Genomic DNA, 116,437 nt, shown 5'->3' with positions numbered 1-116,437 from the left:
TGGAACTCTTTGTAGGCTGGCCTCAAACTCTGAGAACCACCTGCTTCTGCCTCCCCAGTGCTGGGATTAAAGGCGTGCACCACCACCCAGCAGTTTAGTGCTTCTTTGTGGACATTCTCTGGTACCTTAGAAAAGACCGAGGTAATCCTGGAACTTCCCAGTCAGGCCTGAGATCAAGACTATAAAGTCTTGGGGGTAGGGGTCAAAGTGCAGCCATAACAATAGTTTACATTTAGATAGCTTTTACATTTAGAGGGCATTTCAGTTGGAAAGTTTAAACTGGTGCAGATGAAGTAGGAAATTAAAGCTGGGATTGTAAATAATTGTGAGATACAACTGGCATGGTGACTCTTACTTGGAAGACCAATAATTGAGGCCAGCCTTATCTCTATATTGAGTTATAGGCCAGTCAGGGCTAAGTAGAATCCTATCTCAAAAAAACAAAGGGGCGGAAGACCATGAAATTCCTTGAGGCTTGCTAAAAACTTAAGCTTTAGAAAAGAGAAGGCCAGGTGTGGGGCACTCGCCCTTACCCCTCGTACCTGGGAGGCAGAGGCAGGAGGGCCTCTGTGCTTTGAGACAAGGATATCTCAGTCTCAAGCTGGTGGAGCTTACTGTGAGATCCTATTGGAAGGGAAGAGTGAGTACAAGGATCTGTGCCTGTGGTCCTAACAGTGGGAAGGTCCTGTGTGCTTTCAGTGCAGCGCTTTGTCTCCTAAAGACTTCTAATCTTTCCCAGCCTTCCTTGCTCCAGAACTGTCTAGTGGCCAGACAGTACCTGCTTTGGCAGGCACTCAGTAAAAACACTTGTTAAATGAAGAACAAGCCACTTGTGTTTGAGACACAAAGGTGCAATGGCAACAGTAACTTTCATTCAAGTCTCCAGAGTTTCACTGTTGGCACTGTTGACAGAGCTAGCTATCCTTATGCAGTGTCCACACCAATAGCAACATGCACAGAAACCCTCTGCAGCCTGTCCTGAGGGACTCTACCGGAACAGCCGGTATGTTCTGGGCAGGCGCCCATCTCTGCTGGATAGCGCTGCCTGGATGTGCTCATACGTAGGTAGGTCAGTCAAATCACCCAGGGCAGCCACAGCAGGCTTGCCACGGAGCATCTTGGAAGCAACCCTCTTGATATCTTCTGGCTTCACATTGCCTGCAACAGAGAATAAGAAGCAGTGAGGGCGAGAGCAGTTTCCATCTCAAACTGTGCACTCAGGCCGAGGAGCCCTGATCCACACCATTCCCACCACTGGGGTGCGGGTGCGGGCGGCTGAGGGACTGACCAAAGTATGTCAAAGGGCAAAGCAAGTTTCCATTAGATGGGGAATGACAGCGGCTTAAAGTTATTTTCAAGATGAGTAGTGTATGCCTGTACTCCAAGCACTGGGGAGGCTCAGGATCAATACCAGCCTGGGCTACATTAAATCCTGTCTCAAATCCCCTAAGCAGCAGCAAATATTTTCAAACACATGAGGGCAGCCAAGCAGGGTAATGCACACTCACAGCTACACAAAAAGGTTCCGAGTTTAAGGCCAGTCTGAGCTGAGTTGTCTTCTATGAAACTTAAAAACAACCTAACACTGGAGGCATAGGCACCCATCAGGAGGCTCATGTTTAGACAGAGTGGGTTGTTATAAGTTTACTTTATTTTCCAGTCTGAAGAAAAAAAATCTAGACTCCTTCCCCAGTACTGCATGTCCTTTTTGGCAGGCAGGCAGGCAGTCAGGCAGACACACACACACACACACACAGAGCAAGCATGGCCTTCAGAAGGGATCCCAGCAATCCATCTTCTAGAACCACAATGAGATCAGCATTTTCTAGAGAGGATGAGCCCTCCCTTCCTCCCCCTCTCTCTCTCTGAGGGAGAGAGAGAGAGAGAGAGAGAGAGAGAGAGAGGGAGGGAGGGAGGGAGGGAGGGAGGGAGGGAGGGAGGGAGAGAAAGAGCAGGACAATTAACTGTCCCAGACTACCAGATTCCCAAGCCTAGGCAGGTGAACTGAGTTGTCTTCAGGGGACAGAGGGCAGTACCCAAGCTACCCCTACTACAGATCTGTTCCAAGCTTCACACCCAATTCCATAAGATTAATCACAAACCAAGAGACACAGTGTCAGAGCGACAGGGCAGGGCCTGTACAAGCTGCATTATTCCAGCCCAGTGATACTGTTGTACCACCACTACCACCTCCTTCCTGGTGTGGCAGACAACAGGAGGCCCATCTGTCTGTCTGCATCAGGGCACAGTCTCAGCTCAAGGCAAGCTTTTGGGCATACTCACGGATGAGTGTGCACAGTTCGTGGGGCAGCTTTCTTGAATGTGTAGCCAGCACCTGCCTCCCCACATCCTCAAAGATCACAGGCCTGGACTCCAGGTTCATCATGAGCATGGACATCAGCTGTGTCTTGGCTCGCTCTAGCTCCACCTGGGGACCAGACACCACCAGTCACCTCTGCAGTTGGCTCAAGAGGGCAGACTGACCCAAATATGTCCCAGTAAAAAGGCCTGCATGTGCTCAAAGATGAGTAGAGTGAAGGGGCTGTCACAGTCTGGTCTCCAGTCTAGTACACTCCAAGTATGGGAGGAACTACACTGGAAAAGCCTTTATCACACCCAAGATAGACACATGTCCAATCTCTGCTGCCTGTCTGAATCACAGGAGAGCAGCATGCATCAGGAAGCCACACCTGGTTGCACAGGAAACCAGAGGTTTTTTTTCAGTCTTATTATACTTTAGGCTGGCCTTGCACTCAACCACCTCCTACCTCTACTTCCTGAGTTAAGAGCACAGACATGCATATGCATTCATTGCTCTGCCTTGCAAGTAGTTTCTGTTTTAAAGCAGACTTTTATTTTTTCAGTAATTTTGCCTTGTCTCCTTAAAAAGACAGTATGTGGTGGTATTTGACCACTGAAGAAAACTTGCACTATGCAGAAAGACAAAATACATGCTCCAAATCACCTTGCTTTTATAAGATCTGGCCCAGGAAGTAACAAACTTCCAAATATTAACCAAAAGACAGACAGTGGTGGTGTACACCTTTAATCCCAGTGGTTGGGAAGTCAATCAGGTGGCTGAGTCCAAGGCCAGCCTGGTCTATAGAGCAAGTTCCAAGGCAGATAGCCCTACACATAGAAACCTCATCTCGGGTGGGGGGGGCGGGGGTGGGTGGGTGGAGGGGAGTAAACAAAAACTTGGGTTCCAACATAAAATGGAGCCAAGAAAGGCCTAGAGAGAAGAAACCATGCATTACTGTTCATCTTATACAATGATGCTTTAGCTCCCGGCCATTCTATAGGAACGTAGAGAGGGACGCTGCCCTTGGGGAAGCACTAGGGAGGCTCAGCCTGTGGCTCCTTCAGCCGTGTAACTTGCTAGATCAGGGGGCAAGGGATTCCAGGCCTTACCAAATCCACAGTTCTGCCCATCAAGATAAACTCCTTTGTGATGATTTCTACCATTTCTCGAACCTACAGAAGAACACGCGGTGAGGGTGTGGGCTGCAGCCCTGGCCTGCTGACCCTCAAACATAACCCTTCTCCCCACCCAGAGCTCTGGTACTACTGAGGAGTGTACAATGGAGTGGGGAGACAGACAGGAGGGCCGTCCTCACTTGTCTTGGGTCTGCGCTGGCATGAATGCACAGGAGGCCTGTATCTTCATAGCTGTGGTGGTAGGAGGTTGCATTGTACATCCAGTGGTGCCTGTGAGGGGACATATGGTTCCAGTGAAGGTGACAGGATAGCTGGAAGGTATCAGCACAGTCCATGCTCGCAGCAGCCTAGTACCCACCGATTGAGCACGTTGAGATAGAGCCTGGAGAACATGCCTTTGCCAGGCCCTCCGGCTGAGAAGGAGCCCCCTCCTCCCATCATCATATTCAGCACAGCAAAGGGGATGAAGTCCTCCTCCTATGGAATGCAGAGGTAGCCCAGTCAGTGTCAGTCCGCCACCACTGCCTGGCCCCACTGGTGCACCGGACCTATAACTGGACTCACCAGGAAGGAACAGCTCTCCAGTCCCACCATGATGTGTGTGAGCTCTGGAATTGGGGTTGGGCCAAGGCTGACATTTGACATGTCTCTCTCCACCTGTAAACAACCAGACACATGCCAATGAGGCCAGCAGCAAAGCTCTACTAGGAAAACAGCCACACTCAACCAGACACCCGGTGACCTCAGCCCTGTCGCCTCTCGCTTTGAACATGGGATGTGTCCATACTGTCACAGTGCTGGGCCGTACACTAAGAAGCATAAACACAGTCATCAGAGCACAAGGCCTGAGAGCTGTCCTGCCGAGTTACCTTGACGATGCCCCCAGTGTACTGTGCCACTGATCTGTCAACGTCCACTGTTCCAGGAGCTCCCCAGGCAGGCTCAACTCCCAGGAGGTACTTTCTGGCACATTCCACCAGGTGCTCGTGCTCCACGCCCACTCCAGCAAGCACCATGCGGTCAGGGGTATAGTAGTTCTTCAGGTAGGAATGCAGCACTTTTCGATCAATCTTTGCTAGGTTTTCTACAGGACAAAACCGGTGCAGGCCCACTGTGTTCTCCCTAAAAGCAGCCTGAGGCAGGCCGAAGGAGAACAAACCCGAGTGAGGAAAAAAAAAAAAAACAGGTCCCCAAGATGGCCTATAGCCACATCTGTGACAAAAAGACTGGGTGAACATTATCTCCACTATGGCTCCATGTCTGTGTTTTTAGAAGCAGCAAGTTTTACCTCAGAGAGAAAATTTGAAAAACACACAGAAGAGCCACACAGACAGGATGGTAAAGACTGTGATCCCCTATGTGGGAACAGCTACCACTGCAGACACGGCAGTCTCAGAATACAGCTGCGAGAGGTGGCGCATGAGCCCAGTCTTAGCACTCAGGAAGCCAAGGCAGGGAGATTATGAATTCAAGACCAAACCTGAACCAAACAGCAACTATCTCAAAAACAAAATGAAACGGCAACAAAAACCAAAACACCCAGGAAGCTAAGCCTGTCCTGTGAACCTGCACCCGCAAGGCCGCCAGCAGGGAGAGAGAGGCATGCAGCCTATTTACTTCATGAATCATCTCAGTGAGCAGTGGCTCTGGGTCAGGTCTCATGTTCAGGTCCTCAAGTTCAAACTGCACAGCCATCCTCGTCATCTCAATTTCTCCATCTGCAAGAGTCCAGACAAGGGTTTGGTCTGAACCAGCAAGGAAGAAGCCAGCACTGACCCTGAGCAGCTGAGCCTGGCCAGGTGCTATAGTCACCTCCTAGGGAAAGCCCTGGAGCACCTGCAAGGGAGGATGCCAGATGAAAATTAGGGACCCGCCCGGGCCTCTTGTCTTGTTCTGTTCTGCAGACCTTTGGACCTGCTTCAAGCTCAGCTGCCTCACCTGCTGTCTGTTCCAAAACACACCTGTGAGGACACAAGGTGGATGCAGTAACATTTAGGAAACAGACACCACCTGAGTCAGGGCTTCATGCCTCAGCCGCAGACATGTGGCCAGGCTGCTGGCGGGCCCTGCAGGTACTCCTCCAGGAGTCCAGGTCCTGCCGCTTGCAAGGCTTGGAGAATAAAGGAGGCCATGCAAGAAACTTCTGTAGGCATGGCATTCTGTTTACACACAGGACGAGGGACATTTCTGAACAGAACCTTAGCAAACCCCGTAAGGTCTCTTTTAGGTATATGGAAGTATGAGGCATTGTGTACAACGGGCTTGTTTAAGCACTGGCACTCTCCCAACGACTGACACATGAGTGCCTGGCTCGATCAATGCCTCCCCGCATGAAGTTACTGCCCTTCCAAAGCTCCTCTTGACCACCCAGCCTCAGAGCCACACCTGTCAGGCGGGGGTGCAGAACCACATCAGCCAGCAGGCCCACCACGGTGTCCAAGCCTTTGCTGTCAGCAGACACAGCATACATGGTGGTGTCTCTGGAAGGAAATAAGCCACAGTAGCAGGCGCTAGGTAACAACTCAGGGACTGAGACCCTACATGCCAGAAAAGACTATCACTGCCTCTTCCTTGGGTGTGAAGGCCTTACAGGAACCACAACTGCCCACAATGAAGCTTTCCATAAGATACTAGGGAACCAGATGAAGTTGGTTCTGTCTTCACAGAGGAAATCTCTCACTCTAGGCTTCCTAGGCCAGGACAAATAAGCAGCTAGTCTAAATGAAGACTGGTTTCACATGAAAACATGTCCAGTTTCAGACTGCTGTGAGCAGCCTGCGTGTTTAGCTTAGCATTCTTCACAGATGAAGACCTGGACAATTAGAAGTTCAAGGGATGCCGGGCGTGGTGGCGAATGCCTGTAATCCCAGCACTTGGGAGGCAGAGGCAGGTGGATTTCTGTGTTCGAGGCCAGCCTGGTCTACAGAGTGAGTTCCAGGACAGCCAGGGCTACACAGAGAAACCCTGTCTCAAAAAACCAAAAAAAAAAAAAAAAAAAAAAAAAAAAGAAGTTCAAGAGATATCAGAGAAGAAACTAGTCTGGAATGCTTTCTGTCCCCAGCACTCCATCAGGCATGCTGTTAATTTTTAGAAAGACTCCAAGAGACTCTGACCAAGAATGAGGAGGACATTTACACATGCATGTAAAATACCTTGAGGTCTGGCAGTCACAGATACCACCATGTTTTTCCAGCGTAAGCAGAATTTCATCTTTGCTGTCAAATCGAGCAGTAGACTATAAAAATAATTAAGCCTAAGTAAGTAACCCAAAATCCAAAACCTACTAAGTTTACATTTGCTTTCAAACACACAAAATTGTGTCCTAAGTCTTTTGTGAGCATCAACTTCATATCCAAATCATTAACTAATACAAATTCTTAAAAAAAGGAAAACTGGAAACTTACAAAAATTGCAAATTAGACACTGACCGAAAATGCCAATTTTTCCAAAAAATGAGCAATTCCACTAAGGTATTTCGCTTCATATCGTGATCCCGAATTAATAAGAACTGGTAAGAAAAAGAAAATTGACAGGTTAAGCCAGATATTCAAAACATTTAATCAACAGAAAGTTTTCAAAACTATGGCCAATGGAACTTACTTCCTACGGTACAGAATTGTCCAAACTTATTTTGAGATGCCACACGAAGCCCATTGTCCAGAGTGGTAACTTTGGTTTCAAACTTTTCCTGTCCATCAACTGTAGCAAAAATAGGCTTGGGCACTCCAGGCAAGGGAGAAGAGAGGGGGATGTTGGGGTAGGTGGCGCCACTGCTGAACCGTCTGTGTGCAGGAGAACCAAACCTACAGCAGAACAACCAAACAGAGCTACTTATTCTTACTTCCTGTGTTTGTATGTCTGCCTGTTCGAACGTATGTTCATCACAGACATGCTTGCTGTCCACGGAGGTCAGAAGACGGCTTTGGGTCCCCTGCATGCAGAGTTATAGATGGTTGAGAGCCACCAGGTGATGCTGGGAACCAATCAGTAGGCTTAACTCCTGAGCCATCTCTCCCAGCCAGGTCTTTGGGTCTTCACTGACCACTCTGAACGCAGGCTGGGTGAGAAACCAGTTCCTGTGCATATGGGTCCTCAGAGCGTCGCCTCGGGGTGGAAGGCTCCATCCGAGTGACTCTGCCGACCCCTCCAACCAGGTTCCAGTCCCCGGCTCGTTCGTTCTCCAGGCCCAAGGCGCCTGTGCTCGGCTCCGGGGCCCACTCTTCTCTTCCAGTTCCCCCAGGTACCAACTCCCCCGAGTCCTCCCTTCCTCGCACCGCGACGCGCCTCAGCTCACCTGGGCCGCGCGCACAGCGCCGCAGAGCCCCGAAGCAGCCGCGCAGCCGCCCACACTGCCGTCGCCATCGCGCCGCCGCGCTTCTGCGGTCACTTCCGCTTCCGACCCCGCCCCGCGGCGTTCGGCGCTGGCTTCCGGCCCGCCGCGCCGGATGAGGCAGGGGCTGGCGGCGGCGTTGTGGGCCATGGGGCCACGGCCGGGTTAGGGCGCGGCGATGTCGGGCTACGCGCGGCGGCAGGGCGCGCCCCCACTATCACGGACGCGGAGCCTCGTGGTTCCCGACGGTGAGCGGCGCGCGGCCGGGGCAGGGCCGGGGAGCGCGGGCGGCGGCGGCCCGCGGTGAAGCCGCTCTCGTTGTCGCTTACAGCTCCTGCGTTCTATGAGCGCCGGTCTTGTCTCCCCCAGCTAGACTGTGAGCGCCCCCATGGCGGGGACCTGCACCCCCACCTCTTCGGCTTTCGGCCGACGTTTATGTGCTATGTGCCCAGCCCGGTGCTGGCTTCGGTAGGAGACACAGGTGAGAGTCGGGGCGCCGGCCACAGTGCGGAGCTGGGCAGCGCGGGGAGCCCTCCCCACAGCCCGCCCGCCCGCCCCAAGGCAGGAAGGTCAGTGCCTGGTGGAGCTCGGAGACCACTTCAGCCCACCGGATTGGGAAAGGCTAGGGGCTGGACCTAGTGGGTCTGCGTTCCCACCTGCAGCTGCTCTTAGAGCGCGCAGGAGTGTGTAGTTTACTGCGTCCAGCCTCAGAAGACAGCCTTCTAGTCCCAGACCAGAGCCTGTCAGTGGGAGTCAGGCGTCTGCGGGCTTCACCTCCCTGGACTGCAGTCAAAACGCTTGCTGTGATCACGGTGAGCTGATGATGTCTTTTTGCAGATTTTGGCTATGGAAAGGGGAAATGTACTAAACAAGGTCCGTCGGGAGCCCATGAGACGCGCTTTGGAGGTAGAGTAGCTCAGTGATTCTTCTTTTCCTCTTCCTCAGACGCGGTGCCAGGCAGTGGTCTGGTCTTGGGCTTTTAGGATGACAGGGTTTAAGGGGTATACCTGGAGCCCAAAAGCAGTGGAGATGGACGCCCAAGGACTGAAGACTGAGTGTGAGGGCAAAATGATTTAAGATGTCAGAGGTGCCTGGGAAGTGTAGAGGTAGCAGGATACAAGTCACATAGAAGCACACTTTACCCAGGCCAGCACCCACATAAGATGTAGGTGTTAGGTTATGAGACCCACATAAGCAATTGAGTGTGGTAAGTGTGGAGGTAGGGGCTGGTCAACTCCTAGGGTACTTGGAGAAAAGGTCAGAGGAAGGGATGGCATCAAGCAGTTCCTGGCACTATGGCATCTCAGGAGCATTGAATCCCCTACAGGAGTAGCCTTCAGCCCGCACTGAGTATGTGGAGTGAAGTCAGCCTCATTAATCTACAGGCTTTACAGGGGAACTGGGCAGATGACTCAGGTAGACCAGTTACCTGAATGTGGGTGGACCCCTGGACTTGATCTTTCACACTGCATTTTCTGTTTGTTTTAAGGTGGCAAGGGTTGTCTCGGGGAGGCCAAAGGGTGAGAGCCTGCCAAAGCGGGTCTATTCTCCAACCTCTAGGCAGCTCTTCTGATCTGTAGCGTTCTTTGAATCATCGTTGAAATGTGATGGTAACACAGGATGTTGGGCCCTTTCACAGTCTCTGTGGTGTTCGTTATTTCAGGTGACAAACTTGAAGACCTTGAAGAAGCCAATCCATTCTCCTTCAAAGAGTTTTTGAAAACCAAGAACCTCAGCCTGTCAAAAGAAGACACGACCACCAGCCGAATTTACCCGAAGGTACATCTGGGAAGCTGTCGGTGGTTACCTGAAGGACATCTCTTACACCTTACAGCTTTGGAGGCAGAACCTTGAGCACAGGAGCAGAGCAGGACAGATGTGCTGCTGATGGAGACTGGGTGGAGCAGCCGCGGGGCCCCTTCTGGTAGATGCGATGGGCCTTCTTTGTGGGAGCACAGAGAAGGCTGAGCGTTGGCTTCCAGTCTGCAGTGTTTCTCTCCACTGTTTTTAGGAAGCCTCAAGGCACCCACTGGGACTAGACCACAGCTCCCCTGCCTCCCAGCCCATGGGGTATGGCCTGGAATATCAGCAGCCATTTTTTGAAGACCCAACAAGAGCCAGCAACCTAGAGGATGATGAAGAAGATGGATGGAATCGGGCCTACCTGCCGTCTGCCGTGGAGCAGACCCATTCCTCTAGAGCCACACAGAACTCATCGCCCTGTGCCACCTACCTTTCCTTCTTTTCCAACGCATCAGAGCTGGCAGGTCCCGAGTCTTTGCCCCTATGGACACTGAGTGACACTGACTCCAGGATCTCTCCGGCATCTCCAGCTGGGAGTCCTAATGCAGACTTTGCAGCTCATGAAGAATCCCTAGGGGACAGACACCTGCGGACGTTGCAGATAAGTTACGAAGCAGTAAGTGAGGGCAGTGCGGCCCCCAACACGGCTGAGCTGTGCTGTGAGAGGCGCTACCGGTCATCTACCTCCTGGGTGGCCTGGGCTCAGTGCCACGGATGAGACAGGCATATGATAATAATAGCCTGGTGTGGAATTGCCCTGAAGAGGGCGCTAGAGATATAGATAGCTCAGTGGTAGTTTTTGTCCTAGCACTTGGGGAGTCCTGGGTGAGATCCTGAGGGCTGAAAAGTAAGAGAGAAAAGGGAGCTGTGGAGAGCTCTCTCCCCCATGGGTTGGTTTTGGTTGTGCAGTTAATATAGCAGGCTGAGAAGGACTGTGGTGAGCTCACAGGCAGGCAGGCAGGCAGGCAGACATGAGCTAGCATGAAGAAATGGTCTATTGGAAGTGTTAGGTAAGAGTCGTCTTGCTGAATGCCCCACATGAAGAAAAACCATAGTCACCTAGGAAAACTGATGTGTGTGGCCACAAGTCATCTTCTCTCCTAAGGGCTTGAGGGTGTTTCCATTTGACTGGGGTGTTTATGTTCCAGAGCTGGGCATGGGCGTGCACAACTGTCATCCCAGCTTGGAAGGTGAAGGCGGGAGGAACAGTTCAAGGCCATGCTTGGCTACCTAGGAGCAAGCAGAGGGCAAACTAGGCTGCAGGAGAGGCTGCCTCAGACAGACATTTCACGGACAGATGGGATGTGTCTTCACACCGCCAGCCCTGCCTGGAATGCATAAGGCTCCACCTCCAGACCCACAAAAGAAAATATCTCAGAACAGAAGTAGGTTCTGCTCATGAGGGAAACATACTGGGTATCTAATGAGGATTTTTTTTTTTCTCTACAGCTGAAAGATGAAAACTCTAAGCTCAGAAGAAAGCTAAATGAGGTTCAGAGCTTCTCTGAAACTCAAACAGAAATGTATGTAAACGTGTAGTTAGGCCTCACCTTAAAAACCTCCTCTACCATCCAGGAACTTGGCTCCAGGGCTGAGGTACCCAGCTGCCTATCTGCCTTAAGCCTCAGCAGCAAACAAGGTTTCCTGTTCTGTGCTAGTCGTTTTAAGACACAAGTCAGTTGAATTTTGTCTTGATTGGCCGAGCTTGAGAAAGTGGTGTCTGGGCCTTCCACTGGGAGCATGAAGCTTCTGGCTGGAGGTCACTGCCACCCTGTGGCTGCCTGAGGCAGCTGCTCCATCCATGGGCTCTAGTGGGTTTCACCAGTTAATCAGGCTAAAGTTCTGTTGGAAGCATTGACAGTGGCCTGGAGAACTCACCTCAGTTTTTCCTTTATTGAGGGTGAGGACACTGGAACGGAAGTTGGAGGCGAAGATGATGAAAGAGGAGAGTGACTTCCATGACCTCGAGTCAGTAGTCCAGCAAGTCGAACAGAACCTCGAACTGATGACCGTACGGAGGGGCTCTGCTTTGGGGTAGTGGGCAGGGGACAGGCTACTGCTGCAAAAGAGCACTTGTTACTGTTGCCAGAGTCCACAGCTGGACCCTGAGGTCAGCAGGCAGCTCTCACCATGCTGAGTGTGTACTGTGGTAGGCCAGCACACCGGTAGTGTGGACGGGTTCTCTCTTGGCGTGGGTGGTCCCTGATGCTGGTGAGCAAAGGCAAAGCCCAGGTCCCAAGGGGTGGACATCCATGGGCAGAGTAATGAGGAAGGTAGGTTAGCTCACTGCTGTCTACTGAGGTAAGCGTCCTGTATTAACACAGCCTTGGTGATGTGCATTGTGTTTATTTTTTGGGGCCCACAGAAACGGGCTGTAAAAGCAGAAAATCATGTCTTGAAGCTGAAACAGGAAATAAATTTGCTTCAGGTAAGTAAAGAGAAAAGGTTAGCTCTTCCTGTGCTTTGTTAAATCTCAGATGTGAGTTCAGGGAGGGAAAAACAATGTAAGCCAAGCATGGTGATGTTTGCTTATAATTGGAGCATTCAGGAGGCTGAGACAAAAGGGTAGGTGTACATTTAAGGCCAGCCTGGGCTACAGGACAAGTAGCACCTGTTTTGATTAGGCCAGGGCCGGGCTCATCCCCATGTCCAAATCTGTGCTGTTGTGACGCAGAGGTGTGACTGAATTGCCTCTCACTGTTCACCCTTCTTTGTAGGCACAGCTCTCAAACTTCAAGCGGGAAAATGAAGCCCTTCGGTCAGGCCAGGGTGCCAGCCTCACCGTGGTGAAGCAGAACACGGATGTGGCCTTGCAGAACCTCCATGTTGTCATGAACAGTGCACACGCATCCATAAAGTGAGTCCCCGGGTGGCCTGCCTATCAGATGCTCTACAGTCTGACCAGACCAGGAAGGGAAAGGGCTAACCTGCTGGTCACACCATAGGCAATCAAGCAAGATTAATCTTTTGTTTTTGAGACAGGGTCTCACCCTGTAGCTCTGACTGGAGCTATATAGACTAGGCTGACCTTGAACTCACACAGGTCCTCCTTCTGCCTCTGCACTGGAGTGCTAGAGTTAAAGGCATGCACCGCCTCACCTGGCTTGGATTTGTTTTTGTTTTTGTTCTCCTTGAGGGTTTTTTGTTTTGTTTTTGTTTTAAAGACAAAGTCTCCCTGTGTAGCCCTGGCTACTCTGGCACTATGTGTAGATCAGGTTAGCCTCAGACTCACAGAGATTTCCTGCTTCTATTTCCCAAGTTCTGGAACTAAAGGTATGTGTTATCATGCCCATTTTAGGATTTTTATTTTTAATCTGTTCCAGAGAACCTTCCCACTAATAGATGTGGATGATGCCATGACTCTGAATCCAGCTTCTTCACCTGTCCACACTGCAGCTCTAACTAAAGGGGATGCTATAGCTTCCCCTACCCAGAAGACTGCCACAGTGAGCATACTGTGCGCTAGTCAGTTGGTGATGGTCAGACACTCACCAAAGCTGCAGCTTGTTAAGCCTGTTGAGAAGTATTTCATTCATTTGACCTGTTACACACGAAACCATTGTAGTCCTCCTGGTAGCTTTCCTTGTGACTAGAGATGTGGCTTGCAGTGACTGCTGCCCACATCAGGGAGAGCACTGCACCATCAGTTTGGCCGAAGCAAAGAGCAAAATTCAGAATCAGTTTCTGATGAACTTGTCTGGCTTCCCTGGGCTTTGCTATAGGGTGGCTGGCCAGTGCGCAAGCACATGGGCGTGAGGACGGCCACAGAGTCCTGGGTGGCAAGCCATGGTTGGTCCTCTGGGCTCTCTCCTCTAGATCTGTCCATGGCTGCTTTTGCACAGCTGGAATAAAGGCCCTGGTCTCTATCTGTTTTAGGCAGCTGGTGTCTGGAGCAGAGACACTGAACCTTGTTGCTGAAATCCTCAAGTCTATCGACAGAATTACTGAAGTTAAAGATGAGGTGGACTCTTGAGAGGCTCTGCCTGCCACTGGGTCCCATCACCTCTGCGCCGATGGCACCACACATCTTCCAAATGTGTTCCTATCTATGCAGTCCTCACCAAAGCATTTCACAGTCCTAAGCATGTGACGGGCCACCTGCAGTACGGGGCTCCTTTCCACCAGTTGCACCTAACAGTTTACATGAAGTCCCACTGTTTGATGACTCACTGATTTACTGGAAGACATTTTATAAAACCCAGCAATTTTTAGAAACCACTAAAGCTGAAATTACAGTTTTGTAAGACGCTTCTTCCACAATCCTCTCAAATTTAGCTATAGGATGAGCTTGGGCTCAGCCTCAGTTTTATCAAGCAGAACACTAAGTGAGCCAGTGTGGAAGTGAGCAGCCTACACAGGGACTCATTCTGTCACTCAGTGCCTCACTCGCAGATGGCTGGCATTGTGGCCTTCACAGGACGGCTCCTCCTGTCTGTCAGCAGCCTCACTGAGGCAGCTCCGCTTGGTAACTGCTGCTGTCCTCCCAGCGGGGCCATAGGACCAAGGTCACAGACTGCACATTGCAAAGCTTCGGACACTCTGCTGTGGGCTTTGACTGGCGTTAGTGTGTCCGTGTGCTTTTTGCATAATGCAGTTCAGACTGGAATGAAAGCACACCCCCGCCTGGGGGTCAGCACCTGCTCTTTGGGCTGCCTGGCTGGTTTTTGAAGGGCAAGCAAGGCGTGCTGAGGGGTCAAGGTTTGGGGGCCACTTTCCTATAGATTTTTTTTTTAATTTTCCTTTTCCCCTCCTGTTGAGATCAACAGCTTTCTTATCTAAATAAATCCTGAAGATCATTTATACTGCCTTGTCATTCTGGCTTACTCAGGGATTCATGCTTGAGAGCTACCCTGCCCTTTTAACCTCAAGGCCTGCATCTTAAGAGGGTATTCGTGTCAGTGCTGGTTTATCAGACCCTCAGGTTCTTGACCCCTGGAGTCAGGCATATTGTAAGAGTCACATTCTAGCTCCACACTGGAGGCTGGGTGGCTGGAGGCCTAGCAGCAAGCCTTCAAACAAGACATTAAACTACTGGGCCTGTAACTCACAAGGAAAGTTACAGGCCCAACTATTGGTGTTAGTGACTCAGCAGATCAGAGTGCAAGGTGGAGGGCCTTAGGAAGCCCCAGCTAGTGCTCCCATAGGCTTGAGGCAGAGGTGCCAGCAAAAGGAGGCCCAGCCTTTCTCCACCACTGCAAGTGAGTGAATGAGAGCTGCGCAGCTGTTTGTACACTATTCATTTCCGTATGAAGTGTCAAAATTTTATAGGCATCACAGCATGGGGCTGCATACCTTTATTCATAGTACCGTGGAACAAAAGCAGAAGGATCACAGTTGTAGATCAGTCTGTTCTACACAGACTCTGTCTCGAGAAACAAAAACCACAAACAAAAGTACCTTAGGGAAATTTGCCTAACAATTTGTACCAGGCTTGCCCCCCACAAGAAGGTCCTATACCAGGAACCTAGTTTCCTTTAATGTTCCAGACTCACTCTGGCCAAACCCAACTCTGGGCCAGATTTCACATAACTCTTCTTTTTTGAGGCAGGGTCTATATAGTTCTGAAACGTTATTTGTAATCAGGCTGGATTTGAACTCTCAGAAATGTGCCTCCTGAATGTTGGGTTAAAGGGAGTGTGGGAAATCACTCTTTGCTTTCATGACTCTGTCCCCGCTCCAGTGGTGTTGCCGGTGACTTCTAGCTTCTAGGTGGCTTCTAATCAGGTCTCCATAAGACTTCCCGGGACCCACAAATTGGCAAGTAGCCAGGCTTGGTTTTCACCAGCCTGGAGTCTCAAGCCACAGCCATGCTTCTGCCACTCACGAGCATTATCAGGAACTAGGAAGACCCAGCTTTCTAGGGAAAGTAGAACTAAGGAAGCTGTGAATAATATGATTGGCATTTTGTTTAATAAGAGTGAGACCGATCTCCCTCCGCCCCACTCCCCTTAGCCGGCAGCTCTGTGATATGTTGGCCAGGCAGAAATTCCTCAGTGAATGAATGTCCACTTCTGGCGGTCCCAAGTTGTGGGCTCCGAGGACGCTATACACGTGAAAGTACGAGAACACCAGGGACTGAGTACATAACCCAGCAAACCAGGAGAAAGTTAAGCGCTTAGCTAGGGCCCCGCCCCCCCAGCATACATCCCAGCATGCCCTGCGCCGCGGCCTGGGTGGGACTTCCGGTGCAAGCCTACGGACTTCCGCGACTGCCAGAAGCGTGATATGCGTGTAGTCGCCTGGGCGACGAAGCTGATCGTGAAGTGCGGAAGGGAGGCCTAGCAGGTGAGGACTGGCGAGTGGCAGCTAGCAGGCGTTGTGTCCTGGAGGTATAGGGCAGCCAGCACGGGGAAACCGAGGCCTGGCATGGCCACGACTTTGCTAGAACGAAAAGCCCGCGTCCGGAGCCCAGCCAAGGTCCCGTAACTGGTGAGATGCAGGACCGGATTTGCACAGTGCTGTGCTCCGAACCGCTGCTCTAACCCGTTGCACGCGCTGCAGCATCCCAGCATCACCGGCCACCCCTGGTTTATCGAATCCAGCCATGAAGGGTGCACTGGCCCCCAACTACCATGCTGGGAATTAGGTTATGCCCTTAGAAGGGACAAGCAGCAAAGTGTCTCTGATGTCATTAAAGGTGGACCGTGGCTCCCAACTCAGGACTTGAACATGTGACTTTTTCTTCCTTCATGTGGGTGATGCGATGGGAGGAGACGGAATTGCTGCTGCCTCAAAACTCACGTTACTCTTTCATTGGAGGCCAAGCATCAAGTGGCAATGGTTATTGCTAGGTCTGCAGATCGCCTGCTTCTAGCCAAGTTGGTTGACAAACGTTCCCTGAATAAGTAAGGGATGTCGTTGAAGGGAATTGTTTTGTTTTGTTGTGGTTAGTTAGTAGGAAGCCGTCACGCAGGATGTTTCTCTTCATTTCTTGCTCTGGGTGTGGAAATGTGTTTGATTTTTGTTTAAAACAGTATCTCATTAATGGTCTGAAATGCAGAGATCCACTTAGTTATGTCTCTGAAGTGCTGCTGGGATTTAAATTGTGTGCCACCACACTCAGCTTTTTGTTTAGTTTTTGAAGACAAAGTTTCTTTTATAGCTCTGGCTGTCCTAGAACTCACTCTGTAGACCAAGCTGGCCTCTGCCTCCAGATTCCTGGGATTAAAGGCGTGTGTCACTATACCCGACGTCTACACCCAGGTTTTTATAATTATTATACTTGTTTATTTACTTGTAGGGTCTCTTCACCATTGATTACTGGGACTGACCTCAGGTCATTAGGCCTGGTAGCAAGTGCTTTTTTATATGGTGAGCCATCTTACCTCCCTGAGCTTGTCTGTTTTTCTTTCTTTCTTTCTTTCTTTCTTTCTTTCTTTCTTTCTTTCTTTCTTTCTTTCTTTCTTTCTTTCTTTCTTTCTTTCTTTCTTTCTTTCTTCTTTTGTTAGGTTTTTTGAGACAGGGTTTCTCTGTATAGCCCTGGCTGTCCTAGAACTCACTTTGTAGACCAGGCTGGCCTCAAACTCAGAAATCTGCCTGTCGGATCAGAGTGATGGGATTAAAGGCGTGTGCCACCACTGCCTGGCGAGCTTGTGTTTTCCATAATGGCCTTTCATGCTTCTCTTCCAGTTTTCCTTTGCCTTCAGATTTTGCGTACCGTGTACCGAAGAAGAAGCCGCCTTTGTACTTTAGCAGAGTCTCATTCAGTGTTAGACAGCACTATACACCAGGTGGTGTTCTGAAAAGAGATATCATGGAGTAAGCACAGCCTTGCTCTGATGGCTAGCCATTCAGCACAGCGTAGAGCAGGGCACCTACACCTCTGCTTATAGGTTTAGATCTCAGGGGTTGAACGCCTGTCGCTCTACACTTTCTGCACTTGGTGACCAGCTGGGCACCTTAGGGCACAGAGGCAAGTGTTTTTACCTGTGCTGGTGGTGGCTTCAGGGAAAGCAGGGTCATTTTCAGGTGTTGAATCAAGAGCAGGAAGATTCCCGGGTGTAAAAAGAATGTCATAGCTTGTAGGAATTTGACTTCAGGGAGTTTAGCCCCAACCTGATTTCCATCTGTGTAGTCCACTGTCTGCATTTGAACAGGCTCTTGTCATCCCCAGCAAGTGTGTGTCTGAAAGAGACTGAGATCCAGACAAACTCAATTTCTCATGTTTCATAATATTTTGAAGACAGGCTGAAGCCATGGACATAGATGCTGAACGAGAGAGAATAACACAGGAGATCCAGGAGCTCGAGAGGATTTTGTACCCTGGATCCTCTAGCATCCGCTTGGAGGTCTCTGAACCCAGTCTCAGTTCGGACTCTGAAGCAGGTGTGCCCGTGTGGCTGGGACAGCCAGCATGGCGTGGCTGGGACAGCTGTGTGCACCTTTTTAGCTTTATTAGGCTGTGGCCTGCTCCATGCTCAGACTCTGTTTCTTGCCCAAACTGTCCTCTGCTTTTACTTCAGTAAAAAAGTTTGTTCCAGGCTTTTAGTTGTCAGGGCTGCTGACTATATGTGTAAACCCAACCCTGCCGCCCTCTGGCCTGGTACTCTCTAGGCAATGTTGAATCCTGGTGGGGAGGGAAGGACCCAGAGTTCAGCCTATCAGTTTGAAGAGTCTCCATAACCCAGACACCTAGAATTTCTTCCCTGAGCTTACTGGATAGCACTCCAGTGAGACCCTGTTATGAGTGTTCATTTTTGTCTCCAGCATACTCCCACTCCAATATAGTGTGCTTCTGTTTCTTACAGATTCCCTGCCTGATGAGGACTTGGAAACTGCTGGTGCCCCTATCTTGGTAATGGTTGCTTACCAAGCCAGGCTGCTGGGTCATATCTGTAACTACCTTCAACCCTGGTCCAGGAGGGCTTCATTTGCATCCCTGTGGGATGATTTTCTACAGCTAATGCCTATTTATGATGAAAATAAGGCATCACAAAGTATTTGCTTATTTTTGTGGTCTTAGTCACATTAGGCTCACACTCTACCCCTGAACACACATTATTATCAAAACTAAATGAGGCAGTCTGTCTAGGGGCTGCTCCACAGCTAGCCCACTGTGCCTGCTGCCCAGTCTAGATGGCGGTCACCGTGGGTGATTTAGGAAAGCGTCTGGCAGAGATCTAGTCATGCCAGTGTTGCCAACCATGCTTTGTTTGTTTCCTCACCAAACAAGCAAGTACACAGTCCTTAGTGTTGAAGGACCATGTGTCTGCCCAATAGACTGACACAGCTCTGGAGCTGCTGGACATTTGGTGTTCTGGGGGTTTGACTCCGGTTGCTATTCAGAGAATTTCCTTGCTGAGATCTGACACTTGAGGTGTTCAGGATGGGGACACAGACTTGCTGTGAAGTTCAGGCTCCACAGAGATGTCTGTTGCAAAAATGTAGCCAACCCTTCAACCCCAGCATACACTTTACAAGCAGATCTCCTGTTGGTTTGAAAAGGTGCACACCCTCTAGCCTGAGGATAATGGGCTCTGTATAGCGTCTCCCTCCTTCCAGGAGGGTCCCACATTCATTGGGCATGTCCTAGGGCTGCCTCAGAGTCCCTCGTGGGCCTAGGCTTGAGCTTGGCAGCAAGGAGGGTGCTCCCTGGGTTCCTTCTCTTCACGTTCCATTTCTGGCTCCTAACTAGGAAGAGGAAAGGTCGAGTGAGGGCAGCAATGATGAGGAGGACCCCAAAGACAAAGTTCTCCCTGAAGACCCCGAGACCTGTCTGCAGCTAAATATGGTCTACCAGGAGGTGATCCGGGAAAAGCTGGCAGAGGTTACCCAGTTGCTAGCCCAGAACCAGGAGCAGCAAGTAAGATGGCCTACTCAAGACCTGTATAACCCCTCCTGACCCTCAGTGCCCCACAAGATCAAGTTCCCAGAACAGGGTTCAAAGTCAACCTACTCAAATACCTGGCCCACTGATGGCCTTGCTTTTGTCCCAGGAGGAGATCCTGTTTGATCTGGCTGGGACCAAATGCCCCAAGGTGAAGGACGGCAGAAGCCTGTCCTCGCACATGTACATAGGCCACTTTCTGAAGCCCTACTTCAAGGACAAGGTGACTGGAGTGGTGAGTTGTAATGAGCCCTCGGCAGGGTTGGGTGTCCTGGGAGGAAGGGCCCTGCACAGGAAGGCCTGCTGTGAGTACTGGTGTGTTCCCCTAAAAGAATCCTAGCACTTAGCAAATCAGTAGTATAGATCTCAGACTGCTGATGCCCTTGTGCGCCTGCATCTTCCTGCAATCTCTGGCCACTTCTTTGTACTGAGTGGGTCATGTCCAGAGTTTTTCACTCTTGTACTACAGAAGTCTTGGCTCTCCATGTGGGCAGCACATGAGGCTGAAGGGAAGATTCTGAGTCTCAGTAGGTACCCTGGAGGGTGAGTGTGGTTGGTGTATCATGTTATAACACTGTACACTCTGACAGGGGCCTCCTGCCAACGAAGAAACACGGGAGAAGGCTACCCAGGGAATCAAGGCCTTTGAACAGCTCTTGGTGACCAAATGTAAGAGCCTAGGTCGGCCTGTGGGTGGGCGTCCTCCAGCCATGGGAACCACAGAGGGCAGCCCACAGCCTGGCCTCTTCTAGGTGTAGGCTGTAGTTCTCAGGCCTGTCCTTAAGGCATTGTGGACCCTTCAGGGCTTTACCATTGGAACTGGCCACTGGCCACTTTGCCTTTCCAGTGTTGAGTGGGTTTAGGCTGAGCCTTACATGTAGCCTTCTCAACTCTAGCTTTTCTCAGAACACCTAACCCTGAAAGACTACCCTGAGCTAGCCTTTGGGTGGAAGATGGATTCATGGTCTGGAAGGGGTTCTGGCTAGCCACCCTACTGGCATCCAGAGATGTAGCCACTACGTGTCTGGAGCAGGAGGCAGCGGGCAGGCTAGGGTTGTAGAGAGGATTCAGTGGACATGTATGTCTGTGGAGCAAGCAAAACCTTGACATCACATGGCTGTCTCTTCCTCCTCAGGGAAGCACTGGGAGAAAGCCTTACTCAGGAAGTCTGTAGTGAGTGACCGCCTGCAACGCCTGCTTCAGCCCAAGCTTCTGAAGTAAGTCTGGAAACAGGTCATCACAGCCTTCCCCATGCTGGAGGGCCAGGCAGCTAGCTGTGGGGCTGGTGAGGTCATCCTAGCACACTCTGCCTCTCCTGCTGCCCTTTCAGCACTGTGACGTCAGAGGCCATAGATGGGGACATGGCACATGACCATGTGGTGCCCAGAGCAAGTATGCAGTGAGGAGCATTATTATTTTGATAGATTGCCCCCATCAATATTGAACATATAAGTCCAGAGGTGGCAGGTACCCTCTGGCCCAATCCTGAGAGACATGTTAGCTCTGGTGCTGACAACATTGGTGCTTAATATTGATGGTGGGAATGGCAGTTTTCCTGAAGTGTGAGAGAGCCAGTTCTTCCCTCCAGACAGTTCTGTTTAGCTGCAAAACTAAGTCAGGATTGCCTGAGATGTCTGGGTCCTGGAAGATGGGAATAGGCAAAGGATCCAGACTCTTGGGATAGACGCAGCCACCACCTGCCAGTGTGGACAAGCCGGTAACACCTACCCTGCTGCCAATGTGGACAAGCCGGTAACACCTACCCTACTGGTGCTGTTCTGGCAGTGGGGGTTCCCCAGAGGTGGTGCCAGGTCTTCCTTTGTGGAAAGGGATCAAAGCAGGAGAGAAAGCACATTCCTGGGCAGGCTTTCCAACACTAAGCTGTGAGGCTTGAAGGAGAGCAGTTCAGAGAACAGGGCCTCGGCTTCCACAGTACATCTCACCCACACCCTCCTTCACTCTGTCTACCTTGCAGGCTTGAATACTTACACGAAAAACAGAGCCGAGCCTCCAGCGAGCTGGAAAGGCAGGCCCTGGAGAAGCAGATTAAGGAAACCGAAAAGGAGATTGGGGACATCAAGTAAGCTGGGGCTGCCTGGGTCCCAGGGAGAGCCCCGGGCCGGGCGTGGTGCCAGATCTTTGCCCTCTGCTTTAGCCAGCTCCCAGAGGAAGTGCTGCTGGGGAACCGGCTGGACAGCCACGATTGGGAGAAGATTTCCAATGTTAACGTAAGTTAGGAAGACCTGGCGCCAGCTTTGCAGTAAGTCTTGTGAGCCAAGTGTGGGGAGAACTAGGTGGTGACGCCTCACAGTCCCTTGTACCTTAACACACTGTGACGTCTCCAGTCCAAGGCTGCCTGGGAGTTGGAAGTGGCAGGGATTTCATGGGACTCTCCCCAGCTGACGAGGTCCTGTCCTGAGATAGACAGTCTTCAGTGCCTTTGGCTGCACAAATGAGTCCACTTGCTTCATGGCCACAGAAGCCACTGGCTGACAGTGACAGTCCAGCAGGAGCTATATGCTTGGCGTCGGCAACCCCTCTGAAGGCTTTGTTCTCGTGGGTGTAGTTTGAAGGAGGCCGCAGTGCCGAGGAGATCCGGAAGTTCTGGCAGAGCTCTGAGCATCCAAGCATCAATAAGCAACAATGGAGCACAGAAGAAGTAGAGAGGCTAAAAGCCATCGCTGCCACACACGGGCACCTGGAGTGGCATTTGGTTGCAGAGGAACTTGGGGTAAGGACTGGGACTGAGAGGCCTTAGAAGGGTGGGAGGATGTGGCCTCTGAATTTGGGGTGGTGCTCAGTCTCATGATGTGTAGTTTGGTACACACAGCAAGCATCAGGAATTGTTTGGTAAATTGTACTTTTAAAGAAATTTGTCTCTTTCATCTTTTTAACTTTAAATTCCATCATGTCTGTGAAAATATCACCGTTTACCTCAAACTCTTGCACCTCTCCTGCTTCGGGATTATGCTGGGACTAACAACAGAGCTGTCGATGGCCAAGTTTTCTTTCTATAAGCCCTAGAGTCCTTTGAGCTGCTCCTGTCCTGGGTCCCAACCATGGTCTAGCAAACTGTCACCTGATAAACTATCAGCCTAGAAGAGGAGAGTTCTGTTGTACAGAGTACTGCCTGTGGCTCAGGCTCACTATCCCCTAGAAGCACTAGGGTCTTCTGGAAAGCTGGTGTGGGTATTTCAGCATGTTCAGGGTGAAGCCCAATAATGCCCATTTGTTTCTATCTGGCCTTGGGAAGACAAGCCGCAGTGCCTTCCAGTGCCTGCAGAAATTCCAGCAATACAACAAAGCCCTGAAACGCAAGGAGTGGACAGAGGAGGAAGACCACATGCTCACCCAGCTGGTCCAAGAGATGCGCGTTGGGAACCATATCCCATACCGCAGGAGTAAGCCCACCACATCCAGTGGCACCTTTGAGTTCATTGAGCTGCTCCAGGCCCTAGCGGCCGGAGGCCCCAGGCGCCTGGAAGCAGAGGCTTGCAGAAGATTTTACAGTTCTCTAGAGAGAAGTGGGAGGGGTCCTGGTGACAGTGTAACTCTGCTCTGTAGCTTCTGGGAGGACCCCTGCTCCCTGCTTATTGCTTGTATGGGAGAGGTGAATCCCAGGCTTCTCTGTCCCCAGTTGTCTACTTCATGGAAGGGAGAGACTCCATGCAGCTGATTTACCGTTGGACCAAGAGCTTAGATCCCAGCCTGAAAAGGGGGTTCTGGGCCCCAGAAGAAGATGCTGTAAGTTTGGCCCCCAGAGAAACCTCTTCCCAGGAAGTTTGACTGGTTGTCCTAGGTGCAGTCATACGCCCTTAAACAGACTCGGGGCGGGGAGGGCGTGACTGTCCCACGGAGCTTCTTTCTTTTTGCTTCTTTCCTGCAGAAATTGCTTCAAGCTGTTGCCAAGTATGGGGCGCAGGACTGGTTTAAAATCCGGGAAGAGGTGCCAGGTAGGAGCGATGCCCAGTGCAGAGACCGGTGAGTTGCCCACACTGGCTGAAAGCTTGGGTCACACTCCTGTAGGCAGGCGAGGTGACAGTGGGCCAAAGTGATATGCCCATGGGGGCTGTTTGAGCTGGGGACCGCACTGTTGGGAAGCAGGGCTTTGATGCTTCTGTTGTCCACAAGAAGTCTTGCAGATGGCCTCCCACATTGCTAGCAGGAAGGTCCCCAGCAGAGAGGTTCTTCTTTTCTCCCTGTTTTCTTTCGGTGGTTTGTTTAGATGTATTTTAGTTTCCCTTGTTAATGTAAACCATATTGATCATCCTACAAAGAATCTACACTCAGTAGCCCTGCAGAATCCCATTCAGTATAGGCAAAGGTCTTCAACTTGTCTCCAGAGATGCACAAGTAGCCAAAAGGCCCATGAAAAGATGCTCAGAGTCACTTATTTCAGGAATGCAAGTCAAAACCACAGTGAAATATTTCACACACGAATGGGAATTGTTTAAAAACATTGCAAAATTCACGTTCCAAGTGTCCCAGGAGCTCATATTATTGGACAAGAATGTACATAGAACACCCTTCATTGTCAGGAAGAAAGTGTGGGGTACAAATTTGGAGTCCTGGCATTTGTAGGGAAGGTCATTCTGATAAATGCTGTGTGGTACATTTGGATAAAAGGTCCCTGAACCTTGAGAATATTCTGAACATGTGGGCAAATATATATCAAGACAAGCTGATCTACCTCGGGTGTCCTTGGATTGGTGACTCTTACATTGGGTTTTTGGAGGAACTGCAGACTTGGTGCAGAATGTCTCTGTTTTATGCTCCCGCAAGCAGCATGTGAGGCTTGTGGCTGCATCCTTCCAAGTGCTTGTGGGGTGGACTCTCCCAGCAGCCCTCAATGGCTAACTGTGGAGCCTCACAGCTTGTGCCTGCTGGCTTCGTACGTGTATACGTCTCTTTGGAAAAACATCTGTCAAGTCCTTTCCTTGGTTTAAATTACCTGTCTTTGGATTACTGGCTTTTACATGTTCAAAATGCAAGTCCTTAGTCAGATGCAGGATTGGCAAACACTCTAATCAATGGCTCTTCTCTCCTTTCTTTACAAGATGCTTTAAAGCAGAGGTTCTCAAACTGTGGGTCTCAAACTCTTGGTAGGGAGGGTATTGAATGAACCTTTCACAGGGGTCGTTGACTAAGACCATCAGAAACTCGGATAATTATATTACAGTTCATAACAGTAGCAAAATTAGTTATGAAGTAGCAATAAAAATAGTTTTATGGTTGGGGGTTACCATGTCATGAAGAACTGTATTAAAGGGTCACAGCATTAGGAAGGTTGAGAACCAACTGTCTTAAAGCATAACATTTTTTAAATGAGCCAGGCAATGGTGGCGCATGCCTTTAATCCCAGCACTCTGAGAGGCAGAGGCAGGTAGATTTCTGAGTTTGAGGCCAGCCTGGTCTACAGAGTGAGTTCCAGGACAGCCAGGGCTATACAGAGAAACCCTGTCTCGGAAAACCAAAAAAAAAAAAAAAAAAAAAATTAGAATGTTCTGGGCAGTGGTGACTCATGACTAATCCCAGCACTTAGGAAGCAGAGACAGGAGGATCTCTGTAAGCCAGCCTGGTCTACAGAGCAAGTTTCAGGACAGACTGAGCTACGTAGAGAAACCCTGTCTCCAAAATAATTTTTGATGAAGTCCATCTTGTCTTTTTGTGTTTTGTTTTGTTGGTTTTGTTTTTGCTTGTTGTGGTTTTATCCTAAGAAATCAGTGAGAAGGCCGGGGAGCAGTAAAGAGGGTCTTAGCATCTAAAGAATCCCTCTGTTTCCACACCATTTTCAGCTACATCAGAAGATTACATTTCAGTTTGAAGAAGGGACGGTGGAATGCAAAAGAAGAACAACAGCTGATCCAGTTAATAGAAAAGTATGGTGTCGGTGAGTTCTCAGACGCCATTCCCTGCTCCTGCTGCTGCTGCTGCTGCTGCTGCTGCTGACTCTGACCATGCTGCAAATTCTTGCAGCCCATCTTCCAGACCCCAGGCTGGCCTCAGAGCAGCTTCTGCCTCATTCTCAGCCTTCCCAGTTGCAAATGCTGTTCTCTTTTAGGGGTGGGGATAGGGATGGAATCCAGGACCTCACTATAGCTAGGCAGGTACGCCTCCAAGCCCCAACTCTATGCTCCCATTACAAATGAGTAGATATTCACTACAGAACATTGGGAAGCCAGGTAAAGTGGTGCATATCTTTAATCCTGGCATTCAGGAGGCATGTGCAAGCCCGCATTCATACACATAACTGTGTCCAGCTTCAGTCATATCTTTTGTGACTTGCATTTGCTGTATTTCTCAACTTTTTACAACAGGGCACTAGGAGCTAAGTGTTTGTGGCCAAATCTTGCTGATATTGGTGGTACCTCCTCAGAAAAAAAACTAATATGACTTGCAAAACACAAGAGACTTTTTTTTCACCTGTTGTACACTGCCCTAGAAGTGCAACGTGGGCACTCGTTGTCAACTCTTGTGCCTACTACAGCAGTAGGTACAAGAGTTGGCAACATCTCTTTGGTTCTTAAGTGCAGCAGATGCACAGGGCCTGCGCTGACTTCCCTTCCTACCTGTGTGTGCCGGAACTTCCTGGGGGCTGGTGAGCCTTGAGACTCACATGTACTCGAGGGAAGCCCTCCTGATGACCTAGCCTCTGTCCTGAGGCTGCTCTACCATGGCTGTGTTTGCAGGTCACTGGGCAAGAATAGCTTCTGAGCTGCCGCATCGGTCAGGCTCCCAGTGTCTGAGCAAGTGGAAAATCTTGGCCAGGGTGAGACATTGTCTGCTTTCTGTGTGTGTGCTTTGCTTGAACTCAGCAAGAAGCCCCATCAGCCGCGAGCGCTCGGGCAAGATGAGGCATGGTGGGCTGGGAAGGGAGTGCAAAGGCTCCGGCCCTGCATGTCCTTATCAGGAGGCCAAGGACAGGGAGAGCATACTCAGCAGCAGTGTGCTCTGTTCCTGGAGGGGTTCGTCCTTGTGGAACGTCTCCACAGGGTATCCTGTTTCTCTGTTACCTGCATGCCTGGGTATCTGAGACCTGAAGCAGCCTATTCCTCCCCTCAGAAGAAACAGCATCTCCAGAGGAGGAGAGGCCAGAGGCTGCGTCACAGTAGCCAGTGGAGCTCCAGCAGCAGCAGCAGCAGTGAAGACTATGGTAGTAGAAGCAGCAGCAGCAGCAGCAGCAGCAGCGAAGACTCAGATGTGGAGCTGGAGGAGTCTCTAGAGGGCAGCAGAGCATCGGCTCCTCAACAGTACAGAGTGCCAGACATTGACCTGTGGCTTCCCACCAGGCTGCTCAGCAGCCAGTCACAGAGAGAAGGGGCAGGACGCTACCCAGAACACCCTGCTGTCTCCTGCTGCACTCAGGATGCCACTCACAATCACTACAAGGAAGGTTCTACCACAGTCTCTGCTGCTGAGAAAAACCAGATGCAGGTGCCCTATGAGACCCACAGCACTGTTCCAACAAGAGCCCGGTGCCGACACTTCTCAGACACTCACCTAGCAAGTGTGAAGGATCCAGCCTGCACGGTAGGGCCCTAGAATGTGAGCAAGGGGAATAGTGGGCGCTCTGTGCTCTTAGTGGTCACTACAGCTGTCACTCTGCAGTGTGGCAGTTTGGTTTCTGACCTGGCAAAAGCCTTGCTCCTTTATTCACTAGAATTGTTGCTTCGGGCTGGTTTCAGAGTTGTGCAGGAGCAGTGGCCTTCATAGGAGCTGCAGCCTCCATTGTCCTCAAGTCTTTTGCTTTAAAGGTTGTAAGGACATCTGCTTCAGGGCACATCTGAGTGGGCAGTTCCCCACCTCCAACTGCTGTGAGTCCTGGAGATGTCCTTGGGTAGTGTCATCCAACTCGGCTGGCTGGCATCTACCTGTCCCCTCTGTCCTCAGCGTTGAGTCTGCAGCCAGCCAGATGTAGCTTGTGGGCTGCACAGGCTGCTCTGCTGCTTTGCACTGGAGATTGCTGGAGGGACGGTGCAGTCAGCTCCGCCATGGTGCTGCCACCACGTGGGCCAGAGCATCTCTCCCAGAGAGGGAGCGAAGGCAGGCCCTGCTTTAAGACCTCGGTAACCTTACCACAGAGGACGTTCCCAAATAGCAGGCGGTGTTCTCACAAGGAGGTGTTAACCCTGCACAGTGGCAGACTGTACCAGATCTGCTGTAGCCAACCAGCCTCACAGGGTCTCTGGATATTCAGCATGTGTTGAAAATGCTTTTAATCAGAACTTGTCCAACCACCCAGAGCCATGCACCGATGAAGGAAAGACGGCGGCAGCTACCCCTGCCTAACTCACGCTCGGGGTCTGACCCTGGTAACAGTATGGCTGGGCCCCATCTGCGGAGGCTGTGGCATGGAACTTTCCAGAATAAGCAGAGACGCAAGAGACAGGCTCTCCATCGCAGGCTCCTGAAGCACCGGCTTCTGCTGGCTGTGATACCCTGGGTGGGTGACATCACCCTGGCCTGCACACAAGCTCCCCAGAGACCTGCAGCTGTACAGACTCAAGGTACTGCCAGGGCTCTTGGGGGACCTTCTTGGAGCCTGGGTGGGAGCCAGCGCTACTCCATGTAGCAGAGTAGCCTGAATGGGCTCTCGGGAGGGCGGGTCTGTGGTGGACAGAGGGCTATCCCTGAAGAGTTTGAGAAGGAGCAATAGGGCAGCCAGATTTGGGGTGGTGGTGAGATTTGGAGCCATACCTTCTGCTCTTTGAGGTACTGAGGAGCTCGAGGGCTACTCTCCTTCCTCTATCTTGGGAATCTTTTCCCTTGTCCTCTAGCTGACAGCATCAGGATGCGGTTGGAGTGTGCCCGCCTGGCCAGCACTCCGGTGTTCACACTGTTTATTCAGGTAAGCCCTGCAGAGTGCTGGCTGCTGTGTTCTGGCCTGCGGTGGGTTCACACATGACAGTCTATACACTTGGGCTTTCTGGTAGCCTACAGCTTTCAGCAGACTAATGTGAAAGGGATCTTTGGCTCTTCAGCATCTGCCATCTTTTGAGTTAAACAGTGACTTAGAAAAGAGATAAGTACCCAGACCTACATCTCAGATGAGGAGGCAGGCCAGGGGCGTGGTAGGAACCTGTGTTGGCCCACACTGGAAGAAGGGAACCCAAGGAGATGGAATACAGCAGTATGGAACCCAAGTCCAGGCTGGAGGCTCTGAAATTGTCATGGCCTCCCTTTAGAGTTTGGGTCTACTCCTGAAACAGCCATCATCAGGGCTGCTTTCCATCTCCTTGACCGTCTTAGGGCCTGGCCCAGTGCAGGCTGGAGCAGGGCGGCTCTTACTCTCAGGCCTCTCAGCTATTACAGATTGATACTGCGGGCTGCATGGAGGTGGTGCGAGAGAGGAAAAGCCAGTCACCTGCCCCGCTCCAGCCTGGCGCCCGGAGCCCCCAGCCACATCTCCTGCAGGTAACACACTGACAACAGGAAGTGAGGATAAGTTGTGTATGGTAGCATGTGCCTTTAATCCCAGAACTTGGAAGGCAGAGACAAGCAGATCTCCATGAGGTCAAAATCACCCTAGTCTACAGAGCAAGTCTCAAGCCAGCCAAGGCCACGTGAGCCCCTTCCTCAGAAAAGAAGTAAGAACAAGTACTGCCCATCCCTGTCCCAGAGTGGCCAGGTTCAGTACCTCAGCCTTTTCCTTGGGGGGCAGAGGGTGGGCAGTTCTAGACATTTCCATAGTAAAGCATGGCTCTTCCTGAGAACAGCCCCCGCCAGGCCTTCTCTGGGTCATCTGTGTAAGCAGCCCCATGGAGGCCTGACTCGAGCCTGAGGCAGGTGCAGGTAGGCTGTGGGTGGGCAGGTGGGCTGGCTGGCGAGCCCTGGTCTGCAAGACACTGATATCATCTATTCTAGGAACCAAACTCATGAGCTTAGTTTGGGAGAGGCATCACCTTGGAGTCCTGTCACCTGGGGAGACAGTGAACCAAAATAGAAGTGTGGTTCCCATAGCCCCAGCCCCACACTGTCCGGTGATGACCTGAGAAGCTCTGGCCAGGTAGCTTTAGTGACGCTCTGTAGAAAGCCTACAGCGGCAACTGTCCTTTCCCAGACCCCTGAACTTAGTGCAGATGGGCGGCCCCCAGAATTGGGTGGCGAGTGGGAAGAAGTGCTGGGGTGCAGCAGAGGTTCTGCAGCCTGACTCTTCTCTTTACAGGCATCCTCTAACGCCGAGGCCCGCACAGGTACCACATGCACTCTGTCTCTCTCATGATGAGGACATGCCATGCGTCTGAGCCACAGCCTTAGCAGCACGGCCAGTGGCCCTGAGAATAGGCTGGAAAGGCCTGAAGCTGCTTGGGCTTTGACCTTTGGGGCTGCCTGCCACTGGGGGCTTGAGGGGATTATGCTGTGTTGCATTAGAGTCTTGGTTTTGACCGTGCTGGAGATGTAGAAGCCAGTCTCTCTCATAGTTGGGCTGCCTCTGGCATCGCTGCCCTCTCTGTGAACAGAGAGCCTTGGGTTGGGGGCCCATGAGGTGAGCTGGGGCTTCACATGTGGGTTGCTGGTGTCCCTGGGCACAGAGCCTGAAGTTCTTACCAAGCCGGTTGTCTCTTCCTTTAGGCTGCCTTCTTCCAGGCATGTCGGGCGAGCAAACTGCGAAGAGAGCCAACCACAAAGGGCGTCCGCGGGTGGGGTCCTGCCGGGCAGAGGCTACCCCCTTCCAAGTCCCTGTAGCAGCTCCACGTGGCCTCCGGCCAAAGCCTAAGACTGTATCTGAGCTGCTTCGGGAGAAGCGGCTCCGTGAGTCCCACGCCAAGAAGGCCACTCAGGCGCTCACTGCCCTCAACAGTCAGCTGCTGGTCTCCTCTCCTGTGATCCTCCAGCCCCCCCTGCTGCCAGCCCCCCATGGGTCCCCAGTAACGTCCAGTGTTGAACTTTCTGTACCTGTGGCACCAGTGATGGTCAGTTCAAGTCCTTCTGGCTCTTGGCAGGTGGGTGGGATCTCAGCTACAGACATGCAGCCCCCCAAACTACAAACCATTTCCCTAAATCCTTCCCACAAAGGGACCCAAATTGCAGCCCCTGCTGCTTTTAGGAGCCTAGCCTTACCCCCCGGGCAGGTCCCCACAGGCTGCCCTCTAAGTACTCTAGGACAGACCTCTACCACACCCCAGAAGCAGAGCCTGCCCAAGGTCCTGCCCATTCTCCCAGCAGCTCCTAGCCTTACGCAGATCTCTGTGCAGCCACCGGCAAATGGGCAGCCTATGGCAACCAAGTCTAGCCTGCCTGTCAGCTGGGTTCTCACAACTCCGAAGCTGCTCTCTGTCCAAGTGCCAGCTGTGGTGGGCCTCCCCGAGTCAGTGAAGACCCCTGAGACCACAGGACTACAAGCAAAACAACTATCTTCCCCTGCCAAGACTCCTGCTTTTCTAGAACAGCCTCCAGCCATTACAGACACAGAACCCAAAGGACCTAGGGACCAGGAAATAATACCACCCACACCTGGGCCTGAAAAGAAGCCTTTGGACCTAAGTTTGCTCTCCCAGGAAAGTGAGGCGGCCACCATGGCATGGCTGAAGGGCTGCCAAGGTGCTTGTGTGCCCCCGCTGGGAAGCAGGATGCCCTATCACCCCCCTTCCCTGTGCAGCCTGCGTGCATTGTCCAGCCTCCTCCTCCAGAAACAGGACTTAGAGCAGAAAGCTTCCTCTCTGGTTGCCAGCCAGGCAGCTGGGGCCCAGCCTGAGCCCAAGGCTGGAGCCCTACAAGCTTCCCTGGAGCTGGTGCAGAGGCGATTCCAGGACAACCCAGCCTACCTCCTGCTAAAGACGCGTTTCCTGGCTATCTTCTCCCTTCCTGCATTCCTGGCCACTCTGCCCCCCAACAGTGTCCCCACCACCCTGTCACCAGCCGAGGCTGCGGGTTCTGAGAGTGACGGTGAAGACCTTGGTGACCTGGAGCTCAAGGACAAGGCTAGACAGCTGGACTGCATGGCCTGCAGAGTGCAATCGAGTCCAGCAGCCCCAGACCCTGAACAGGTATGGATGCTGGACAGTAGCCCCACTCCCCAGGGCAGGCTAAGCGCTCTGTGTGCCTGGCCCCTCTCCCTGTGTGCCTGGCCTCTCTCCCTGTGTGCCTGGCCCCTCTCCCTGTGTGCCTGGCCCCTCTCCCTGTGTGCCTGGCCCCTCTCCCTGTGTGCCTGGCCTGCTGGAGTTGGACAAGGGAGAAGGCTGTGGGTTTCTGAAGGAGAAGGAAGCTTGTCTAGTCTGCCTGGTTGGGAAAGGGCTTCTTAGCAAAAGTTGCCTCTCCTGAGCTAGGACTAGCGGTAGAAGGAGGTAGCCTTCTAATAAGACAGACCCCACCCTACCCCCCACACAAAGCACACTCCTAAACCCAAGGTAAAACGGCTGACACATGACCCTGGGCTGGGCTATAGGTACAGTGGACAGGTCAGTTGCCCTTGTTCCTGCTCTTGTGGGTACAGAGTTCCTCTCAGACACCTCTTGCTCATGGAGAACTGGCCTAGCAAGACAGTCTGTTTCCCATAGGAGCCCTGGGACGAGATGTATGGGCCCATTTCTCTGGCTACTCCCAAGGAGTCCTACCAAGCCTCTTCCCTTATAAAGGTTAGATGTGTGGAATCTTCCCACACTGTTACTCCTCTCCTGGTGGTGCTACCCTAGTTCCAGGGTGACCTGGGAATCTCTAGGATATATTCTTGTCTCTGCCTCCATTGGCCTACACCTAAAGCAAGAGGATAGCTGTCATGAAATTATTAATGGTTGGAGACCCTGCCTGAAGGGCAAAACTGCAGAAAGCTAGGACCTAGTTCCTCCCATGTAACTGCCCTGGGGGAGCATACCCTAGCATCGGCCTGTCCTTGATGTTAGTTTGGGGTTGGGGCAGAACTGGGGGCCGTCCTCAGAGTCCTCCCTTTCCTATTGCCCCTCCCCTGGGTAGAGTCACTCTTGTCTCGCCTGGCCTGGCTTTGGTGTTTCAGAGAGCTCCAAGTCCTGGTGAGGTTTCTGCTCCCTCCCACCTGGATGCTTTTGATGACCTTGATGACCTTGACGTGCTCAGGACTCGACATGCTCGGCATTCCCGGAAACAGAGGTTGCTTTGAGCAGCAAGGTGAGTCCTGTGGAGGCTGCCACCATGCAACCAGGAGGAGGCAGAATTCAGAATATGGGCTCCCTCTGCTTGTTCTGGAAATAGCCAAGGAATGTGGCATCAAGTCTGAAGGCTGGGCCTGTAGGGATGCTTGATGCCCCTGTCCTCTGCCCTTCCCTACCCATGTTGCCCGGGGTGCCTCTTGGCCTTGGCATTGCTCCCCTCTGCCTGAGTTTTATCTCCTCCTTTGCTGGCGCGTCAGCCCTCAGAAGCACCCTCTCTGACTGCTTTTCTGAGGTGGCACTGCTGACTCAATGTAAGTTTTGGGGTGTTCACCACATGTAGCCCATGAGCCCAGACTGTACCTTGCTTTCATAGTTGGGTCCTGGGTCCAGGTCAGCAGGTAACCAAGGAAGCTGATGGGACTGAGGTGATCAGAGAATGTCCTAGTTGGCTTGTGGAGCCACCGTCGGCTGAGCTGTCCATCCTCAGTGTAGTGCCAGCCTAGCCCTTATTGTTCATCAGCACCTCTGTGCAGCCTGTCTCAAGGACTGGGGCCTGGTGAGGTGCAGGCAGTATCAAGAGTATCCTGTGTTTCAGGACAAGGATTCAAGGGGCCCAGAACCCACTCTCACACCAGGCAAGAGACAGGGCCCAAGCCTGACCGAAGCCCATAACCCTCTGCAAGAAGATGGGAGGCCAGAGAGCTGCAGTGTGCAGCAAGCAGCAGGCTGTGATGACAGCAGCGGCCACGTGATCACAGGCTTGACTGTTACCAACGCGATCACATGTGTGAGGGAATAAAGTAAATGCCTATTTTTCACTTCGAAAGCAGTGTATAGCCTTTCGTGGTTTTGTCTAGTGCTGGGTACCCACCATCATCTGGGGATGTGATTGTCTGCCAGTTCTGGGGGCCTCTCACAGCCTCTGCTGCCCAGGCAGCCTCTGGGTCCCAGCACTTCACCATAGAGCAGAGAGAATAGAGAAACAGTGCTTCTTCCCATTTCAAGAAAATGTGTGGGGCTGGCTCAGTGGTTAAGAGCACTGGCTGCTCTTCCAGAGGTTCTGAGTTCAATCCCCAACATGGTGGCTCATAATGGGATCTGATGCCCTCTTCTGGCATGCAGATGAACATGCAGATAGAGCATTCACACTTAAATAAATCTTTTTGGTGTTTTGGATTTGGTTATTTTGAGACAGGATTTCTCTGTGTAGCCCTGGCTGTCCTGGAACTCACTCTGTAGACCAGGCTGGCCTCGAACTCAGAAATCCGCCTGCCTCTGCCTCCCAAGTACTGAGATTAAAGGCGTGCGCCACCACTGCCTGGCTTAAATAAATCTTTAAAAAAGGGGAAAAAGGGGGGAATATGTCAACCAGCCTGTACCCCCTAGGCGAGGTCCCCAACTGGCCTGGCCCCCTAGGCGAGGTCCCCAACTGGCCTGTACCCCCTGGGCGAGGTCCCCGACTGGCCTGTACCCCCCTGGGCGAGGTCCCCGACTGGCCTGTATCCCCCTGGGCGAGATCCCCGACTGGCCTGTACCCCCCTGGGCGAGGTCCCCGACTGGCCTGTATCCCCCTGGGCGAGGTCCCTGACTGGCCTGTACCCCCCTGGGCGAGGTCCCTGACTGGCCTGTACCCCCCTGGGCGAGGTCCCCAACTGGCCTGTACCCCCCTGGGCGAGGTCCCTGACTGGCCTGAACCCCCCTAGGTGAGGTGCCCAGAACCATCATCCATCACAGCAGCAGCTCTCAGGATGGGAGCTTACGTTTACCATGGGGCCGAGACCCCACTGGGCCTTGCCTCCCCCTTTTAAAAAACAAAATATTTGTTTTATGTATGTGAGTACACCGTCACTCCCTTCAGACACACCAGAAGAGGGCATCGGATCCCTTACAGATGGTTGTGAGTCACCATGTGGTTGCTAGAAATTGAACTTAAGACCTGGAAGAGCAGTCAGTGCTCTTAAATGCTGAGCCATCTCTCCAGCCATCTCTCCTTTTTCTTAGTCACTATTTCTATGACACCAGACTCTGTACATCCTGGGCCCTTGGCTTGTACCAGCTGTCACCCCAGCTGATGGCCGACATGCACAAACCGGCTATGGTTGCCCGCCGTTGAGGCACATCATGCATCCGGGCACCAGTGTTTGTCGCGGCTCCCTCTAAGCTCTGCACAAGTTTTCTCCATTCTGGAGTACTTGGGGTTTTTTCAGGTATCTGTGCTATTGACTTCCACCTCAGTTTTATTAACACTTTTAAGAAGACACCATGATCTGCATTTTTACTATTTGGGAACACCACTGTGAAGGCCTTGTGATCTCCTCCCTGGAGTGACTGCAAAGCCACTCTAGAAACCCAGCAAGGCACAATCCCTAGTAGTGTGGTTCCACCCCCCAAGGCCAAAGAAGACTGCTGCTTTGGAAGTATGGTTCAAGGCCACTGTCCCCAAAGGAGCTGGCAGAAGGCCAGTAAGCCATAGAGAAGGGGCTGTGCTCTGTGTGAGTCCCCACCCTCCACACACAGCACGGGGAGCTTTTGTCTCAACTGTAGGCTAGGCAGCAGCACCTGTCTATCAGCTGCGCTGGCCAGGCAGGGCTAGCAGGTCCCCACGCCCATCTCAGGCTGACCCTTGAAGGACCACTCTGAAGTAGAGGCTGTGGCACACTGTCATGGAGCACCCCAGTCAGGTACGGGGCCCCTGGGACGAGGGTCCTCGAAGGCCAGGTGGGTAAGGATTCGGCGGTGATAAACAGAAGCAAACACGGGCAGTTTGAATCTGAGTGTATTTTTGCAGCTCTCAAGCAGGGGATTTTATACATAAAAAAAACCAAAACAGGTCGGTGGTGGCGCACACCTGTTATCCCAGCACTCTGGGAGGCAGAAGCAGGCAGATTTCTGAGTTCAAGACCAGCCTGATCTACAGAGTGAGTTCCAGGACAGCCAGGGCTACACAGAGAAACCCTGTCTAGAAAACCAAATCCAAAAAAAGCTCCAAGTATTAAAACTCTGAAAAGGTGTATTCAGTGAAACAATCACAAATAGAACAGATAATGTCATTTGGCCCAGTAAAGCACAAAAGTCATCCAAGTAGCACAACTCTGAGAAGATGTAATCAGTGAAATAACCATGGGAGAACAGGGAACATAATCATCATTTGACACAATAAGAATCATCCAAGTATTACAGCTCTGAAGGATGTATTCAGTAGGGCAGTCGTCCAAGGCTAGTGGCATATTTCCAAGAGTAGGTTAATACTTTTGTGGGTAGTTATTGTTTAGCATCTAGTACCTAATTTTTGTTTCTTTGTTTGTTTTTTGGATTTGGTTTTTTTGAGACAGGGTTTCTCTGTATAGCCCTGGCTACCCTGGAACTCACTCTGTAGACCAGGCTGGCCTCGAACTCAGAAATCCGCCTGCCTCTGCCTCCCAGAGTGCTGGGATTACAGGCGTGCGCCACCACCGCCCAGCAAGTACCTAATTTTTTATAAATCTTCAAAGAGTAAATTTAAACAATTTTAATTCTTTTTATTTAAGGCTTTCTGTGCCGTATAACAAAGCCCACTTCTGATGACACATGTGCAACCATATGAAATTTTATTGTTGGGAAAGTTTTTATCATAATACTATTATACAGTTTTATAAATGATTTATTTATGAAGCAGCACTGGTTTTCCCGGAGGTAAGGTCATGGCTAGTGACCCCACCTCACTCTTACCCATTCCTCTCGCTTAAGATCTTAGCTTAGGCTATCAGGAACATGTGGTAAATAAGAAAAGGAGTAAAAGAAAGTAAAACAGATAAGTTGCCACGAGAACTGTGGCTCAATATTTTGTTCAGGCCAAGAATTCCACAACTGGTTCCAAGAGGCCTCCTCCTTTTGAAGTTTTTGCCTCAGCCTGTGGAACTGTCACACAGGTTCAACTGGAGTTGGTGAGGTAGCACACAGTCCATAGAGCACTATAGCTGCCTACAGCTTGTGGATTTTGACCAAGCTCTGTCCCACCTGCACCTACCCTGCAGATGGCAGGTGGCGGATGAGAACAGGAGACAGGGCCATGTTAGAAAGGCAGCTTTCAGAAGCCTGGATCCAGGAGGACCTTGGACCGCCCATCCAAAATGCCAGACACTCAGGTTCTCCATGGCTCCAGGCCCACAGTCCAGATGAGCAGGCAGGGAAGGCTCCTCTGCTCCCAGAGTGCTTCTACTTCCCTCTGGTCCGTTCCTGGATGGGCCAATCAGAAGGCAGACCAGCAGGGACTGTCCCACTGAGGGAGAACTGGCTGGCTTGTGGCTCAACCAGAACACATCAGGAAGTGCAAGGCCCCCTCACGGCTCCACCCTTCTCCAGTTAGGGAGCATCTCCTCACTCCCAGAGACCCAGACTCCTGACGAGCCCACAGCCCAGGCAGCACCCAGCTGGCCGGCCGCTGGCTCCCACGAGACCTGAGGTAAGTTCAGGACCCTTCCTGGAAGGTGGGCAGAAGCCTCTAGTGACTGCTGGGGACCCTGGAGCATGTAAGTACCGACAGGCAGGTGGCCTCCTCCAGTCTCGCCCCTTCATTTGGTTAATCCTTGTACACTGCAGCATAGCACTCCATTGCTGGGGCCATGTGGCTGTGGGGCTGGAATGGCAAGCAACAGGCCCAAGCTTTAGAGAAATGTCTGTTCAGGGCGTCAACCAGAAAGTGCAGCAGGAAGCCGAGAGGTGCTTCTGAAGAACAAGCCCATGGCCATGTTTTACAACCGGAGATGCAGCTCCTGCGGGCAGAATCTCAGCATTCTCCTGGGGTTAGGGACTTGGCCAGGGGCGCTCTCTGGCCACTTTAACTCAGCCCCTCACTGAGGCTACACTTGTCCACAGGTAGAGACAGTGGGGAGCTCCACATGAATAATCCCCCTATGTACAACTGGCCTGATTGATCCCCATGATGTGGCCAAAGGCCAGGGCTCATCTGGCAGCAGAAAAGCACAGGATTGCTGGTGCCCAGCGCCTGAAAAACTGGAAGGAAGCCACGGCAGATGTCTGTCGGCTGTGAAGGACATCGCCTGCCCTTCCAGTATACTCCAGCCTAGCAGGAAGGCAGACATGCTCCTGTGGCCAACCCTTACTTGCCCTCCCAGAATAGCACCGTGCCACAGGCAGAGGGGCGGTTGCATCACTGGTTGGTTACAACGGAAGGCTTGAAGGACATGGGCCTGTCAGGGAATGAGGAAGTCAGACACAGGCCTGGCCCCCTAGCATAGTGAGAAAGCCACCAGCCAACCTGACCCTCTTACTGCCAATCTGGAGACTGGCCAGCCAGGATCCATGCCACTCAAGAAGGTACTATGTAGGATGGCCACTAGGGGCAAAAGCTCCTGCCTCCCGGCATACCAGAGCACTGTTGCAGAGGCAGAAGCTAGAGCAGGGATGTTGTACAAGGGGACTCTCTTAGACCCCAGTCTGTCCCTTCCCTGCTTATCCATATGAGAAAGCTTGAGGTGACAGGGGGGCAGGGCGGCTGCTTGGGGAAGGTCAGTTTGACAGGTGGCCTGAGGAGGGGCTAGTCTACGGGCCTCCGCTTTCCCTCAGAAACTGTCCATGGAGCTGAGGAGATGAGGCTGAGCCCCCAGATTCCCCTAGAGTGAGTCCCTTATGACCCTGCCCAAAGCCCTGCCCTGGCACTCATAGGCCTGGGTCCTATCATAGGCTGACTGCTCCAGGCCCAGCAGGGAACAGAAGGTGGGCACTTCCTCAGCGGCTCTCCCCAGCTATAACCACAGCCTCCAGAGGACATGTCAGACTATGAGAACGACGACGAGTGCTGGAGTGCCCTGGAGAGCTTCCGGGTGAAGCTCATCTCTGTCATCGACCCCTCACGGATCACACCCTATCTGCGCCAGTGCAAAGTCCTGAACCCTGATGACGAGGAGCAGGTGCTCAGTGACCCCAACCTGGTCATCCGCAAGCGGAAAGTGGGTGAGGGCGGCTCCCACACCCGCAGGCCCTAGTCCCTCATGATCCCCACAAGACACGCAGCCAGAGGCTGTCCCATGCTCCACTCGCTGCCCTGGCCTTGTCCCCACCCAGCTCCGTCCCCTTGTAGTATATGAGTGGGAGCCTCCTCCCCTCTTGTCCTGTCTACCTGCTGCTGCCCAGTGGAGGAAGGGGTGTCCCCACCATTGTTTAGGCCTCGAGAGTCACCAGAGGGAAGGCAGCGGCAGCCCCACCTCGACTGAGACTCGCAGGTGCCATACTCAATGGCCCAGACTCCTCTGCTAGGCAGGGCCCAGAGGGAAGGAGTGTCTAGAGCTTGGGGTGTCTACCCATGTACTCATCCTCCCCATCCCCGCGAGCCGCCACCTTCCAGACCTTGGCCTTGACTCTGTGTCTTCAACCTGAAGGTGTGCTCCTGGACATACTGCAGCGGACAGGCCACAAGGGCTACGTGGCCTTCCTTGAGAGCCTGGAACTCTACTACCCGCAGCTATACAGGAAAGTTACTGGCAAGGAGCCAGCGCGCGTCTTCTCCATGATCATAGGTGAGAAGCCCAGCTGTGGGTTGGCACCGTGGGGGGACTCGGGTGCTACGGGCCTGACTTCTATGACTGCACTAGAGTGACTAAGTCTGACACAAGCCTTATGATGTAGATGAGGTAGTGGTTCTCAGGGGCGGGGCCTTCTTCCTGGGTTGCTGAGGTCCGGCTGGTCTCCAGAAGGGGAGCCCTTCTCTGCTTCTCTGACTCCCAGCCTGGGGATGTCACGGAGAGGTGGTGACTCCTTTCAAGTGCTATTTGTGCAGGGCCCAGTGGTCAGCCACGTGCAGAGTCCTACAGTGTCCAGAGGGGACAGGGGTGTCCTCTCCTGATGCAACAGCCACAACCCTATCAATTCCCGTTCACCTCATAAAGACCACGTAAGACAAACAGAGGGCAGGTGTGAGATCACACACTTTTTAACCCTGGTAGTCTGCAGGCAGAGACAAGCAGTACTCAGTGAGAGGCCAGCCTGGACTACATAGCAAGACATTGTCTCAAAAAACAGGGGCTGGGTAGAGACGGGGCCAGCTGGAGTCTTGGCATGTGAGTGGTCCTGGGTGATGAGTCAGAATCTCAGGCCACCTGTGAGGGACAGCAAGGCTCACTGGGCCTACTGAGCACGCTCAGCCTTGAGGGACCCGTCCTACCACCTTTCTCTGTGGGAGGCCAGGAGTGCTCCCTTTCTCTGTGGGAGGCTAGGAGTGCTCCCTCTGTCCGTCAAACTGCTAGTCTTCCAGCACACACCTGTGGACAAGGACAAGCACAGGGTCTGCGGGTGACAGCCACAGGCTCCATCTGACACTGCATGGTCCCCAGATGCATCAGGGGAGTCGGGCTTGACGCAGCTGCTGATGACAGAGGTCATGAAGCTGCAGAAGAAGGTTCAGGACCTGACGGCCCTTCTGAGCTCCAAGGACGACTTCATCAGGGAGTTGAGGGTGAAGGACAGCCTACTGCGCAAGCACCAGGAGCGGGTGCAGCGGCTCAAGGAGGAGAGTGAGCGCAGCAGCGCGGAGCTGAAGCGCTGCAAGGATGACAACTACGACCTGGCCATGCGCCTGGCACAGCTGAGTGAAGAGAAGGGCGCAGCACTCATGCGGAACCGTGACCTGCAGCTCGAGGTGATCACTCGCTCCACCTGCAGCGGGGGTGGTCTGCAGGAGGCTGCAGCTGACTGGGCCACCCACACCACAGGTGGACCAGCTCAGGCACAGCCTCATGAAGGCCGAGGATGACTGCAAGGTGGAGCGCAAACACACACTGAAGCTCAGGCACGCCATGGAGCAGCGGCCTAGCCAGGAACTGCTGTGGGAACTGCAGCAGGAAAAGGACTTGCTGCGGGCTCGGGTGCAGGAGCTGGAGGTCTCTGTGCAGGTAGGGAGACCACCGGGCACATCAGGCCACACGTCTGCAGGGGCATGAAGCTAGGCGCAGCAGATGGTACAACTGCGGTGGCCCTGCCATTGCGGGCCTGCTCAGCCGGGCCTGTTGCCCTGTGCCACCTCCAGGAGGGTAAGCTAGACAGGAATAGCCCATACATCCAAGTGCTGGAGGGCGACTGGCGTCAGGCACTGCGGGAACACCAGGAGCAGGCCAGCACCATCTTCTCCCTACGCAAGGACCTCCGCCAGGCTGAGACCCTCCGGACCCGGGTGAGAGACCAGGGCAGGCAGGCAGTGCCCACTAGGATCCTGGATGGTGGGGTCTGGGCCCTAGCTCACTGTCTCGCCTTTATCAATTCCTAGTACTCAGTGGTGTCACGTCCACAGCTAAGGTCACCCTTGGGCTTACAATGTGACCAATGGTGGCTGAAGCCATGGTCTTGGACTAGGCTGGACTGGGACTCCAGTGCCTTCCTCATTATCCCTGCTATCCCAACCTTGTGTGCTCTGGAGCTGTTGCCCTGAGTCCAGCCCAGGGGGAGGGGGAGGGGGAGGGGGAGGGAGGGGGAGGGGTGAGGCTGAGTGGTGCTTCCTGTAGTGCATGGAGGAAAAGGAGATGTTTGAGCTGCAGTGCCTGGCCTTGCGCAAGGATGCCAAGATGTACAAGGACCGCATCGAGGCTGTCCTGCAGCAGATGGAGGAGGTCTCCATTGAGCGGGACCAGGTAGGTGAGAACAAGGAGTGCTGGGGTATTTATTGGTGCAGCAGACTTTGGAGCAGTGGTCAAAGCATTTTTTTATTTATTTGTGCTCAAGGTAACCTGGCAGTGTTGAAAGATAGAACCTGGGACCACTTGTACAAATGCAGTAAAATCTACCTTACTCAAAGGAAGAGCTTATGTAGGAGGAGAACGCTGTAGTCCCTGTGTTGGGCGGGGTAAGGACAGGTGGGAGACTTCAATAAGGAGGGGAAGCTGCTAGATGCATAGGCTGTGGGTAGGGAGCACAGGGCACAGGAGCTGGTGGCGATGTCCTGGTAGAGGCAGTAGCAGCAGTAGCAACTCATACCTGTCATCCCAGCACTTGGAGGTTGAGACGAAATCATTACTGTGAATTTAAGGGCAGCCTGATTTACAGTGAGTTCCAAGCCAGTTTGGGGCCCAATGTGAGACCCTGTCTCAAAAAGCCACCACCACCACCACCACCACCAAAAAGTGGAGGCAACTGAGCCGCCGGCTTGGGCCTGGTCAGTCCCAGCATGCTTGTCCCAGCATTTAGAAGTAAAGACAGGAGAATCAGATTCAAGGCCATCCTCAGCTAATATAGTAAATATGAGGCCACCTTGGGATAATGAAACTGTCTTCCAAGAAACAAAAGAAAAAACACATGTGTTCATGTAAGAACAGCCATGGCCAACACTTGGGAGGCAGAGGCAGGCAGATTTCTGAGTTCGAGGCCAGCCTGGTCTACAGAGTGAGTTCCAGGACAGGAAACTCAAAAAAACCAAATCCAAAAAACCAAAACACCAAAAACACCAAAAAAAAAAAAAAAAAAAAAAAAAAAGAACAGCCATGCATGGATTTTGTTTTTGATGGATTCTGTGTTTGATGTCAAGTTGCATCCAGAATCTATAAAACATGTCACACAGGTGAGACAGAAACACCAGCTGGCTACCTGCTGGGGATGTAGGACTTCTCCGCTGGGCTTCCTAGGAACTACTAAGCATTAATCACAGAGATTTTTGGCCGCTTCTTTGAAGTGTTTTATTTTCGGAGACAGTGTCTCATGTAACCCAATCTCGCCTCCAACTCAATATATGCCCAAAGATGGCCTGCTTCTTCCTCCCAAGTGCTAAGAATCTGGGCATTTCCTACTCCGCCCAGTGTTTGTGCATTTGTACCAAGAGCCCTGGCTGCTTTGAGAATCCCCCAGTTCAGCAATTCCAGCCCCACAACAGGGTGCTTGATGTCCGGCCAGGACCTCTGGTCGGGGCTAAGACCCGAACTGCCAAATGAGAGCAGGAGCATCTCCGCCCAGGTCCCGGCTGAGGGTGTGCCCTCTGCTCTTCCTACAGGCCATGGCCTCGAGGGAAGAGCTGCATGTGCAGTGTGCCCAAAGCTTTCAGGACAAAGACAAGCTGCGAAAGCAGGTTCGAGAACTGGGCGAGAAGGCAGACGACCTGCAGCTGCAGCTGTTCCAGACTGAGGGCCGCTTGCTGGCCGCCGAGGGCAGACTCAAGCAGCAGCAACTGGACATGCTCATCCTGGTAGGCCTCTGTGTCTGCTGCAGCTAGGGCAGTGGGGAGCTGGGAGGATGTGGGGTCGAGGCAAGGTTCCAAGAGGGATGCCTAGATGCACCCCTGTCCCTAGCCTGGCATGACGGGTGCCCTGCTTATGGCCTCAGAAAATGCCTGGCCTTCCTGAATCCCATTTTTCCTCTTTAGAGTTCCTCATGGTGACAGTCATAGATGTAGCTCAAGGCCCAGTTATTCACACCACTCCAAGGACAGTAGCCTTGACCAAGGAGTAACCTTCAGGTAGCTTGGCAGTATAGTGCTAAGAAAGACATGTTCTGGGCATATCTAGAGATATGTGCAGGGCCTCCCTAGAGGATGGAGCTTGGGTGGGGCTCTTACCATGCCCTACATGCCCCATACTCAGGTGCTTGGAGCCCCCACAGCCCACTGACCAACCCCCTTTTCTGTGGCCACAGAGCTCTGACTTGGAAGACAGTTCACCCAGGAACTCCCAGGAGGTGAGTGTGGACACTGAGTGGTGCTCCCCCTGGCCTCCAATCTCCACCTGACCTCACACTCATCTCCCACATAGTCTTGTCCCCTTAAACTGGGCTGCCCCCTTTCTCCCATTTTGGGTTGGATACAGGGAAGAGTGCTGGCCAAACTCTAAACTGTTGCTTGTGAGCAAACTGAGGCATAGACCAATGCCCATATCCTGGCCTGTCAGGACAAGAGCTTCACGCTAGGGTTTCCTTTACCTGTTGGCCTGGCTGGGACGGAGTCTCTGAGGATCTCTGTGCAGAGGGGTGACAGTGTTGGCTGTGTCACCTGAGGAGCCGGAGTCAAGCGGGCAGTGGGCTGGGCCACACCCAGTCCTGGAAGGGCCACGTTGCATTGTGGCATGGTCTAACTGGGTGGTATGTCTCTGTCTGGAAGCTCTCACTGCCTCAGGATCTGGAGGAGGAGGATGCCCAGCTCTCAGACAAAGGTGAGGATCGGGGGATACCATGTACTGCCGGAGGCATCTAAGCTACAGTCTCCTGGCCTCCCTAAACCCTGCCTGGCCCATCCTCGGCACATAGAGCTGTGTGACTCACTTTGTCTCATAATTCATACCACTCCATGGAAGGATGACGCACTTCCCAAGGCAAGGGGAGGCAATGGTGAACTCTCAGGGTCTGTGGCTCAGGCGACAGTGAATATGGAGGCCCCACCTACCCTGTGTAGGCCCATCTTTCCCACCAGCCTTTCTTCCGCAGGGGGAGAAACCAGCTAGTATCCAGGTGTGCCCAGTGTAGAGGGGAGAAGTATGGACAGGGCAGCAGCAGGCTGCCAGGCAGGACCCTCCTCCGACCTAACAGCTGGGGGATGGCAGCTGGGGCGGGTGAAGGCGGGTGGTGAGAGGGGCTGGTGCAGGGAGGAGGCCAGAGCGCTTTCGTGAGAAGTCAGACAGACTTCCTCAGCTCAGCCTTACCCCAGGCTCTAACCAAAGGCAAAAGGGGAACAAGAGGTGTGGATGGAGAAGCACGGGCCACCCCACTGCGGCCCCCAAGACCCAGCCTGAGGCCACCGAGCTCCACATGGACACACAGGAGGACGATGCAAGAGCAGCCAACTCCCTTGAGGGCACGAGAGGGGAAAGGGGCAGGGCTGCTGGGTGTTCTCTGCCCTGAGCCCCCTTGGATATAACTGTTTCTTGATGTTCATAGCCTTCCCTGCACACCTCTGCCTGGAGGCTTGAGCCTTGGTCTGCTCAGGACCTGGGGCATGCTGGGGTATGGCCAGCTGGAATGAATGCTTTTCTAACTAATATAGTGATCTTGCTCTCATCTCAGGGCCCTAAGGCCCTGAGCTCTCCACTGAGGCTGCCTCCCCCCCCCCCACCTCCCCCCCACCTTCCCCCACCTGGGGGAACCTCTAGGCACAAAAATGTTGCCAAGCTAACAGGGACATGGACTGGGGTATGCACTAGCAAACTATCCTGGGGAGCTGGGGTTTTTCCTACCCATCTGTCCTTGTGTTTGGTGACAGTCAGCTTGGGAGGTATGGGTGAGTGATGATCTGATGATCGGAGCCTGCTGATGTAGCAGCCAAGGGTTCAGCCTGGTCCTGTCTGTGAAATGCAGTCTCTACTGGACCCGTGTGAGGATCCCTGAGGCTAATGCTAGTTGGGCTGTTAGCAGAGGGAGGTGGCCATGCCAGATGGGGCCCCCACAAACACAGATCTTCCCTTCAGGTGTCCTGGCAGACAGGGAGAGCCCAGAGCAGCCCTTTATGACTCTGAACAAGGAGCATCATTCCCAGACCCATGTAAGGCTGATTGGGGTCCCCAGGAGCCCTGGTTACTACATGACTGATCCTGGTGGGGAGGGTGACTCCACCTGGACAGCTGGCGATCACAAGGTCTTTGTAGTGCATGCGTATGCTGTAACATTTGGGTAGTGTTTGTTGCACTAACTGGGGCCCCTCTTCTCGGACAGAACCCTAGACGTGGGGTGGTTGGACCCGGGAGGGAGGCAACAATGTAACACAGCCGTTCACTGCAAAGAAGTCTTCCACTCGCCTGGCTAAAAGGCGGCAGTCACCCGGTGCTCACTCATCTCGGAGTCCAGCTGACCCCACAGCCAGCTAGCTTTGCTTCACACTTGCTGGAGTCCCAGGGCTGCCGTGGTAAGACCACGGGGTCCAGCTGCCGGCCCCGTTGTCCAGCTGCTGACCCCCTTCCTTCTACAGGGCACGGGGCCCAGCAGCAGCGAGCCCCCGGAGAAGGAGCGGCGGCGTCTCAAGGAGAGCTTCGAGAACTACCGCAGGTGTGGGGCGGCGGGCAGGACGGCTGGGCGGGTGGGACACTTCGCCTACCTGCTCACACTGTGGGTCCCACAGGAAGCGGGCGCTCCGCAAGATGCAGAACAGCTGGCGGCAGGGAGAAGGGGATCGCGGGAATACGACAGGCAGCGACAACACCGACACCGAGGGCTCCTAGCGGACAGCGCCGAGGCTGAGCATCTGTGTAATTGTGAAGGGATGTTGCATTTTCTATTGTACGCTACACATGAGTTGTACAAGTATTAGAAAAACGGAGCTAAATAAAATAACGATCTGAGACTGTTGATTGGATGAGCAAGCGGGGTGACACCAGGGGGCGACAGAATGCAGCGCACCGGTGGCGGATGGAAGCCGAAGAGGGCCGCTTCCGGCCGCCCGTTTCCAAAATGGCCGATGCAGCTTCCTGGGGCGGTCTAAGTAGAGGCGGCCTAGGATCGCAGACGCGATGTTGCGGACTGGGCTGGGTCGCATGCCGACACTATTTCGTAGTGTGCGGACCCGGGATTACGGACTGCGGCGGCTTTGGGATTTGGGGGCTTGCCTAAAGACCGCGGAGAGACTTCGGGGCCGGGCCTGGGGCTGGCGGAGCTCGAGCTCCGCTGCGGGACCAGGGCGTGCAGCGGCGCTGGGGCGCGTGGAAGCGAACCACTACCAACTCGTCTACACCTGCAAGGTGGGCGCTGTCGGTCGGCAGCACCCAGCGCTGGCTGATTTCCTGAAGGCGTTGGGTTCTGGCAGAAGCGTGTGAAGTGTCTTTCGGGCCAGGGAGGGGGCGGGGTCTTTACAAAGGGGCTGGGTGGGAATGAAGCTCTCTGTGAGGGACACGGCCTTCTAGGAGATGGATTGGGTTATCAGTCGGCTAGGAAAGACGCTCTCTCCTAGAAGGGATCATCTGGGAAAGGGTTGAGGCTGTCCCTCAGGATGGAGTTAGTCCTTGGGAGGACTTTGCTGTGTATACCTTGCCTGACCACCTCTAACCCCGCTAGGTCTGCGGGACTCGGTCATCCAAGCGCATCTCAAAGTTGGCCTATCACCAGGGTGTGGTCATCGTGACTTGTCCAGGTTGCCAGAACCACCACATCATCGCAGACAACCTAAGCTGGTTCTCTGACCTGAAGGGGAAGAGGTGAGGCCAGCTGGGGGAGCGGTAGAAGACAGTAGCATTGTGGCCCTGTGTGAGCCTGGGTCCGTCGCCTGGCGTTGTTGGGACCCCTCTCTTTACCTGGACAGCCCAGCTTCCATGTGGATCTGGAAACAGTTGAATTTGAACTTCAGATAAACCCTGAATGGCCTCCAAATATGGCAAACCAGCTCTATGGCTCTACCTCTGTCCCTACCTGACCTCTGATCTCTCCAGTGGCCTTGTCACTTTCTAGGGGAGGCTTTCTTTCTTTCTTTCTTTCTTTCTTTCTTTCTTTCTTTCTTTCTTTCTTTCAGATTTATTTATTTATTATATGTAAGTACACTGTAGCTGTCTTCAGACACTCCACAAGAGGGCGTCAGATCTCATTATGGATGGCTGGGCTTTTTTTTTTTTTTTTTTTTGGATTTGGTTTTTTCCGAGACAGGGTTTCTCTGTGTAGCCCTGGCTGTCCTGGAACTCACTCTGTAGACCAGGCTGGCCACGAACTCAGAAATCCTCCTGCCTCTGCCTCCCAGAGTGCTGGGATTACAGGCGTGTGCCACCACCACCCGGCTGAAGGGAAGGGAAAATTGAGCCATCTCTCCAACCCCGGGGCTTTTGGTCCTCTGCCAACTCAGGGAAGATGGAAGGGCATGTGTCGGACTATGGCCCGGTGCAGCCTTCAGTTGGCGTTCCCACTTTTGGGAGAGCGGTGGGGAGGGTCAGGCATCAGTTTGGTGGATGGGTCTATGGCTGTGCCTTGATGCCTTTTTAATGTTCTGTGAGGAAGGATCAGTAGCAGGAGTAAGGGCAGAGCCACAGAGGACATAGCCTCTGATAAGTGTGCAGGCCTTGGGTCTCTAGGGTTCACCTCTTGGTCCTGCCCTGAAGAGAAATCTCAGCTCTGATATGTAGGAAGGAGACAGAAATGCAGGGATGGGTGTCACCTGGTGAGAGGCAGGGCCAAGGCCCTTGGTGGTACACTGTACAAGAGAGATGGCTTCTGAGGTGGGACTTGTTAACAGACACATTTGGCGAAGGTGCCATTAGGTGCCTGCAAGGTACAGGTGTCACTTGGATGCTGGGACAAGTCATCTAGGCCCAAGATGACAATGGGATGCCCTTGAGGGAGCCCAGAGTAAGGCTGATGCTGCCCTTACTGTCTTGCAGGAACATTGAAGAGATCTTAGCAGCCAGGGGAGAGGAGGTACGCCGGGTGTCTGGTGACGGTGCCCTGGAACTGATTCTTGAGGCTGCTGAGCCACCTGCCACCCCAGAAGGGGGTGAGGATCCCACCCGCGCTGGCAAGACAGAACAGAGCTGACCAGTGCACTCCTGCTGCCGCCGTGGGCTCGTCTTCCCAAAGTCACTCACTTCAGTGCAGCCTTTCAAGCCTGCTGTTCCTGTCAGTAAACAGCCATCACCTCCAGGTACTGGGCCTGGCCTCCTGTTTTTCTGAAGTCAGAACTACTCTATGGCCGTAGGACCCCAGGCTCAGGACCACCCACCTCTTGAGGAGCGGCTTTGTCCCTGTGCAGTAGTTCTCCTTTCTAAGTAGGGCTGGATCTGGTGTTGAGTTGGACTTGGGCAGTTTTTGTTCCTCAGAGCACTTTACTACTTCCTCCTATATGACATGCCACCTCCCCATGCCCCCCCATCCTAGCACTGGTGGCTTCTGTTGTGTGAGCTAGTGTCCACAGCCCAGCCCTGAGCCTTGGTTTTTTATAGCAGAACAGGCTGCTTCCGGTGGCCAAAGACAAGCAGAGTACTGCTCAGAGGCTGAGGAGAGTGATGTAGACAGAGGCACCCCACACACGCACACGTGTGCGCGCGCACACACTCACGCACACACACACACCCAGGAGCTGCCTGCACCTATCAGTTCTTCCAGTTTTGAGGCGGTGAGGTAAGGTGAGGTGAGGGCCACATGCTTGTCTTGGTGTGTGCTTCATCTGCTAACTTTGCTTGACGTGCCTTTGGGAATTCTTGTGTCAGGAAGTCAAGTGGATGCACAAAACGGGCTTTCTGCAGGAGTTTCTGGGCCCTGTGACCTTCAGCATTAATCAGTAGTCCATCTGGCAGGGGCAGACCTGGGAGAGGAGGGTGGAGAAGGCAGTTGACAGTGACACGATGCCTCCCTGGCTCCTGGGACTCCAGCTAGTGATTAGCAGTTCACTCTGGGCCGTGGGAGGCCGGGTGCACTAGCAGTCTGTGCCTTCCCTCGATTACCCCCTGTCCTTCCCTCGGCAAACACCCTGCTATTATCCCCACCAGAGCCTCCTGTGCCATTTGTACAAACTGTCACACCCTAGAGGCAGGGGCAGCCTCCTACTCTAGCCTGCTCCCTGTGGAGGACACAGAGGTCAGAGGGGCCGACTGCCTTGCTTGTGGGCCTTCAGGCGCAGGAGCCAGTGGAGCCAGGCTGTGTTGCCTCAACCTCAAGTGTCTGGACCAGAGTTGTAGGAGGCCTGGAGCCGGCTAGACCTGTCAGTGCAGAGCTGGGTCTAACGTGTCTCCTCTGGATGGGAAGCCGAGGTTCGGACTTACCTCCTGTGTGTGCCTTCTGCAGTGTTCCTGCTCCAGAGCCCTCCTTCCCAGGGAGGCTCCTGTGTCTCAGAGCTCCACTTGAAGCCTCACTTTCCACATAGTCCGTTCTTGCAGAGTTCACACCTCACCCCGTTCTGCAGACTCACCACCGTTCCCAATCATGTGGCCAGGTTCCTGGCAGCCTGGAATTGTTCTGACTAGTTTAGTTCTTCATCCCTTCCTCCCTCTCAGTGGAGACTTTAAGTAAAGCACCATCCCAACATCCTAGTCCCTCTTGGCCAGACCAGTGCTTTCAGTGCACCTTCTATGGCTTTGTCAATGCGTTCCCTTCCTGTAGCAGCCACAGTGCTCGCTCGGGGCTAGAGAGGACTCTCAGGCCGGTACTGCTCTCAGCCATGTTCTGTTTCCTTTGGCCTCGGGGCCCTCCCCAAAGGGCCAATCAGGATCCAAGCCACATAGGGGCTGCACACTCCATGCACACTGAAGACAAGCCCGGGCCTTCTGCCAGGCCCTCTGTAGCTTAGATCGGCATGATCCAGTGCTCGAAATATGAACTGCTGAAAACAAAGGAAGCTCTCTGGCTGGGTCCAATCCAGTCAGGTCGAGGCTGCTTAGAGGCTAGTCCCGAGTGTTCACCAGTATAGAGAGCGGTATTGGGGTGCCATGCCGCCTGGCAAGACTTGACATCGACCCAGGTGAAGTTCCTCTCCCAACCTTCAAGCAGGAATTCCTGTACTAGCCATAATCCCCTCCACCTAGGGTGGAGCGCTCAGACTAAGGTGAAGCCCATTGTTCTCCTAGGATAGCTGCTTCCTGAGAGACACCTGACGCCAGCCTCCTGTGGAGGAAGCCCTGTGGAGGAAGCGAACCAGTTCTGCAGACCAGTTTCCAGCCTTTGGGGAAGGGTCTTCCCCCACATATATATGTATTTGGAGTCCTCTGTTAAACTTTGAGCCTCGAGCAGGAAATCTTGTCTTGACTCCATGTTTCTCCCGTCACTCCGTTCCCATCCCTAGCTTTCCTTCCAAGTGACCTGGTAACCCGTTCAATGTAGCCGCGGGCGGCTACACACCAATGTACTGTGACCAGACATCCCTGGCTTCTATTTCCTGTCTCTGGAAAGTCAGGATAATGGAGAACAGCAGAGAATACAGCAGCAGAAGCCCTGGCCCGGCCTCTTGTTGTTACGTGCAGCGGGCACATGCTGGAAGATACTGCACTGGGCAAGCCAATGCCATAAGCCCATAATGCCACAAAGCCCAACAGAAGCCAGACTCACTTGGCAGACTTTTATTTTTGGGTAAAAGAAAACAAACGTACCTGTCGGGTTGGAAAGGACCCGTGAACAACATGGCAAACACGTGTAAGCAATAAATACGCATGTACATTCAAGTATGCGGGCGGCCGTCGTGTCCCGCCCGAGACCCTGTGCTCTCGCATCTGCATCTGCCTCTGCCCTCAGACTCATTGCCTCTCCCTCTCAGAGGTTGGGTCCCCGGCTTCCCTTGCTCTGCCCCCTCCTGGCTACAGGATAAGAGGCCCTGGGTTAGAAGGTTGTACAAGCCCTCCAGCAGGGCTAGCTATAGGACCGGTAGGCAAGAACTAGAACCATGGTCCCCAAAGGTCTATCTCAGGGATGCCCTGGCAGTCCTGCTGAATCTCTACCCCAACTGCAGTGCTTTGTGTCCAATTTAGATAGGGATCCCTCCTTGGGGAGAAAGCCAAGATACCATCTCCCTAGTAATATAAGGGAGATGTTCACTAAGAGGCCTGGAGGGTCTAGCTGAGCAGATCTGTTGTGAGTGTCCACTGCCAGCCAGCACTCCTAGGACAAGACCCGATGCGTTTGGCTTGGAGGCTTGCCTCTCCCCACTGCCGGGGCAAGCCCCATCTTTCCTCAAAGGCCAAATGCAAGGCTGGGGACTACCAGGTCAGGGTATCTGGACTTTGCAGCTGCCAATTTCCCTCAGCAGGGTGGGGCACAGCCAGGCCAGGATAGCGCCTGCCCTGGGGCGGTGAGGCAGATCAGAGTGTACCTCCTTCATAGCCATCCCAGGACCAGCTGGGGGGACAGACGTTGCCTTGCCACTGTAGCCCCTACCAGAAGATGTCTTTGAAGCCCCTCTGGGGAGCTTGGGAGAGTTGGCAGAGTTTCACATTTGGCAGGGCAGGGCTTGAGGGAGAAGACTGGACAGCACCAGGGCTTGGGGCCAACATGCTGAAGGCCCGGCCTGGGGCAGGGCAGGGCGGGGCAGGGCGGGGCCTGCAGGAAGCTGTGGCTCATATGGGGACAGAAGCATGCCCTCCCCCATATAGCAGCTCTAGCCTGAGCCCACCACCTGGGGCGGGGGACCTTGTGCCCACCATCATGGATCAGTGGGAAGGGGCTGGGCTGAGCTGGCTCTCCATCATGGCCGTGGGAGGATTTGGCTTACTGGGGGATCATGGCCACTGAGGACAACTGTGAGCCTACAGAGTCCAGAGTAGGGTATGGCTGGCTGTAGGGGTGAGGCCTTAGCTGGCCCCTGGCGGACACTGCTGCCGGGGGTCAGGCAGCCCGCTGGCCTCTCGCTCTGGACTCCCAGCAAGGTCCACACGTTGCTCATCCATCCGCTTCGCCTGCACCCTCTGGATAAGGCTGAAGAAATCCTCATCAGGCATGGTGGGGCCTCGGGGCAGCACATCAGGGGGCGGGCAGCGCTGGTCGTCAATCCTGGAGGACTGGACACACACACAATGCAGGTTGGTGGCCTTGCATTTCTTGGGCCTTTGAGGGCCTATCGACCTATCCTGGCACTGGCTGGGTGATGGGCTTCTGGAAAATCTGAAGACAGCAAAAACTGGCTTGGGAAGAAAGGTATGATCCAAGAGGTACCTATTTCAGCCCCCTCTTGCCCCTGGTCCTGGGGTAATGCTAAAAGCCCTGCCTCGACAACATCTCCTAAAGACTTCCCCAGAGCCGTGGCTGGCCAAACATAGAAAGGACTATGTCATATATTCTGGTCGTAGAACAAGTCAGCAGCCACTGGGCCCAACTCTGGGACTTGCTGACCCAGATACTAGACCCCTAGAAGTACCCTGAAATCTCGCATCGCCCTGGAGGGCCTGGGGGCTGTGGCTCAGAGCTTGTTGCTTGGAAATCACCACCACTACTCCAAAACCCTAAGCCCACCAAGGGTCTCCTTTGGATCAGTCAGCGGACACCACAGGCTCTGCGGGTTCTGATGTGGAGGCTGGGGGGCCTGAGAGGTGCTGGCTTCTCTTCAGAGCCCGGAGCAGATGGGAGTGGAGCTGGTGCAGCTGACGGCCCAGGTATCTGAGTGGACAAGGCTTCTCAGGAGGGGCTGGCTTAGAGGAGGCTGTCTGGACGCTGCTGTGGTTCTGTCTGCTCTGTGAGAATGAACGTTGACCTGGAAACTTAGCCTAATGCAGAGGTGGAATGCTGACCCTGGCCATTCCCAAGTCTGCTCACGCCCCACTACATACACGCTCCCGCCGGAGGGCAGCTGGCCATCAGGGTGAACCCACCACTCACCCCTGTGCTGCCAGGCCTTGGGTAGGTGGCTCAGTTCACAGCGCCCCAGCCTTACCCAAGTCCTTCAGTGAAACCTGGGCATGGGGAGCCCTGGCCTCGTTCTGTCTTCCCAGGCCTAGGCTCTCCATTTAACCTGTCAGCCCGTGCTCTGTGGTCTTCCTCAGGGCCATTTCTGCTCCCATTCCTACAGCCTGCACTAACATCCCAGCCCTCCCTCCCTCCCTCCCTCCCTCCCTCTCAACTCCAGGGTACCACTTGACCCTCGGCTTTCTCTGCCCAGATGTGGAAGCCTGGAGTGGACAGCCCTGGATTTGGGGACCTGGCATCCAAGTGTGGTGAGCCTGTTATCTCTGGAGGTCCTTGGTCCCTTGGCAGCCGGCGGGCAGGGCGGGGCAGGGCGGGGCCTGCAGGAAGCTGTGGCCTGATGGCCTGAGCATCTGGGGAAGGGCCCTCACTCTGGCTGCATTTGTTGCATCTTCCTCAGGTGTCCCTCAGATAAGGCCGAGACAGCAAGGACAGAGCTCCCTGTGGGCCACTAGGTGTCTTCTGCAGTTGGCAGAGGCCCACCACTAGGCTGGCCGAGACGAAGCCCCACCCATTCCCCTCTGAGTGCAGACCCACCTGGTATTTGATAAGCATGTTGAAAAACTCATCCCCCGGTTCCTGGGGGTCCCCGTCGCCTCGGAGATGCCCCACATTGTTGAGAGTGATACGTAGCCCAGGCAGGCTGCCTATGCTAGCCCTCTGGTCATCCAGCCGGCGGCTTTGGGAGCTGGCGATGAGGTCAAAGAACTCCTCAGTCTGTGGTGAAGCTGTCACAGAGGGCTGAGCTGCAAGGGGTAGAGAGTGAGAGCTGGGGATGGCTGGAGTGGTATTGGCATCTGGGACTGGACCGGCCCTCCCCAAGGGACTATGGCCCTACTAAATCTCCTATGCCTGCCTCTAACTATCTTGCCCCTGCCCTGCCTACCACCCCTGCCTCCCAGGACTTCAGGAGCTGACAGGAGAAACTTTTGGCCTCCCACACGCTCAAAGGCTGGGATGCATAGACACTGCGTGTTCTTCATGGTGGGGTAATTACACACTTCCCAGGATGCAGCTTCAGGGACAAGGGTGGGGAGAGCTCTGGGTGACAAGGCCCTTTGCAGTCAGCCTATCTTGCTTGTTGGGGGGTGGGGTGGGGCTCCCAGGCTCAGTGCTGGGTCTGTCTGGTGGACCCAACCCAGACCCTGCACTCACCTGCTCTGTCCTCCAGGGTTGGGGCAGCTGTGGCCTCGGCAGCCGCAGCCTGGCCTTCCTCCAGGGGACAGCGCTGGTCATCCATACGACTGCTCTGGAACTTACTCAGCAGGTCAAAGAAACACTCCTCGTCAGAAGACGGGGCCCTGGGAATACCCTGGGTGGGGAGGGAAACACCAATTCAGCGCTCTGGACCTCAGCTTCCTAGACCTTCAGCAGGACTGCCCACCCTGACCACAGACATTTCTTTTGTTTGTTTGTTTGTTTGTTTGTTTCCTTCCTTCCTTCCTTCCTTTCTTTCTTTTTTTTTTGTATTTTGGTTGTTATTTATTTATTTATTTATTTATTTATTTTTTCTCAAGACAGGGTTTCTCTGTGTAGCCCTGGCTGTCCTGGAACTCACTCTGTAGACCAGGCTGGCCGTGAACTCAGAAATCCGCCTGCCTCTGCCTCCCAAGTGGCGTGTGCCACCACTGCCTGGCGACCACAGACATTTCTAAGACCTAGGGTCTCAGGACCCTCCCAGGTGCTTCTGTCCCTAACACAATGCCTCCAAACCTGCCCCATCTCCTGTCTCCACTTCTGAGGCTGCTACGCCACTTCCCTGCCTTGCTGCTACCTCGGCCTGGGCTACCCCTCCCCTCCCCAGCTTCAAGCCTGGACCGGTCTCCAGGCTGACTCGGGTCTGACTGTCAGTCGTGCAGAGCTCCAATCGGTGCCAGGCCCTGATCCTGTTACCCTCCAACGTCCAGTGATCAGGCCTCAGCAAGCATGGAGCTGGGATGGCCATCCATTCGTTACATCACCAAGGGCATAGAGACACAAGGGCAGAGGTCGGGGGGGGGGGGAGGGGGTGAAGGTCTTCTTGCCTCTTTCTGGCTTTACACCGCACAATGGGTCCTAGACAGTGTCAAGCTCAGAAGACAGCAGCTAAGTGGGGGCCAGTGTATGTGGGAAGAGGCTAACACCCCTAAATCCTCTGTGGGCCGGCTAGGGAAGGGACCAGGTGTCCACAAAGGGCAAGAACTGGACCTCCATAGGAGCTGAGGGTGAGCATACTGTTGAGAGCTCCTTCCTGAAGGGGAAGAGCTCCCTGGAGGCTACTGGGTTCTGGATCCCTGGGACAGCAGATCCGAATGGCAGGATCTGTCCCCTTCAATGTATGGTTACTGAGTGGGGGGGTGTTGCCTACAGCCTCAGCCAGGAATGACTGTCCTAAGCCTAGGCAAGTCACGGGTTGAGGAGGCTTGCAAACTTCCAAAAGGAGAGTTTGAGCCCATGAACCCTCAGCATCAGGTGACCAGAGCAAACTGAGCTATTCCAGACTCAGCTTACACATCCTTGGCTTTGGCTTACCCTGCAGGCTGGGCCTCAGAAGCCTGGTCTGGGGTCCACGACTAGCAATGGATGAGATGGGGTCCAGAACCGCTTGATGTGAGAAGCTGGGACCTGTCCCCAGCCCACCAAAGTCCACACAAAGAGCAGCGAAGTAATGACTGGGAAGGCCTGGCTCTGCAAAGCTGTGGCCTTCTGAATACAGGAAGATTCCTGTCGTATGGCACAGACCGTGCCTGGGATTTTCCTGTGCACAGAGGCAGAGGCACAGGCACAGAGAGGTTTGACAGCCCACCTAAGGTCACACAGAGGTAAGAACAGAGCCGGGATCCAGATACAAGCAAACCTGGTAGACAACCCCAATTTAGGACTGAGTTCAGGATTCCGAAGCAAAGGGAGCCCAGTTGTGGGAGATATGGACAGGGTAAGTCACATAGCAGAGGAGAGAGAGACCCTTCCGGATCTGGTCCCCAGGCTGACCTTGCTGCATGCAGGACTTTTGTCCTTCTGTGTCTTAAATGAGGCTGGCAGCCCAGCACTGTCAGAGCCAGGAGAAAAACCAGAGCCAGAGAGAAAAGAACACTGTCAGCCCCAGCCCCAGCCAAAGGACAATGAACACTTGGGCTGAGTGGAGCCTGCAGGCTCAGCAGGGACTAGCCTGTGCTCGCTGAGACCAGTGGTGGCTGTGCAGGTGTCTCTGGAGGATTGGACACCTGCTCAAAGGAAACTGCCTGCCTGCTGCCCGCTGCCTGCCTGCCTGCTGCCCGCTGCCCGCTGCCTGCTGCCTGCTGCCTGCTGCCTGCTGCCCGCTGCCTGCCTGCAGGGTCCAAGCTGTACCACGGAAAGGGTCTATTTAGCCTGCACCCCACCCCCAACACACACTGCTCCAGACTTCCCGGCTTGACAGATCTGAAGGATCTGTTAGCTTGAAGGATCTGGATTCGCTCTGAGACCCTTCTTGCCCTCACCCCCGAGCTGTCAGATAGAGTGGAATCACATCCAGCTGGAGACTTGGGACTTGGATTTCCTATGCTTTCTGACCTGCCCCTCCCACTTATGCCCCCTCAGGAGCGTGATCCAAGGTCTGAGACCGCAGGCCCCTGCGTCGGTCCTGTGAGGACTGTGAAGTGTCTCCTTGTCCACCATCCACCACCTAAATCTCTCCTTTGCCTCAAGTCCTTGTTCTTTCCCATGGGTCTGAGTTCCTCTTGATGTCTAACTGCAATCTCTTCTACTTTAGTTAAGTCCAGCTCCTAGAGAAGTATACAGTCCTGGGCTGGCCCACCCCTACCTCGGCTGACTTAAGTCCCTGTATGCCCAAGGACCCACACTCACGCAGGATCACAGGCTCCCTCCAGACGTAGCAATCAGGAGCTGTACGGGTGCCAGGCCATGTGCAGCCCAGGCAGGATGCCAAGGTGCCAGGCACAGCTGCTACCACCTGCCTGAAGTGCCAAGGGCCTCCCGTCTGCTGTTGTCGGGACCCACGGGCTTCGCCTGATGCTTAAATAGCAGCCAGGGAGAAGGCTGGGCTCTCCCAGTACCCGCCCTCGCTGCTGCAGCTCACAAGCGCGCGCGCGTGCATACACACACACACACACACACACACACACGCACACACACACACACCCTCATTCTGTAAACACTGAGCTGGCTTCCCCAGCTCAACAGAGCACACCCCTTGAGGCCTGTGGGTGGGCATGCCAAAGGCTGTGGGGGTGGACAGCTTATTTGAAAGCCCTTTCCCACCCAACCCCTGGGCCCCTGGGCTTCCTTCCAAAGCTAAAGCTAGGCCCCTAGAGAAGCAGTCTCTTCCATCAGCTTTGCTCCTGAGGCCACTCCAGACTGACTCCTGTTCTGGCCTGGGTAGCCCTTGGCATTGGCACGGTGGCCTCTTGGCTCTACCACAACCTTCCTCGGAGCCCAGGAATAAGAGACTATGTGTTCCCTCCCTAGCTCCCTGTGATGGGAAGAAAGTGGGCTGGGTTGGAATTGGAGGGAGCCGCCCTGGCAGGAGGGGTGGGCCTCAGGCACTAAGAATAACCGAGGCTTATGCAGCACAGCCACCTGGGCCTGTGGCAGTGCGAGGGTGTTAGACGCCACTTTCTAGAGCCTCGGGACCTGAGTGCCCTGCACAGAGACTCTTGTGCCTAAATACCGACTCTTCTCTGGGTCTCGGGCAGGCCCCGCCCTCTGCCCACTGGCCACCAGTCTTTTATCTGACCACTGAGTTACCCAGCCTACTATTTCAGGAAAGCTGAGTGCCTCCAGAAGGCCTGAGCTTCCAGGCTATGCACAGCGGGACCCTGTTGGGCCACAGCGACCCCCTATCAGGTCTGCAGTCTAGCTTTGATCAGGATGCTGAGGTAGAGTTGGTGGCACCGCCCTGCCCAGACCTGACAGGACACTGGGCAGATGCTAGCTCTCTGCTGGCCTTCCTATATTGGGCCAACAGCGTACATGGCCACCCAGCATGCCCTCCACACGATGCCATTCCCCATGGATGGAGCATGTGCCTCCTCTCACACAGTCCTGCCCCAAACACTGAGGCTGTTCCCTTAGGACCTGCCCTGTGGGCCTTCCTACCCTTCTGCAGCCACACCCCACATCCCTCAGCTAGGGCCACCACTTTGCAACATAGGAGACTCCCCAGGAGGCCTCTTAGACGCTGAGGCACATTAAGGGGTTGCCGGTTATAACACTTCTCAGGCTCCCAAGCTGGTCCCTACCTGGGTTCCTTGAGTTTGGGCCTATCCCTGTACCCAGCCACTCTGGAACCCGAAAGCACCCGCTGAGGTGTAGACAGCATACGGAGCAGGCTGCGTAGTCCAGGGCAGCCAGGTCTCAAGGGTCCCAGAAAGGCAACAAAGAAGCCTGGACACAGAGGTCACCTGAAGACTGGTGACAAAGGTGGAAACCGATGCCCCACAGAAAGACAGAAGCTGCCTGCAGCAAGGCTCACTTGGGTGCCCAGGAGGCCTCCCCAAGGCACACCTAACAGTTCTGAGCTCGGTGCCCTCAGCGCCTAGGCGCACAGGCCAGGGAGAAGGCCCAGCCGCTTACGGCTTTCCCTCCCTTAGTCACTGGCCCAGCCTTGCCTTGTCTCCAGGCTGGAGAGGCAGACAGGGAAGAAGGGCCCTGTGGTCACGTTCACATCTGTCCCCTCAACTCAGGAGGCACCTACCGTACGAGGGACCTGCACCCTTACATCAGCACTGTCCAGTGGAGAGTGGCTACCCTCCCGGGGTCTCCTCTCAATAGCATCCGGGCCTTCCTGGTACTTCCTGCTTCTCATGGGGAGGGGAAGCGAGTCCCTGCCTGGACCCCTCCCATCCCCTGGGTGGTGGGTCTCTCCATTCTGCTCCTGGAGAGGGAAAGGCAGGTTGGACATGGGCTAGGGCAATTTAAAACCAAAGTCCCCTCTCAGCCCAGCTGCCCCAACACAGAAGGCACTCAGTCTCAGAAGGAATATGAACTCCGGAGGGCACAAGACAAGGCCAGACAGACATTTGAGCGGTGCCAACTTTCTTAAATGCCAGCCTTCCGGTGCTAGGCAACACAGGTGGCCACAAGTGGCCCTGACCTTGAACTCAGGATCCAAAGGCTGTTTTCAACTAGAAGATCAGAGAGTCCAGGATACTGCCTAGGGCCACATAGTACCTACACTAGTCCCCACCCACCCCTCTCCCCACATTTGGGGTTTGCCAAAATCCACCAACTACTCCAACAGTAACAGCTGTTCTCCGCCTCCCCCTACCCCCCCAAGTCCAGTGGCAGGGAACAAACAGAAACCTAGGACATGCCACCCAGGGGAAGGTTAACCCCGGACAGTAGAATCAGACCACTTCAAGGTAGAATGGTGACAAATAGGTTCCTGTTGGGCCTCAGGCTGCTGGGGGGGGGGAGGAGAAACGTTTATCTCCCAGGGGAGAGGACCCAAAGAGTGTGCTGACTCAGCAAATACTGCGCGCTGGGCTCATTAACCCGGAGTCCACATGCTGACCATGCCTCTGGGCCATCTGTTCCTAGGTCCCTAGGCCACCAGCCTTGCTCCCCAGCTCACCCGGTCCAGGGGGAGCCGCAGCAGGTCCCAGGTCTCGGCACTCAGCCTCTGTGTCCTTTTGGGTCTTGCTCCTGGAAGAGATCACAGCCCATCACAGTGCTGACCTCAAGCTTTTAGGCCACTGACCAAGCGAAGGATCTGGGAGACGGAGGACTCAGCAGCGCTGCACCCCAGGGCCAGAGTTCATAGATCCCTTCTTGTGAAGGGAAAATACAATCTTTCTTAGAGTGTCCACAGAGTCTCTGTGGTGAGCCAGGCAAGGACTGAGGTCAGCTCTGACCCCGAGAAGGGTGCAACAGAGCTAGCTTCAGTGTTGTCCCCACACACACCTTAATGGGATCCTCTGCCAAGCCCTTCCCTGTGCTGCCTATCAACTCAGCTGGCATAGGTCCTTCTGCCTGGAAGGTGGTCAGTACACTCCTAGGATCCTCTCCGTGAAGCCACACGTGATCTCCCCATCCTACCTCCTGAACCCACGTGAGAATGGAGCAGGGAGGACCCTGTGGGTCCCTGAGGCACCCTGTGGACCCCAGGGCTGGAGTAGCAGTGGCACGGCTCGTGGCTCAGTGAACAAACTGGGGTGGGGCCCATCCTGGCACATGGTTTGAACCAAGCCCTGGGCTCCCACAGGAGGTATGCTATCAGCCCCCAAGCCCACAAACACAGTGGGCGGAAGGAGCTATTGCCTGACTCTGGAAGCACAGACTGCTCGGTGCCACCGCCAGCCCCAGGGTCCCTGACCCTCATTCTCAGTTGGCCTGGGAAGCAACTCTATGCTGGTCCCCAGGTCCTTTCCTAGCACAGGCTGTGACAGGAAGGAGACTGGGGAAGCAAGTCTGGCTTGGGTAGCCTGCAGGACCCAGGTCAGCCAGGCAGTCTGTACAGAGCAGAGCCAGGTCAGCCAAGCCACAAATGGACAATCCAGGGTGGAGCCAAGCTGTGAAGAGACAATAGGGGGGCCCTCAGGAAGGGGCTTGCTGTCCCCAGCCCCTGAGGAGGCATGACAGGACTGGGAAGTTCAATGTGCCTGGCAATTTGAAGGCCTAGCCATTTCCCTGTCCCTGATTCCAAGGAATCACCACCAAGCAGGGTCTCTTTTATGAGCTGCCACCATTCCCACCCCTCATTTGGTCTCCAGTCCCCAGACAGGTGCTGGATACCCTCTGCTCAGAAGCACGCCATACAGTTCAGACATATCCAGGGCAGGGCTTGTGAGGCACTGAGGAAAGACAGCCTGGGGCTGGCAAACCCTGGATGGGTGCTGGCACCACCCTACAGGGCTTATCCCCTAGGAGTACTGAGTGAACACCACCAGCCGTGGACAGATACTGGCCACCATCATACCGACAATGCCCACCACGCTCAGCGGGGAACGGGCCAATATTCCTGACCTATCCATTGTTGCCTTATGTGACAAACTGGCCAGCACTGTACTCGTGAGCATGACATTCGAGGTTGGCCTTAGCCACATAGTGAGTTTGAAGCCACATTCTTAAAAAATAAAAATTGCGGAGAGGAGTGTCTTAGTGCCAGACAGGTCTGGGGCTCCAGCAGGTCCCAGAGGCCTTTAGCCTGATGGCTCTAGACCTGCCCTAAGTGATACAGAACATAAAATATCCCGCGAGACAGGAAAAGCCATCAGAAGGGCCTGTGTGACTCCATCCCCGTCCAAGCTGGGACTTTTGAGGGAGACAGACTTGTGTCCTGCTCTCGAGTGGTTCAGAAATAAATCATCGCAGCAGGAAAAGCCACCCAGAGGGATGTAAGGGCCACATCCAGGGACTAGGGAGGGACCCAGCAGGGAGGACACAAGCCACTCCAGACACGCACAGGTATGGCTCTGAGCACCCAGAAGGGCCTGTCTGCTGTTGTCGCTCCTGCCCTCAACACAGGCTCCCCACAGCCAGTCAGCCCCAAATGCAGCGGCAGCAGCCATGGGCCAAAGGTCACTTAATGCCCAGCTTAGAAGACAACTCTAAGGAAGAAATAGTGTGGAGCCAGCTTCCTGGTTCCCGACGTGTACTAACAGAATACCAGGATACATCCTCTGGAGAGCAGAGAGGGCCCAAGGAGTCTTTCAGAATCACAGCCTACAGGCGGTCTCAGGGAGGGCACCTCCTTGTCACAGACAGGGCGGGAGGCCCGCAGAGCCCAGCAAAATGAATACATCCTCTGTCTAGAGTCAGAGAAGTCAGGTCAGGCCAGTCCAAATGGCCGTTCCTCCTGGGCTGAGCCACACCCACTGAGGCCTCAGACCCTGACCCCTCCTTCAGCATCCTGCCCATCCCGCCTACAGTAACAGGTCTAGAAAATTCTCCACTATGCCTATCCACCCGAGGTGGACGGTCACTGTCTTGTGAAGGCTTCTGTCCTTTATGTCTGAGGGAGGACCATCCAAATCCATGAGTGCTCCTTGTCCAATCCTCCCTCCAAATCATCCCCAGTCCATGTGACTCTCGCTGGTAGTTTTAACTACAGGGATCTAGAACCTGGCCCTCTTCTCCCTGTGCCAGGCCCTTACCTGTCCTTTCAGTCCCTTCTCCATGCTAGAAATGCAGTGAGCCCTGGCTAGACCCACAGAATTCCACTCCACTGGGTCTGCAGGTCCACAGGTCCTCCACATGGTCCCCAACTGCTGCAGACACTTCTGCACAGCACGCTCAGCACTCGGGCCGTTGCCTGCCCCGTCACCCTCAGCACTACTAGTGGGCCTGCCACTTCCACTCAGACACCACAGCAAGCATATCCCCGATCCAGAAGTGAAGACAGACCTCAGTGAGCTGCCCTAGGCTGACAGGGCGATACTGAGCCCAAAGGATGAGGGGAGCTACAGACCATCAAAAGCACAGGGCTTCCACTTTGTCACTGGAGGGGGGTTGTTAGGCCAGGCCCGTCAAGTTTGGCAGGGCTAGCCAGGGCTGGCATCCCTTCTCCCTTACGTGCTCTTCAGAAGGACAAACGGAAACCGCCTGCATGCATCCTATATTGCCAGACTCTATGGGCAGCATAGCCACGTGCGCTATGTGTAAGGATCTCAGACAGCTCTACAGCCAGAGAGACTGGGCAGCGGAAGCAGAGGGCAGGGTAGTGCCCCGCTGACTAGGACAGTCAGATTCTGCTTTGTCAGCTGAGTGTACCACCCGAGGGAGGTAAGGCCTCGGGGAGTCAGGGTCCATCATCCAGAACAAGAGTCCCTTGTTGATACCAATCAAATCAGGAAACAAACAACCAACACGAAAACCAAAACTGAGCCTTTGTCCTGCCTCAGCCCACGGCCACCATCACACCTACAAAGCCCACCACGCTACAAATACAAACCATTCAGCTCAAAACGTACAGCACTCACTGCCCGACGCCCACATGCATGGTTCTCCTCGCTGTCTGCTCAGACCACTCCCACTATTTCAAGCCGTCATTGGGTGCCTGGGCCCGCAGTCCCACGGGCCACAGCCACATGTAAATACTGCACCAGACTGAACCCAACAACAGAATGCCAACGCGCCCTGGCTGTGACCTCCCTCCAGCCCAGGCAGAGCGCATCCCCTAGTCCCAGGGGATTCATCCATCCCCAGCCCCTCGGGGTCTGTGCCCTTTGGGGCGCCCACCTGGCCCCCTGTCCCGGAACCACTCTGACTCTTAACTCCTGGCCAGTTCAGAGGAGGCAGGCTCAGCCCTTCGCAGCTGCCTCAGCGCCGTCCAGTTCTCTCCGGCTTTCTGATCCTGTGCATTACTGGCTTACCTGAGAAGGGGTCTCCCTCAGGACCACTCAGACTCTCACAGTGCCGGCCTGCCTTCAGCAACTGCATCCCAGAACTTCGGGGTACCAGAGCCCTCTCTCTGATGTCCTCCTTGGAGGATTAACTACTCTCCAGTGTCCAGGCCTAGCCGTTGGCTGCAAGAAGCCCTGTGGGGAGGTGGCTTCCGGGGGCCCCCGGCTGGGAAGGGTCTGGCATGCAAGGCATAGCAGAGGAGCCAACATGGGGAGGACAGAGCTGCCTTGTCCCTGGCCATTCACTTGTGACTTGCCCCCCCTTTTCGCTTAGCTTGGAGGAAGAGTCAGGATGAGGAGCTGGCCGCCTCTGTGGGAATCTTTCCAGAAGCCGACCAGGGTTACAAGAGCTGTGCTAGGAGCTCTGTACAGAGCTATCTACCCTGGGAAACTGCCAGCCAGGGCCTCACACTGCACAACCCCATCCCACCCATTAGCCACTGTATCACGGGGAGTGGCTGAGGGTCCCAGAAGTCTTTGCTCCTCTCCTCTGTCCCCAGCCTTATTTTCCAGGCCAGGTCATACTGAGAAACTCCAGGCCTGAGGAACCAGGGGTTCTCATGGTAGCAAGCAAGTATCCCTTCTGAATGGCCTGAGAGGCCAGAGTCAGTGGGTGCTCCTGGAAAAACACTCCTGAGGCGCTGGGGCTCCATTCCTGTCAGACTCAGTAAGTGGGGGCAGTTGGCGCCCTCACAAGGCCTTATGGGCCCCAAGAAGCCAATTCAGCAGGACACCCTGCAGCCACCAGCCTCCTCGGTACGTATTAATGTATTTGCTCTGTGGGGACATTCCGTCCTCCTATTCACTCCGTGTCTGACCTGCACGGGGACAATCAGCAATCTGAATGAGGTCACTCAAGTGCCTCTGCCTGATTAGTACTCCAGGCAGGCACTGACCGGCTCCCCCCAGCCTCCTAGCAGCTCCGCCCACAGAGTATGATTCTGGCTGCAGGGTTGCTTAGGACAGGAGCCATTTCTTGCCCTGAGCCCTGTGGTACCACTAGGATCATGGGAGGGAGGGGCTCTAGGAGACCACAGAGTCTTGCTCTCTCAGGGACAGTGCATGACTGGCCACCAGCCCTCTGCCATTGGTGCTCCTGGCTATTACCTGTCTTTCTGGCCCTGCCTTTCAGTTGTCCTTTGTGGTGGTTTAAACAAGAATGGCCCTCATAGATGCGGTTGAATCCCAGATAGTGAAATTGTCTAGGAAGGATTAAGAGGTGAGGCCTTCTTGGAGGAGGTGTGGCCTTGTTGGAGGTGTGGCACTGAGAGTGGACTTCAAGGTTTCGAACCCCACCCCCCTTTTTTCTCTCTTCCTGTAATTTTTGGATCAGGTGTTTCCCCAGTACCATGGCTGCCTGTCACCACGCTCCCCACCATGATAATGGGCCAAATCACGGACACTGTTAGTAAGCTCCCAATCAAATTATGGCTTTTTTCATAAGAGTTGCCTTGGCCATCGTGTTTCTCCACAGCAATAGAGCAGTAACTAAAACACCCCTGATCCCTGACATGCCCCAGTGGGGTGCATCTGTGCCCTGGAGCTCTGGACACCCTGTCTCTCCCCACAGCACACTGTATCTGTCTGTCTCTCTATTCCCACTATGAGTTTCCTAGGCAGGGAGTGGTGTGGTCTCTTTTGGGCCCAGAAAAAGGAAGAGTAGTGCCCAGATCCGGTATAGTCTCTTCTCTTACTGAGTAGCTTCCTTTCTGGGAGACCCACCCTGTGCCCTGAACCAAGGGCCAGTCCTCCCGGTAGAACCCTCTACCTTTCCCCAAGTTTCTCTCCTGCCATACCCCTGCTCAGAGGCTGCCTCAACTGGACCTCATGCCCAGACCAGACGAGGAAGCACATCCCAGCCCCCGGACCCACAACTCACCTTGTGCCTCATAGCCAGCCAGATCTGGCTTTTCTGCTGCTGCCGGGCTTGTCAGCCGGCCCAGTGCCAGCTGCAGGTGAGCAATGTTCATGCGGGCTGTGAGCTCTCCGTTTCGGTCTCCAATCTGAGGCAAGCAGGGGTGGGTAGATGGGCGGTGGGTTAGACGTGGGACCGTGCTCTCTGAGTGTTGGTGACAGGGCTCTAGTACACCATCTTGCCCTGCTGGACAGCCTGGGCTGACCTCAGACCCTTGGGTTTCTGAGAGAGCCAGTCCTTCACTACTAGAACTTGACTCTGGGGGTCTATTCCTAGATGTTCTGGACAGCCTCCAGTCCACCCCAGAGTGCTCAGGGTCTTGGGAAACCTGTGAGTGGTCAGCCTGGCCTGGTCTTGGAGTAAACCTATCTCGACCATAGGGACCTGTCTTCTCCTGGGACCCACCAGCCTCAGGTTCCCAGTACTGAGGCTCCACCAGGGGGACCCTCTTCAGTACAAACTCACCATGAAGAACAGAGAGCCACAAAGCTCAGGAGTCTTTGGAGACCTCCGTTTGCACTCATGAGGATGTGCGGCTAATCCCCTGTGGAGGGGTCTTCAGACAGAGGTCTTTTCTGCTGTGGGCCATCTGTTCTCGTACCTGAACATGCGTGCCTAAGATGCTCCTTTCAACACTGTAGGGGCTTGAGGTCCACCCTTAGTTAGGGAGGCTAGGTTTCTCTCGGATGTCCCTGCACTGTCCACAGCAGAAGGTGACTGCACAGAGGAGGGACCACTAGGCTTCCTAGAGAGCTATCATCCCAAGGTATCCCTGGGCAACAGACCCTCTGTCTTGCTGGTCTACCTCCAAGAGGTTACGCCCAGCATCCCTGATACCTAACACGGCCCAGCTCCATAGGGGTTGAAGGATGGAATCCACACAGGGGACACCAGCATTCTAAGTGGAAAACAGATCCTTGATCCACTGACCCACTGACCCACTGACCCTGGGACACACAAGAGGGATCTGTCCTCTTTGGGATCCAGTGCTCAGAAAGGGTTGTTGGGAACACGCACAAGAAAGTAGACAAGGGGCTGCTGAGGCCCCAGCAGAGACCTGGGGAGGAGGCCCAGCTCACCTCCTGGGAGATCTGCAGGTGCTTCTTGGCAAAGGTCAAGGCCTGTGCGGGGCTCCCCATGGACACATAGGCGTTCCCCAGGCTCCAGCATGCTCGGCCCTCTCCCACCCTGTGGAAAGTCAGACAATCACACCCGCCTCCCAGGACTGCCTAGTGCCCCAAGTCCTGACCCTCTCTCAACCTGGTAACACAATGTACCAACAGCACAGCGTTTCCTCAGCCAAAGGAGCCGGCTGGCCCTGTCCACGGTGCTCACTGGCTCACCCCCTTGAGGGAGACACGCCAGCCAGCTGCACTTTTGTGCTTTCTTGTTGAAAGAATGAACTTGATAAACCTACGCATGTTACCAGCTTGCCCTGGGGCCAGATGGGCACTCAAAGCCCAGCACTTGTGCGCTGTTGCTCGAGGCCTGGTTCGCCCCCTAGTGGCCAGCAGGTGCCTGCCTGCAGCTTGCTCCATGCCCCCTCAGCCAGGTCCAAAGCGAACCATGCATTCAGGGGCGTTTAGCTGTGTATTCCTGTTATCTCTACCTAGTTCCAGGACACTTCCATTATCCGTACCTCCCACAGAAGCCCTGTGGACAGGGCATCTCTTCGAGGATACCTCCCATTATAGCTGCCCCCAGCTCCGTGGCTCCGAAACCCTGCTACATACTCGTTTGCATAGAAGGCTATCCGGAGTTGGGAGGCCACGGGCCCCTACAAGCCTCGGACCTATCTATCTAAACTGTTTCACACTGAGAGGCTGGCCGGGGGCCTAGGTGGGAGGTTGCCTTGACCATGCATGCTGTGGCCCGCAGGGGAGCAGGTATGCAAACCCAGGCTGTTTTCACACACCTGTCGGCCAGCTCCTGGGCAATGACCAGGTGCCGCAGGTGGTACTCAGCAGCGCGCTCGTAGTCCTGCAGCAGTGTGTAGGTGTTGCCCAGGCTGTAGCAAGCCTGCGCTTCCACTGCCTGGTCCCGGAGCTGCCGCGACAGCTGCAGCGTCTTCCTGTGCAGAACGGGAGAGTCAGTCCCTGAAGGAGGTAGCAATGTCTCTTCTTCCTCAGGCATGCTAAACTTCACAAATGCACTTAATTCACAGCACCAGATGCATGTGGGTGCATGGGTTCTCACTGGCTAAGGAGCTAGCTAATTGTGACATTGGCTAATATCACTAATGGCTCTGAGCACAGGATTGATGCTTGATGGGGACTTAGTGTCCCCATCTCAGAGATGAGCATGAAGTCCCTGCTCCATCTAGTGGCCACCCCCCCCCACCCAGGACGCAGCTGACTTCGGGGACACTCATGAGCTTCGAGCACCGGCCTTTCTCAGGGCAGCCAGGGTCCCCGCTTGACTGGGACTGAACCGTGGGAGCGGAGCGGCATCTCTGTAGCCTGGCACTCAGCACACCCCAGGGCTGTCTTCCCCGCTCACTTGTAATGTTCGGCAGCCACGTCAAAGCGCCCCAAGAAGATGTGAGCATTGCCCAGGTTGCTGTACGCCCTCCTCTCAGCTGCCTTGTCTCCAAACTCCTTGGCGATGGCCAGGCGCTGCAGATAGATCCAAACCCTGCCGTCATCACATAGCTCTGCAACCCTAGGATCACAGTCAGGGATGCCTCTCCAGCCAAGGTGCTAGCTTGACGTCTGAGTGTCCAGGGAGCAGACGGGGACCACAGGACCACATGCAATAGGAGCAGGGCTCAGTGATGCCCCAGCTGCCATGCCACTGAGGACTGTGTGTGTGTGGGGTAACCCAAAGCCTTCCTGCTGCCGCACCCCTGCCCCAGCCCCCAGGCCCAGCTCACCTCTTTGTGGAAGGTTGTGGCCTCCGTGAAGTTTCCCAGCAGGTAGTGGGTGTTACCCAGGTTGCCATAGGCCCTGCCCTGGGCCGCCCGATCGCCTAGTTCCTTCACCAAGGACAGGTTCCTCCTAGGGGGCCAAGTCTTTGAGAACTGTGTCCTTCCTAACCCCAGGAAGTGGCTACATAGCTTCCTCCTCCTGAGGCTGGAAAGACAGACTGGCTCTCCCAGGAGTATGTGGAGGACACGGGGTAGCATGGAATGGGCTCCTTGGCTCAAATGACACCAGAGCCTCGGGGCTGGGAGTTTGGTCAAAGCCTACCATCCACGCCAGGTGTGTGTGAGGGGAAGTACCCGCAGAGCGGTCGGGCTATCTTTATGTGAGGGTGTTTTGTGTCTGGGAATCCTGCCCAGTCCCTTACCGAGCACACAATAGCTGAAGAAGTGTTTATGGAACGCAGGGGCACTCGGACAAGCCCAGCCCCATCAGCACCCCCCCCCATGGTTCCAGTCCACCCCACTCACTCACTCACTCATAGAACTCAGAGGCCCTGTGCAGTGTCTCACGGACATCAGGCGGTAGGTGCCCGGGGTCCTGTGAAGCATTCCAGGAGAGCTGTTTGCCCTTGGCGTGGTACACATTCCCAATGTTGTAGAGCGCTCTCGCCTCCCCAACCTGTGAGCAGCAGTGAGGTAGAGAGGCTCTAAGGTCCCTCAGGGAACTCACCCCAAGGTGCACCTGCAGGAGCCATGTTCTAGTCCCCTGGCCTGCTGAATCCCGAGCAAGGGCAAATCCAGTTCTACCCTGTACTGCCTCTCTCCTCTGCCAGTTGGGTGGCAGAGGTGGCTGGGCACCTGATGTTTGAGGGTAAAAGCCCCCAGCAGGGATGGAAAGGGTGGAGGACACAAGTGTCTGACCGCTCACCTTGTCCCCCTGCTCCTGGGCAATGTCCAAGTGTCGCTGGCAGCAGACGATTGCCTCGTCGAATCGGCCTAGGACCTTGAGTGTGTTGCCTAGGTTCCCGCTAGCCTTGGCCTCCCCCATGCGGTCACCAATGGTCCTGGAGGGCAGGAAGGAGTGAGGAGCCGGTGGGTCTAGTCAGGCCCCGAGCTGAGCAGGAGCCAAACAGGCCTCAGAGGAGAAAGACTGGAGTGGGGAGTCAGCTCTACACGCGCTTCTACACACGCTCCTACACGCGTTTCTACACGCGTTTCTACACACGCTTCTACACGCGCTTCTACACGCGCTTCTACACACACTTCTACACGCGCTTCTACATGCGCGCTTCGGCAAGCCACCAGCATCAGATCTGCTCTGAGTGCTGAAGACAGGGAAGCAGCGGGGAGGATCCCTGGTGGGCGGGTCGCCAGCATGGGCAGGACTGGGGGAATTCTGACCCCTGTCTAGGCAGTCAGGGTGGCTCTGAGGCCTCCACAGAAACTGGGTTGAATGTGGAGCGAGAGGGAGGCCCTGTAGGGCACAGTCGGAACCGAGAATCAAGCAGCAGATAGGACATCAAGATAGACACTGGCAAATGGTGGGAAATGTGCAGAAGGGAGACCATAAACCTCTAAGGGGTCAGAGTTCACAAGGAGAGCAGGGGGCCCCCAGAGTAAGACCTTGCCTTACAGAGCTGAGGGCAAGAGTACCCCAAACCCAAGATCGCAGAAAAGGAATAGCTATGGGTAGTAGAGACACAATCTCAGGGAGAAAGAGTCACACCAAGCCAGAGAGAACACAACACACACACACACACACACACCCACACACACACACCCATGAAGACAGCACACACATATTCATGCACACACATATACCTTAACTTGAACGCTGACCTCTAAGGGATCCATAGATTCCCTCTCCCAGGTCAGGCCCTCCTTCTGGGCTCTCCAGGATCAGAGACATCCGCCCCATCCAACCTCCCCCAAGGACAGGGGGCTCCACACACAGGGGACCAGGCCAATGCCATCAGGCCACAATCCACCGGTACTTACCGTGCCAGCAGCAAGTCATGTTTGTGGAACTGCAGGGCCCGGGCATACTCCTTCAGGTAGAAGTAGGCGTTGCCCAGCTGGCTGTAGATGGCACTCAGGGTCTTCAGGTCCTCAGTGCCCACCTGCACAGCAGCTTCGAAGAAGGCCACACCTGCCTTGAAGTCCCCCGCCTTGCACAGCCGCTCACCTTCAAGGGCCAGCTCCAGACAGGAGGCCTCCATCCTGGCAGAGAAGGAATACCACCCCTTGGCACACTCTGTGGTCGCAGTAGAGCCGCATGCCCCTCAGCAGCTGTTTCCCATCACAGCTTTGCTCACAGATACGCCAGCTGGGAGTCCACACCTTAGAGCAGACCCTGAACCCTGCAGTGCCCCGGCTATGCCAGCTGGGAGTCCACGCCTTAGAGCAGACCCTGGACCCTGCAGTGCCCCGGCTATGCCAGCTGAGAGTCCACGCCTCAGAGCAGACACTGGACCCCGCAGTGCCCCGGCTATGCCAGCTGGGAGTCCATGCCTTAGAGCAGACCCTGGACCCCGCAGTGCCCGGCTATGCCAGCTGGGAGTCCACGCCTCAGAGCAGACACTGGACCCCGCAGTGCCCCGGCTATGCCAGCTGGGAGTCCACGCCTCAGAGCAGACACTGGACCCCACAGTGCCCCGGCTATGCCAGCTGGGAGTCCACATCTCAGAGCAGACACTGGACCCCACAGTGCTCCAGTGTGCGGCTCCCCTTTACCCTTTCTTTTGTTCTTGTTTTTTCTGAACCCTGTTCAGAAAAACCTGTGTAGCCCTGGAACTCACTCTGTAGACCAGGCTGGCCTCGAACTCAGAAATCCCCTGCCTCTGCCTCCCAAGTGCTGGGATTAAAGGCGTGCACCACCACTGCACACCAACCCAGCAATCCCTATCTTACTATCTATCCCTTACCACCAGGAACCATGAACAGCCTGGGTTTGAAGGTTTCATATGCAGGGTTATAAGCTTCTTGGGCTGTGTTGAAAAGTGGAAATATCTAGCTGTGCCAGAGAAGGCCCATCCTCAGACCCTGAACAGTCCAAAGTCCCCATCCCCAAAGTCCCCATCCCATGCTGCCCCTGCACCCGTGGCCTGGGCACTTGAGGACCCACGTGCTTGCTCCAGTCTCAGACCAACCTGTCTTTTTTCTCTTCACTGTTTGAGTCAGGGTCTCTACGTTGCTGGCCCAAGCAATTCCCCTGCCTTGGCCTTCCTGGAAACTAGATTAATGGACATAAAGCACTGGGCCCGGCTCTGACTGAGTGCCCAGCTGTTCGAGACACTGGCCCAGCCTCTGTGTTAGGAGGCTCGGCCAGCTCTCTAGAGCGATTCAGGGAAGGTGTGAAAAGCAAGGACAGAGATGCTAAGCATTTCAACCAAAGGTTTTCTGACACAAACCACAAAGCCACACCCTCTGTGTTCTGGGTTATCAATGGAGCATTCTGAACCTTCCCAAGACAAGAGCGCCACGTGAACAGAGATGGAGTAAACAGACCCCTGAGAAACTGGTGCAAGTGTCGGCATCCCTGGGCTCAGAGCACTGTGCTGGAGGAAGTCCCACCCTCCTGTGCCCAGGTGCCCACACAGTCAACACCCTTGGAACCAGGCCATGGTGTCCAATCCTCCTTGGGATCAGCAAGCCCACAGTGCCTACAACTTCTTTTCTGCCACTCAAAAGGTCCCCAATTTTCCAGAAGCCAACCACCGGCTGCCCCGCCTTTCTCTTCTGATGCCATGAGGTCAGGTGCCAAGAAGCTGCGATGCTCTCCTTTGGTCTCCCCAGGGAATGGAGCATGAGTTCTCAGGATGGGTGGGCAGGAGCTTGTCTCCCGCCTCTCGGGCTTCTGGTCTCTGGAGTCGTGCTTGTCTGTCTGGGTTTATCTTGCTATGACATCTCTGGTTATCATCCAGTCAGCCCACTCCCCTGCCCCTGACGCTGTGCCCGGCTGGGACCCTGCTTCAGTGTGGGTGTCCCTCTCTGAGTCTGTCTGGTCTGTCTGCCATAAGGAGGCTGTGAAGGCTTGCCCCTTCTGGACACACAGTCCAGACATTCCTAACCAGGCCCAGGCATGGCATTTGAAAGAATCTTGGTCAGATGTTGAAAAAACGAAACATAATTACTGAGAAGGGTATTTGGGACATTAGAAACACACTTGGCATCAGGGAGAAGGAATGGGCCTCCTGCTGGACTAGGGCTCAGGGATTCCCTCCACTTCTCTCTTTCCTCCAGAGATTAGCAGAGCCACATGGCCTCTCAAGGGTCAGGACAAGGCATGTGACCTTGAGGCCAGGAAGCCAGACCCTGGACTATCCACTTTCCCTGTTATGCCAGGAACTCCCATCCTATATCTGCTGGAGTCCTGGATGGCCACCTTACCAAGCCCTCTGGGAAAGGCCATCAGATGCCACGTTGGCCACAAGGGCCATGGTTACTGTAGCAACCAGCCACAAGACATTTCTTCTGTGGCCAATGCCAAGTTCTGGCTTCTTAATTACGGCCTATCTGTCCCTTCCCCGCGGGTACTGAGCAGCCAGCTGAGGTTCAGCTTTGTCATCTTAGATGACTGCACAGGAGTGTCTGTCACATGGGAGACACTAGTGATCAGGGGGAACTACCTTCCCACCCTGTCACGCTCCTAGACCAGAGATTTGATACCCAAAGAGCAAAGGTTTGGGAGAGGAGTGGGGAAGAAGCCCGGGGGACTATTCCAGAAGGGACATCGATGGGATGGTTACTCTGTACTAGATGGGGAACTGACTTAGGTCATGACACAAAGGACCCTTCCCCACAAGACACCCTGAATCATGACAGACACCCATCTGACACCTGTCACCTGCTCAACCCCTTTCCTGTCCCTCCCTGACTCCAAGACACTCCCAAATCATGCCTGGACCCGCCCAGGCACTGGGCCTTGAAGCCCGATACCTGCCTGGTCCCCACCTCTTTTTCTGGAGGTTTCGCATCTTCTGCACATACAGCCACAACTCCAGGCCCACAGGCAGCAGCAACGGGCGGGGGCGGGGGGCACCATAGACCACCTTGCACACAGCCTTCTCAGCCAAGCTCAGGGCCAGAGGCTGGCCCTCCATGGCAGAAGTCAGCATCACAGAGCTCTGGCCATAGTCCAGGAGATGTACCAATCTCAGGGTCTTAAGGCTAGGCCATAGGAGACCCCAAGCTCTACAACAGCTCCTCTGCCCTTCCCAGGATATAATGTGGATCAAGGGATCAAGGGCGGCTCAGGCTGGACGGATGAACACGGGTGGCAGAGGGGGTAGGGTAGGGAGCCCTAGGTAATCCTCTGCTGCCCTTCTGTCCTCCTTGGGGGCTGGGCTGTGAGCATGGGGCCAATCCCTTAGTAAATTTTCATACAGCTCAGACCCAGGACCCAGGGGCTTCAGGAGTGCTAGGACTGACAACATTAGTGGTGACAAAAACATGGGCATGAGACCCTCTCGGTCCAGCTCTGATCCCCACCTGGTACTGACAGAAAGCCAGAGTCTCCCACCTGGAGTGCCAGCCAGGAGAGCCGATCCCACGCTGGGCAAAGTTGGGATTCCGGACAACGCTGTTACCTGGCCTCTTCGCGCTCCAGCCCCTGCCTTTTGGTCTGGCCTGGATCCTGGCATAGGCTACTCAACTGACCTGGAGCGCAGTCCTCCTCGCCTTGCCGGACTCTTGCCCACAGCCACATTGGCCCAGCTCTTCAAGGTAAGTTCCAGATTCCAGGTCTAACCAGGGTTCAGGGCCACCCAGGGTCTGTGGAGGCTGATCCCAGCACAGTAGGGTTCTTTCTCTAACATCTAAGGTCCCAGCCACCTGAGAGACCCCGAGAGTAGAGAGGAACTACCAATGTCCGCTGATGGACAGAGGACCCCAGTTAGGGCCCGATCCAGTGTGTAAGGGCAGTGCACTGGGGACTTCTCAGAGGCTTCCCCTAGACCACTGCCCCACTTTGGCCTCACCCCATGACAGGACCCCCCTGGGGGCCCCCTGTCAGGCTACATGTCTTTGGGCTACGGAACCCAGAGATGAGAACAGGGTGGGCACGGCTGCAGCCACAGGAGCTGGACAGCTGCGATAGGTGCTGAGACTACTTGGAGCTCTTAGCAGAGATAGAAACTCCAGGATGAGAGGAGAAGACTTTGAGGCCATAGATGTTCTGTTCTGTTACTTCCTGTTCTGAGATCTGTAGTACAGTGATGCCACTTCTGGAACACCTTGGTCAAGAGTCTCAGCACAGCCTGGAACCCCCAGGGATGCTCTTTGGGGCCTCCCTGCCCGCCTCCTTTGCTTTCCACTGTCTCCTGCCCTCTGGGGGTAGCCAGTCTGATGTGGCTGAGCAGAGACGTTCCTGGAACCTCTGTCCCCACCTCCGCAGGGCAGGCCAAGACAGTGCTGTCCACCTGTCGAGGGGTCCATATGCCTAGCGGTGCAGCCATTTGAACAGATGCTGGGTTATCTCAGGCCTCTGAAAGACCTGTTCACACTGGGGGTTACCCAAAATACTACCCTCGAGGATCAAAATCAAAGTTCTCTGGGGTCTAGAGCTTAGTGTCTCCCATTATTCATACCACTCCAATTCCGGGGGTAAGCAACTCTTGCTTGGGATTTGTCATCTGGCCAGACAGACCTACTGCTGGAGAAGGGCACTGCCCGCCCAGCTAACCCATCTCCACATTGAGGTTCCTGACCACAAGCCATGTCCCCTACAGAGCCACTTTAAAAGGATCACAGCTCAGTGCCACTCCCCTAACACACCAAGAACACAAGCACCGGGACCCAGGCACTGTCTGCCACATCTCAGTCACTGAAGCAGTAGCGGACTCCCTAGTGGCCAGCCACGTTCTGCTCATGGCCTCCTGATCTCATCTGGTGTCCTCTGGTACCCACAATGAGCCGGCTCCTTAGCATTCCATGTCTAGCTACCTGAATCTCTGCCCACCTCCTCCTCTGCAGAGCAGTCACCTGGCACTGGTCCCTGGCCAAAGGCTTGAGAGACCCTGGCTCACCGCTCCCCACTGTCCAGCATCTCACAGAAGGAAGTTACTCTAGTATCCCTCAGCAGCCAGGGGGAAGAGCGAGAGGGGGTGTGGGGCGTAGAAGCTGCTGGAAGGGAGGGGTACCTCAACTTCAAGAAATAGGTTTGCAGGGATACCTGGGGAATTGTCCTGTTGGGAACAGTGCTGACGAGAGGACACAGAAAAAGGTGCCAGCATTGTTTGGCCGTGTGGCCACAGAGGGCACCATGCCTGGGCCCAGCAGCCCTACCCTCGTGCACCTTTTGTAAGGCCACTCCATGTGGGCTCCCCTGCTGGCCCTTCATTCCTAGCTTCTCTCAGGTCTTAGCTTTCTCGTGGGGCTGGGAGGCCAGAGAGGACATGTAAGGACTTCCTGGTTACTTCTTCATCTCCAGGAACCTCTCTCCCAAGCCCGTGTGCTGGCCCCAGTGCCAGTGGACCAGGGATTCTCAACAGAGACCCTCCCACTCTACCCCACCTCTCCCAGTGTCCCTGCCTCTCTGAGCCAGCCCTCGCTACACTCCACGAGGGGCTGGTCGTTCAGGGACACATCTATGGCCCTTCTCAGCCGGACACCAACAAGAATGGCGATACTCGTGAGACGGTGGGTGATGCAGAGAGCGCCGCCCACCCAGACATCCCGTATCAGCCCAGAGAAGCCACAGGCGGTCTTCACTCAGGGGGCTCCAGGTCACCTGGGCACCCACGTAGCTCGGCAGCCACAATCCTCCCATGCCAGAGGCAAGCCTCCACGAACACAATGGGGACAGGACATGCTTGGATTTCCTCCTTTTAGTTCCAGTGGCCACAGGTTGCTGGATTTGATGATAGAGACTTTTCATCTCTGAACCCTAATACCTGCTTCAAAATGCTTCAGGTATTTACATCTTCCAAGCCCATCAAAGCCAGGGACTGGCTATCCAGGCCTGGCTGTGAGCCGGGAGGTGGAGACCGGATAGTTCACGGGCCTCCCGGAAGGCCCTGTGGGAAGGCTCTTGGCTGTTCAACTTAAATCTGGTCCCAGCTCAACCGTCTGAGCTCAACTTGGGTTTCAGCTTGGAGGGATGCCAGGCTGAGGACAGGCGCTTACCCAGTATCCAGAATCCTGTCCCTCACCCGTGAGCCCAGGGGCCGGAGTGCTGCCTATGAAGTCACCTCAAGGGGGAACTGGGAGCACTGATACATCTACACACACACACAGACACACACACACACACTACAATCTGCCTACTAGACACCTTCTTCTCACAGGTAGCTGGCCATGAATTAAATGTGACCCCACATAGCCTTCACTCCCAGGGGACTTCAAAAAGAAGCTGGAGCAAACCTCTTACCCCTGCACCAGAACTGGGAGGCAGAGTGTGGGGCTCAGGCATGATCGTCAGCACCACACAATGGGAGCACTGTCTCTGAGCTGCAGTACAGCAGAACGGGAGGGCAAGGTCTCTCTGTTTGCCAGGCACCAAGCCCTCATTTTGCTTTTGGGGGCACTAGGCAGAGTGTGGCTAGCTAATGAACCACCTCACTTGGGTAGATTTCTTCAGGAAGACCACCCCCCCCCCCCAGATTTGGGGAAGGGCTAGAGGAGGTGGGAGTCAGAAGCTCTCAGAAGGATGTTAGGCCTTCCTTTAGGGCTGATGACAGCCCCTGACCAGTGCTCTGGCCCTTCCAGCTCAACCTGGGCCAGAGTGAGCTGGCAGTACTCTGGGACCAGCATCTCACTGGGGAACACTCTCATCAGGCGGGAGTCACAGGGAGGCAGGGAGCCAGAGGCAGCCTGTCATTCCCAGTGGGTGTGGGCACACAGCACGGACCGCTGGATCACCTGTGAACCTGCCTGGAAGGCAAATGCTTTTGTAGGGAGGCACACACCCACCTGCCTGGCTCAGGCCCAGCTCCTTCTGGCCTAGAGCTGGGGATAGCTAGTGAAGGCAGGGCCCCATCACCACAGCCTGGGTCGTGGCCATGCTACACCAGCACCGGGTCGTGGCAGTATCAGGCTTGAGAAGAGAACCCAGATAACGAAGACTGGCATCCACGCTACTCAGGGTCCCGCAGAACCGGGTAGTGGAGTGCCCGCCCCGTAAGCCCTTTTGGCACCGGGACGGGGTTGAGGCAGAACCCAGCCCCAGCCTCTCTGCCGCGGGGCTGATCTTTGGGTCCCGCGCCCCCACCACTCCCTACGCAGATCCAGGGAGGCGCGTCCCCGGCCACGTTGCGCGTCGCCGCTGCAGCCTTTGTTCTGGGCTGGCAGCCTCCCGCCCGCGTCCGACGCTCTGGTCCCCGTCCCCATCCCGGTCCTTGAACTACCTGGAGTAGAGGCGCCTGGCGGCCGGGCCCGGGAGCTCCTCGGCCACGGGCGGGGCCGGGCTCGCCATGAGTCGGGGACGCGCCGAGCAGGAGCACCGCCCCGCGCTGCGGCCGTCCGCCTGCCGATCTGCCCGCCTGTCCGCGCGTCCGTCTGCCTGTCCGCGCGTCCGCGCGAGACGCCGAGGAAGTGATGTGCTGGGGTGCCGCCGCCCCTCCCGCCAGAGCTGTGATGTCACCGCCGCCAGGCGGAGGGAGGGTGGGGAGGGGCAGGCGCCCACCGGCCACCACTGCGGCGGTCCCGCCTACCGTGGGGTGGGCGGGGCTCTGTCTTTGAGGTCCAGTGCAAGGAGACTCCTGCTCTAGTCTGGACAATGCTGTTTCCTTTTCTTTGGGGAAAGACCTGTTTTGTTTTGTTTGGTTTTTTGTTTGTTTGTTTGGGTCTTTTTAATTTGTTTTTTTTTTTCTTCTTCGAGACAGGGCTTCCCTGTATAGCCCTGGCTGTCCTGGAACTCACTCTGTAGACCAGGCTGGCCTCGAACTCAGAAATCCACCTCTGCCTCCCAGAGTGCTGGGTTTACAGACGTGCGCTACCACCGCCCGGCGAGGAAAGACCTGTTAAGCGCCTGGAGTTTATAGCTGTGGTGCTGTCCTCCTTTTTACACACACACACACACACACACACACACACACGAGACCCTGCACTCTGGTTCAGCTGTTGAAACATCTTTTGACTTTGCTGTCACACATGTATCCTGTTCCTTTCCTGTCACCTCTTGTGGGGTACAGGCCATGCAGATGCAGGCACCAGGGGCTAAGGAGAATCTAGGTCTTCCTGGATGGCATTAGGGTGAGAGGATGCTGTCCAGCCCTGGGCGAGTCTCTACCTTCCTAGGGCTTTTACCATCAGACTTCATGTGAAATGCAAGCGTTTGGAAGGCATACTGAAGAACACCAGGGGCCCACGTGGGAGACTGGCGGTGCTCATTCATCTGTCTGCTCTGCTCTGAATTCTCTCAGGACCCTGAGGATCTGAACCTCTGAGTGAACTTTCTTCATCCATACTCGAGTAGCCTTAAAGCCTTCACCCAAGCCAACCCCCAGCCAGCCACAGGGCACCATCTGGTCAGCCAGCCCAGTTGGGACTCAACAAGATCTCTGCTCTCCTCTCCAGCCCAGTCTAAATCTTGAAAAAGTATCTGTGACCCTCAGTGGAACAGGGACAAGTCAGGGTGCAGAATACGGCAACGTCCTTGGCAGTCTTTTTGCACCCCTGGCCCTTGGCCTGAAGATGGACACTGTGCCAAGGTCACCCCAGACCCTGCAGACGCAGCCCACAGTGCAGTGGCTTCAGGCAAAGAGAAATGGCAACAAAAACAAACCAGATAAAACTGGGCTGTGGGCCCTGAGCTAGTTTGTTTTCCTAGGAAAGAGCAGCACTGAGAACCATCTGTGCCTGGGGCGAGGCGCAGGCTTGCTGCTGTCCCCACGCCGCCCCTAAGACCACAGGAGCCCGGTCTTGCTCTCTCTTGGCCAAGGCAGACTGTGTGTTGTGGCTGGCCAGGCACCACCCACGTTTGCTGAAGTCTCAGGCCTGGTTCCTAGCAGACCCTGGCTCTGGAATGTAGCAGTCACTTCCTGGTTGCTCTCAAAGGACACAACATGCAAGTGCAGGCTGTTGTGACCGGCTTGGTGTCGGACTGAGTTTAGATTGATTCCCAGTCCATGGCTTTAGGACGCCCTTAGAGACACACTGCAGTAATACAAGCCTCTGTGGGCCCCCAGCTTTCCCAAGGCCCAAACCGATGAGCCCCATCTTTGAGGATGAGGCCTGTGTGGAGCTTGTGGTTCCTGGCGTACAATGAGCACCTCTGGCGTCAGAGGACTATTACAATTGTAGTTAACCCTACAGTCACTCCTGGCACACACTCCACCACACAGCCAGGGTAGCTTCTCCCCTCAAGGGCCTCTTCGGGTGGAATGTAGTAAGAGTAGGCAAGGGGAAATAGGCCCAACATCCGGATCACTTGTGGGAAAGGGCAAGATCGGCCTAGAGGAAGAGGGACCCTTGGGATATCAACCCACATCTCTGTGGGCCTCCTGCTAGCTCTGAGCACACACACACACACACACACACACACACACACACACACACACACGGAGGGCAAGGGGGAAGAGACTCTGTTTAGCCTGAAAAGGAGCCCCTTCCTCTCACCCTCCCCTGCTGCAGCGTCCCTGCCTGTGTACAGCTAGGAACCTGGTTATCCTCCACCTCTAAAGTCTCTGCAGCTGCTGACTAGTTGTATTTTCTCCCTATGGAACATTTGAGAGAAGATTGTTTCCTACGTGAAAATAACCACTAGTTCTGTTACCGGTGCTGGGGAAGGGTGGGTGATGGGTGGCTTCTCTGCCACCCCATGTCAGATGAGTGCCAAGGGGTTCATGTCAGCTCCAGGCATCTACACACCACATCATCAGATGACTTCCTGAAGTCACCTACATGTGCCTGCTGTGGTCACTTGATGGCCTGTGGCATGCACAAGGTGGCAGTAGTGACTCACTCCAGGTCACCTGCCTGGGCTCTGGAAATACAAAGCAAAGCTTAGGTTTTTCAGGCCTAAACTTCGCCTTGTCCTGGGCCTGTCACCCTGGGTCAGGAGTGGATTAGAAAACCCCTGTGATGGGTGTCTAGACCTTACCTTCTACCTGATGCCTCCTAGGGCCCCTCTCCCAGCAGAGCTGATTCTGCAGGACTTTGGGGGTAGGGTAGTGGCTATAAACATCATAAAGACTATTGGCTGAGATATCAATCCATGCCTGAGGACAAGGCCACATAGCTAGCCTGTGCCAAGAATTCCAAACTGTTGTGAGAGAGAGAGAGAAGAAGACAGAGGGGGGAGAGAAACAAGACATTAGGTAGCAGAGGGGATAGAGCCAGATACACATGTAAGAAACTGCACTCAGTTTTACCCTGGTCTACAAATAAGTTCACTGGTCTGAGGAAAGACTTACTTCTTAAATGTAGGAGTGATTATAATAGCCAGAAGCTGGAAAGAACCCAGATGTCCCTCAGTGGAGAAATGGATACAGAAAATGTGGTATATTTACACAATGGAACACTACTCAGCAATTAAAAACAATGAATTCATGAATTTTTTAGGCAAATGGTTGGAACTGGAAAATATCATCCTAAGCAAGATAACCCAATCACAAAAGAATACATATGAAATGCAATCATTGATAAATGGATATTAGTTAGCCCAGAAGCTCTGAATACTGAAGACACAATTAGCATATCAAATGATTCCCATGAAGAAGGAAGAAGAGGGCCCTGATCCTGGAAAGGCTTGATCCAGCATTGTAGGGGGGTACCAGGACAGAGAAAAGGGAGGGGGAAAGAGAGGAGAATGGATGGAGAGAAGAGGACTTATGGGACATATGGGGAGGGGGGAACTGGGAAAGGGGAAAGCATTTGGAATGTAAACAAAGAATATAGAAAATAAAAAAATATGTAGGAGTGAGCTCCTCTCTGTTGTCCTGAACGAAAACACCCTCCTGTGACAGAATCATCCACTACTGTTCCCTTGGGAGCTTCAAAACATTGGTGACTATAGTAGCAGGTAGACGGATGGTTCTATGTCACATCCCCATAGGAGCCAAGACGGAGGCAGTCTGCCCCACCCAGGAGAGCCTCAGGAAGATGACACACACAGAGACACACATAGGAGAGAGCTCTAAGTCCATATGAGGCGGAATGCACTGTCAGCATGAGCCATCTAGCCACGCAGCATTCCTGAGGCACGCGCACTGGCACCCAGGTTGTCCCTGGGGCCTGCAGGAGCAGGTGGACCAAGCAGGAAGTGGTCACAGGCTTCCTCCTGGTTTGTGAGTCTTGTAGTTGTCCTGTTTCCCGCCCATCTGTGCCCTAATAGGTGGTATCACAGGCACGTGACCAGAGAGTAACACAGAGGGGTTTACCCACTAGAACCTATTGGCCACTGGTTCCTGTGTATTGCTTCAGCTAAGGGTATGCAGGGAGTTAGGAAGGTGTGCCTGTCTTCTGGGACAGTCTCCCCCCACAGCCGCAGAGCCCAGTAGGTTCTTCCCTTTCTCAGGCTCCAGACACCCCAGGCTGGGAGTAGGATGGTGGACTGGAGGGAAGCTGTGTGATGTGTCTCTGCATTCCTGCTGGCCCTCCTATACATGTGGCCATGCATGCACCACCCAGCTCTGATTCTGACCTCCCAGAATCATGAGATGGAGGGAACTAGGAAGGGGTTGTAATGGATGTTAAGGACTTATTAAATGTGGCCAGGGGACCCATGTGCTCCATATGGTTGCCCTAGTGCTGGTACCATCACAAACTGGGTGGCTTAAAACAGACACTTAGATCTCTACAATGCCAGGGCTAGATGCCCCAGGCCTAGATGCTAGCAGGACCCACTCCACACAGAGACTCGGAGCAGAAGCTGACTTTTTTAGAACGAGTTTTGGGCTCTGCAGACATTCCTGGGTCTGTGACCACATCCCTCCATGTGGCCTTCTCTCCTCCCTTCGTGTGTCTTACAATGACACATGTCTTTGCCTTTAGGGCCAACTTAATCCAGGTTGGCCTTCTCTGGAGGTTCTTTCTTGCATCTTCAAACACTATTCTCCAAATAGATCACACTCACATATGCAGGGGGTGCTTCCAAGGCGGAGCCACCCAGCCACTGCACCTTCTGTCCAGTCCACACATCCACACTGGCTGTTACAGAGCACAGGCCATGGGTTGCCTGCTAATGTATCATCTCCCCCCTTTCCACATACACTATACTGTGATGTTTTTACCCACATTGGAACCAAATCAGTACAGCCTGATTTGATAGCATTAAGAGGGGGACCTGGGACTGGAGAGGAGACTCAGCAGTGAAGAGAACTGGCTGCTCTTTCAGAGACCTGGGCTCAATTCTTAGCATCCACATGGCTGCTCACAGCCACCTATAACTTCAGTCCCAGGGTATCCAATGCTTCCTTTCGGCCTGCATGATTGGTGCACACACATGGTGCACATACATACACACAGGCAAACACCCAAACACATAAAAATAAAGGAAGGTCATGGTGGTGCAAGACTGTGATCCCAGCAATCGGGAGGCAGAGGCAGGCAGATCTCTGAGTTACAGCCCAGCTTGGTCTGCAGAGTGAGCTCTAGGATAGTCAGGGATACACAGAGAAACCCAGTCTCAAAAAACCAAAAATAAACAAATGATTAAATAAATAGATAAGTAAATAAATAGATAATAAAATAAAATGAAGAAGTGGGCTTATAGGATAAGTTTGGATCAGGAGGGTTGATCAATCAACCATCAATAGGATTGAGCCACCCCACCAATGTATTCAGAAGCTGTCCTTTGTCCTTTGCCCTTTGGCCGTCACCATGTGAACACAAGAAAGGGTAGTGTTGGAAGCAGAGAGCAGCTCTGGCCAGACACCAAATGTGCAGGCATCTTAAACTCGGACTTCTCTGCCTCTAGAGCAGTGAGTAAACTCATGTTGTTTGTAGATTGTACAGTCTGAAGCATTTTGTTATAGCCGCTGGAATGGCTAGCCTCATCAGTCAGAACAAACATAATAGGGTAGCCTTCTGCACTTCCTGTGGGCATCTGCGGTGGCTGCCCAGCCGGGCTCCGAGGGTGGACCTGAGGCTGGCTCCACTTGATTCTGTGGAGGCAGAACTATGCATTCCAGACTACAGCAGCTCCCAGCCTAAGACTGACATACACACACTGGCTGAGTCCAGGGCCAGCCTCTTTCTGTTTGGACAGTGTCCTGTATGGAATGTAGGAAAAAATGTTTCTGCTGTCCCTAAGCTGTGGAGAACCAGATCCCTGAATTTAGCATCAGTACCACAACTGGGATCACTTTTCAACTGTGGCATGAGAATGACCCAGGCATTCTGCCGCTCCCCTCCCGCTTGAAGTTTTGGCCAGAATGTTGGAAAGCCTAGGCTGTGTCACTGTGAAAACAGGCTGGGAATCTTCAGGATAGGTGGTACAGGAGAGAAAGTAGGCCATGCTAATGTAATCTGTCTGCCAGAGAAAGGAACACACTGGGGTGTTGGTCCAAACTCACCTCAGCCATTTGCACCCTGAAGCCCCACCCATAGGCCTCCATCTGTGGGCTCAGGGTTGTTTCCCTCTCTGAGACAGCTGTTCCATTTGATGGAAAAACCACAGGGAACCTGGCCACCTCAGAAGCTGCCAGGCAAGAATCTTTTGGCCAGGATCCTGGAAAAATTCTGGCTACACAGGAAGCCATCTGGCCCTCGGTCCTCCCATAACTGCCCAGCTCATCCCGTGCAGGTTCTAGCCCCAGCTGTTTGGGAATAAGGGCCACTTTGCCACAGGATGGGATGCAGGGATGAAGGTGGAGCAGGATTACATGCTCAGGTTGGTGGAGACCTGTGGGGACACTTGAAGGACTCTGAGCAGGATAGGCCGCAGAGAGGCAGGGACCCAGGATGCAGGAGCTGAGGAGACAGGATTCTCAGGACGTAGCTGGGATGCCCCTCATACCACCCCTCCCAGCTCCAAAGCTCCAAAACTCAAACCTCAATGTGCTACTGGGTTTGGACATTCTCCCCTAGTCATGTGAGACAGAACATTTCTCAGTGACTGCACAGGCTTTATGAAGTCCCTGTACAATGTCTGTCTGTCTGACTAGCTTACCTCAGGAAAAAGGACTTGTACTCTACCTCACCTCCAGAGGGTCTCTTTCCTCAGTCTCTCCCCCTGACCCCGAGGTCTGGTGACTTGTTTCTGGCTGTTCTTTCACAGCAGCCCCTCTGCCTGCTCTCAAAGGACAAGCCAAAGATGGCTGACTGGCTTAATCTTCAGTTTTTCCTCACTGTGCTGGTCTGAGTGAGAATGGCCCTGTCTGCCCACAGGCTCAGGGGTTTGAGTGGTTGACACCTAATTGGTGAAACTGTGGGAAAGATTAAGAGGTGTGGCCTTGTTGGAGGAGGTTGGTCACTGAGGGAGGGGTGGGGATTTCAAGACTTGAGTCATTCCCGTGTCCTTTCTGCATCCTGGTTGCAGATAAAGATGTGAGCTCTCAGCTGTGGTTGCTACCCTGCCTTTGCTTTAACCCTGTGCCATCAAGGATTCTAACCCCCTGAAAGAAACAAACAAACAAATCCAATTAAGCACTTTCTTTTATAGGTGGCCTTGGTCATGATGTTTTATCACAGTGTTAAAAAAAAAGTAAATAAGATATTGAAAGACACACACACCCTACCCCCCCCCCCCCCCCCGCCCCCAGTAAATTTTAAATGTCTTGACTAGCTCAAAGCCGGGGCAATTCTAATCCTTCCTGCTGCTAGAAAACATTCCCCTCTGGCACTTCTGAGTTAACATCTTTTAAAACCTATATTCCGTCTCTGCTACCCCATGATTCTCGCATGTCCACGGGCCTTTAGGTTTGGTCTTTCTTCTTCCCAGACATGGTAATCTCTCCGTCCTCTCCTCCAGTTCCTAGCCCATACAAATCTAAAGGTCCCGCCTCAGTCAACCGGCCTGGCCAGGGCTGTTGGCTCTTTATTGATCATCAAAAAGCAGTTGGGACAAGGACCTTCAGTATTTGGACAAGCAGATTCCCAATTTTGGGAGCTGGATTAATTCAGAACATTAGAACCAATTCCCAACAGGACCAAGGTACCAAAGCTTAAGATTCTGTAACTGGGGAGAGCTGCCTGTTCTTACCATAGGGTAGACACCCCAGGGCCTAGAGCCACTTAGAATGTGGATCCAGGTGGAGATGCGTGAGGCTGAAGGCCCCTTGCCTGCTTATTAATCTTTAAAAAAAGATTTAATTAATTAATTAATTATGTATACAGCATTTTGTCTGCATGTACACCTGCATACCAGAACAGGGCATGAGATCCCATTACACATGGTTGTGAGCCACCATGTGGTTGCTGGGAATTGAATTCAGGACCTCTGGAAGAGCAGTGTTCTTAACCTCTGAGCCATCTCTCCAGTGTCTCCACTTATCAATCTTTTCTTCCTTTCTGGGAGACCAGATTGGATCCAAGTATTGACCTTGACCTTCTGGAAGCATCATTAAAATAAAAGCAAATTGTTTTTTTTTTAAATTAAACTCATTCTTTTGTTCATTTACACATTCATTTACTTGTTACGTGTGTATGCATGGTACATGTAAGCCTGAGTGTGCATGAGTGTGTGTGTGTGTGTGTGTGCCACAGCATGCATGCGTAGGTGAGAAGACAACTTTTGGGAAGAGTTTCTCGCCTCTGCCATGTGGATTCAGGGTACTGGTCTCCGGACATCGGGCTTGGCAGTGAGCAGATTCTCCCACTGCACCACCTGCCAGCACGGGTTTTGTTTTTGAGACAGGGTCTCTGTAGCACAAGGTAGTCTTGAACTTAGGCCCCATAAGTTGTCCAGTTTGCCTTTAAAATTATACACTTACAAAGACCAAAGAGAATGGGGGAGGGGCAAAAAGACCTCCTCCTACAAGTAGGAAAGCTGGAACATTCCAGGCTGAGCCATCTCCCCAGCCCCTGGTATCTATCTCTTCTTATAAGGGCCCTGGCCCTGGCAGGCTGGGATCTTACCCTTAGGACTTTATCTAATTCTTTATAAAAGTTTTATTACTTTTTATTTCATGTGCTTTCGTTGTTTGCTGTCCTATATGTCCGAAGGTTCAGATCCCCTGCACCTGGAGTGATAGACAGGCATGCGCTGTCATGTCGGGCTGGGAATTGAACCCAGGGTCTCTGGAAGAGTAGCCAGTGCTCTTGTGAGACATACTCACAGCCATGTGTAATGGGTTCCCATGCCCTGTTCTGGCATGCAGGCAAAATGCTGTATACATAACAAATAGATAAACCCTAAACAGATTAATAAGCAGGTAAGGGGCCCTCAGCCCCACTGAGTCACTTCTTCTGTCCTATCTTTATATATTTTTTGTTTGTTTGTTTGTTTTTAGAGACAGAGTTTCTCTGTATAGCCCTGGCTGTCCTGGAACTCACTCTGTAGACCAGGCTGGCTTCAAACTCAGAAATCCACCTGCCTCTGCCTCCCAAGTGCTGGGATTACAGGCATATGCCACCAGAGCCCGGCGTCTAACTTTTTAATGGCTTTCTTGGAACATCAATTTGGGGGATACACTCAGTATGGATTATGATTCTCTGTCTGGGGCGAGAAATGAGCCCATCCCTGCCTCATGCTTCTGTCCATGTGCCACCTCATGTAAAGTCTGGCCTGCTATGAGTCTTTTCCTGTGCTAGGTCATGCTCAAAGCTTTAAGCCTCTGTCACCCGGCTAATTGTCAGAGCACGTCACTAATGTGGACTGTGCTGCCTCTGTAGCCTGAGCAGGTCACCAGATTCCAATCTCCTCTGTCACCATGGCAGGTGGCTTCTTCTGGAAAGGGGACACCCAGCAAGACTTCTGACTATGACTCTGGCATCGCTAAGGACAGGCCTCAGAACACAGCTGGGCGAGTGTCAGTCATGGCTCTGCCACCTGAGGCCATGACACTCTTGGTGTGTGCATTTCATTTGCTCAACTGGGCCAGTGGCATTGCTCCCGGTGGAAGCCAATGGATGTGACTTAGGAGAATGCCTGTAGGGGCTGGGCAGGGGAACAGAGCTTAGCTCTGGGCAGGGCCATATGTGTCATAGTGCATGCAGTGGCATGCCTTGTATGCAGTGTACTAGATAGACCAAGAAGCTTGGAGGATGCGTTGGAGCCATGCCAACCTGAGCAGCGTAGTGGCATCAGCCTGGAGGATGTGATCTGACTGCTGGGCAGCACTCTCTGTCACTCTCCAGCCTGCTCTGCTCTGGCAGGGGCAGGGTTGGTGATTAGAGATGAAGGTGATTACAGGCGAAAGGAGATAATGTCCCATATCCTCAGGTCTTCGAGGATGGGGACAGTCTCCAGCATCCCAGCCCAACAACACAGGTTGGTTGTGTTTCAATATTTTGGCTGGGTAGGTGTCTTAGTTAAGGTCTCTAGTGCTGTAAAGAGACACCATGATAGTGGTAACTCTTATCAAGGGAAACATTTAATTGGGGCTGGATTATAGTTTCAGCGGTTTAATCCACTATCATCATGGCAGCACACAGACAGACATGATGCTGGAGGAGCTGAGAGCCTTACATCCAGATCAGAGGCCACAGGAAGAGAATGCCACGGTGGGTGTGGCTTCAGCATCTGAGGCCTCAAAGCCAGCACCCAGTGACAAACTTTCTCCAATAAGACCACATTTACTCCAACAAGGCCACGCCTCCTAATAGTACCACTCCCTGTGGGTTTATGAAGACCATTTTTATGCAAACCACAACAGTGGGATTTGCCTCTGTAGGCTTCCTCTAAGCCCTCACCATGCCATGATTTCTACCTCAAAGGGCAACCATGAGTACTTATGCTATGAGTAAGCCAGCTGCCAAGGATGCCCATGGAGGGATTAGTCATTTCCATGACTTCATGGGTTAGACCTTTTGGTCCCTGCCCTTAAGTATGACATTTGTACCATGGCTTTTGGCAGAAAAGTATCTCCTCTGTCATGTTATGGTCCTCTCATCTTCACCATTGTATGCACACAACTTGTTAGAAATGCTAACGTCATTGGGCGGTGGTAGCACACACCTTTAATCCCAGCACTTGGGAGGCAGAGGCAGGCAGATTTCTGAGTTCAAGTCCAGCCTGGTCTACAAAGTGAGTTCCAGGACAGCCAGGGCTAGACAGAGAAACCCTGTTTCAAACAAAGCAGTGTGCTGTGACCCGGTCACAGAAATGAAGGACAGAGGAGAGCCATGAGGCTCCACCTCAGACTCAGGCTGCCACTCCCTCCCTCTGAGGCTGCATGTGGTCTTGTAAGTTAGTGTAACTCAAGATGGGCCTCCTCAGAGGTACATCTGCTCACAAGTCACTCACTCACACTTTCAAAAATTAAACTCAGTAAATTCATTTGTTTTCCAAACTGGACTTTCTGGGATCTTTTTTTGATCTGTCACATAAACACATGAAGTGCCCTGGAATCAAAGCATCCTGGAAGCAAGTCTTTGCACTCATCATCAGAGAAGACTCCTGGAGCCTCTTGACTCTTTCTGCTTAGGAAAAGAAGGTATTGACTGTTGTGTAGAAAGTCAGGCTCACACCTGCTCCAGCCTGCCTTCTTGTTTCCCACAGTAACAGCTATGTCCCTGCAGCTGCAGATCAGAGACAAAGCAGCAGAGACAGGTGGCTAGGCCAAGAAACTGTCAGGAACCAGATTGGGAGAGTCTGGCTAGAGTCTCCAGAGCCATAAGATGGGGAGTTCTTTTAAGGAGACCAAGTAGTTTGGGTGTATTACCTGTTAATGAAAAGAAATAACTTTTGTGGGGCTGGACAGATTGCTCAGTGGTTAAGAGCACTGATGGTCTAGCAGAGGCCCTGGGTTCTAGTCCCAACACTCACAGGATGGCTCACAACCGTTCATTCATAACTCCTGTTTTAAGGGATCCATGCAAGTAGTTCACATACATGTATGGATGTAAAAACTTCATACATATAAACAAAAAATAAATATATCTTTAAAAATACCTCTTGTTTTCCTTTTGAACTTGAAGCCCTCTGACTTTGGCAAAGATCCATATGGTCTCACTCCTTACCTGTCCAGTGCCTGTGACAAGGAAACGCCCATGGGAAAACTCCACAATTGTTCTCAAGTATGCAGTGACCCAGCTGCAAAGTTGGCATGTTGTGTAATAGATTCCTCATCAATTGAAACATTCCATCCTGTAGGAATCAACTTTAAACAGGAAGGTAAACAACTCAAAATAGCTTCAGGAAGTCCCTGAAACTAACCAGATTCACTAGGCCTCTCCGTGCTAGAAAAAGCAACAAAAGCTAAGAAGCCCTCTCAGAGGACCTGAGCTGTAAAGACTTGAGGCCTGGCAGCTGCTCAGAACCGGTGTAAACCGAGTCAGTTTCCAACCCATTAGGCTGCCTGCAGGCTGTGCCGTTACTCTAGATTTCCTAGCTTTGTGAGCAGTCACCAGTGGTGGGGTGGGCCTTGGTGATGCAGCTGTCTGCGAGTCAGTCTATTCTCATATTAATAACCCCTCGGGTAAGTAACCCCAAATAAAACTCTTCAGCTCACTTAGCTCCATTTTGGTGATATCTGCACTTTGGTCTGACATGGGACATGTGCGTTTCATCTTTCCACGCAGGGAAAGTTTTGTCACTCACATGGTGTAAAGGCCATCACTTTCTGGAGGTTAGGCAGGGGCTGAGCCGGCACAGCAGAGGAGCCTCAAGGAGCCCAGACAACCCCTTGAGAGGTACCGCCATCTTGTTTCGCTGACTTGGGACTTCACCCAGGGTGAGGATGTTGCTGCTGGTGGGTGTCTCAGGAATTCTGGCACCTCACAGCTTGACCTCTGTCTTAGTTGGGGTTTCTGCTGCTATGATGCAACACCGTGACCAAAAGCAACTGGGGGGGGGGGGCGTTATTTGGCTCACGTGTCCTGAATCACGGGCCAGTGAGGGAAGCCAAGGCAGGAACCCAAACTGGAGGGAAAGCTGGAGGCTGGAGCTGGTGCAGAGGCCATGGAAGGTCTGCCTTCTGGCTTCTGCTCCTCATTATTTGCTTACTTTGTTTCTTTTAGATCCAGGACCACTTTCCCAGGGGTTACACTGGACCCTCCCACAAGCTAGATGGCTCTAATTTGTGTTAAATTGACATAACAACTCTCCAGCTCAGCGTCTGTGCTGAGAACCTTTGGGTCAGACGCTAGATGGCGCTAGCTGTTGGGTCCAAGCCTTGGCCCTCACTGAGTGTATAGATGATGACTGGGGTCCCCAGAACGCTAGACCACAGAAGCCATCCTTCCGGATTGCCTGCCCGAGGCAGGGGCCACCTTGAGTGTGGTTGTGCTGCAGATGAAGGGGCTATGCCTATGACTGCATTGAGTTCCCCACCCAAGAGCCCAGGGATGAGTCCTTACCTGCCTCACTGCCATGGTTTTCCTAAGGGGCAAAGTGTATCCCAGCAGCAAGAGCATCTTCCAATCTTTGTCCCAAACCATGTTTTATGGAGTACCTAAAAGAATTTCTTTCTTTTTTCTTAGTTTTTTCTTCCTTTCCTTTGTTTTTTTGTTTTTATTTTTGTTTTTGTTTTGTTTTTTTGAGACAGGGTTTCTCTATATAGCCCTGGCTGTCCTGGAACTTGTTCTGAAGACCAGGTTGGCCTCAAACGCAGAGATCCACTTGCCTCTCTCTCCCAAGTGCTGGGATTATGGCCGCCACCACCCTGACCCCTGCTGAGGAATTTCTTGATAAATTTTTTTTCCTGGAGTGCTTTTTGGGTGGAAGAGGTGCTCCGTGTCCTTTGGTGGCATCTCTAATAGCGTAACTCCACATGGGGAGAGGGCACCACCTGCTGGCGATACTGGAAGTTGCAGCTGGAGAGGATCTTCACCAGGCTCCTGTCTGGTGTCCAAGGAACAGGGAAATAAATCAGGCTAACAGCTTTGTCTTACAATTAGCACTCCAGTGGAAAGTTCAAATGTCATAGCCCTGGAAAAGTGTAGGTTCTTTACTTCAAAGACCCAGTGTGTGCGGCTTAAAGTGGCAGGGTTTGGGCAGGGCCTGAGCCCGGCATCCTGCTATCCCAACAGCCTCCTGTCACTGTCCCAAGGATGCCCACTCCAACTACAAAAGTGGCTTTGCAGGCTTTGAGTTTGGTATTAGCAGAGGGACCTTGGGCCATGTCTGTCTGTCTACCCACATGAAAAGTCCTCTGGCTTCTCTCCAGGGTTTGGTTCTCCCGCCCAGTCAGCCTGAATCCGTGTATCAGAAGCTGCCTGTTGGCATTCCGGGATCCTTCAGGCTTTCGAGTGTCTGGGCTGCTGCCGCCCCAGTCAAGAGCTAGGAGTATGCCTGCGGCAGGCAGCGTGAAGCAGCCACGAGCTGAGGGGGCATCAGGACCTGGGGAGAGCTCTGCACCAGGCTGAAGATGCATCAGCACAGCCTTGGGTGGGGAGCAGAGAGGGTGGAGGGGCCGCAGGTGTGTGCACAAACCCTTCTTGCTTAATTCAACCTCTTGGTCTTTCCCCGCCTCCAGGGGCCACGTATATACCCTGCTGTACTCTGCGCGCAAGCCCACACGGGGCAGCTGCTCTGATAAGGCTCCTGGCGCTCAGCCTCCCAGGTGCTAAGCAGGGATTAGGGGAGGAGCCAGGGTTTCTCTGGCAACCCTTGTACAAGTCCGCCTCCCTCCCTGACTCCAGCCCTGCGTTCTTAGATACCCACCCACACGCCTGCTCCTAGGCCCTTGCCCTTCCCCGCTGCCCTTCCAGTGAGTGAGTACCCGGACGAGGGTCCTACCAGAGCCTTGCCCAGTCTTTCGCATGTCTCTAGGGGGCGGGGCAAGATCCAGCCGCAGAGTGCGGGAGAGGGTGGCGCAGGAGAGGTGGACAGCAGAAGAGTTAGGCTCCTTTTGGAGCGATCTTGCCTCCGACCGTCCTGAAGGTTGCCCTCCACTGGCCTCAGGGCCCACTGTTAGGAGTCCCCTGCACTAGATCGTAGTGTCCCTTGGAGGGCTGTAGGCACTGCCACTTGGCTGAACGTCCTTCGGGAATGCCGCTTGCCCTGGAGGGGGTGTCTGTGTTAAGGGCTAAGGCGACTGTGGAAAGCCAGAGCTGGTGCTTATCAGATCCCTGTTCTGAATCCTTCAGGGAGGGGGTACCCACGGGCCTCTGTCGGATGGACGCTCCCTGGCCAGGAGCTGGCATATTGCAACCCCGAGGGGCAGAGCGTCAGGTTCCGGGAGGATGTATGGAGGTGGATCTCTGCTCTTCCTTTTATGACTGTGTGACTTCTGACAAGGAGCCAGAGCGGTGATATGCTGGCATGGGTCTGAACGCCCCAGGTGGTGGCCTCCTAAGAACTGTTGTCCATAGAAATGAAGAGACCAGCCGATTCAGCGTTGCTCAGTGTTGCTGGCTGTGGAAGGTGGGAGGAGGGACAATAGGAAGGGCTGGCGGGCCTTCGCCTCCTGTCGACGCTTGCACTAACAGTGGGTTTGGGGGGGGTCTTTTTGTTGCCTTCACTCTTACAGCATGGGTCCCCGGTCCTGCTGGGGACCTTAGTGGGGCAGGGACAGTGTCTCCCAAGGTTTGTTGGGCTGTTGTGTCACGGTTCTTGCTTACTTACAGAGGGAGGAGCTGTAGGGGTGGCTTGGAGGGGTACTCCTCACATCTGTGCCTCTATTTTCTGGCGCCTCCTCTGAGAAGACAGGCGGCCTCCGCACCCGCATCCTCCTCCCTGCTTGGTACCATCCTTACCAAGTCGCTTCTATTGTATTGGGCATGCTTGCATCTGCTACCTCTGTGTGGCCATTGTTCCCTGGGGCTCAGTTCAGCCTGAGGCATCACTTGGCTTCCCTGGAGAGCAGACAGTTGGAATCAGCTGTGGGGATAGAAAGATAGGCTCATCACATTTAGAAGTACACCCAAATCAAAGCACCTAGCCACAGAGCTGACTTGATCTACGTTGCAGAGGGGTGTGCGCGCGCATGTGTGTGTTTTTGTGTGCTTTGTGTATGATGTGTATGTTGTGTGTCACGGAAGAGATTTGTGCTTTATACCCAGGGTGTCCCTGCCATCTGCTGGTTATTCCCAGCTGTGACATGCTTTGGCCGGCGGAGACCAGGGTGCTTTTGTTAGAAACCAGAGACTCTACTCCTTTTCCTGGCCATCAGTATTATAGTGTGTTCAGGGTCGGACTTTGGCAGCTGGAGGTGCTGCTCAGGCTGCAGTCTGGGCGGTCTTGTTGGCGGTTGGGTGCCATGCCAACGTGAGGACGCCAGACTGTTGCTGTGGGGTACTTTTAGACACCAAGCTCTAGCGCTCCCCACGGTGATGGGCGTGGTGCCCTGCTCCCCTTCACGGTTCACTGACTGCCCCAGCCTGCTCTGGGGTTTGCTTTTCCAGGGAGAAGGCGGTGAGAAATAAACAAAAGGGCTAATTAGTGGTTGCAGGAGAAAGTCCCTCCCCCTCCCACTGCCACCTGCCCACCCAGACTGTAGCCTAATAAACATAGCACGCACAGTTGGCTGGAGCCTGCAGGGGGCTGAGGGGAGGTGCCTCTTTGCTATGCTGTCCGGTAACTGTCACTCATAGCTGTACCTAGGTGGTCCATGGAGGAACTGGACAGTGGCCTGGGCTCTGGCATGCATAGACAGACAGACAGACAGACAGACAGATAAAAATTCTAAGCCCAGCCAGGTGAGCACCTTGTAATCTATGCATTTCTGACCTTCCAGGAGCCCTGCTAAGCCTCTGTCCACTCTGCTAAGGAGCAGACTTAGGCCCAGGGCTCTGAATGAGCGTGCCTGAGGTCACTGACCAGAGTTCTCTTTCTGCTGGACAGATGGCATGTGGCTAGTCTGGATTTCCCTCCTATCCCTTTCCTGATAACAAGCTGTCCCATAGGTCATGGTCCCCAGGACCCCCAGGTGGCTGCTGCTGGCTGGCTGCAGGGTATGGTGAATTGCAGAGAGGATTTGGGATGCTGGATATGACCCTGCCAGGACCTCAGACATGTGACTTGGTCCCTCTGGTCAGTGGGCTTGATAGAGCTGTCAAGGCATGGCACAAGGTCAAAGCCATCAGTAGCTAACACAGTCCCCAGCCTTTCAGGGGTCTCTGTGAAGGCTATGAAAGGGACATGGCCAGTGCTAGCTGCTAGCAAGGCCGTGCACATCCCTGAGGGGACCCTGCCCTTTGAGGAAGGCAGAGTGAATCTGGCAGGTACCACCAGTGTGGGATCGATGTGGGGACCCTAGTCTCACGGTAGGATGGTAGATGACTACTCTCCCAAGAGAGGTGAAGGGGGAGGCAGGATGAATGGGGGCATGCGTGCCCTCTGAAGCTAAGCTGCCGCTTTACACCTGTGGAGACAAAGAGGATGGTAGGTCGGTAAGTGTCAGGAGCCCAAGAGCACGGTCCCGAGGGGCTCAGCCCTCCAGAGCCTTGCAATGAGTTTCCAGGTTGGCTGGAAGCTGCTGGCAGAGAGTGCAGGCCCGGTCTGAATGGGGCACGTGTGCTCTTTCTCCTGGGCTATGGTCTGCCCAGAGGCCATGAAGCCTTTCTCCGAGCTACCCTGTGGCAGACATGCAGACACAGTGCAGAGGTGGGTCGTGCCAGCTGCTGGGGCAGTCCTAGGGCAGGGTGGGCAGTCTGTAGATCTTATCCTGCCGTGGACTGGGTACCAGCCCAGGTTAGCCAGGTCCTGAGCCTGGACTGTGAGAAGGGACGAGGCAACAGTCTTCACTGAACTGTTGTATGTCAAGGTTAAAGGAGACCAGGAAGGGCAGAGTGCCAAGCCTGTGGGGTGGCATGGGAGGCACAGAAGGATAGGAGGTCCCAGCCTGAAGGATGGTGGCAGCAGACGGTGTGTGGGAGCCAGTCTGCAGGGTGCTGCTGCTGCTTTGCACGCTGGGCAGTATTTTCCTGCTCATCGGGCATTTGTTGTAATAACTCGGTTTAAAGCGACAGCCACAGTGCTGGCTCTGGCTAATCTGTTTTGTTTATGGTGTGGCTCTTTTTTTCCAGACAAATCAAGCCCCGGGTGGTGGAGACAGCTCAGCCCTTAGGCAGCTTCCTGTGGGTGGGAAGCAGGGCTGCTGGCCAGTGAGGAGACTCTGTCTCCCCTTCTCAGAACCACCCTGTTCCTCCGCCACTAGGAGAACATTAACAGGACCTCACCAGCTCCTTCGTGCCAAAGGTAACCATCATTCAAGGATGTTGTGAAACAAAACATTCCCTAGGGAGATACAACACACCCGTCTCCTCACTCCAGATAGACAGACCATGTCAGACTCATGACAGACCAAAGTAGGAATACCACCAAAGTCCAACTAGGTAAACAGTGAATTTTATTTAGGTCAGTTACAGGAATATGGATGAGGGGTTACTTACGGGAGCAGAAATGACTCAAAGACAGCTACATGACCAAGGCCCACCCGGCATGGGTGACAGTTCACAGAGCTGGGAATCTGCAGCAACTGTACAGTCTGTGGGCAACTCAGCAGGTCGGAAAGTGCCCTCTGGTCTAAAACTCTTCTAGGCTGCTCAACTGGTTTCTGCTTCTCCCAGAAAGGTGGTCAGTGTCAGTCAGCTTTGCTTCTCTCAGAGTGACTCTCCACAGTCTTTATTGCTTCCCGGGCCACTGAGTAAATATGGCCAATTTCAGGGACTTCCTGGAGCTATTTTGAGTTGTTCACCTCATAGGAGTGAGGTGAACTCCTCCTCCTTGTCGGAGCCTTCCTTTAGTTTGGAATGATTCAATCTTGGAGGAAACCATTCCACAGCAAAGGTCCAAACCCTGAGAAATTGGATAGCCCTGGCACCCCAGGGCTGACCCCTATCTTGCAGGCAGCAGGGTGGGAGACAGGCTAGCAAAGGTCACCAAGGATGTTCTGGGGAGGCTCTCGGGAACAGAGAAGTCTGAAGCAGAGCTCTCTTAAGACCCCAGAGTGGGGTGACTCAGCTTCCTCTTGTCTTGACTTGGGCTAGGTATAAGCCTGGCTGGCTGTCTTGTCCTAGGAGGTACATGCTATCCCTTGGAGCATGACTGGGGCTCTAGAAGGCCTCTGGTTTTTTTCTAGACAATTAAATATACTTGTTGTCCTGCAGTTCGGTTACAGAGACCACCGAGGCCATTAGGGAACATGTGGGTGGGGTCTGCTCTAGGACCATGGGATCAGATGAGCCCTAGCAGGGCTGGTCTAGGCTGGGGTAGTTAAGGCAGAACCATGAGTTAATATTGCCAAGAGGTACACACACGCGACTCTACTAGTTCACCTGGGCCCCGGGGGCAGAGCTCACATTTCTACATTCTCCTGCCTCAGCCCCACAGCAAAGTCAAATCCCTGTCATCATGGGCATGCTGCCCATAAGGGTAGCTCTGCAGACCTGCCCCAGGGGCAGCCAATCGGAAGGCCTCTTTTCCCTCAGTCTTGGGGAAAGTGGAAGATAGAAAAGCTGGCACCAGATGTTCCCACGGTCCTGGGACTTGTTTCTGGATCCCACCTATTATGTATCCGAATGTCCTGACTATGAGGGTGAGTCTAGGAGCTGGTGACATAAAAGTAATCTCCTCTCACACTCAGGAAGTGTTTCCTTGGATTATTGTCTCCAGGAACGCACGTCCCTTCCCTAGATCAGACCCTTTAGAAACCGTCTCAAGAAGGAGGGCGACCTAGCTCCGTGGTAAGAGGTCTACCTAACATATACAAGCCCTGTAAACCATCTCCAGTGCCACTAAGGGAAAGGAAAATCAAGTCTTGGGCTTTCTTCCTGCTTCTTAGTCTTCTCTTCTCTCGAAATGCTTGGGAAGAAAAGCTAGGTAGGGTTCCAATTCTGTCCACACCATCACCTCCCAGCCAACAGGGAGAAAGAAGGCAAGACAGCAGAGGGCGTAGGAGGTGCTCGCAGTCCTCAGGGTCGGCTGTGGTCTCTGGTGTCCAAGGTTATCCTGCTTAAAGCTGGGATTTGAGTCTTTTATCCTTGGAACTGTGCTGACCACAGGACCAGAACCCCTGTTCTTCCCATCATATTGACTTCCAGAAATCTCCATTGGATGTGTGCTCCCTAGAGTGTCAAGGGCAGCTGGCTGCTAGCTGAGTAGGAGTTGAAGCCACAGGCTGTCACTCAGTGACACGGGGTTATTATGCTGTCATGGACCACCTGGAATTCTCTCCCACCCCATGACAAGCAGCTCACCAGGAAATCCCACAGCCATTGTCTACCCAAGGCTAGTACTCATTGTCCCTACCCTCCTTTAATGACTGTCCTGAGTGTCAAGGGACCCACGCTGGACAGTACCCAGAGCAAGTCAGTGGCCAGTCCATGATGGGTGCTGTGTGGTAGGCCTACAGACTACCATGTGATTATACTGTCAGACCCAGGGCCCCAGGTGGTGCTTGCGATCTGTGCTCTCCTATCTCGGCTGCAATGACAACCCCACTCATGGGCGTGCTGCCCACATCCTTAAGGGCAAACCTGCAGAACTGTTCCAGGGGCAACCAGCAAGAAGGCCTCTACTCCCTCAAGGCCATGGGGAGAATGGCTGATCGGAAGGACAGTGCCAAGCCCAGGTAGTGTTTGTGGGGACAGGACAAGAGCACTAGTAATTCGAGTAATCACCTTTCCCCAGGGCAGCCTGTTTGTGGGAGGTAGGAGGATACAGAGGTGGAGTGTGTGGGTCCCTGGCCAAACTTGCTTGTGCCTTTGGGTTTGACCTGGCAACTCTAGCCTCAGTTTTCTCGTGCATAAATTAAACTGATCATGGTACCTACCGTAAAAGATTGTGCCTAGTGTCTGAGGGAGAATGTCAGGGAGTGTCCATGTGATGTAGGCATTTTCTGGTCCCTCTTGTCTTAGGCTGTGTGGTAGAAACAGGGAGAAAGGGGTGTGGGGGTTATAGGACTCCATTCCTATGAGATTTCAAACTCTGAGCGGCTGTGTTGTCCCTCTCTCCAAGGGATGAAGTGTTCCATCCACATACAGCCAAGGACAACCTTCCGGCCACAACGCTGAAGTGGCCTCTCCCCTCCCAGCAGCTGAGTCCACCTCAGACAGTTCCCTATGTGGCTTGTCCTGATTATATCAAGGAGCCAAGCCCCTACATGAAAGCCTGTAGCCTGCCCATGTGCTCTCCATGCTTGGACACCAGGGACGTGGACAGCTCCGTGTCATCCGGCAGAATGTCTGGCTCCTCAGGGGGACATGAATCATGCACACTTTTCCACGGACCCTGGAAGGAAAGGCCACCCCTGGTACTGGGGCCCCAGCGCCAGCCCAGGAAGAGTAACCCTCGTCTGGAGCAGTTGAGGGACAAGATCCGAGCCCAGGCACAGTGGCAGGCCAGCTGTGCCTCCCTGGGCACCTCTGCCCCCTCTAGTGCCTCGTGCCTCCACAAAACCTCGACAATGCTACGGCGGAAGACCCCCAAGGTGACAAGTGCTCTTCCAGTGCCCGCTTTCCCAGGTCAGTGTCTGCTTTGCCCAGCTGGCGTGGGCCATGGCTATGGGGAAGGTGGAGGGCAAGCGGTGAGGTTATACGTGTAAGGCCCCCAAAGGGTACTCGGGCTGGTAGAGCAGTGCAGCTTGGGGTGGGGCTTCTGAGCTGAGTTTAGGGTGAAGAAGCTTCATCGTGGTGTCGATACGATGAGAAGGAGGGAGCCTTGGAAGACAGAGACCCAGAGAGCCTGTGGAGTTGCAGAAGGAACTTACTGTTTGTCCCTGAGGCCTTGGGGGCCGCTTAAACATGCCTGGACACTGTGAGGTGTAATGAACACAGTCAGTGGGGGATTTAGAAGGCCTGCCTGCTACCCGCAAGCAAGACAGGTTGTGTTTTCTGGAGTGGGAAAGGTGGGTGTAGTTAAACAAATACCTGCAGAGCTTCCCATCAGAGACGCTGGAAGCTAGGCAGCTTTAAGGGGGAGTGGATCTGTTTTGTAAGGCAGCAGCTTCTTCTTAAAAGCTACGGTAAAATTAGTCATCTCTACTGTTTTAAATGCATCATATTTATCTGTTTGTGTATATATATCTATATGTGGGGGACATTGCCAACAGCCTAGTTGTAGGGGTAAGAGGACAGCTTGCAGGAGTCAGGTTCTCTCCTTCCACCATGTAGGTCCTGGGGATCAAACTCAAGACGTGAGCCTTGGCCGCAAGCCCCTTTCCCCGCTGAGCCATTTCACCAGTCCCATCTCTACCACTTAAAAACGTTCTGTTCACTTCAGGCAGCCAGTCTGGTTATGCAGCCATTGTCCTTCACCTTAACCCCAACAGCCTCCACTCCCACCCCTGGCACCCACCCTTTGCTTCCTGTCTCTATGGGTCTGATGACTCTGGACACCTCATAGAAATGGGATCCCATGGGACTTGGTCTGTGACTCTCTTTCAAGGAGGCACAGATAAACACAGAGGAGGGAACAAAGCCATCACTACCTCCCATACACCCTTCGCAGCCCATTGCCCTGGCCAGCTCTCCGAGGTTTGTCCCTGTGTCAGTATACCATTGTTAGAAAATGTCTGAGAAAAATAACCTAGAAGAGGAGGGAGGATTGTCTTGGCTCATGTGTCAGGGCTCTCACTTGGCCCCATTGACTGCAGTGAGGCGGAGCTTCATGGTGTAAGGGCGTGGTGGAGCCAACCTGTGCACTACACAGTGAACAGAAAGCAGAGAGACAGTTAAGGGGGATCAAGAGATAAACTGTTACCTTTCTCTTCCTATCAGGCTCCCCTAGACCATTCAGCTAGAAACCCATCAGTGGGTTAAATCATTCCTAGAATTAGCATCTGGTCACCTCATGTAGTGTCACCATCTGGGATCAAGCCTTCAACACAGGCTTGAGCCTCTGAGACCTTTTAATGTCAAAACCATACCATTCTGCCCAGGACACTGAAGGCTTGGTCTTGGTGCAAAATGCACTTAACCCATCTCCAAGAAGCTCAAAGAACTTTGGAACTGCTGAAAGATTCAGTCAAGCTCTCCTCAGAGATGCAAGGCAAAACATTTTGTTTTTCCAAGATACAATACTAAGGGCCAAACATGCCCATTTCAAAAGAGAACAGAGGAATGTCAAGGAAGTATATTAGTTCAAATGGAGATTGAAACCATCAGGGAAATCATCACATCACATAGCTTAAAACTTTTTAGTGTATGCCTGTGTGTCTGACTGCCTGGTGCCCATGGAGCCCAGAGAGGGCTGTAGAGCCTCTGTGTCTGGAATAAAAGGCACTGTGAGCTGCCTGGTATGGGTGCTGAGAATCAAACCAGTATCTTCTGCAAGAATAGAAAATTTGCAAATGTCCTTAATCACGGAGCTGTGTGCCCAGCCCTGTTACTGTGTAGGCTATGCCCAGCATTCTGGGCGCGTGGGAACATGACATGAGCTTCCAGGGGCTGGCGAAACCCCACTCCCACTCCTTGCTCACTGTAGCCCCGTGTCTTCTCTCCTGACTTGGCTTACTTTCCGACAGGCTTTCCTCAGTGAGTCTACTGTCCTGGAAGCTCTAACTTCCCGGGGTCGTCTTTGAAGCTCGCATTTCACCTTTAGAGCTTCAGGTTTCGTCCTCTTAATGGAAATCAATATGTGGGGCTCTTGACCCCCAAGACTCTCCTTTGAATCTTAGTAGAAGCCTCCACAAGCTCATCATCTGTGTTCGGTATGCCTTAAGAGTCAGCATCACGAGGACAGTGCTGAGGTCTGCCTAGCAGTAAGTGGGCCCACTTGGACATTGGCTGGCTGCAATGACCTTTGAGTACGGGACAACTGAGGACAGTGAGGTGAATCTGTGGAGACAGCTTTGTAGGGGCTCCCATGCAAGTAGGGCATCCCGGCAGCTCTATTCTGAAATTAACCTTTGTCCAGATCATCCTCAGCTCTAACTTTACGTAGGCTCTTTTCTGGCCAAACTGAAGGCTTTTACAAATCTGCTTCTTGCTTCTGATTTTCACTGTAAGCCTGACCAAAAAGCCAGCAATACCCATGCTGCACCCTGAATACTGGGGTGCCTTGGAATTTCTTCTGTGAAATTGAATAAGCTACCACCTTTAAACTCAGCCTCGTACACGGTTTCTGAGTGGAGACAAAATGCAGAGTTCTCTGCTACCATGCAGTACAGGAGTCCACCTCCTTGCATAGCCTAAACCCTCAAGAGTGCAGGTTCTACCATCCGTGTTGCTATCAGAACTCTGGTCTTCTGGGCTTGTGCCAAAGTCACCCGCTAACCTTACGGGATGGCTAATCTCACTTGTCAGTTTGATGAGGTTTAGAGTTACCTGTGAAACAGGCCTATAAGAAATGACCTTTAGCTGGGCGGTGGTGGCACACGCCTGTAGTCCCAGCACTCTGGGGGGCAGAGGCAGGTGGATTTCTGAGTTCGAGGCCAGCCTGGTCTACAGAGTGAGTTCCAGGACAGCCAGGGCTACACAGAGAAACTCTGTCTTGAAAAAACCAAATTCAAAAAACCAAAAAGGATGTCAGAGGTAACATTGTTTTTCTCCTTCCATCTTTATGTGGGCTCCAGGGATTGAACCCAGGTCACCAAGCTTACATGGCCATGTGGTTTTACCTGCTGAGCCATCTTGTTGGCCCCAGGATTATCTCGATTATATTAATCAGGTGCCCACTGTGAGTGGCGTCATTCCCTGGATCCTGTCTACAAAGGAGAAAGTGTACTTGTGAGATGTCTTTGCTCAGAGTTGGCCTGAGCAGGCTTCTAGAGAAAGATGTTTGTTCTGGTTTTGATGAGAGCAATGTGAGAGTTAAATCACAATGGTGTGTGTCCTGATGGCCTCGTGGAATGTGTTTCTGGCTTGAGGTATTGAGCAGAAGAACAATTTGAAGGCTTCCAGGGTCTCTAAACTGAAACTCCCTTCTGGAAGTTATTTCACTATGCGCTCATTTCTTCTTTTGATTGTCCCCAGGATCAGGCGTTCTTCGTACAGCTGAGCACAGAGGCAAGGACAGGGCATCTCTCAGCTTGAGACGGGAGCTCTCAAAGTTTCCCCAGCATCATACTTCAGGTGAGTGGCTCTGCATTGGACCCTGATTCTAATAAGGACCCTGGCTAGGAAGGTCGTGCAGGGGTCTCCTAGGAAGTAAAGCAGGGCTGTCTCCTAGCAGAGACATCTTCTGTAGAGAAGGCCAGGCCCAGGCCCTTCCTACATCCTTGTATGCCAGCCCTGTTCTGAATCCACACCTCTAGATCCCTGCCAGACCTAAGCTTGCGATTTCACTTCGTAGATGGAAGGCGGCACTCAGGATAACCCCTGACTGGCCCGGGGATGCTGAACAATGGGTGGAGAGTCAGAAGTCTTTAGATCTTGACAGCTGTGGTTTTGCTCACTCTTCTGGTCAACAATAAAGGGGACATGGAGAGAGGGCAGGAGCCTCATCCCTGTAAGGACTTTGGGCTCGCGTGTTGCCGGTCAGACTGCAAACTAAGTGCAGACACTTAGGTTTTGGAGATGCAGGGGAAGGGAGCATAGAACAGGCACTTTGGGATTTCCTCAGATCATGGAGACCCTGGACTGTCGCAGGTAGGAGGAGTTGGGCAGCCAGAGAGTGAGTCAGAAGAGAGGGAAGACGAATCATGGCCACTGACATGAACTCGCATGGCAAATACCAGCCACAAGTAGCTAAGGCTTTGCAAGTTTAGAAATGTGGGGATAACGGTTTTTTTTTTTTTTTGGATTTTTTGTTTTTGTTTTTGTTTTTGTTTTTTTTCCAAGACAGGGTTTCTCTGTATAGCCCTGGCTGTCCTGGAACTCACTCTGTAGACCAGGCTGGCCTCGAACTCAGAAATCCGCCTGCCTCTGCCTCCCAGAGTGCTGGGATTACAGGCGTGCACCACCACCGCCTGGCAAGGGATAAAGCTTTTATCATTATCAGTGGCTCTAAAATTATTGTATTGACATCTTGTAAATTGTGATACTATTTATACATAAATATGATTGGTTAATTAAGTTTTAAGAATTTTGATTTACTTGGTTACTGGAATGTGGGTCTGCCGATTACAGGAGTTTATGGCGGAGAGGGAACACAGCTGGGATGCTGTGGGAGCTACCTGGGAGACAACAGCTCGGTGGCAAGAGGGACCTGGCCAGTGTAATGTACTAGAGAGGGAACATGGCCAGGCGGGGCAGGAGAGATGGCGCATCTTTTTTTTTTTTTTTTTTTTTGATATTTCCTGCAACGCTGGACAATTTGAGAATGGGAGGGTTTCTCATGGAAGCAAGAAGTGGTAAAAGGCAGGCCCCTAGCAAGGTGTGAAGGCTGGTTGGTACTCCAGTTGACACCTACTGGACAGCAGACAACAGGGGCATGCCCTGCCTTGTGATTGTGAGCCAGTGGCAGATGTAGGCAGGGTCCCAAGCTGGCTGACGGACAGACTAGGCAGACCCTTCTTGAGCCTAGTCCTATCTTATCTTCTGCCTTCCGTGAGAGCTTGTCGTTGCAGCTTGTCTGATAACCCATTGCCCCTTCTCTACCACAAGTGCAGCCACTGGGCCACAGGTCAAGTTCAGACTTGGTCCCCGGCTCTTGGCTGGAACACTTTCTTCCACTTTCCTCTGGAAGCAGGATAGGATAAGCAAGAAAGCCTCGTACCCACTTGCGGTCTCTGTGGATCTGGCGATGCAGGGAATGTCACATGACTGGAGTTCCATAGAACATGTTCTCCCACCTCCAGTTCTCCACCACTTCTTGTCTTCCTCTTCTCTTCTCCTCTTCCTCTTTTTTTTTTTTTTTTTTTTTTTTTTTGGACAGGACCTTACTGTACAGCTTAGGTTGGCCTTGAACTCTAGATCTTCCTGCTTCAGCCTCCTAAATAGATGATTCGACCCCAGTTGGCCATGGGGATGGCTGTGGGATATTGAAGGGGCTCTCCCGCCAGAGTGATGTCATCATGCTTGCCAATCAGAGCCTGGACCCTTTAGCTCCAGCCTCTGTCTCCCTTCCCTGGCGTGAGCTACGTCCAGGGCAGCGATGTTATCGTTGGATTCCCTTGGGGCGTGGCTCATTCAGTCGTTTACTTGCTCAGCAAATGCAAACCCAGGCCCTAGTGTCAAGGTGATTATTGTCTACTTGAAAAATGGTGTCTGATTAAGGCTCCCTCCCTGCCTCTCTCTCCGTTTCTCCTCTCAGTTCCAAGGACAAACTTCAGAAAGGTCAAAAATGCTTCTTGCAAAAGAGAAATCTCAAAGTCATCTATCCTCCGCAGAACTGCCAAAGGCAGAGGTGAGGTTTGCTACTTCAGACCCCAAAGTCTGTGAGTCTAGCTGCTGAGGGTGACACATTGATTCTGTGCTGGGGACATTGGCTGCCAGGGGCCGCTTGCTTTGCCATATACCAGGAGCTTGGGGCCCTGGCGTCTGAAGGTTGCCATGGACTACGACTCCCTAAGTGGTGTGAGCTGTCCTTATGCCCCGCAGACTGGAATGGCATGACGCCATCTGGCCACACTCCTCATGTTCTCAGCCCATTGCTCATCCGAACAGTGGCATGCTAGGAAGACTGAGTAAGTGGTGCCCCCGCCTTTCTTCTTGTCTGAGGTGTGTTGCTGCTTTGCTGCTCTCCCAAGTAGCCCGGAAGAGGGTGTGCCTTCCTGATTGGGATCAAGGATTATAGGTGGCAGCATGCTCGGTGTACCTGTATCTCTGTGGCACCGAGAGCCTGCAGGTGCTCCACTCTGACCTATGAGACTGTCAGTTTTCTGGCAGGCCTTCAGGGGGTCTCGTTAGTGACCCTGTGGGTGGTGAGCTTCGATTTAGGATACCCCCTTTCCTGAGCTTGGATCCTAATGGAATCCCAGACTCCTAGTCTCTCTGTAGACTGCTGCTTCTACAGTTTGTGGGGGCGAACCAAAGGGGTCCCTCCATCTAGCTGGATCCATGGACCCTGAAGAAAGGCTGGATGTGAGTATTTTGAACTTGTTGGGAAAGGGTCAAGCAGAGTCTAGACTGTCGTTGAGGGATGCTGGGAGTGAGGTAGGTTGGCTCCCATTCTGTAGATGTAGAAACTGAGGCCCAGGGAGGCTTGGAAGCCCGTTCAGGACCACAAAGGCAAAGACCTGGGCTGGGCCTGACCCATCTGGCTCTAGAGCTGCGCTCCTTACTAGAGCACCAGGTGTATTCTGAGACCATGCATGAGCCCTTGTTGAGGCCTCCTGTTCCAGCCTGGCCTCAGCAATACCACTAAGACTTCCCAGGTGGGGAGCTCACTGCCCCCGGGGGGTTGTGGCCAACTTGGCGGGACTGAACATAAAGGCCACGCAGGGTCTGGGAGTAGCCTCTTGGAATCTCTCTGCCTCAGTTTCCCTACCCCATGAGGTCACCATTCTGGACCCACCAGCATGGGTAGCATGTGCTCTGTGCACAACCTCACCTCCATTTCTGTTCAATGTCCGGCCTCCCCTGCTCCCAGGCAATTTCTGTCTTCTAGAGTAACGAGTCTTTGCCTAGCACCCACTATGCTCAGCAGAGGGTACACATGAGTCTTCCAGCTGGCCAGAGGTAACACAGGTTGGGAAGGACAAATACCTCTGGAATCCAAGACTGAGAGACAGCAAAACTACAAGAAGATTCTGGAAGGTCCCCTGAACATGCATAAAATAGAGCCATCTTCCACATCATCCTCTCCCTCATCCACAGCTTTCCGTTGTTTTGTTTTAATGGCTTGCTTGAAAAATTACCTGCCGTCTGCCTGACACGGGGTCAGAGGGCGCGCCACCGGCTGCATTCATCATCGTAGTCACCGTGTCACCCTGATGGTAGTGACCATTAGTTTCTGTCAGTGACGAAGCCACAGCTGGGCTAAGGAGAGATGAGTTTGGGTTCAGGGGTCAGAGCTACAGGACTTGGGAATTGGATGAATTAGAAATTTGCTGTAGTTAACAAAAAATTAAATCACAATAGTTATAAAATATTCATCCATCCGGGCCAAAGGAAAATGAAGCCCGATATTTAATTTCAGATTATATCACCTCGCTTTGCATTTTTTATCATAGATTAGGTCGGCCTGGAGCTTTGACAGGGCACTTGGGGACTCCATCCATTTCCACAGATTAAAAATCCTCCCATAAAAAAATTAATTGCCATTAAGCTGTTCAGCAGAAGAAAAAAATGTGCCCATCAGGACCCATTTATCGACCAGGACTCCCCTGGTGGGCTAATAGGGAGGCTGGATGGCTGTGAGGGAGGCCGGTGGACCGTCCTCCCTACATGGTGCCTCTGGCCCAGTGCCTAGCAGAGACAGCATGGTCAGCTCAGTGCCTCGCAGAAGGGCAGGGCTGAGATGCCTGGGAACTTCACCCTCATCCCTGGATGAGGCCAGCACAGCCAAGCCCAGCCCCAGACTCCAGAATTCAGCTTGTGTTCCCACATGCCTGTGAAGGCAGCAGCTGTGTTCTTCGGCTGGGTCAGGAGGCACCATTAGGCACACTCCCGTCTCTTATAGGTGGGAAAGTCCAGGCACTAGCCCTACCGCCATATCTGATGAACAGCAGCCGGGCTTAACCTTGGGTCCAGAACTACTGAGGCTCCAGTGTTGACCTTTCTTAGCCTAGGGTCCTGTTCTTCTGGGGAATGTCTTAAACTGTCTCCATTCAGTGATGCAACCATCTACTAAAACAAAAGCGCATTTGTATACTAATGGGTGCATATTTATTTGCATATTTTACATAAAGGATGACATCTTTCCTGAATATTTGATACTGTAGGGTGCATAAGCATCCTCAGGTTTTTTTCAGAGTTGATTAATGTGTCACGAGTGTGTTTAGGGCTATTTCAGAAATTGTTGGAAATTCTGTCCTAATACCTAGCCAGGGTCCACTTAACAGGTCTTTTTTTTTTTTTTAAAGTTTATTTTACTTTCGAGTATTTTACCTGCATGTATGCATATGCACCATGTATGCATATGCACCATATATGTGCCTGGTACCTATGAAGCTGGAAGAGGGTGGGCAACTCCTAGACCGGCAGTACAGGTCACACGTGAGTCACCATGTGCAGTGCTGAAAACTGAACCTGGGTCCTCTGGAAGAGCAGCCAGTGCTCTTAACCACTGGGCATCAGCCCCTTAAGAATTCTTTAAAGTGAAACTGAGGTCAGCAACTCAAAGAGCAGTTAAATACTCAAGCACAATATAGACTTGTTACTTACATGCTGAGGCACAATCACAGGAAAATAGAATTCTTTTTTTTTTTTTAACAACAAAACCAGCACGTCTCTATAAGAGCAGGGAACCTGCTGTGTATAGTAAAATCATGGCAGCTCACGCCACACACTGATCTGGAGTCTGCCTGAGGTGTCTGAGGCTGTGTGTGTTAGAGTTGTGGGTGTGATGTGTATACAGTGTGGAACTGTAACATGGTCGAGCAAGGGAGACATCTTCACACAGCGTTTGAGTTTGCATTGATTCTGGCTTGCTGTGTGCTTAGAATCGTTTTCTCTTTTGCCTTTTTTTGTGCGCCCACAATCAGTTACACAGCCCTATGTGGGATCAAGACCCCTACAGTTTAAGAAGCTGGGCCTTGCCAGGTGGTGGTGGTGCACACCTGTAATCCCAGCACTCTGGGAGGCAGAGACAGGCAGATTTCTGAGTTCGAGGCCAGCCTGGTCTACAGAGTGAGTTCCAGGACAGCCAGGGCTACACAGAGAAACCCCGTCTCAAAAAACCAAATTAAAAAAAAAAAACCAAAAAAAAAAAAAAGCTGGGCCTCGAGCTGGACAGTGGTGGTCCACACTTTTGATCCCAGCTCTTGGGAGGTAGAGGCAGGTGGGTCTCTATGAGTTTGAGGTCAGACTGGTCTACAGAGTGAATTCCAGGACAGCCCGGACTACACAGAAATCCTGTCTTAAAAAACAAACAAAAAAACCAAAACCCCAAAAACCAATCAAACAAACAAAAACCGTAGAGGAAGCAGCTGAGGCCTAGAGGAAGCGCGGCCTGCCCCATAGAGGGCCTACACGCTGCCCGTCTTCTTCCTGGGAAAGGCAGGGTAAGGTGGGAACACTGGGTGACTTGAGCAGCTCACCCTGGCAGAGTTTCCTCAGACTATGCACCAGAGGGCTTTGCTTTTCTTTGGCCTAGATAGGTGAATATTTTACAACTTATCACAATTTAACTACTTTTCAAAATGTTTTCAAGTTTAAAAAAATATATTTATTTTTAAGCTTTATGTGTATGGGTGTTCTGCCTACATATATGTCCATGCACCTCTTGCATTCCCGGTGCCTGAGGAGGCCAGAAGAGACTGTCAAACTCTTAGGGACTGCAGTTACAGGCATTGTGAGCTGCCATGGGTGCTGGGATCCAAGCTGGGACTCTGGAAGAGCAGCCAGTGCCTCTTAACTGTTGAGCCATCTCTCCAGTCCCCAATGGCTGAACTGTCTAAACTATGGCACATTGCTGTTTGATTCACAACTGCCAGGAGGAGGGAGGAGGGAGGAGGGAGGAGGGAGGAGGGAGGAGGGAGGAGGGAGGAGTGACTCAGGTAGGCTGCCCACAGTGGTCGGAGTTCTGGAAAGTCTGACCTGTGATGTGTGGTCCATAGGGCACAGGGCAAGTCCTGGCTTGGTCTACATGGATGATCCCAGCCTGGGTGGTGTTGCCTCGAGCAGGGGTGTGCGTAGAGTGACTTGAGGCACACAGTGTAATCTCAGTTTTGCAGAGCGGACTGGACGCAGTGGTATGTCTGTGCCTGTGACCATGTTTGTGCGAGAGCCTGTGTGTGGCTGTGCATATGATCTCATGTGAATGCACCAAGCATGTGTATATGGCTGCCTGTGTGCATTTGAGTGTGTGAATGCATGAGAGGGCACATCTGTGAGCGTGCGAATATGCAAGCATGTGTGCTAATGTGCATGAGTGTATGTGAATGTATGTGAGCCTGTGTGGGAGCTTGTGAGCATTGGGGATACATATGAGCCAGTGTGAATGTGTGAGTGTGTGTGTAAACACAAGAATGTGTGAGCATTGTGGTATCCTATGTAAGAATGCCGTGAACTTACTGTGAACTGTGGAGGGGGCAGAGTGTTTGTCCTACAGGGTGCCTTCCAGGAATTGCATAAACTATCCATGAATATACTTGAAAGCAAAGGCATGATGGGAAAGCTCTGGAATGTCCATATTTTCTCTGCAGGATGAGCATTCCGTGCTTTGCCACACCCATAGTTTGCAGTAAGTTCATAGCTTGTGTTCAGTTCGGTTTGGTCTTAGAGACAGGGTTTCTGTGTAACAGTCCTGGCTGTCCTGGACTTGCTTGGTAGACCAGGCTGGCCCCAAACTCTCAAAGATCCATTTGCCTCTGCCTCCCAAGTGCTGGGATTACAGGTGTGCGCCACCACACCTGGTCAGTTCACAGCTCTTTCACACAGGCTTCTGTAGAGCATGGGACTTGTGAGCCTGTGAGGGTGTGTGAGTTTGTGTGGAACTGAGCATTGTGGCCCGTGAGTGTGTAAGAATGAGCCCTGTGAGCACTCAGGAATGAGGATGTTAGTGTGGGTGTAAGGCCTGCCTCCTGTCTTTGCGGGGCTTTGCGACTGGGATTGTCGGGATGGCCAGTCAGTGCTGGCAGTAGATGCCATTTGAGTAATCCACGTTTACCAGGTGACTGTGTGAGTTAAGGGAAGCTTGGCTGTGCTGGTCATTTATTTCTGTACCATCAGGTGGTCTAAACGTGTCTCTGATGCTGATCCCACTGCTGACTCTAACCAGCTTCAGGGCACAGTAATCTCTCTGCTAAGGTGTGTGCTCATGATGTTGCTGGCTGTTGTGGCTCTGGTGTGAGCCCCCGGCTGAGTGGCCAGCTGCAGATGTCATCTGGGGCTGTGGTCTTGTCATTGTTCCTGGTCAAGTGTAGGCTGTGTTGAGCAACCTCTATTGAGTAGGACCCCATCATACTGAGATGCACCTCAGCCATGCTGGTTAGTGACTAAACAATTGGCTTTATTCCCACAGGGATTCAGATATGAGGGGTTTCCCTGTGGGCCCTTGCAGGGTATGCTAAGCTGTCTCCAGAATTGGTATGGCCCCTTGCCAGTGGTCCTGCTGTGTGTTTTCTATTTAAGATTCTGAGTTGGCTGGTGTGTACGCCTGGCGAGAAGGACAAGCCCTCGTGAGGCGGTTGCTTGGGCCCCCTCCTACCCTCTCCTGGCTCCAGAGCAAGGCCCCTGCCACGAAATTAGGTACCTCATGCCTCAGCCTTGGCCTGGTCTGTTTGCTGTGGCGTTAGTGGGTGGGCACTGATTTCTTTGAGGAGATTTCTTTGCTGCCTGGGAGGGTGGTAGCTGGGTAACCTCTCCTGAGATTTCTTTCAGAGATGGAAATTTGGGTATAATTATCTTTACAAACCTGAAGAGAGAGGCTCTTCTTAGCATTAGGAGCAGATGTACTACTTGGTTATTTGTGAGGAGAGAAGATGGGAATGGCCAGTCCTGTGGTGGACACCCATCACCCCTCCATGTGTACCCTGTTAACACACATGGAGCAGGTGGTTCACTCAAAAACAACCCCTGTTCTTTGTGTGTTGATTGTGAGGGCTGAGGATGAGAGGGAATTTGTGGGGCTGAGGCCAGGGCCTCCCTAACCATCCCATGATGTCCCCTGAATGGAGGAGCAGGTATGTTCTTTGTTCCAGCCCACAGACCCCAACACTCCTGCGTTGCCTGTCTTTGCAGGCTCTGACAGGAAAGCAGCAGCTGTTGAGGCCTCACCTGCCCACACCTGGTTGTGTAAACCCACGTCCGCCCACAGTGACCAACAGGTTTCCAAGCATACACCCAGCCCGGCTTTCCATGGTCAATCAGCAACTATCCAAGGTGCCATGGAGACCCTACAAGACTTGCGCCAGCAAATCCAGGCTGGTCTGGAGCTTGCCAGGAGTCCCAGAGTGGCCAGGAAGCTCTCACCATCGAATCCAAAGCCACAGAACCTGGCAGAAAAGAGGCATCAGGGACCCCAGAGTACCGAGGACATGCCGGGCTCCTTCTCAAAGACTGCTTGGTCTGCGACAGAAGGGAAGAGCTCTTCCTTGCACAGAGCTGGGAACTTGCAACACTGGAAGAAGGCCTTAGCTGAGCAAGAATCTTGTCCACAGAGGACCTGGACAGGACAGGGGCAAGACACCTCTTTCCTCAGGCCTGGGAGCACCCCAGAAAAGCCAAGTTCCTTCTCACAGAGGCCCTGGAGTGCCCTGGCTTGGCAGACCTGCCCACAGGGGGCCTGGGAAGCTCGGGGCCAGGACACCTCCATCCAGAGGTCTGAGAGCCCCCTTAAAAAGCCAAGCCCCTCACAGCGGCCCTGGAGTGCCCTGGCTGGCCAGACTTACTCAGCTTGTGAAGATTGGGAGGGTTTGGAGCCCAGTCCATGGAACTCTCTGAGTAGACCACATTCTGCACTCCAGGATCCCTGGAGTAATTCTTTTGTGCAGAAGTCCAGTCCCTACAGCAAGAGCAAAAGTACTGTCCCCCCTCCCTCACAAATCAAGGCAGCTTGGCCAGAGCCTGCCCAAGACTTCCTGCAAAGCAAACCAGTAAAGGAACAGGACACACCCTGTACAAGGACACGAAGGTCTCTGGGCCAGCAACATAGCTCTGAGTCCTTACGCGAGTTCATGCGTCAGAAGGCGCAGGCCCGACGGGAGCAGGCCATGGAGCAGAAGGCCTTGGCTGCACACACGCTGGAGCTGAGGAACCAGAGGCTGCAGGAGGTGTACCGGAAGCAGCGAGAGGCCGTCCTTGGCAAGGCCATCCCTGTGGTCTCCCAGAGGCACCCTGGCATTGTCACCTTTGTTCCCATGCAGTCTGGGGTATGTAGTGGTGACAAGAAGATCAGACAACCTTTGAGCCTGAGGCTCTGTGCTGCCCCTGGCTGCCTACTGCCCACCCACAGGGGGGGGGCTGGGGGCCACTGGGCCCAGGGGTAGTGGCATTGGCTCGGGGCAGCTCGCAGGCATTTACCTGAGACAGAGACCATGATAGGGCAAAGACGATAGGCATGGGGCACCTTTGTCCTGGGCTGGGGTGGTGACAATGTTGGGGAATGTTCCTAGCTGAACTTGGTTCCTCTTTGGGTTTTGGGGGGAGTCCCTGCACACTGTCTGCATAGGTAGACAGGGCTACAGGGACTCAATTGCCTCTTCATCCCTAATTCTTTGAAATGCTCTGAGAGTCTAGCTTGAAGCCCTTGGTGGGGTGAGGAGTCCAGTTCTGAATTGAAATGTGGCTGTGGGTCTTATATGTCCTCTCTTATATGTCCCAGGGTATGGAAGCCCCTGGGAGCCTGGGGTCACCACTGCGGAAGTGGAGCAAAGTGACATCTGGCATGGTGCTTGGGGACCAAGAGGCTCCAGACAGGTGGGTGGGGAGGCAGGGATTCTCTTCCTGGGTCAAAATACAGCAGCTCCGACTGGAGGAGGGGAAGACGGCCTTGCCCTCTCTGAGGACGGCATACTGGTCTTTGGAGAGCTCCTTGCAGACATGAATATGTCCCCAAGTTTCTCTAGATGTTCTTCCTTCAGCTGTGCAGAGAGCAGGTGGGACCCAGCCACGGAGCCCAGTTTGCTGCCCTCTTGCAGAGGCTTTTCTCCTGGGAACCGAGGTTCTCAGAACATCAGCTTTCAGGGTTTGGGTTTCAGCATTCAGAATTTTAATACTTCAGGATCAGGATTTTAGACTTTGAGGAATTGACTCTTTGGGGATTTCAGCATTTGGTATTATGACTGACTCTGAGTACCAGGGGAGAGGACTTGACCTAGGTGTGTAGCTCTTAATCCGTTACCCCTGCCCCACGTGCTTCCATCACAGCAGGCCCAGCCAGGGGGAAACAGAGCCCCACTCCAAGGGGATGTGTGGCGTTTGTGTGCGTGCACTATTTCTCTGTGGAGTTCTTTGAAGAGTTTGCACGCTGTTGGCTACAGTGGCTTTGCCGCCTTCCATACCCACCAGCAATGCGCTAGTAGCTGATTCCTCCACGCGCCCTTCTTTCCTTCCTCCTGACTCCCCTCTCATCCCCTTCCCTCACCACCAGGACAGGACAGCTCCTCCCCTCCCCCACCCCCCCCCCCCCCCCCCCCCCCGGCCTTGCCAGCGACTCCTTGGCCTGGCTTCATTCTGGTCCCCTGCTAAGGTACTCATGGCCAGTACAGAAAGGAGGAGGCACAGAGCTGGGATTGGCAGCTCCTCTCAAAAGGTTGCTTCCAGAAATGGTCTGCCTTAGGCTCACTGGGGACATTCCTGAATATGTTTTTGGTATTGGCATTGGGAGGAACTTGAGCTGACCTCATTGGTGCCTGTTCCTACCCCTCTATATATACCATTAGCCCCAGGTGAGATGGATGACCTTCCCCCCCTTCCCCCTTCCTCTCTCCATCCTCCTCCTCTCTCTTCCTCCTCCCTCCCCCTCCCTCCTCTCTCTTCCTCCCTTCTCCATCTTCCTCCTTCCTCCTCCCTCCTTCTCTCCCTCCTCCCTCCTCTTCCTCCCTCCCCCTCCTCCTCCTTTCTCCCTCTTCCTCCTCCTTCCTCTTCCCTCCTCCCCATCCTCCTCCTACCTCCTCCATTTTCCTCCTCCTTCTTCCCTCCTCCCCCTCCTCCTCTCTCCCCCTCCCCTCCTCCTCCCTCTTCCCTCCTTCTCCCCCTCCCCTTCCCTACTCCCTCTTCCTCCCTCCTCCCTCCTCCCTCCTCCTTCTTCCTTCTCCCTCCTGACTCCTTCCCCCAGCTCCCTCCTCCCTTTGCATAGTTGGTCCCGACTCTAGCCTGAGATTTCATGTCATGTCTGGAGGGCAGCCTAGGTTCCTGGATCTGTGAACTTCTAAAGCAGCTTCTAGCTCCACACAGAGGAGGACTCAGGTCCAATCAATTCCCACATCCATGGGTAGCCCCGGCTCTTCTAGCTCCCTATCGTGTTAAAGAGGGTGTCCCCATCACTGTGGAAAACTGTAGACCTGTCTCCCTTTACTGGCCCTTTTTTTATTCCCATTTTTTAAAACTATGCTAAAACACACATAACATTTACAACGATAACCATTTTTTAAATCCTCAATCCATCTGGATTTTGTTTTAAGTTTTTGCTTAACTGATACATGAAACATAAAGTTGTGCATATGGGTAGATGGCGCGTGTGGTGTTTTGATACATGCACACACTGCATGAGATTTAAATAGTTTAAATGTTTCCATCCCCAAACATTTATCATTTCTGTACGATATAACATATTCAACACCCTTTCTTCTAAATTTTTGGAGTTTTACAGTATGTTTTATTAAGGGTGGGGAGAATAAGTCCAACTAGAGCCCAGCTGGCCAGCTTCTCCCGACTGGTGTCTCACACACACTCTCCTATCTTCTGTGCTGGGTTTGAACACAGCCAGGGCCTCGTGTGTGTTGGAAAAGCCTCTCCCATTGAGCTGCACCTCTAGCTTTTGTTTTTATGATGTATTTATTTGTGACGGGATCTTACTATGCCCTGCCTGGTTTCAGACTCCCAGAGATCTACGTGCCTGTGTCTCCTGAGTGCTAGTATCAAAGGTGTTCCCCACTTCCTAGCCTTAAAACCAAAAGCAAAGCAAATGAAAACCAGCCTTTTATTCTTAGACAGGGCCTCACTAAGTTACCCAGGCAGACATTAACTTTGTGATCTTCCTGACTGGCCTCCTAAGAAGCTGGTCTGCCCAGGCCCCGGCCTCCACTTAGCTTAATTTTTGTTGAGTAGGTTTTTATTGTTATTTGTTTGGAGACACGATCTCATTGTGTAGCTTTGGCTGGCCTAGAACTCACAGAGATACAGCTACCTCTCTGCTTCCCAAATGCTAGGTGGGACTTAGGACATGCAACACCACAGCAGGAATTTGCTCTGTCTCTAATGTGAGGGTCTCCCTGTGTAGTTTTAAATTAACAGTGCTTTGACTTCAGCTTCCTGGTGCTAAGATTACAGACATACATCCCTATGCCTGGCCTAACGCTTCTAGGTGCGTAGTCATAGCCTCAGTTCTGAGTGCTGTGCATTCATCCCTACCATCCTCCCTCAGAATCTTCTCCTCTTCCCAAGTGGATCCTCTGTCCCCCTTTACACCAACCCGGAAGCCCCTGTCAGTCCCTGCATTTTCTGTCTGTCTGGATCAGATGGCTCAGGTGAACTCTGAGGCGTGGAATGCTGTCACATGTGTCCTTGTCACCGGAGGTCTCTGTGGTTCACCCTGGTGCAGCAGGCACTCTTCTCTCTGTGCCTACACATGAGAAACATCCCACTGTGTGCATGGGCCTCGTGTTGCTGGGACACTGTTTATTGTTTTGCCTTGTCTGTCGCTGTGAGGACGCTGTGCAGACATCTGTCCACATCCGGTATTTTTACCCATGCTGGAACATGTGGCAATTTGGTGTTAGATATTTGAGGACTTGCTGGACTGCTGTCCAGGAACTGCAGCTTCCGCCATTTCTGCTAGCCTTTCTCTGTGCCACACGCACACTTGGTCCTTGTTCTGAGTCGTGTGTGGTCTGCTGTGTGATGTCCTAGCCCTGACCTCTGGTCAGCCCTGACTCTGTCACAGATGTGCTCATTGCCTCTCCTGCTTCACGTGTGTTCTGCACACACTTCTCAACAGCATGCTGCTGGGCCGGGGTGCCCAGCCACTCTCCTCTCCCTGTAGCTTCTGTCTGTGTTTGAACAAACCGTGGAACCGCGCTGAGACCCAGAACACTGGACACCCCCCCGGAAGGCGTGAGTGGCACCTCTCTGCTATCATCTACTGCTTCCCCCCTCACCCCAGGCCCTGCCCAGGGTGGGGGTGGGGCTGTGCATCCACCTGGACCCCCAGGACTCTGATCTGGGCCCCACGGGGCGTTCTGCACTTCTAGTACAAGCGAGCCCGGCTGCAGGCACTGGAGACCATGGCCGAGGTCCTCAAGCAGCGTATCGACATCCTAACCACCAAGCTGCACAAACCCACGTCTCCTGACACAGCTGCTGACCTGGCCTCCGACAGGCTGCCCTTGCACCCCCAGCACAGCACCTGCCACCCCCACACTCGCTCCTCCCTCTTACCTCAGAACCTTAATGTCTAAAGGGGGCAGAGAAACTCCCCAAGACTTGGTGGATGTGCAGGCCGAACCCCTTCTCCTCAGCACCTGCTTCCAGGACGGTGAGATGCTGCCATGGACCCCAGCTGGGAGCTGCCCAGCCCGAACCTGGGACCCACACTGAGAGCCAGCCCCGAGACAGGGCTGGGCAGTGGGTGTCATGCCTGTTGGGTGACCCTTGGGCTGGGAGCAACAGGGCCCCTTCAGTTCCCTGTCTGGACAGCAGGGTGGTCGTTGCCCAGACAGTGAGGGTGGTGACAGTAGCTGATGCTCCCTGAGTGACATATAGCCCAGGCCATAGCTGTCTCATCCTGTGTGGGGGAGGGGAGGCTCTTCCTGAAGCCCGCTGCCTACCTGCCCGACTTCCTCAAGGGGCCAGAAGGCCAGCAAGGCCTCCATGCTCTGCAGGTCCTGTTTCTAGCAGCCCTGCCTCAGAGCCTCAGGTCATCCCTCACACTCAGCCTGGCCCCACCGGCTCATCCAGTCATGGGGCCCTTTCCAAAGGGGGCCATCGAGGGGCTGGAGAAGAAGCTGCAGAGAGAGATGGACACCCTCCAGGCCCTCGGGGCCTGCATGAGGAGGTGAGTCGAGTTTGCTGTGCTCAGGCCATTAGGTCTGCTTCTCACGGCCTCTGTGGAGGGTCTT

At 53.5% G+C, this 116,437-nt stretch overlaps 7 protein-coding genes across 29 annotated transcripts in view; 5 read left to right on the top strand and 2 right to left on the bottom strand.

The window, feature by feature from the left end:
* Positions 1 to 850: 850 nt before the first annotated feature.
* Positions 851 to 7,848, bottom strand: Pmpca (peptidase, mitochondrial processing subunit alpha). Of its 2 annotated transcripts, XM_052181896.1 has the most exons (13): positions 7,733 to 7,848; positions 7,039 to 7,241; positions 6,867 to 6,946; positions 6,591 to 6,673; positions 5,824 to 5,918; positions 5,056 to 5,156; positions 4,308 to 4,571; positions 4,003 to 4,095; positions 3,797 to 3,915; positions 3,618 to 3,708; positions 3,412 to 3,474; positions 2,284 to 2,428; positions 851 to 1,158 (listed from the first exon to the last, which is right to left on the bottom strand). In XM_052181896.1, exons 1-13 carry the CDS (start codon positions 7,798 to 7,800, stop codon positions 989 to 991), a joined length of 1,575 nt encoding a protein of 524 aa, XP_052037856.1. In that variant the 5' UTR covers positions 7,801 to 7,848; the 3' UTR covers positions 851 to 988. The 2 variants fall into 2 exon arrangements, with proteins under 2 accessions (XP_052037856.1, XP_052037857.1); XM_052181897.1 differs by lacking the exons at positions 7,039 to 7,241; positions 7,733 to 7,848 and having other exon boundaries at positions 5,824 to 5,916; positions 6,867 to 6,922.
* Positions 7,849 to 7,851: 3 nt separating this feature from the next.
* Positions 7,852 to 14,371, top strand: Entr1 (endosome associated trafficking regulator 1). 4 transcript variants are annotated; one of them, XM_052181898.1, is made up of 10 exons: positions 7,852 to 8,016; positions 8,100 to 8,249; positions 8,606 to 8,674; positions 9,432 to 9,547; positions 9,780 to 10,187; positions 11,021 to 11,094; positions 11,471 to 11,582; positions 11,937 to 11,999; positions 12,289 to 12,428; positions 13,448 to 14,371. In XM_052181898.1, exons 1-10 carry the CDS (start codon positions 7,947 to 7,949, stop codon positions 13,542 to 13,544), a joined length of 1,299 nt encoding a protein of 432 aa, XP_052037858.1. In that variant the 5' UTR covers positions 7,852 to 7,946; the 3' UTR covers positions 13,545 to 14,371. The 4 variants fall into 4 exon arrangements, with proteins under 4 accessions (XP_052037858.1, XP_052037860.1, XP_052037859.1 ...); XM_052181900.1 differs by lacking the exon at positions 8,100 to 8,249; XM_052181899.1 differs by lacking the exon at positions 8,606 to 8,674.
* Positions 14,372 to 15,754: 1,383 nt separating this feature from the next.
* Snapc4 (small nuclear RNA activating complex polypeptide 4) lies at positions 15,755 to 33,287 on the top strand. 8 transcript variants are annotated; one of them, XM_052181894.1, is made up of 24 exons: positions 15,766 to 15,856; positions 16,812 to 16,882; positions 17,758 to 17,896; positions 18,319 to 18,365; positions 19,206 to 19,373; positions 19,507 to 19,632; positions 19,988 to 20,066; positions 20,533 to 20,614; positions 21,373 to 21,477; positions 21,553 to 21,625; positions 21,964 to 22,128; positions 22,651 to 22,798; positions 23,035 to 23,141; positions 23,284 to 23,378; positions 25,193 to 25,287; positions 26,087 to 26,166; positions 26,460 to 26,927; positions 27,640 to 27,904; positions 28,175 to 28,245; positions 28,701 to 28,811; positions 29,563 to 29,590; positions 29,970 to 30,310; positions 30,593 to 31,384; positions 31,895 to 32,340. In XM_052181894.1, exons 2-24 carry the CDS (start codon positions 16,880 to 16,882, stop codon positions 32,027 to 32,029), a joined length of 3,723 nt encoding a protein of 1,240 aa, XP_052037854.1. In that variant the 5' UTR covers positions 15,766 to 15,856; positions 16,812 to 16,879; the 3' UTR covers positions 32,030 to 32,340. The 8 variants fall into 8 exon arrangements, with proteins under 8 accessions (XP_052037849.1, XP_052037850.1, XP_052037854.1 ...); XM_052181892.1 differs by having other exon boundaries at positions 29,970 to 30,340; XM_052181888.1 differs by lacking the exon at positions 31,895 to 32,340 and adding exons at positions 32,347 to 32,477; positions 33,057 to 33,287 and having other exon boundaries at positions 15,767 to 15,856; positions 29,970 to 31,384.
* A 3,446-nt stretch (positions 33,288 to 36,733) lies between these two features.
* On the top strand, positions 36,734 to 45,695 carry Card9 (caspase recruitment domain family member 9). Of its 3 annotated transcripts, XM_052181878.1 has the most exons (13): positions 36,739 to 36,902; positions 38,144 to 38,413; positions 38,839 to 38,976; positions 39,790 to 40,094; positions 40,168 to 40,347; positions 40,482 to 40,625; positions 40,954 to 41,079; positions 42,429 to 42,620; positions 43,067 to 43,108; positions 43,527 to 43,578; positions 44,827 to 44,900; positions 45,324 to 45,400; positions 45,474 to 45,695. In XM_052181878.1, the coding sequence occupies exons 2-13, from the start codon at positions 38,230 to 38,232 to the stop codon at positions 45,571 to 45,573; spliced, it is 1,614 nt and encodes a 537-aa protein (XP_052037838.1). In that variant the 5' UTR covers positions 36,739 to 36,902; positions 38,144 to 38,229; the 3' UTR covers positions 45,574 to 45,695. The 3 variants fall into 3 exon arrangements, with proteins under 3 accessions (XP_052037840.1, XP_052037838.1, XP_052037839.1); XM_052181879.1 differs by lacking the exon at positions 36,739 to 36,902 and having other exon boundaries at positions 38,292 to 38,370; XM_052181880.1 differs by lacking the exons at positions 43,527 to 43,578; positions 44,827 to 44,900; positions 45,324 to 45,400; positions 45,474 to 45,695 and having other exon boundaries at positions 36,734 to 36,902; positions 43,015 to 43,108.
* A 64-nt stretch (positions 45,696 to 45,759) lies between these two features.
* On the top strand, positions 45,760 to 50,478 carry Dnlz (DNL-type zinc finger). Of its 6 annotated transcripts, none has more exons than XM_052181883.1 (5): positions 45,760 to 46,089; positions 46,403 to 46,542; positions 47,710 to 47,969; positions 48,271 to 48,450; positions 49,888 to 50,054. In XM_052181883.1, exons 1-3 carry the CDS (start codon positions 45,862 to 45,864, stop codon positions 47,861 to 47,863), a joined length of 522 nt encoding a protein of 173 aa, XP_052037843.1. In that variant the 5' UTR covers positions 45,760 to 45,861; the 3' UTR covers positions 47,864 to 47,969; positions 48,271 to 48,450; positions 49,888 to 50,054. The 6 variants fall into 6 exon arrangements, with proteins under 6 accessions (XP_052037843.1, XP_052037842.1, XP_052037845.1 ...); XM_052181882.1 differs by having other exon boundaries at positions 48,268 to 48,450; XM_052181885.1 differs by lacking the exons at positions 48,271 to 48,450; positions 49,888 to 50,054 and adding an exon at positions 50,103 to 50,478.
* Positions 50,362 to 77,341, bottom strand: Gpsm1 (G protein signaling modulator 1). Of its 5 annotated transcripts, XM_052181874.1 has the most exons (15): positions 77,150 to 77,341; positions 69,804 to 70,025; positions 68,734 to 68,869; positions 68,342 to 68,484; positions 67,815 to 67,938; positions 67,442 to 67,557; positions 66,858 to 67,013; positions 66,022 to 66,130; positions 64,907 to 65,030; positions 59,259 to 59,329; positions 58,380 to 58,559; positions 53,861 to 54,017; positions 53,243 to 53,451; positions 52,259 to 52,476; positions 51,730 to 51,807 (listed from the first exon to the last, which is right to left on the bottom strand). In XM_052181874.1, the coding sequence occupies exons 1-14, from the start codon at positions 77,215 to 77,217 to the stop codon at positions 52,276 to 52,278; spliced, it is 2,016 nt and encodes a 671-aa protein (XP_052037834.1). In that variant the 5' UTR covers positions 77,218 to 77,341; the 3' UTR covers positions 51,730 to 51,807; positions 52,259 to 52,275. The 5 variants fall into 5 exon arrangements, with proteins under 5 accessions (XP_052037835.1, XP_052037833.1, XP_052037836.1 ...); XM_052181875.1 differs by lacking the exon at positions 52,259 to 52,476 and having other exon boundaries at positions 50,362 to 51,807; positions 58,404 to 58,559; positions 77,150 to 77,340; XM_052181873.1 differs by lacking the exon at positions 52,259 to 52,476 and having other exon boundaries at positions 50,362 to 51,807; positions 77,150 to 77,339.
* A 19,819-nt stretch (positions 77,342 to 97,160) lies between these two features.
* Positions 97,161 to 116,437, top strand: part of Ccdc187 (coiled-coil domain containing 187) — a 23,113-nt gene continuing 3,836 nt past the window's right edge. The window contains 13 exon segments of the mRNA XM_052181071.1: positions 97,161 to 97,303; positions 97,690 to 98,195; positions 101,646 to 101,744; positions 103,867 to 103,959; positions 110,400 to 111,529; positions 111,982 to 112,076; positions 115,363 to 115,420; positions 115,422 to 115,433; positions 115,571 to 115,708; positions 115,710 to 115,869; positions 115,872 to 115,940; positions 116,201 to 116,292; positions 116,294 to 116,373. Of these exon segments, the coding sequence (XP_052037031.1) occupies positions 97,161 to 97,303; positions 97,690 to 98,195; positions 101,646 to 101,744; positions 103,867 to 103,959; positions 110,400 to 111,529; positions 111,982 to 112,076; positions 115,363 to 115,420; positions 115,422 to 115,433; positions 115,571 to 115,708; positions 115,710 to 115,869; positions 115,872 to 115,940; positions 116,201 to 116,292; positions 116,294 to 116,373 (2,675 nt within the window).

The sequence above is a fragment of the Apodemus sylvaticus genome, chromosome 5, assembly GCF_947179515.1.
Source record: "Apodemus sylvaticus chromosome 5, mApoSyl1.1, whole genome shotgun sequence".
In the NCBI taxonomy this organism is placed as follows: domain Eukaryota; kingdom Metazoa; phylum Chordata; class Mammalia; order Rodentia; family Muridae; genus Apodemus; species Apodemus sylvaticus.
The sequence above is the reverse complement of the archived record's forward strand: the minus strand, read 5'-3'. Positions and strand labels throughout refer to the sequence as shown.

Bases quoted from the DNA above. Each gene is read 5' to 3' on its own strand.
- Snapc4 (XM_052181887.1), top strand. The intron at 28,812-29,562 runs GTAACACACTGA...TTCTCTTTACAG, and splicing joins CCCAGCCACATCTCCTGCAG to GCATCCTCTAACGCCGAGGC. The intron at 31,385-31,894 runs GTATGGATGCTG...TGTTTCCCATAG, and splicing joins CAGCCCCAGACCCTGAACAG to GAGCCCTGGGACGAGATGTA.
- Gpsm1 (XM_052181873.1), bottom strand. From the start codon at position 77,217: ATGGCGAGCCCGGCCCCGCCCGTGGCCGAGGAGCTCCCGGGCCCGGCC. The intron at 70,026-77,149 runs GTAGTTCAAGGA...CTTCTCTGCCAG, and splicing joins GCCAGGCGCCTCTACTCCAG to GATGGAGGCCTCCTGTCTGG. The intron at 67,558-67,814 runs GTGAGCTGGGCC...ATCTATCTGCAG, and splicing joins CCACAACCTTCCACAAAGAG to CGCCTGGCCATCGCCAAGGA.
- Dnlz (XM_052181885.1), top strand. From the start codon at position 45,862: ATGTTGCGGACTGGGCTGGGTCGCATGCCGACACTATTTCGTAGTGTG. The intron at 46,090-46,402 runs GTGGGCGCTGTC...TAACCCCGCTAG, and splicing joins AACTCGTCTACACCTGCAAG to GTCTGCGGGACTCGGTCATC. The intron at 46,543-47,709 runs GTGAGGCCAGCT...ACTGTCTTGCAG, and splicing joins TCTGACCTGAAGGGGAAGAG to GAACATTGAAGAGATCTTAG.
- Entr1 (XM_052181898.1), top strand. From the start codon at position 7,947: ATGTCGGGCTACGCGCGGCGGCAGGGCGCGCCCCCACTATCACGGACG. The intron at 8,017-8,099 runs GTGAGCGGCGCG...TGTCGCTTACAG, and splicing joins GAGCCTCGTGGTTCCCGACG to CTCCTGCGTTCTATGAGCGC. The intron at 12,429-13,447 runs GTGAGTCCCCGG...TATCTGTTTTAG, and splicing joins AGTGCACACGCATCCATAAA to GCAGCTGGTGTCTGGAGCAG.
- Card9 (XM_052181878.1), top strand. From the start codon at position 38,230: ATGTCAGACTATGAGAACGACGACGAGTGCTGGAGTGCCCTGGAGAGC. The intron at 41,080-42,428 runs GTAGGTGAGAAC...CTCTTCCTACAG, and splicing joins TCTCCATTGAGCGGGACCAG to GCCATGGCCTCGAGGGAAGA. The intron at 43,109-43,526 runs GTGAGTGTGGAC...TCTGTCTGGAAG, and splicing joins CACCCAGGAACTCCCAGGAG to CTCTCACTGCCTCAGGATCT.
- Pmpca (XM_052181896.1), bottom strand. From the start codon at position 7,800: ATGGCGACGGCAGTGTGGGCGGCTGCGCGGCTGCTTCGGGGCTCTGCG. The intron at 6,947-7,038 runs GTAAGTTCCATT...TTTTCTTACCAG, and splicing joins ACAATTCTGTACCGTAGGAA to TTCTTATTAATTCGGGATCA. The intron at 6,674-6,866 runs GTCAGTGTCTAA...TTATTTTTATAG, and splicing joins TGGAAAAATTGGCATTTTCG to TCTACTGCTCGATTTGACAG.